Here is a 101,251-nt window from a genome sequence, read left to right on the forward strand (position 1 = left end):
CATCTAATTGCTCACCAAATCCTGTGAATTCTACCTCTTAAATGAATCTTTCTCCACCCTCCATTCCCACTTCCATTTTTTGATTCAGATCTCTAGCATCTTTCATCAGGACTATTACAATGGCCTCTTAACCATCTCCCTGCCTCTGGGGAATATCTCTATGTTTAATCAGATTTTTTTTTCCTTACTAAAGTTTTATAATTTTGCTGGGGTGGGGGATTCCCACACATTTTAATTGAGGTTATTCCTAGGTATTTTGAAAATTTTTTTTATTGCTATTGTGAAAGTGATCTTTTTCTATTATATTAGCATAGAGGGAAGCTATTAACTTTGACATATATTCACTTGTGTTCTGCCACTAACAACTTTCTAATTATGTCTAAACGTTTTTGATTATCTTGAGTTTTCTACATATAAAAACCTATCCTCTACAAACAATGATAATGTTGTCTTCTCCTTTAGTTATACTTCTTACTTCTTTTCCATGTCTTATTGCATTAACCTGAATTTCTGTTAAATACTAAAAGTGATCAACTACTCAATACTAAAGGTGATAGTGTATTTCTTTGTTTAGTTTTTAGTTAAATTAAAAAATTTAAATAGCATACTTTTATCTCAAGTATCACAATAGTTGTTTTCTTTCAGTAATATATCATTCTTAAGAATATTTTTTATTTATTTAGAAAGTGGAAATGAAAGAATCATCATGAAAAAGATCTCAAAGACAAAAGAAGATATTAAAAAAAAAGTAAAGTACTAATGGAGTTTATAAGGATTTTGATTATACTAAATAGTCTAATTCTAAATGTAGGATAATCCTGAAAAATGTGATATATTTGGTTCTATATACAAATCATACAGTTCATATGTTAAAAAAAATTAATAAGAGAACTTAGGGTACTTTGGTCTGTCAGTTATGTAATAAAGAGCATTAGAGTGAGTTATTTATGTATTTACTTATTTATTTATTCCTTTAGTTAAATATTAATTTATTTATCTGTTCTCTCAGCCAGCCAGCAAGTCATTCCCTGCTTTACTCAAAAAAATTTTTTTCTTTTTTTAGTCAGTGAGTGAAATATATATAGGACCAGCATCTTAGAGTAACTCCAATTAAGATTCATATTTTATCCTTCTAGATGAGCATGGGAAATTATGAAAAAGTATCCAGACTCCTGGGGATTCTGGGTGAGATTATTGGGAATTAAAGGGAGAACTCATCAATCACTTGCCAGGATTGATGTTCCATCACACTTTCAAGGGTTGCTGTCCCTTGGTAAAGAGTAAGAATTAGATATTTTTAATGTGTTGAGGAAAGTACTGAAGGTTTTGTAATAACAGAACATCTTAGTTCTTGTTGACCTTATTCGTAGTTCATAAGTGTGGTACAGGAACCACTGGTGGATTTTGAAGTTCTTTTAGAAAGTCTGTAGACTTAGGCTCTTATTGTGATAATGTCTTCACTGTGATTATGTCAATACTCTGCTTTGGCTTTTAACATGAATCCGTGTTTTTGCTGTTATTGGAAAGCTGATGTGTGTCTGCTTGCTCTTTCCACTACAGCTGCACATTAGTTTGGTTATTATATACAGTTGTTATGTAAGGAGTCTTTTGTTGTTCTATTTCTTAAACTTAAAATGGAAAACAAACTCATGATCCATATCATTCTAAAAAAGGATTTAACATTGCTGGTATGGTTTAATTTTAGAATATTGAGGTTTAAAAAAATGTAAAAGAAATAAATGAATAACTCATTTTAACATATTGAGTTAGGACATTCAATTAGAAATACCAGTGGGCAGCTAGAAATATGGTATTCAGGAGAACAGTCAAGGTTGGAGACAGATTTGGGAAGCCATGAGAATACACGTACTTTCCAAAGCCTTGAAATATGCCTACATTTAAACTTTAAGTGTGACCACTGAAGGATACAGGAAATAAGTGGCCAGAGAGGTAGAAGGGTGGAGGACAAGGATATAGAAAGTTTTCAGAAATTAAGGTGCCCAACATTATCAGATGCTGTGGAGTAATCAAGTAATAGCTAACACTGATGTAGTGTTGAGTTGCAAAATATTTTCATATGTTTAATCTCATTTGACCCTCCTAAAAGATATATAAAGTAGGCAATATATGAAAGCTGAGAATAACCATTGGATTTTATCATTAAATGTCCTTTTTGATATTAGAGAGAGCAGTTTCTTAATTTAAAAATCATATATATATATAAATATGTATAAATCGTATATATATAAAACCATATATAAAGAGCTCATACCAATTGATAAGAAGATGAAATTTAAGAAAACAGGCAAAGGATATGAATTGACATTTTAAAGGAGATGACTTTCAAAGGGCTGATGAACATATGAAAAGATGTTCAATACTAAAACAAAAAGATGCAAGGTAACCTCCCCCTCTTTTTTTGCAGATATCAGAAGAGAAAGGTAATGTTGCAGTAGAAGAAAATATAGACAAGCCTCTCCAAAAAGGTTCTCAATAAGTATACTACAACTCTGATACTGTTGGTTTTTATTTTTAAAAGATGTAAATGACTAATTCTATCCTAGGGTTTCAGCTGGGAACACAAGTTTCTTAAGGGATGAGTTCAAATAGAAACTAAACTTCCTGGATAATACAAGGTGGGCTTAAGGAAATAGGTAGCAAAGTCAGTGCATGTAATAAAACTAAGTTTTGTGTAAACATGGAGAATCCACTAGTGCTTGAGACTATGTTAGACTGTGTCAGACCGTAAGATACAGAACCTGCTTCAGGAAGCTCTAGATCTTGGGGAGAAAAATACATAAATAATGGTTGAACCCTGGTTCATTCATCCAGCAAATATTTATTGAGCACCTACTATGTGCCATCTGCCATTCTAAGTTCTGGGAATAGAGTATAAACAACCAATGAGTAATTTTTAAATTATACCACGGCATACTGCAGTTAAGAATAAAGATTCTCATGACCTGTAGTGATTTAGCTTTATGCTTACCCTTTATTTCCACCATCCTCTATGCAACCATTAAGTACTCAAAGGCAGGGAGAAGAAAAAGAAAAATGCAAGGCAAAATGGCCAATAGGTCCTCCATTTTCTACCATACCTGGGCCTGCATAACCCGTATCTTTCTCAGTCCATCTGGTGGATCATCTGATGGATGAGCAGAAAATTCCACATGACTTGGAGAGCACAAAACAGCTGGAGTCCTCTATACCCTGCAAGACTGTTTGATTTCCTCCAAGAACTGGCAGAAGTAGGGGTCAGCAGTATTATACTGATTTTACATAAGTAGTTAAAATGGGTACCTAGAGACTTACCTCTCTTCCTTTCTGATTCCTTTCTCCCCAGTTTAATCAAATTGAAGTAACCTAGCTTTGATATTTGTATATTCTGTAGAGCAGTCTATATAGAATATGACTGTTCTCATGGATTTTTTTCCTAAAAGGAAAAAGATAAAGGTTTGCTTATCTGAGCTTTTTTTTGGCCTGGCTGTGAAGAAGGACTCTAGCTAATAGCTGAGGATGCAGAGGGTGGGGAAAAAGTCTCAAAAAGAAACACAATTCAGTCCTGACCATGTGTGAAAGTATTTATTCCAGATGGGAAAGGGGGGGAAGGGACATCCATTGGTCTTAGGTTCTAAGCTTTCGTGGGGAATGACCCAATCTTCATAATTGTCATGATTCTTAGAAATGCATGCAGTGTAGCTATCTCATAAGTATTTTTGCTCCTATTGCTGTTTAATTGTGTTATAAGAAAGTCTCGCGAACTCTATATTATGTTGGCCTCTTGACAGGTTTAGATGCAGAAGAAAATCAAAACATGATAGAAACGTTGAGAGGCAAAGTAAGAGAAAAACTAAAAAATGCTAAGGTAATGCTTATTTATTCTTTCCTGTTTTCAAATTTACTGTTTAAATGCAACATGTATCATAATAAACTTTTCTTTGTCAAAAAAGAGCCAAAATTCAGTCTTAATATCACTCCTTAAATCCAAAAAGCTTCAAGGTCTTTTCTGTGCCTTTTTTTTTCAAACCTAAAACCAAGAAGTGATTTGGTCATGGTAACTATATATGACATCTCAGGGGAAAACATGTATATACTTTTTAAAGGGAAAACATTGAGAAGTCTTGATATTTGGACAAAAGACTTAAGAACACGATTATGTCTACATCTGTGAAGATTATGTTTTCCATACCATTTATTTGTGTTGTGTTTCAGATTAATCAAGGTGAAAAATCTTCAACTCAGCTATTCATTGATAAGACATATCAACTGTCTAAGGTGAATAACTTTTTTTTTTTACTTTTTTAAACAGCTTTATTGAAGTATACTTTACATAGCAAAAATTCACCCATTTTAAGTATATGATTCAATGATTTTTAGAAAACTTACAGAATTATGCAATCAACACTATAATCCAATTTTAGACCATTTTTGTCACTCCTAAACAATCCTTTATGCCAATTTACAGTCACTCCCTGTTCCTACTTGACATTACTTTTTATCCTAAAATATTGTAATAAAATATTATAGGTGATCCCTGACTTACAGATTTTGTTCTACAATTCAATGTGTAATCACATATTTGAAACTCGAAGTGAGAAAACAACTCATATTTTGGGGAAACTGTATTATTTAGAATAAAGGCTAAGCAGTTTTAACAAAAAGATTCGAAGTAAAATGTCTTAAATAAGATAGAAGTTTTATTTCTCTCCTGTGTAACAGATAAGTAGTCTAGGTTGCTGAGAGAGTTCTGCCATCTTCAACACATGGTTTCTGTCTCTGAGTCCAATGGCAAAGCTCCAGTGTCTTCATTTGCTGGCCTAAGGGAAGGGAGAAGGAAAGAACCAAAGGATTGCAGATTGATCTCTTATAGGACAAGACCTGCAAGTTGCACACATTATTTCCACTAAAGGAACATGGGAAAAATGTCTAGGTATCCAGCTAAAAGTCGATTCTATTATTAGAGATGGGAGAAAAGACAATAATGAACAACTAGTCATTTCTGCCATAAGCAATGAGAGTATTTAACTCTACAAATTTTAAAATGCAAGGATTGGTCTTTGTTTTGTTTTTAACTCATCTTTGTCCCCTCCACAGTGCCCCTCTTGGGTACTTAGTAAAAATTATTTTAATTAAATTTAGAAGTAAAAGCAGACTAAAATAAAAGATGTTTGTATACATGTTATTCATTCAACAAATGAATAAACGTGTGCCTAAATTGGATTTAATTTAACCATGAATGGTAAAAACTTGGAAGTTTGTCAAGATCAGTCCATTGATTGTCAAGAAAAGAGGTGAAAAGGAAGCAAAATTGGCTTTTAAGAATCTCCATACCAACTTCTAGATAGGGATATCTGCTCAGAAAGTTGAGGATTTTAGCAAGTGGTTTTTGTGATGAGCAGAGGTGAAGGAAAGTAAAAGTATTAACAGTAATGTGCTGAATAACGATGTTTGGGTCAACGACAGACCACACACATGACGGTGGTCTCATAAGATTAGTACCGTATAGCCTAGGTGTGTAATAGGCTGTACCATCTAGGTTTATGTAAGTACTGTAGGGGAGGAAGAAACTTTCCTCTGCGCTTCTAGGTTCTTCTGTCTGCTCTAAGAATTAAATTAACATGAGGCAGATTAACAAAAGAAAAACAAAGGTTAATAACATATATACATGGGAGAAACCTAGGAATACCAAGTAACTAGCCAAAATGGCCAAACTCTCACCTTAAATACCATCGTCAGCTAAAGACTGAAGATGTTGGGGGTGAGGAGAGTCAGGGACTTCAAAGGGAAGGAAGGCAATTCACAGGTAGATGAAAAGGAGCAAATATTTGGAAAACAAGTGTTTGGCCACACAGAAACAGAACACAGAAGGGAGCATAGGTTTTGTTTGTTTGTTTTTTATTTTTTTGTTTATTGCAGTAACATTGGTCTATAACATCATATAAGTTTCAGGTGTACATCATTATACTTCTATTTCTGCATAGATTACATCATGTTCACCACCCAAATACTAACTACAACCCATCACCACACACTTGTGCCGAATTATCCCTTTTGCGCTCTTCCCTCCCCCCTTCCCCTCTGGTAACCACCAATCCAATCTCTGTCTCTATGTGTTTGTTATTGTTATTATCTACTACTTAATGAGGGAAATCGTACAGTATTTGACCTTCTCCCTCTGACTTATTTCACTTTGTTTTTTTATCTAAATTCTTTTAGGCAGTTAAGGAGAAGGTAACAAGAAAAACTTTCTGAGTCTTGTTTCTTAAAAATAATCAGTCTAAAATAATTCTCATGTTAAAGAGACACATTTTGGGCTGGCAAATTTTGTTCCCCTTCAGAACATTCTGTGATGTTGGCATGCTGATGAAATTGCCCAACAGTGCATTTCTCAGAATGTGTCCCCATCATTAAGTGACACGTGACTGTACTGACAATTTATATATGCAGCATTGTTACAAGGTGAATAACTTTTCAAGTTAATGTCAGCTAAGTTGTAGATATAAGCAATATGTAAGATAAGCTTTTGTATTTTACATATTTTTAAATTTTTTGGCTCCAGTGACTATGAGTTTTACTTTTTATTATAGAGTTAATTCCTCTCCGGAACCTCCCTAAAAATAGTTCATTTTAATATGTGTGTGAGAAAGAAGTGATAAGTGATTTACATTTAAAAGATTCAGACTTTACAGTATTGAAAAATGAGAGCTTATTTATCAGCAAGTTTATCGATAAGAATATGCCACTTTTAATACTTTTAACTACCTCTAACTCCACAAAAGATTGTGGGTGGGGTGAGGTGGTACTTGTGTGGGAGTGCACAGCTGCATGAGAGCACCCAAAAACAGGGAGAGAAAAAGAGAATTCTCCCTGAGCCCACATTTAGATCCAACTGTAAGGTAATGCTCTTAATACTCTGATTAGAGTGAAGAGTTAGTTCGGGAAGATGGAGAAAATTTGGACTCCTTTATTCTGTTTTTTATTGGGGTTACTAGAACCTTCAAACCAAAACAAAACACACAAAAAATTCATGAACCAAACAGACCCAAAGTTAAATATAACTTGACATTGTCTCTCCTGCAGCTCCTGTTCATGAATAAGATAACTGTTACTATTTACCATATTTCAGAAAATTATTTCTTTCCTTATAAGTGGAAAAAGGACTCATTTCAACACTGAATACTGGTTTACTGTTGTTTAACCTGCAGACTGCAGTCTCATTGGATGAAGATGTTTCGTTTTTCATTCTGAGTGGTGAAGAAGGCTCAGCTTTGGGCCAGTCTTCAGAGCAGGTTGGATTTGTTCCCCTTCCTCCCACATCCTCATTCCCAAGATAAATAACTCTCTATTAAAGGCATAGAATAAAATACTTGGATGGGAGGTGAAATTTTTATTATTGAGCCGCCTTCTCTTTGGATTGAGAAGCTGTTCATAATAATTCCTAACATTTATTGAGTGCTTACTGGATGCCCAATGACATACTAAATTTTTAATGTGGATTGTATCGTTCAATCCTTATACTAACCCTGTGAGACAAGCATTATTACCGTCTGTTTTGTACGTGAGGAAACTGAGGCACACAGGGTAAGCATTGATAGAGCTGGGAAGTATAAGCTCTCAGCTCCAAAGTCTGTGTTTTGTTTTCCTTTTGTTGTTCTTGTCCTTCTCTCTAAATGCCCCACATTGTTCTCCATAATCTCTGTTACTCTGTTCCCATTCTTCATCCCTCCTAGTCTAGTCCCAGACCCTTCTAATTTCCATCAGTTCTTCCCAGTTCCTCTCAAACTCCTCAGCCTCCCGTCGTTCCCTGGTTGTCCTTTTCTCCCGAGCTAGTCAGTCTCACTAGTCTTTCCCCGTCTGCTCCTGATGTGTCAGCCTCGTTGCTCTCCCCATCTGCTCCTGTTCCTCCATACTTTCTCCAGTTCCTCTCTACATTCACATCTCCCCCCAGTTTCCTTGAACCCCCCCCCCACTACCTCCTATTACCCTATTACCCAGAGTTCTACCTAATATCTTCTGACTCCTCAGACATTTCCAGATCCCTCAGGTCCTGCTTTCGAGTCCCTCTTGGACCCCCATTTGCCCTCCTACTTACTTCCCAGTCCCTTCCCTCCCCCTTTCTTTGTATCCTGCTCCAGTCCTTTTGTTCCTTTTTTTGTTATTGTTGTTTTTTCCACAATAAAAAGAGCTTTATCTTTAAAATTTTTAAACAAAGTGTATACATTATAAAAACTTAATGCAGAAAACCACGAGGAAGAAAATAAAAATCACGTGAAATCCCACTGCTCTGAGATAAACCACTATTATCATTTTTATGGCTTTCTCTATGCTTATGCCCATACACAAACACACAGACTTTTATATAAATCGAATCACAGTGGTAAATGGCAATTCCATTTTTCATTGCTCAGCCAAACATTGGTGTCATCTTGGGTCCTGTTTTAATCACATGCCTCATATCCAGTTCATCACAAATCCTGTTGGTTCTATCTTCAAAGTATTCCAGAATCTGACCCACTTTTCACCACCTCCACTGGTACAGCCCTAGTCTAAGCCACTATAACCTCTCCTCTGGATCATTGCCACAGTCTCCCTCTGTTTTCGCTATTGCCCCAACAGTCTGTTTTCTATATCTTATAGTAGTCAGAATGATTCTGTTAAAATCTAAGACAGACCATTCTTTTGCTTACACCTTCTAATGGTTTCCTGTCTCGCTCAAAATAAAAGCTAAAGTCCTTACAGGGGCCACCAAGGCCTGCATGACCTGGCCCCCTTGTTACCTCTCTGACTTCATTTCTTACTACTTTCTCCTTCCACCCAAGTCCAGCCCGGTTGGCCTCTTTCTATTCCTCACAGCATGCTCCTGCCTCACGGACTTTGCACCTTTTAACTGTCTAGAAAGCTCTCCGTGCTCTCTCCCTCACTGTCTTTGGGCTGCTGTTCAAATGACACATAATTAAAGATACTGTCCCTGATAACTCTATCTAAAATAGTACCCCTAACCCACCCAGCCTAGTGTTCTCTATTCCTTATCTTACTTTATTTTACTTCATAACACTTATCACCACATAGCACATATTTCTGTGTGTTTTTTTTTGTTTGTTTTGTTTTTTTTAATTTATTTATTTTTCCCCCAAAGCCCCAGCAGATAGTTGTATGTCATAGCTGCACATCCTTCTAGTTGCTGTATGTGGCACGCGGCCTCAGCATGGCCGGAGAAGCAGTGCGTCGGTGCGCGCCCAGGATCCGAACCCGGGCCACCAGTAGCGGAGCGCGCGCACTTAACCGCTAAGCCACGGGGCCGGCCCCTATGTGTGTTTGTTTATTTTCTTCCTGGAACATATTAGGCACTCAATGAATATTTGAATGAATATTGAATAAATGAGTATCAAACATGCACATGCTCTGTGAAGTCACCCAACCTCTTAGGGTCCCATGATATGGGTTAAGCAATGAGCTTTTCTGGGAAAACAGGAGAAGGTCCACACAGCAGAGTACACCAGGGCCAGGTGCTGTGGTTATGGCAGCTTTTCCTTCTCATAGGGAAGGCATGAGGGTAATCAGGTTAGTGGGGCAAGTAGGCTACTTGGGCGTGACGAAGTCTGGGAGTAGATGCGGGTTGTTTAGAGGAGTTGTCTGGAAAAGTCATCTGCCCTGTACCTGGTGACTTTGGGGCCCATAGGAAACTACTGTCCTCATCACCAGGAGGAGAGAGCTACTGTTTTGTGGGAGGCTGAGTTTGACTGCAGCCCCTTCCTGCTGGGAGAAAGGGGGGTCCTGGTTCCAAATACGTTGTCTGGGCAATCCAGAGTGAGGTCTGAGGTTGCTTTCAGACAGTTCTGCTTATCACACCATGGTTAACAAGGCAGTTCCTGTGAGGTGGGGGATATCTCTTTTTTTACCACACTATTCTCAGATGTATCCATCTGTACTTGTGCATGGAAGGTTAGGTGGATGCCTTCTCACCTCATATTCCCTGTCACACAACAGCTAACAGCACAGACACTGCTCTGCTGTGAGCTGCATAGTGAAGACCAAGAATGTGATCTGGGATAGCAGCTGGCCCTAGATTAAGGGAGGAATAGTTGGTCAGATAGGGCTTATATTGGCTGAGATCATAGCTTGTCTCAGGCTAAAAATATAGGCAGATTGAGTAGGGTAGAGTTTATAAAAGAAACCTATATGGTCATAAATAAAGAGCTGGGATCCAAGATGAGAGCCTGACATACTCAGCCATCAGGGCAGATCTTAGCTCTGAAGGCAGGTTGAAAGCCCTGGCCCACACCACTATAAAGGATTGGTGATGGGAGCTCCAGCTGGAACAAAGAGCTTCTTTGTGTCTGTGATTGGAATCTTCAAACAGATCCCCTATGTGAGAATCCCCGAAATCTTGCTCCTAGATGTCAGTGTCATACCTTGTTTGAATTCTGAAAAAGATACCACAAAGATTTCTGGATATAAAATACTTTCTTGACTTCATGACAGGGATAGGAGGGGGAGTATGATAATATGATGACTTGATATGAACCTAGGTGATGCTTAACTATGTTACTTAATTTTGACAGAGTTGATCAAGGCCATGAAATGTTCTCTAGTCAAAGGAATTCTGTGATTAATTCTTTTTATTTAATTAATTACCCCTAAATGTATGTTTTTGAAAATGGAGGGATTTTTATCTGCATGACTCACACTCTGTCTCCTTCTCTCATTCAATATATGTGGATTTTAAGTTAGACAAGTAAAGTCATCCAAAATAAATTGGTAATTTTTTTTTGTTAAGAGATTCATATAAAATTTTTGATATGATATAAAAATATGTATTTTTGTGTTTATTAACGTATCTGTTTCAATATCTATATTTATATTGTTTGTAACTTTTATATATACCATATTTCAGAATTTCACTATAATCACTCTGCCATAGGTTTCTAAGTTGAATCTTTTCTTTCTTTTTTTTCTTAAATACCATCCAGAAAACAGCATGACTGCTCCACATCACTTTAAGTAGTACTGTTTTCTGAATGGTGAAAAAAATAGAGCTTAAGACTGCATGGCTTGATGTCTGTGGACTTTGTCCTACACTGTGAATTCTCAGTAGTTGAAATATCATAGTCCGATATCTCAGAATATTTTCCAGAGGAGAGGAGGGCTTGAATTATAGTTCTTTTTCAATAGTCTTTCATTGAGAATTGCAAAGAAGAGCTATAAAAAAATTGTATTATGTAATATTAAGCCTTAAATGAGTTCCTCTATAGGTTCAATGAAATTTCATTATAACACGGTTTCAGCTTGAACTTGAACTGGGTGGCATGGATCAGAAAGATAATTCACAGCAAGATCCCAGTACGTTTCATTTATCTGTATATTAATCATTGGGGACAGGCATGTATACTTATTTTTCTTTTTGGTACTCAACAAAGATCAGTAAGTGATAGTTACAAGAAACATTTTTCAGGGCTGGCTAGGTGGCATAGCGGTAAAGTGCACGTGCTCTGCTGTGGTGGCCCGGGGTTCGGATCCCGGGTGTGCACCGATGCACCACTTGTCAAGCCATGCTGTGGCAGCATCCCATATAAAGTGGAGGAAGATGGGTATGGATGTTAGCCCAGGGCCAGTCTTCCTCAGCAAAAAGAGGAGGATTGGCAGATGTTAGCTCAGGGCTGATCTTCCTCACAAAAAAAAAAAAAAAAGGAAACATTTTTCACTTGGTGATAATTTACAGAACTTTTCTGAGGGCCAAGATGAAGATTTTATGGAAGAAGTCATTTTTCCAGATTTACTTGAAGTAAAAGCTGCTGAATATGAAGATGATCAAGAACAAATCAAAAAACAACAGGCAAATATTTTTGTGCCAAGTAGTTCTCCAGGTAAAGTTTTTTTTTTAAATAAAACATTCAAGTCATTAATGAATCATATTATAGAGTAATAGCTTCTTTGTAAGCAGGATAGATAAAGAGTACTGACCTAAAATTATAGAAACATTTCTGTATTTGTTCTTCATGCCTCCTCTGAGTTTAAGGGAATTGGTTAAAAGAACTCATTCATTGCATATGTATATATAGACTTTCTGCTAGACTTTAGTGGTAGGTTTATGATAATTCCCTTTTGCTTCTTGTTTGGTCAATAGCGTTTCAAATTTTGGACTTTAAAGTAATATATAATTTTGTTATTAAGTGGTCAACCAGCGTAAACTGCCGAAAGATATGATGCCACGCATTTTAGAAGATGAAGGATTCTATATTCAGAGAAAGCCAGAAATATATAAAAAGACCTGCAACAAAATGGAAAATCGTCTGCTTAAACTAGAAGAGGCAAGTGCACCAAGCTAAACCACTCACTGATAGTATATGACATTTGTTTTTAGTAAAATATTTAATATGTTTCTTAAATATTTTTGATAGGGCAAGTGTTGGTTTGAAGAAAGTGGAGAAATAATGTCATTACCTTCGCCTATTAGACAGTCCTGGAATTTTAGAGTCAACATAAGCGAGGAATCTTTAAATCCAGCACTAAAGACCATTTACAGGAAGGTAACCAACAACAGTTTATTTGTAATTATGCTTAGAATTCTTGTGATATCAATTATAACTTATGTTTTTGTGGTGTTAATTTGCTCTTTAAAAATATTAGTAAGTCTACGGGGCCAGCCTGGTGGAGTAGTGGTTAAGTTCGCACGCTCCACTTCAGCGGCCCGGGGTTTGCGGGTTCAGATCCTGGGCACAGACCTACACACCACTCATCAAGCCACACAGCATCCCACATACAAAATAGAGGAAGATTGGCACAGATAATAGCTCAATGACAACCTTCCTCAAGCAAAAAGAGGAAGATTGGCAACAAATGTTAGCTCAGGGCCAATCTTCCTCACACACACACACCCAAAATTAGTGTGTCTAGTAATGGCAAAACTATGATGAAATGTTAAATAGCCATTAAATTATGCTTTTAAGGAAGATTTAATGGTATGGGGAAATGCTCAAAATAAAATGTGAGGTGAAAAAAGCAGAATGTAAAATTATATATGATCTTGATTTTATAAAAATAGATAGTGAATGAATGAATTTATCAATGAATGGATAAGTACCTACATATACGTGTATATAGATAAATATATCTATCTGAAAAATATATCAAAGTTAATAATTATCTCTGGATAGTAGGACATAGGATTAATTTTATTTTCTTCTTTATACTCTTGTCTATCTAAACTTCAAAAATGAATATATATTATACTTATAATCAAAGAAACAAATTTTGTATGTATTCCAAAAGACATTATGAAAATTAGCAGTCCATTAACCTAATGAGAAGAAATATTTAGACAGAAATAGTTATATTATAAAATTGGCTTGAAAAACTTTAAATCAGAACTATGTATGAAAACTTAATTGCCCATTCACTTGCCTTAACCATTCTATATAAAGGAAATATGGCTGTAAGTAGATACAAAGTGGAAATAAATGGACAAAATAAAAAAATAAAAATAAAAGAACAAAAGAGGAAGGAGGGAAATCCTTGGTATTTATCTTATCTTGTTCTTTGCTGTTACATAGCATAACTTTTACACTTTACGGTGACAACGTTTTCTTTTTTTTTTCTTTGTTTGCTTATTGTAAATTTTTCTTAAGATATAGCACAGATATTTTAACACAATTATCTGAGACCATTGCTCTTAGGGAGAGAGGTCCTTGAAACAATGGCAGTTTGTTGAATGAATGAGTGGTTGATAACAAGTAAATGCCAAATATACAAGTCTTGGAGAAATATTAACCACCATCCAGATTAACCTTTGTAACCATCCAGAATCCCAAATCAGGAACCACTGGGCTAAACAAGTAACTTTTTCCTTCAGTGCATCTGTTCTAGCTTCATACAAGCACAATTTTAGTATTTCATGGACTCTTAGAGTTGGGAATGAATGTAAATGTCACTTTAGCAAGCATCTAAACTGAGTATTAGAATTCATCCTGTAGAATTCTTAGCAGGTATTTAAGAATTTGTGTCAGACAAATGCCTCTGCCTGCCTTTCCCTTCTGATCTTCTCCACATTTTTTACTCTGCCCTCCCAGCCTTGGAGGCAAGGCTCATCTGGGGTTTCTCACAGAATAAAAGAAATAGAGGGGAAACTGAACAGAGACAATAGCTGCTGAGTAACAAGGTCCTCTCTTTGCTGTTGTCTCTGCCAGGTACTTTAATACCCTATTGTACCTCTACTACCCAGGTGTTATTTGCTGACTAGTTTTGCCTGTCCATTTGACTATGCCCTTTACTCTACTCCCTCTTCTAGCACTCCTCTCTTATATATTTACCTCGATTTAACACATGTCATCAGCTTGGATGTTCTTGTGGTTTTGTCTGGACTTTGATTCATTGTTGCCTAGATCTTTGTGTTTTTGGTCTAACACACTTACCTAGTTCTAAAAGTTCACTTAATGCCTCCAGTCAACTGCTGCTTATAACCTGTGTCAGGGAGCTTACCACCTGAGAGAATTCATTCCAGTATTAACCAGTTCTAATTGTTTATTGTTTTATGTGTTGAATTAAAATCTACCTCCTGGATCACTACTATTCATTTGACCATAAAAGAACTCATAAAGTACTTCACTTATGTGACAGCTCTTCAGATATTTGAAGCCTACTGTCACTTCCACCTTTAGCTTTTACTCTCCAGTCTAAACTCACTTCCTTTGACTGTTGTTGGATATTCCACCATCTCAGTTACCCTCCTCTAGCTCCTGAGCACCACAATCAGTAGGTACTGAATAGGACAGGACCAAAGGCAGAGGCTCGTGTCACTCCAACAGAAACCCAAAGCAAGTAAGAACACAGTTATTTGACCAGTGCTGAAAATCTGCTTAATAAGACAGGCATCTCTAGCTTAGCAACTTTATTTTCCAAAAGTTCATTTATAATTTGGTTGTTTAAAACTGAAACTGTCTATTTCCTTGGTGTTTTTTTCTGGTTAATGACCAACTTATTACCAATTAACTAAATCTTTTAGGTAGAATCAAGAGCAGGTGCCCCCCCTTGAGTTGGTTATTACGTAGAGAATAGAGACTTACAAGATAGGGATAAAACAAAAACAAGCTTTATGGCTGTTCTCTGGCTTTCCCTCAACCCAATAGGGAAAAGAGGAGGATTCCTAGCTCAGGAAAGGGTAGAGAGGGAGAGATGTAGGCATCGTGCTGGTGACCTACAGTCCTTGAGAAGCACTGGATCTGCCACACCAGGTCAGGGGTGGAATAGCAACTTTTTCAGTGTAATAGCAGGTGTAATAGCAATGGCACAGACTGGAGGCCATGTTCTGTTACACTAGGCTGATCCAGAGAGAGGGCTCACGCTGTCCTTTTTAGGTGGATGCAGTCATAGCTCTAGGAGAGTGGCTAGGCATTCATGAATTAGGCTGTACGTGCTAAATAATCCACTAACCCTCTCAAATTACATCACTAAAAACCAGTCACCTGCATATTCAAACATATGTGCTTAAATTCAAAGTAGTGTATTAAAACATAGTTGAATCACTTTGTGTATAATTTAAGGTCTACAGATGTCAACTAATCTGGCATCCAAATGGAGACAGTCTCATATATAAAGAAAGATGATATCCTTATAAGTTAGCCTTTGCTTAGAGGGTCCAAACCCCTCTATGGAATTTTCCAGGGGATTACCAACATATTCACTTAGGAACAATGTTTTCATAAGAGTATGCCATTTAACTCTGGCCCACAAATGACTATTAGATCATCGTGTAGTCAATCCATTTACCCAACAATTCTAAATACCAATTGCCGTGGTATTTTTATAGGAAATTATTTTGGGGTTTATAACTTGAAAGTTTAACCTCTACCAACACACAATAGTAAGATAGATGACAATAATTTATAGCAAGATGATTAAAATGCTGTAATATAAATATAGTTTATGAAATCAAGGGCCATAAGGAAGAAGGATCAAATTATTGTTTTTTGTTTTTTTTTGTATCTCTTAATTTTCTTATAATTAACATGTTACTTTTATAAGGAGTTACTTGTAATTTCAAAATAAATAGAATCAAATTAACATTGTATACATATTTTTCTTTAAAAGGCAGTGAAATCTGATCTAGAAAGCTCTATTGGGAATAAAATGGAAGGTCAAAGGGAAATGTATCAATTAGATCTCAACATCGTGGGTTTGCAATTCAGCCATCATGCTCTCTTCAATCAAGAACAAGTATTATGTGCTAGGCTGCTTCAGCTTTATGAGTGTTTTCAGGACAGGCAGCAACAGAATTTACCTCAGCTGCTTTATGAGAAGGTGAGAATGGCTTTCAGTATTTTTATGGAGCTGAACCTTTAGCGTTGAAAGAGAAAACAAAGTTCTTAATACAGGGCAAATTATCATGGAACATTTTCTCTTAGCACTTTAAATATTTAACCAATTAGAACAATGGTTGATTTCAGTTTTTCTGAAAAGAAACTGTAGGAGTTGACTGGCCAGGGAGGCAACCTCAAACATCCTGCAGAATATTTAGCACTTATAAATGGTTTACTAATCAGTGGTATTCTTGGTCCTATGACTCAAGAAGAAGATTTGAGATAATTAACATTTAAAAGAGCCGTATGGCTGTTTTAAGTTTTGTAATAAAGTATTTTTGATAAAGATATTAGAGATCCTGAATCTCATATCAAATTTGAAGAGTTTTGTTCTGAAAATGATTAATCCAAATAGTCATCTAATGACATCATAAAGAGTATTTAGAGTCCGAAGAGAAATAAAAGAGGTACCCACTGATTATTTTTATGAATTTGCACCTCTCATTTAAACTGTCTGAGTTTCTGATACATGAGCATTTTGTTAACTAGTGTTTTCTCTGAAAAGGTATTTTGATAGGTCTTGTTCAACAGTTAATGAATATATTTGAAAAATAAATACTTAGTGAGGTATTTATTTCCAATAAGTTGGAAATGAACTGTACCTTAATATACCTGCTTTTTAAAATACAAGTGCAAAAACCACAGGACTTAATCCATTTGATTGAATTTTCATGTAGCAACTGTGTGGGAGAACTTAATAGATGAAGATCATGCATTAATAATGTCAGAATATTTCCTAAAACAAATATAGAATATTTGAACTTTTAGAATAATATGGCCATTGTTTGTATGAATGGAGGAACCAACTCTGAAATTAAGATGTAGGTCATTGAAAAGGTGATTTCATTTATAGATATCTACTTTATAATTTTCCATCAGTATTGTATAATCTTTAAAGTCTGATCTAGCAATGTCAATTTTGTTTCATGAGAGTACTATCACTGCATAGAAAGACTCTACATTTATTTTTCATGTAGCATGACTCTCTATATAAAATAGCATTTTGGGATCATTATTTGCAACATTTTTATTATTATTATTATTGATTCTTAGAAGCCAAAAGTAATTTCTTAGTTGATTTTTACTTTTCTTCAGTTTATTCTCTGATGTGCATATAAACATTTTCTGCAGTCCTCTGGTAAATTGTAAAAAGAGAAATTTGGTAGGTCATGTGCACGCCCTTCTCTTCTGAAAGAGGAGAAGAGCAGTGGGGAGGAGGAGGAAAGGCCAAGAGTTGCAGGATGTATCCGTTGGTTTCCTACCGAAATACTGATTTATAGTTTATGTACAGTTTTAGTCCCTTGGTGTGAAATGTATGGCTCTGCTTGTTCCCAGTGTGTTCAAACCAAGTTCAGAGTAGTAAAAGACTCACTGGTATCCAAGGAATTCTTAAACTGGAATATGTTCCTTTATATCAGTATGAATCCCACTTAAAGAACAAGGAGAAATGTTGCAGACAATGTGAGAGAGTAGAAAGGATTCTCAGCTATGCAGACTTTTGCTATTTTTCCCACTAGCTTTTCTTTTTAATTACATGTGTAATACATGAGAATATATTCTCATTGGAAAAGATTCAGCATAGAAGTTTCAAAAGTGTGAAAGCCCCACTTCATTCTTCACCTCATGGTTTGGGGTACAACCTTAAAGTTCTCTTTTCTATGTATCTCTGTATATACATATGCCATGATAGTTTTTAACATAAATTGGATCTTCCCATATGTATTATTTGGCAACTTGGTTTTTTAAAATTCTGTATCTTGGAGCTTTTTTCATATCACTATACATAGACCCATAATACACCTGTATTTTAATATGTTTAATATGTTTAATCACTCCCCATTCGTGACACTTAGGTCATTTCCATTTTTTTATGATTACAAATAGTAAAGCAGTGAACATCCTTGTATCTATATATTTGAGCATACATGTGAAAATTTTTGTAGGCTAGATTCCTAGAAGTGAAATTTCTTGGTCAAGGGTAAGGATGCATGAAGTTTAAATTTAATTAGATAGTGATGAATTGCCTTTCCAAAAAAGTTTTTCCAATTTAAATTTCCACTGGCAGTATAGGACAGCCCACTTCCCAGAGTCCTTACCAATAGTTGATATTATTTGCCCATTTTTCTGTTGCTTTGTATATCTTTAACTAATTATAAGAGTTTAAAATATGTATAAATATATATTCTGGATGTAAGTCTCTAAAAGTTATACGGTCATGAGTCGCTTAATGACAGGGATATATTCTGAGAAATGTGTCATTATGTGATTTCATTGTTGTGTGAACATCATAGAGTATACTTACACAAACCTAGATGGTATAGCCTACTATATACCTAGGCTATATGGTACTAATCTATGGGACCACTGTCGTATATGTGATCCGTCATTGACAGAAACATTATTATGTGGCGTATGACTGTATATCTTTTGAATATGTCATATATTTTTGTTCTACTCTGTTACTTGCTTTTTTACTTCATTTTTCATATCTCTTGGCAGACATTTAAGATTTTATGAGGTCAAATCTGTTAATCTTTTTCCTTGTGGATTTTAGATTTTGTTGTTTGCTTCCTAAGACCTTCTCTACCCCAGGCGTATCAATCAGCATGCCTTTGGTTGCAGTTCACAGAAAACTCTGTCTCAATTGCTTTAAACAATAAGGAAAAGGTATTACTTCCTATATCAAAAGTTCTGAGTTAGGCCAACTCTAGAGTTGGTTAACTTGGTGGTTAATATCATTAACAACACTAGCTATTTTGTCTCTTTCTAATCTTCATCTTCAGCAAGTTGACTTGGTTAGCTCCTCTCATGGGAACTAACAGAGTGGCTGCTCCAGTTCAGGGCATGCTGGCCAGACACACAATATGCAGCATAGTGTCTCACTTTGAGAGCCCTCTCCAACCTTTCCTCCACACCTCAGCAGATTTCCCCTCATGTCTCATTGACTACAATTATATCACATGATCATGCCTAAACCAGTCACTAGCAAGAATGAAATTGCTATGAATGGCTAGACTACTCAGGGTTTACCTCTGAAACACATGGAAAATTGAGTAACTGAACATGATTAGGATTCTGCCAACCAAGAGAAATGATCATTTGAGGGCAACCAGTAGTGTCTGACAGACCAAAATTATAAAGATATCTTTCTAAATATTCTTCTAATAGTATATGTGTGTGTGTGTGTATATGTATAATTTCTAGCCTTTTATTCTGTCTAGAGTTTATATCTGTGTCTTGTGAGGTGAGGCTCCAACTCAGTTTCTTTCCCTCAAAAAGTTAGTTTAATATCCAAACATCATAATTTTTCTACCAATTAAAAATTCTGCCTTTATCCTAAACCAGCTTCACCTATTTACATAGATGTGTTTAAGGACTCTCTAGTCCACTGTCATATTGATCTAGTCCTGCCCTGTTTTAATTACTATATTTAATTATTAAATTATGATGTAGTGGGACAAGTGCCTCCTCACTGTTTTTTTCTAGACTATTTTTGGATACTCTTATAGATTTAATCTTCTATAAGAACCTTATAATTAGTTTGTCAATTTCTATTTTTAAAATTGTATTACCATTTTTGTTGTGATTACATTATACTAATTTTGAAAGAAATTTTATCTTTATAAAAATTGTGTTTCCTCGTCCAGGAATATAGTATGTATTTCCATTTGTTGAGGTCTTCTCTTATGTCTTCCAGTAAAAGTTTATCTCGGTTGACTCTAGTCTTGGAGTTTCCACAAACTGACGCTAACTGTGACAGATTCTCCTGCACATGTTTTAGGGTGTAGTTTCCTCCAGTTTTATTTCTCTATGGATATTCTCTGTGGATATTTCTCTCTGTTTTATACTTCCCTAGGTACGTCTTGTTCTCTTTATTTTATTTTTTCTTGTTTTCCTGTGTTGTTATGCATTTATTCTTTTATAGAGAGAAATGGATGCAGATATAAATATGTATAGATAGATATGGATGTGTCCCACAATGGACACATTGTGGCAATGGACATAGATAAAGACAGACAGTTATCTTTTCTGTAACCGTGAGATTTTAGGTGGAAAATAAGGTAAACTTCTGTGCTCAATCTGCCATCTTGATTGATTGGCATTTGTTTATATTAATTGATGAATTGATTACCTAGAAGTTTCAAGGTATAATGTTTATTTCTTAGATAGATATTGAGGCTCTTCTCAGTTTTGCCCCAAGGTGCTTTATGAAATGTATTTTGGAAGGCAAGACAGTAATACACAAAAAGTTGTACACTTGTGCTTCTGCTGCACACACCTAGACCTGCAGATGCATTGGAGTGATGGTAACAGGTGGATGAAATGTACCAAAAAAGCTATTTTCTTTGTTGTAGCTTAAAGCACTGACAGATGCTACCAAATTAGCAAACGAAAATTTGGAAATAAACCAGCTGACCAGAAAGTCTTTACAAGATTATTATTGGCAGATAAGGTATGTTTTGGGCCATTCATGTATTTATCAAGCGTTTATTAAGTAACTTCTATAGACAGAGTTCTGCACTTGCTATGGAAGATATAAAATAAGAAAATGACAAGATCCCTACTCTTTATGCAATTACAGAAATAGTTCCAACCTTTGTTAATACCCATTTTTGTGTGAAAATATTTCATAGAAGTGTCACATGAAAGTAGTTGTTTTAATATCCATTGATTTTAAAAAAAAGTGTTGATTAAAAAATATGAGTTTACTAATAGTTTTCAATTGACTTGGATTTATTAATCTCAACTGTATATATTTGAGAATTAGTCTACAAGTACATATGTGCAAGATTTGTTATTAATTTAGTCTAAAGACAGTACTCAAAGAGCATATAGATTTAAGGACCTCTGTGAAAAAACGTAGTCTACAAGTTGGGAACCATTGGCTTATAGACTAGTCAGGAAGAGAAGTTAGGAAAGTATGAAATAACTGGAAAAATAATTCCAAGATAAAACATAATTATGTGTCAAGGAATCTCCAAAAGTAGGAAAGCTCACTGAGAGGTGCTTATTGGATAGAAGGTTCAACTATGCACAAAGATATAACAATTGTCTGTATATGAGAGTGATTTGATAGTTGAAGAATTTCCCTGACTCCCTACCCATTGACGTGACATAGTTCCACAAACTCTTAACCACTAGAGGCAACAGTTGATTTAAATAATTGGTTTCCTAGAATAACCTAGTTAAGTGCAAACAATATTACTTGAGAAAGTTGACATATGCCTTGCACAAGGCCTGGCACATAATTGAGTACTCAATAAATATTAGTTGAATGAAGAATAAATAGAAGCCATCAGTATTTACAAAACAGTAAATTAGTACTATTTATAAAATTAACTAAAATTTAAGGCAAAGAACAGTCATTGGCGTAATGAACATGGAGGAAGTAAACTTTAATGCGAGAAAAAGAAAAGTAGGCTTTAGATGGGGTCCAATGGTGGTGAATAGGGTCTACTACTATGTGAGTGTGTGTGTGGGAAGGTCACTGAAAAGGTCATTGCTTTTATTAAAGCAGAAAAAAGCAATGTAGTAGATTTCCATTCCGGAAAATTTGGGGAGTGGTGTTGAAATGCTGCAAAGGGTAGTTTGTGGACATTTGGAAAACAATATTTCTATTAGAAAAGATGTGCACCTGAAATACAATTAACTAAGAATGGCACATATATATTTAACTTGTAATGACTGTCTACTAGGTATCTAGTTCCCACAATCACCTGGCACCCAGGAAAGAAATCTGAAAGTCATTCATGGCCCCTCTCTTTACCTCTCCTTTCATCCCTCACATCCAGCCATAACCATTCCCACTGATTCTGTTTTATTTCAGGTGTAAATAGTCTCCTAAAATACCTCTCTTTAAACCAAGCTCCATATTGAAACCAGAGTGATTTTTCTAAATAAATAAAACCACATTAATGGCTTCCTATTACCTTCAGATAAAATTCAATAGCTTTAGTATGATCTATAAGGCCCTGCATAACCTGACTTCTGCTTACCTCTCCAGCCTCATGTTAGGGGCTCTCTGCCTTGGAACTTTATAGTCCAGAGGCCTAAAGGGGCTGTGCTCTCTAATATCTGTATATCTTTGTTTTAATGCCTCTTGTTTCTACAGGTTATTTTATAGTTTTCTGCCTAACACTTAGTAAACATATACATTTTATTTAATTTCATGTTACTTTCTCAGGGAGGCTCTTACTTGCCCATTAGATTAAATTCTCTTTCTTTGTATACTCACATAGCACTTACCTATTTCCCCTTTGATAATACTCATCACATTTGTAATTATTAGTTACCAGCACCTAAAATACTTCCTACAACATAATAGATATCTGTTTTTATTGATTTATTGATTATATCTGTATTTATTGATTTGAGTCAAGCATCACATACTCTATGAAGTCTTTCCCTACTATTGTCTACTGTTCTCTTATTTATGCCCACACTCTAGCTTACATGGACTTCTATCATAACACCTATAACATTTTGTTGCATTGATTAATTTACATGTGTGTAAGCTTCTTGATTCTAGAGAGCATATGTTTTTTAACTTTTTGTCCTCTCTTAACCAGCGCAGTGCCTGGCATGTAATAAGCACCCACTGAATACTTACTAAATAAATAAATGGCTATAGGCTTCTATTTCTAGCAGTATGGTGGACTAGATTCCCTGAATGACCCTTCTAGTGAAAACAACTAAAAATATCTGATAAAACACAAATATTATCTTTAGAGACATATTGCTGAAATGGCAAGAAGGTAAGGAATCTGCAAAAGCCAAAAACAAAGGGAAAGGAGAAATCCTAAAAATTAGAGCTTTTACATTGAGGATATTTGTTAAGCACTAGTAACATGGAGCTAACATTCAAATGGCTTCATGGAGTGCCAGAGACAGAAGATAAAGCCAAGTTCAACTTAATTGGAAAGTGTAATAGGAGATCACTGTATAATGGGTGTTAAACCTCGTGAAAGGGAGAATGTAAAGGGGATGACAAAGAAGCTTGTCTTTGCCCTTGACACTAGGCAGGAGGGGAAAAATACTCCTTTGAAAAGTCATAATCACAAGCCAGCATTCATACAAATTTATGACCTGAATTTATTTATATATATATATATATATATGCTACTTATGTATTCTAAAATCTCAGGTTTAGAATTTACTTAAAATAGCCCCAGATTGGTAGTGACACCGGAGAATTGGCAAAGCCGGTAAATATTCTTTCTGGAACAGCACAACTTTAACCCTAGCTCAGAGATTTTCCACAGATGTGAAATTCTAAAGAACATGAGCTTACAGACAAAAATGAGTCAGGAAGGATTGAGGAGCAAAGAAAGTGGTAAATATGTGGGTAATTCTTAATGAACAATGATGTAATGATGTCTTCTGGGGTATAAAAATATAGAGAAAGTTAAAATATAAAGCTTCTAGAGTGGAGTAAAGAATGGAGGAGGGTAAATGTAATTAAAGATACCTGCATTGACTAAGAGGAGAGTAAAGGTAAAGCTTAATATTAGACTTGGATAAATCAAGGACTTAGATTTTAACCTAGAACCTCTAAAGGCAGAGAATAAAATGATATAGTTTCCAAATCAAAAGAATAGGAAAATGGGATAATAAAAAAATACTCAACCAATCCAAAAGAAGGCAAGAAAAGAGAGAAAAAGGAACATAGAAACAAATGAGACAAGTAGAAAGCATAAAAGAAAATGGTGGAGTTAAACCTAAATATATCTAAATGGGTTCAGTGTTCCATTTTTATCTAGATTGATAGACTGGATTAAAATTAAAAAAACAAAATCCAATTATATGTTATTTACAAGAGACTTCTCTAGAACCTAAGGGTATTGAAAATTAAAGAACAAAAATATTGGAAAAAATATACCACACAAAAAATAACAAAGCTGGCATAGCTATGTTAATATAAGATAAAGTAAATCTTTAAGGTAAAAAGCTTTACTAGAGATAAAGAGGGCCACATCAAAATGATGTGGTTTAATTCACATATATTCATCTATACACACACACACACGTATGCATATAATGTGGCTTCAAAATATATGAAGCAAAATTTGACAGAAATACCAGAAGAAATATCAAATTCACAAATATATTGGGCGATTTTAACACATTTTTCTCAGTAATTGATGGAACAAGTAAACCAAACAAATCTCAGTAAAGACATAGAAGATTTGAACAACTAGATTAATAAACTTGACTTTAGAGATATATTTATAGAACATTGCACCCAACAACTGCAAAATACCACTGTCTTCAAGAACACATGGAACATTTACAAGAGTTGACCTTATGTTATCTCAGTAAATCTCAAAGTCTCAATACAGTCAAAGGATTTAAATCATTCAGTGCAGAAACCCAATACAAAAAATATAGCTAGGAAATCTCCATATGTTTGGAAATTAGGAAATACGTGTTTAATAATCTATATGTCAGAGAAAACATATTGATAATTAGAAAATATTTTGAATTTACTGATAAAAAATTAATGTGTATCAATATTTGTGAGATACAGCTAACATAGTTCTTAGAGGAAAATTTGTTCATTTAAATTCATATAGTAGAGAAAAAGAGAGGTTGAAAATTAATGAGCTAAGCATCTTTTTTAAGAAGTTAGGAAAAAGGATAGAAGGAATGAAATAAAGAGAACAGAAATTAATAAGAAAGCTATGATAGAATCAATAAACCCAAACATTTGATAAAAATTGATAAACTCTGACAAGGCTGATCCAGAAAAAAAAGAAAGAGCGCAAATATACCATATACAATATCAAGAAAGAAAAGGGAACATTACTACAGATGCTGTATACTTTAAACAACTTTATGCCGAAGAATGTAAACATTTACATGTAAAGGACAATTCTTGGGGCCAGCCAGTGGTGTAGTGGTTAAGTTTGGCACTCTCCACTTTGGCAGCCTGGGTTTGCAGGTTCAGATGCGGGGCCCAGACCTACACCACTCATCAAGCCATTCTGTGGCAGTGAACCACATACAAAATAGAGGAAGATGGGCACAGATGTTAGCTCAGGGCCAATCTTCCTCAAGCAAAAAGAGGAAGATTGGCAACAGGTGTTAGCTCGAGGCCAACTTCCTTGCCAAAAAATTCTCTACAAAAATACAACTAACCAGAATATATCCAAGAAGTGGCAAGAAGAAGAAAAAAAACCCTAAATAGTCAATAATTGTTAAAGAAACCAAACCAGTAATTTGAAACCTTTCCACAAAGAAAACTCCAGGCTCAGATGACTAAATTAGAATACTAACATTTAAAACAGTGATTCTCAAAGCGTGGTCCCCAGAGCAGTGGCATCAGCTTCACCTGGAAACCTGTTAGAAATGCAGATTATCAGGTCCACCTCAGACCTACTGAATCAGAAACTCTGGGGGTAGGGCCTGGCAGTCTGTGTTTAACAAGCCCTCCAGGTGATTCTGATGCGTGATAAAGTTTGAGAACCTCTGACTTAAAGATAACTTCTGTTTTTCACAAACTCTTTCAAAGAATAGAAAAAGAGGCCACATTCTCAACTCAGTTTATAAGGTTATCTTATCCTTAAAATTAAGACCTGACAACTATACAAAAAATATTGCAACCCAATTTCATTCATGAACACAGATAAAAATATGCTGAACAGGGACTGGCCCGGTGGCGTAGTAGTTAAATTTGCATGTTCCACTTCGGTGGCCTGGGGTTCGCAGGTTCAGATCCTGGGTGCAGACCCGATCACTGCTCATCAAGCTGTGCTGAGGCAGCATCCCACACAGAAGAGCTACAACTCTACAACTATGATACACAACTATGTACTGGGGCTTTGGGGAGAAAAAAGAAAAAAAAGAGGAAGATTGGCAACAGATGTTAGCTCAGGGCCAATCTTCACACACACACAAAAAGACATGGGTTTTCTTAAAAAGAAAATATGCTAAACAGAATTTTATCAAATAATATAGCTAAATTGAGATCATTCCGGGAATACTAGGATGATTTAACATTAGAAAATCAATCAGTGTAATTTGTCACACTAATAATGTGTTTGCAAAGTCATGAAACACAATAAGCATCTTTTTAAACAGTCTGTTACTTCAAGATCCAAATAATATGCTGACTACCCCATTGGGTAAAGTATTTCTAAATTTGAAGCAATGGTTCTAATTGTTAACCTGAAAAAAGTATAATAAGTGCACTACGGAATGTCCAGAAAATCTAGAAAAACATAGATTTTAGCAGAGCACTTTTGAATAGTGAAAAATCTTTAAGTCATAAAGGAATGAATCTCTAAATGGAATTTCAGTCTCTATATCAATATAAGATGTGGGTAAAATGAAAAAAATATCATAAGATGGGGAGTCCAGAAGATTTAGTGCAATACATTCTTCCAGGCCATTTTTAATGACTTGTTGTTCTAATCCATTAACATATTTTTGATCTACCATTATTGTTGTAGTAATACAAAACAGCTCTATGACTTAGAAAGGGAAAAGGACTTCTCCCTACTACACAGTATATTACGGACTTGGAAACAGATAAAATCCCTTCGACAGCGGCAAGGGTTTACAAGCACCCCAATAAAGTTACAGTTTCAGAGGTGAGTGGCTCTCTGTTTGTTCTTATAGGTTTCCTAAGGAACTGCCCATGAATAACTGAGAACTCACAGTAACTGGGAGAAAATCCAGAAGCTAGACAATTATTTGATGTAGTCAAGAAAGGACTTGTATCTTGAATATATAAGCAATTCTTACAACTTAATAAGACAACTCAATTAAAAAATGGGTAAAAGATTTGAACAGACACTTCACTAAAAAAGAATGGCAGGGCCGGCCCCGTGGCTTAGCGGTTAAGTGCGCGCGCTCCGGTGCTGGCAGCCCGGATTCGGATCCCGGGCGCGCACCGACACACTGCTTCTCTGGCCATGCTGGGGCCGCGCCCCACATGCAGCAACTAGAAGGATGTGCACCTATGATGTACAGCTATCTACTGGGGCTTTGGGGGAGAAAAATAAATAAATAAAATTAAAAAAAAAAAGAAGAATGGCAGATGAATACATGAAAAGATGCTCAACATCATGTCATGTCAATGGAGAAATGTAAATTAAAACCACTATGGGATATACTGCACACCTGTTAGAATGACTAAAATCCAAAACAAGAAAAGAAAAGAAAAAGACAATAACAAATGCTGGCAAGGATTCTGAGCAACAAGAAATCTCATTGATTACTGGTGGGAATGCAAAATGGTACAGCCACTTTAGAAACAGTTAGGCACTTTCTTATTAAGTTAAACATAGACCCAGCAATGATACTCCTAGGTAAAACATGTAAGTCATAAAAACATGTCTAGTGGAGGAGATAGTTAGAATTAAAAACTATACTTGTTAATCACTTAAGCTGTTTGTGAACTCACAGTGAAATAACTGGTTCCCTCCCCACAACCCATTGTCCTGGGTCTTTGTTTTTCAAAACTATAAAAGGTTAGTGCAATTTCAGGCAATTAAGGAAGATAGTTAACTTTGTTGATTTTTTTTTTTTTTCGTGCTGCAGTGGTTTAGAAAGCGCTTCTGATAGTTTCTAAACCTAACCCAGGGCAGAACTTTATCTTAGACTCCTGACTTCATGTAAACTTGCTATCTTGCCTTTAATCCTTTAAACCAATCGATACACCCATGCATTAAGAACCCCTCCTCAGAAAAGGAGAGCCACAGATGGTAAGCTTGTTCAGAACAGTAGCTGTGGGCCAATATTACCTGCTCACCACCTACTCTTATTCTCACTGCTCTAAACTCTGATCCCACATGAAGCCCTTTGCATTTGTTCTTCCTTACATTTAACATTCAGCTTTCCCAGTGGACCTTGGCTTGGGTTTGTGTCTCCAGATTGCTTCTGGTAGGAGACTTCTGAGCTAAATCCCACAGCGCCAGTGATGAGGTTGGCCCCAGCAGGGCTAGCCCCAGCTACCTTAAATTGGGGCATTTAGTTTGAGCATCATTTTGATCAACTAGAAAAGCTGTATGTTGAAGATGCTCCTGGGAACTCGGTTTCCTGGCCAAGTTAACCACTAGTGACTTCAGCACAGTCCTGTACTACACCAACGACAGTACTTATGACAAGAAAGCCTGGGACCTAAACACTGAGCTCGGGTTATCTTTTCTTCATATATTTTGTTTTGGGCATATTGAATTTGATAAGCCTTTGAGATATCCCTAAATAAAGCAATTGAATGGGCAGCTGGATTTATGATTTGTGCTGGAAAGAAAAATGTGGCCGTCTATGACATAGTAATAGTAATTAAAGCCACACATGTGTATGAAACTGCTTAGGGTAGAGAATGAGATGAGAAGAGGGCCAAGGACTAAGTCTTGAGAAACTGCTTTGAATGTCTTAGTGTAGAGGAGGAGAAACCAGAGGAGGGACCGAGAAGCACCAGTTAGAGTGTTTTGCCACAGAGGCAAAGCAAAGGGAGTATTTTAAGTAGGAGGGAGTGGTTAACAGTGTTTAATGCTTCTGAAGTACCAGTTACATCCAGGACCAAAAATATTTATTGGATTTCCTCACATGGAGGTTATTGGTCTCAGCTAGAGCAAGTTTTATGAAGTGATCATGGCAGAATGAGATAGCAGGAAGTTGATAATACAGCCCTGTCTTCTTATTCAGGCAATCAACTGTCCTTGTCAAATGTTAGCAACACTGCATTAAACTTAGAGAAACTGGCTGGGCAAATAGGTACAGACCTTGTTCTTTTTTGGCTACTGAATCCGTACCCCAGCACTGGTAAATAGCAGAGAACCCAGATTCCTATATATTTTCTTTACCTATGTTCTCTTGTTAGGTGCCTACCTACCTGGAGGGGATCCAGATAACCATCAAATGGGTTTTTAAAAAGATAAAGTTAAGTGCAAGTTATACAAGCAGGAAAATCCACAACATTTAGTATAATAACATCAGGGCCTTCGTCATTTCCCAGAGCTACTGTATAGAAAGGAGGAAGCTATGGACCTAAGATCACTGTCTCAATAATCTCCCCCAAAAGGGGTTCTGGGTATTGAGGCGCCTATTCTCTAGGTTACTGTACATTGGAATCATCTGGAATCACCTGGAATCACCTGGAATCACCCTTAAAACCATTATTCTTATTTAATTGGTATCAGGTATGGGCAACAAGAGCTTTAAAAATCTCCCCAGATGATTTTAATATGTGACAGAGTTTGAGAGCCATTGTATTAAAGAACAACAAGTTAACTGATGTTCATATTGATTACCCTGAATCAGAGGAAGACAATAATAATGTTTATTGAGTGTTTGTTATACTCCAGGCACTGGCCTGAGCACCTTACATGAATTAGTGCATTTAATCCTCCTAACAACTCAATTTTCAGATAAGAAAAGTAAGGCATAGAGTACTTATGTAACTTGCCCAAATTCCGTAGTGCCAGTAATGGGTCTGAGTTTTCAACACAGGTAGTCTGGTCTCAAGCGCATAAGGTATGTAATATCTACACTAGGTTACCTGTATTTTATTTCAGAAGGCAAAAAACATATGATATTTTTTAAACAGTTTTAACACATACCATACAGGTCACCCATTTAAAGTGTACAGTTCAATGATTTTTAGTATATTCACAGAGTTGTGCAACCATCACCACAATTTAACATTTTATAACATTTTAGTCATCACCCCTCAATAGAAACCATCTTCCTTTTAGCAGTCACTTCTCACATGTGTGGACATATGTTTTTATTTCTCTTGGGTATATACCTAGGAATGGAATTGCTGGGTCAAATGGTAATTCTATGCTTAACATTTTAGAGGAACTGCCAGACTATTTTCCAAAGCAGCCACACCATTTTATATTCCCAGCAAAGCATATAATATTGTATCAAAGAATCTCCTTTTTAAAAGATTACAATTAAAAAACAAAACTTGTACTGAAAAGAATAAAGCCCTGAGCTATCAGGGAAAGTCAACTCCTAGGCCAATTATTTTCTGGAAGTGTTCTAAGTAACTGGATTTTGCTGGACTACTAACAAAAGAGGAGTAATAGTAATACCTATTTCATAGGGTTGTTGCGAGTATTAAATGAGTTGATATATGTACTTAGAACATTGCCTGGCATGTACTTAGTAAGTACTATATAAGAGTCAGCTAGTAGCTAGTAGTAGTAGTAGTAATATCCTGAACTGCTTACTGTTTATGCATGAACACCAAGGAGTATAATGGGGATTTACCACTTAATATCACTATGGTCACCTGCCCTTATACATGCTTATGTTCTCACAGCATAAAAAATATGAGAGGAAGAAAAATTAGAGGAAACATCGTGTGTGTCCTTAATTTTATATCTCTCATCCCCCTGGGTTACTTATTCTCACCAGAGAAAAGGTTTCTTGATGCCCTTCAAAAGGGCTGTAAACACTAATGGTAAATTTACTGGGTAGGGAGAAATCTGTGAAAACTGAAAACAAACTTAGGAAGTTTTTTTTATATATATGTAATTTTATCATATTGATAGTTTCCTTGAGATGTAAAATTATTTGTTGTAAGAAATTTGTGCGTGTGTGTGTGTGTGTATGTGTTGGCAAGACCTCTGTTAATTCTCAAATACTTCCATTATTTCTGCTTTAAATAATTCTGTTTATTATTAATTAGGGTAAAAATGAATAAATGTGATGAAGAAAAACAAGAACTGTCAGAAATGTCTGAGACTGAAATGAAAACGGAAAGAAAAGCATTTAAGAATGGGGAAAAACAGGAGGTATTTTATATTGCAAAATAACATTCAACTTACCTTAACTAGTTATTATATTTAATTGTTTGGTAGAATAGGAAATCTTGGTATTCATAACAGTTGCCCAACAAAATGACAAATATAAGACATAAAAGTTTAATTTTGAGGATAATTGTCTTAAGAAATGAACTTAAATTGTAAATTATATACTTATTTTTTTGGTTTCTAGAGCCTCTCATGTTTAGCTTCAGAAGTTGAAGAAACAGATATTGAAAGAATAAAGCCAATTACCTTGATGCCACAACTTTCTTTCACTGCAGAATTAACAAACTTATCCAAGTGTTCACTGTAAGCATTTTTAAAGGATTATTTCTTCGTTATATGTTGCCTATTAATTGTATTGTTTTTAATAATAATGTTAGATTTCTTGAGTGAGTACCATATGCCAGGCACTTTGTGAAGTTTTTTTTATGCGTTTGCACATTTAGTTGCCACCATAACTCTATGGTATTATCTTCAGACTTAGAGATGGGGGTTTTATACTTACGGAAGGTTAAGTTGCCCAGGGTCACACTTTAATTCATGACTAAGGTGGGACATAAACCAGTTTGGTTTGATGATTGTTTTTTCTTTTGCTATGGTAGTAATTTTTGTTCCGGTATAGATAGGTGGGATATAAAGCCACTGTAAAAAGTAAGATGATATGCTCACCCTTGCTTGTTAAGGGACCCCCTTGCTTTCGTAAAAAGTATTCTGTATCTAGAGGGTACTCTGGGCAGTTTTCTTCTTTGACACAAACTTCTTTCCTTCCCGGTTGTGACTTCCTCCTTGAGCTACAATGTTTTCTCCCTACTCCCAGGACATTCATGCAAAGACAAATATCATACAGATCCCCATTTCTCCCATGAGAGCCTATGGATCTCATCTCCCTTAAAGAGGATATGGCAACTTAGAGCACTGAACTAGGTCCAACTTTTCAACATCTCTGTCCCATGAGACACTTCATACCAATTCATCTTTGAGTATTGTGAAAGTGCATCATTTAGCACAATGTTAGAAGTGGGTACTCAATAAATATTCATATTCATTAAATGAATGAATGGATGGTTAGATTTTTAAATGAACATAAAGAGTAGCAGACACAGGGGCCAGCGCTGTGGTTTAGCGGTTGGGTGCGCGCGCTCCGCTACTGGTGGCCTGGGTTCGGATCCTGGGCGCGCACCAACACACGGCTTGTCTGGCCATGCTGAGGCGGCGTCCCACATATAGCAACTAGAAGGATGTGCAACTATGACATACAACTATCTACTGGGGCTTTGGGGAGAAAAAGGGGAAAAAAAGGAGGAGGATGGACAATAGATGTTAGCTCAGGGCCGGTCTTCCTCAGCAAAAAGAGGAAGATTGGCATGGATGTTAGCTCAGGGCTGATCTTCCTCACAAAATAAAAAAAAAAAGAGTAGCAGACACAAAGGCACAATTATCACTACCCTCTTTCTGACTAGACAAGTGCAGCAATGAGGCTGTGCTTTATTTGTTCTACACTTAGTTCCATAAAGGGCCCGAGATAATTCATTATGTAAGACACACATACAAAAGGACCATCTAAATGAGGGTAAGAGAACAGGAGCTGTAAAATGGAAGTGGGAAGTAAAGAGGGGAAGGAGAAGGGGGAAGGTATGTTTGTTGGAAAGCCTATGCTAAAACTTGGTGGAAGTCAAGGCAAAAGGAAATATGATGCTTTATATCTTTTCAAAGCTATTGCTATTGTGTGGCATTGCTGTCATTATCCATTTAAAATGTCCAATTGAGTAAGAATTGATTCTCTGAAAAAAATAATATAGGATAGGAATGGATAGAAATGAAAGGAATATAGGGATTAAAGAAGGATTAAAGAGTTTACAGGTGAAGAAAAAGGCAGGATTTCCTGAAGATAAATATAATCCTGAATTAACAAATTTTCATAATCAGTTTATGAACTCATTATTAAAACTACTTTCAGAAAGCAACATAAAGGGTAAGTTTTACTAAACTATTTCTCTAAAGGTAATTGAGAGAATGGTCAGAAGAGGCCAACAGGGAGACAGGAAAAATAAGTAATCTTTTGTTCCATAACCCTCTGAGAAGTTTACAGAGAAGATGGGCAGATATGGGGCAGGGAGATACTGCGCACATAGGACGATTAGGGTGGAGACCAGAGGGGGATTTTATGTTTCAAGCTAGAGCTTATCTTCCAAGCAGTCTTCTCCTTTCTGTAAAAGAGGATCAAGTCTTAAACATGATTAAGTCAGTTGCCTTGCAGCTGAGAAGATATTCAATAAATGTTGGTTGAGTGAATGAATGAATGAATGGATGGAAGACTCTATTTAGGGGTTTCATATCACTCAAAGGGATCAATTTATTCCCCAACAAGTGTTTTCATAGAAGCCCAGGGAAGTAACCTCTGGCTTGCCTCTCTGATCTTTGGGTTCAGAGAAAGAATGTCCTGGAGAAAAAAGGTGTACAACCTAAGGCCTGAAGGGATTTACAGAAACCTTTAAGAGGACACAGTAATCCTGTTGACTTAGAGCCACGTCCTTGAGGTTATTGAAAACGTGGGGGGGGGGGGGTGTGTGTGTGTGTGTGTGTTCTTTATTTTAAAACTTAGTAAATGTTTTTGAATTCTTAATTCAAGCTCCCCCACTCCCATTCCTAAATCCTTCAGTTTTCTCCTCTTATAAGACATCTTGTGATGGGTAAGTGCTGTAATCTCTTTAAGTTACAGTTTAGTAAAATAAATAGCTGAATGATTTATAGTACCTTGATTTTAGTTCTTTTTCTATTTTTGAGTAAATATCTTTAACAACATTTGGCTGGGTAGGAGAGGCTTTTATCCACATATAGGCAAGTGTTAGTGGGCTTAAAGATACCATTTGTCTTCTAAAATGAGCATATTTTAACATGCTAAGGTACATTCTGAAAAGAACAATATTTTATATCCGTTTTGCTTTTCAAGTGTCCTTTAAAGGTCTATTTATTTTTAGGCATGAACAAAAGAGGAGAGCCAAAATTCAGAAGCTTAAATATTTTATTAAAATATTGTACAACGATAAACAGGTTTCTCGTACTTCAGTATCTCCCCTACAGTTTGATTTTAAAGTCATGTTTCAGCAGATTTTCAATATTCAGTTAATATACTGGCCTGAAACAATTTGCCTGGAGGTATGCCATTGTCATTTACTTTCGTATCTTATTTTATGCCATATATAATTTTAAATTTCTTGTTATCTACTGTTATATGTAATAAGTAACTTCTTTTATATTGAGATGACTAATCTATATGGGTAGACAAGATATTTATAAATAATATATTTATAATTCATCAATAGTTTTTTATGCTATAAGCACAAAATTACTTGATTTGTGGTTGTTCTAAATACTTCTATTCTTTCCTGCTAAAATTCCTGCCAACCCTGCGTGTGCAGCATTGCTGTTCGTTTAGTAATGAGGTGGAACAGGGTTGTTTATGAGTAGTGTAGCTATTATAAGTGTTGAATGATTTCTCCAAAGTACCCCTGGCTTGACTTGGTGATTTCAGTCTCTTGCTGTATTTGTTCTTTATCTTTTTTTGGATTTTGGATCCCTTGAAGAATGTGATGAAAGAACATACACACAACAGACCCCTGATCCCTGTCCAAAGACCCACACCATAAGAACTCCTGTACTAAAGGAAGAAGAAAATAGGATGATTGAGAAAAATTAGAGACAGTAAAGAAGTTTAGACAAGAAGTCTTGATGGCTAATATAGGGGTTAAACTTGCGTCTAGACCTGAAAGAAAAGTTATGAGGGAATAAATATTTGTGTATGGGAGCATGGGGTGGAGTTTGAGGAGTAGGGAGAGGATTATAATTACAAATCTAAAGCAAAGTTTTTTTTACAGTGCCCAAAATAATATTGTTCTATCCCTGATCAGAGGCTATATTCATTTGGTTCATCTGTGCTATCAAGTTCTTGTCATCTTAAAATGTACCTCTGTTGAAATTCCTATTTAAAAAATATACTGACTATACTTTCCTACTATTGTACCTAAAATAAATTGTGATATAATAATCCAACCACTTTAAGTTTAAAATCTGCCCCCCTCAAAATAGATAAATGTGTATTTTTGAATCCTTCTTCATTCCATCACTTAGCACTTGATCCTAACAAACTAAGAGTCAGAGAAAGAAAGGAATCTATCTAGGGATAAATTGCACCAGGAGCAACTGCAAAAACTGCAAAATAAATCTATATGCCCTAGCCTAACAGATTCTAACCTCCATTTCTAATTTTCTTTTATTTATTTATTAATTATTGAGGTAACATTGGTTTATAACATTATATAAATTTTGGGGGTGCATCATTGTATCTTGACGTCTGTATAGACTATGTGGTGTTCACCACCAAAAGTCTAGTTGCCATCCATCACTGTACACATGTGCCCCTTCACCCCTTTCACCTTCCTGCCACCCAACCTATTCTCTGTATCTATGTGTTTGTTTGTTGTTATTGTTGTTTTATCTTCTACACGTGAGTGAAATCATATGGTATTTGGCTTTCTCCGTCTGACTTATTTCACTTAGCGCAATACCCTCAAGGTCCATCCATGTTGTCACAAATGGCAAGATTTCATCTTTTTTTGTGACTGAGTAGTATTCCATTGTATATACACACATATATTTATATGCCATATCTTCTTTATCCATTCATCCATTGATGGGCACTTAGGTTGCTTCCAAGTCTTGATTATTGTGAATAATGCTGCAATAATTCTGCAATGAATATAGGAGTGCATATATCTTTTTGAATTATTGCTTTTGTGTTTTTTGGATAAATACCTAGAAGTGGAATAGCTGCATCATATAGTAGTTCTTTTTCTTAATTTTTTGAGGAATCTCCATACTGTTTTCCATAGTGGCTGCACCAGATTACATTCCTACCAGCAGTATACAGGGGTTTCCTTTTCTCCATATCCTCTCCAACACTTGTTATTTCTTGCCTTTTTTAATAATAGCCATTCTGACAGGTGTAAGGTGATATCTCATTGTGGTTTTGATTTGCATTTCCATAATAATTAGTGATGTTTAACATCTTTTCACGTGCCTGTTGGCCATCTGTATATCTTCTTTGGAAAAATGTCTGTTCAGATCCTCTGCCCATTTTTTCATTGGGTTGTTTGTTTTTTGTTGTTGAGTTGTATGAGTTCTTTATATATTTTGGATATTAACCCCTTATTGGATATGTGATTTTCAAATATCTTCTCCCAATTGGTGGGTTGTCTTTTTGTTTTGTTGATGGTTTCTTTTGCCATGCGAAAGCTTTTTAGTTTGATGTAGTCCCATTTGTTTATTTTTTCTTTTGTTCCCCTTGCCTGAAGAGACATATTTAAAAACATACTGCTAAGACCAGTGTCAAAGAGCATACTGCCTATGTGTTCTTCTGGGAGTTTTATGCTTTCAGGTCTTGCGTTCAAGTCTTTAATCCATTTTGAGTTAATTTTTATGTATGATGTAAGATAGTGCTCTACGTTCATCCTTTTGCATGTGGCTGTCCAGTTTTCCCAACACCATTTATTGAAGACACTTTCCTTTCTCCATTGTGTGTTCTTGGCTCCTTTGTCAAAAATTAGCTGTCCATAAATGTGTGGGTTTATTTCTGGGCTCTCAGTTCTGTTTCATTGATCTGTGTGTCTGTTTTTCTGCCAGTACCACGCTATTTTTGTTACTATAGCTTTGTAGTATGCTTTGAAATCAGGGAGGGTGATGCCTCCAGCTTTGTTCTTTTTTCTGAGGATTGCCTTGGCTATTTGGGGTCTTTTGTTGTTCTGTATAATTTTTAGGATTCTTTGTTCTATTTCCATGAAAAACGTTGTTGGGCCTTTGATAGGGATTGCATTCAATCTGTAGACGGCTTTATATAGTATGGGCATTTTAACTATGTTAATTCTTCCAATTCATGAGCTTGGAATATCTTTCCATTTCTTTATGTCTTCTTCAACCTCTTTCAAGAATGTTTTATAGTTTTCAGTGTATAGGTCTTTCACCTCCTTGGTTAAATTTATTCCTAGGTATGTTATTCCTTTTGTTGTGATTGCTGGGATGGTAAATGAAATTGCATTCTTTATTACTCTTTCTGCTATTTCATTGTTAGTGTATAGAAACACAACTGATTTTTGTATGTTGATTTTGTACCCTGCAATTTTACTGAATTAATTTATTATTTCTAATAGTTTTTTTAGTGAATTCTTTAGGGTTTTCTGTATAAAAGATCATGTCATCTGCAAATAGTGACAGTTTTACTTCATCCTTTCTAATTTGTATCCCTTTTATTCCTTTTTCTTGCCTAATTGCTCTGGCTAGGACTTCCAATACTATATTGAATAAGAGTGGTAAATGTGAGTATCCTTGTCTTGTTCCTGTTCTTAAAGGGATAGCTTTCAGTTTTTCACCATTGAGTATGATGTTAGCTGTGGGTTTGTCATAAATGGCCTTTATTATGCTAAGGTACTTTCCTTCTATACCCATTTTATTCAGAGCTTTTATCATAAATGGTTGCTGAATCTTGTCACATGCTTTCTCTGATCTCTTGAGATGATCATATGATTTTTATTCTTCATTTTGTTAAGGTGGTGTGTCATGTTGATTGATTTGCAGATGTTGAACCATCCTGACATCCCTGGGATAAATCCCACTTCATCGTGGTGTATGATCCTTTTAATGTATTGTTGTATTTGATTTGCTAGTATTTTGTTGAGGATTTTTGCATCTATGTTCATCAGTGATAAGAGGCCTGTAATTTTCTTTTTTTGTGTCGTTCTTGTCTGGTTTTGGTATCAGGTTAATGTTGGCTTCTTAAAATGAGTTAGGAAGCATCCTCTCCTCTTCAGTTTTTTCAAAGAATTTGAGAAGGATAGGTATTAAATCTTCTTTGACTGGTAGAATTTACTGGGAAGCTGCCTGGTCCCAGACTTTTGTTTTTTGGGGGATTTTTGATTACTGTTTTCATCTCCTTACTAGGGATCAGTCTATTCAGATTCTCTATTTCTTATTGAGTCAGTTTTAGAAGGTTGTATAATTCTAAGAATTTATCCATTTCTTCTAGATTATCCAATTTGTTGGTGTAGAGCTTTTCATAGTATTCTCTTGTAATTCTTTGTATTTATGTGGTATCCATTGTAATTTCTCTTCTTTTGTTTCTAATTTTACTTGAGCCTTCTCTTTTTCTTAGTGAGTCTAGCTAAAGATTTGTCAATTTTGTTTATCTTTTCAAAGAATCAGCTCTTAGTTTCGTTCATCTTTTCTATTGTCTTTTTAGTCTCTATTTCATTTATTTCCATTCTGATTTTTATTTTTTTCTTCCTTCTGCTGGTTTTGGACTTTGTTTGTTCTTCTTTTTCTAGTTCCTTTAGGTGTAATGTAAGATTGAGATTTTTTCCCTTGTTTCTTGAGGTAAGTCTGTATTGCTATAAACTTCCCTCTTAGTACCACTCTTCCTGTATCCCATAGATTTTCATATGTTGTATTTTCATTTTCATTTGTCTCCAGGTATTTTTTTATTGTTCCTTTGATATCTTCACTGACCCAGTAGTTGTTCAGTAGCATTTTGTTTAATCTTCACATGTTTGTGACTTTTCCAGTCTTCTTCTTGTAGTTGATTTCTATTTTTATACCTTTGTGGTGAGAAAAGATGCTTCGTGTTATTTTAGTCTTCTTAAATTTATTGAGACTTGTTTTGTGACCTAATATGTGATTTATCCTGGAGAATGTTCCATGTGCATTTGAAAAGAATGTGTATTCTGCAGTTTTTGGATGGAACGTTCTGTATATATCTGTTAAGTCTATCTGGTCTAATGTGTCATTTAAGGCCGATGTTTCCTTATTGATATTCTGTCTGGATCATCTATCCATTAATGTGAGTGTGGTGTTCAAGTCCCCTACTACTATTGTGTTACTGTCAGTTTCTCCTTTTATGTATGTTAATATTTGCTTTATGTATTTAGGTGCTCCCTATAGATATTCACAAGTGGTATATCCTCTTGTTGAATTGTTCCCTTTATCATTATGTAATGCCCTTCTTTGTCTCTTGTTACAGTTTTTGTTTTAAAGTCTATTTTGTCTGATATAAGTATTGCTACTCCAGCTTTTTTTTTGTTTCCATTTGCATGGAATATCTTTTTCCATTCTTTCACTTTCAGTCTGTGTCTTTAGATCTGAAGTGTGTCTCTTGTATGCAGCATATGTATGGGTCTTGTCTTTTTACCCATTCAGCCACTCTTTGTATTTTGATTAGAGCATTTAGTCCATTTACATTTAAAGTAATTATTGATAGATATGTACTTATTGCCATTTTGTTACTTTTTTATAGTTGTTTTGTAGTTCCTTTCTTCTCTTACTCCCTTCCCTTGTGATTTGATGACTTTCTTTAGTGTTATATTTGTGTTCCTTTCTCTTTATTTTTTGTATATTTATTATAGGTTTTTGTATTGTGGTTGCCATGAGGTTCATATACAATAACCTATGTATATAGCAATCTATATTAAGTTGACGGTCTCTTAAGTTTGACCTCATACTAAAAGTTTTACAGTTTTACTCCCCCTCCACTTTATTTTTTTGACGTCATATTTTACCTCTTTTAATTTTGTGTATCCCTTACCCTCTTATTGTAGATATATAGGTGATTTTAGTACTTGTGTCTTTTGACCTTCATACTAGCTTTATAGGTGGTTGATCCACTACCTTTACTGTATATTTGCCTTTACCAATATTTTTTGATATTTGATAATTTTTTTATTTCTATTTGTGGCCTTTTCTTTTCCACTTAAAGAAGTCCCTTTAGCATTTCTTGTAAGGCCAGTTTAGTGGGGATGAACTCCTTTAGTTTTTGCTTGTCTGGAAAACTCTTTATCTCTCCTTCCATTCTGAATGATAACCTTGCCAGGTAGAGTATTCTTGGTTATAGGTTTTTTCCTTTCAGCACTTTAAATATATCATGCCACTCCCTTCTACCTTGTAAGTTTTTTGCTGAAAAGTCAGCTAATAGCTTTATTGGGGTTTCCCTTGTATGTAACTTATTTCTTTTCTCTTGCTTTTTCTCTCTTTATCTTTAATTCTTGACATTTGAATTATAATGTGTCTTGGTGTAGATCTCTTTGGGTTCATCTTGTTTGGTGCTCCCTGTGTTTCCTGTACCTGGATGTCTGCTTCCTTCCCCAGCTTAGGGAAGTTTTCAGCTATTATTTCTTCAAATAAGTTCTCTGCCCCTTTGTCTCTCTCTTCTCCTTCTGGGACACCTATAATGTGAATGTTAGTACACTTGATATTATCCCAGAGGTCCCTTAAACTGTTTTTTTAACTCTTTTCTTTGTTTCTTTTCAGCTTGGGTGATTTCCTCTGCTATGTCATCCAGATCACTGATCTGTTCTTCTGTGTCATCTGCTCTGCTCTTGATTCCCTCTAGTGAATTTTTCATTTCAGTTATTGTATTCTTCAGCTCTGATTGGTTCTTTTTTAAATTTTTTAATTTTTTGTTGAAGTTCTCACTGTGTTCATCTATTCTTCTCCTGAGTTCAGTGAGTATCCTTATGACCATTAGTTTGTATTCTTTATCAGGTAGATTGTTTATCTCTATTTCATTTAGCTCATTTTCTGAGGATTTGTCCTGTTCTTTTATTTGGAACATATGCCTTTATCTCCTCATTTTGCCAAATTCTCTCCTCATTTTGCCAATGAAGCCATTATTCTATGTATTAGGGAGATCAGCTACATCTCCTAATCTTGGAAACATGGTCTTATGTAGAAGATGTCTTATGGGGCCCATCAGTGTGCTCCCCTCTCATCACTCATGCCAAATGCTCCAGGGCTGTCCCTTGTTAGGCTGTGTGTGCCTTTACGTTGCGGCAGGGCTGCTATTGCTGTGGGCATGTGGGTGTGCTGGGCTGGCCTCTGGGCCAGTGGTTGCAAGGCCCAGCCACATGCAGCTGCCACAGGCACATTATTGGGTGGGGCAAGCCTCCAGCACAGCTGGCTGTGGGGCCTAGTAGTGCACAATTACTGTGAGTTTGCTGTGAGTGACTCAGGTCCCTGGTGTGGTTGGCTGCAGAGTGCAGTGGTGCACAACTGCTAAGAGCTCACTTGTGGGCATGGCAGGCCCCTGGTGTGGCTTGTTGCTAGGCTTGGGGGCACACAACTACTGCAGTCCCCTGGTGTGGCTGGCTGCGTGGCTGGCAGGGGTCGGCTGCCCTGAGTGTGCTGGTTAGTAGGGCAGGCCTCTAGTAAGGCTGGCTGTGCAGCATGCAGCTGTTGCTAGCTCACTTTTGGGTGGGACAGGTATCAGGCATGGGCTGGCTATGCAGCCAGGTGGTCCACAACTGCTTCAGGCATGCTGGTGAGTGGGGCAGCCCTCCAGTGTGGCTGTGTAGGACTGTTTCAGGTGTATTTGTGGGTGGGGAAGATCCCTTCTGTGGCTGATTGTGAGGCTTGGTGGTGCAAGTCTACTGTGGGCTCAATGGTGCGTGGGACAGGTCCCTGGGGTGGGCTGCCTGCATTGCCTGGCTGCACTCTATTGCCTCCGGTGCTCTAGTGAGTTGGATTGGCCCCTGTGCTAAGAGGCTAGAGGGAGGATTCCAAGTGGTACCTGCCAGCATCTGTGTCAGTAAGGCTTAACTAGGTCACAAAAATGGCTGCCACCAGTATCTCAGTCTCTGGTAGTGGTGGGGTGGGGGGCAGGAGGGGGTGGCAAGCGACCTCCTGCCTCTCCAAGATGTGCTCTGAGCTTAGTTAGCGAGTCTCTTTTACTATTGGAGTATGCACTTTTCCATCTGGTATTTTTGGGTGCTTGTTTCTGGGTCTAGTGAGTCTGTGCATGGGCCATTTAAGAGTGGATTTTCCTTTCCCTGAAGTTCGATAGTTTTCCTGGGAGTTTTCTCCATTGATTTTCAAAGCCAGTGTTTTGGGCTCTCATCTCTCTTGTGCTGGATCTAAGGGCTAGGTTGCCTCATGTGGGGCTCAAATCCCCCACTCCTGGGAAAAGCTCTGTACCTTTGAGATAGCTCCCAGCCATGAAGTGCCACAGCTAAAGTGTGGTTTTTTCCTTGGCAGGACTGTATCTCTGCCTCTTCTATCCCTCTCTGTGTTTTCCCTTGTTGTGGAGCTTCTTTTCATCCAGTTTCCAGGTCTCTCTCAGAGGAAATTATTCCACAGGTAGTTGTAGGTTTGTTGTGTCCGTGGGACGAGGTGAGCTCCAGATCCTCCTGTGCCACCATCTTCCAAACTCTCTCTCTCTTTACTTCTTACCATTCCTCTTTACTCATTCTTCACTTCAGCCAAACTGAACACCTTGTTTTTCCCCATACAGCCTTGCAATTTCCTACTTCTGAGCTTTTGAACATTCTAGTTCCTCCACTTACAATGCCCATTTTCATTCTTGATACTCCATCTCAGCCATGCAGTGGTATAGATAGCTGCCATCAGGGGATAAGTCTGTCTCTTGAGAGACTGTAAGGTGGAATTCTCTACCCTTACATTTACTACTATCCAGGATCTGGCCTCCAGCCCTGCAATCTCAGAAACTGGATTTGACAGTCCCCTGAGAATTCATCTACATACCCTAAACAAATTCATAAGGCTGATGTGTAAAATCAGAATGCCAACTCAATATTTGAATATGTTTATCAGTTCATTGTCTCTTTTTAGTTAGGCAATTTACTGATTTATAATAAGAAATTTCTTTCACAGGACTGAATACTTTAAGGCCATTGGCTATAACCCCTACTGTATTAGGGATGCCTTTATCAAATGGACCAGTGTGTTGGCTTAAATTCACTCTTACAGAGACAGTAGTTAGATGACCAGAAAAAGTATTTGCCTCTCTGACTTTCCTTTTTCTCTGCTTTCTTGGTTAATCAGTCATCTTTTTGATTGGCATTCTTTCTTATCTTTCAAGTGGCATTCCCCACCCCTGTCCCAATTTCCTTCTCTTAAAGTACATATCACTATTTCACCAAACACTGATAACACAGTATAGGTCAAAATAAGATTTTTCTATTGAAAAAAATATAGGTTTGTAGTTATAGCAGTTATGGAATTGTAGTAGAAAGCACAACATACAGAATCAGAAGACCTGGGTTTAATACCCAGTGGACATCTATGGAACTGTCTACTCAGCACCTCCCTTACTCCTTCTAGGACTTTTCCTCCCCTTCTTACAACCCCACAGCTTGTTTAACCTGTCCTTTGATTCCATGAGCCAACGGGTCTCCCTTTTTCCTAAACATTCAACCTGGGTTTCTATCACTTTTAATAAAAACTAATATACGGTAGTTTCATATAGAAACTCCATTTCTTTACTTATAAAGTGGGAAGAATAGTATCTATTTCCTATAATTTTTTATCAGGTTTAAATGAGATAAAGAACTTTAAAAGTGCTACACAAAACTAAGTTATTCAGGTATTACATTATATGTACCTATATTTGCAGAACTGTATTTGTAATCCTTTTATTCATTAATTCTTTGAGACCAGTACAAGGCATTATATTTTTAAGGACATGTGATTATCTACTTTTCTCATAATCATGTGGATGAAATGCCATAGAGCAATACCTATTTCATATTCTAATATTTAAAAAAAGATAAAAATGTGTTATTGAGGGTCCTTATTTTCGTTTTTCTTTCTATTTTGTACTTGCAGTGAGTTATCAATCATTTCTTTTGTATTTAGGTTTATGAAATAAGTAAAAGGACAAGCTTACTGGCAAAACTATATTTACCTTTACCTAACAACACAGAGCTGAAAAGCAAAACTGTTTTGGAATACATAGAGTTTAGCTCTGATAAGCTGGTCATACCTGCATATGGAGAAGTTGGAAGCAGTAAGTTTCTTAAAAATGTTTCTTCCCCACTATTTTCTTCATGAATTCCATGTCCTAAATGACCCTGTCCTAAATGACCATTTACGTGAGTAAAGAATCCTATATTGGGGCTGGCCCAGTGGCGTAGCAATTAAGTGCGCAAGCTCTGCTGCGGTGGCCCAGGGTTCGCGGGTTCGGATCCCGGGTGTGCACCAACGCACCGCTTGTCAAGCCATGCTGGGGCAGTGTCCCATATAAAGTAGAGGAAGATGGGCACGGATGTTAGCCCAGGGCCAATCTTCCTCAGCAAAAAAGAGGAGGATTGGCATCAGATGTTAGCTCAGGGCTAATCTTCCTCACACAAAAAAAGAATCCTATATTTACAGTATTAGGTTAAAAATGAATTAAATTCTTTTTTCAGATGTTAAACTACATTTTTAAAAACTTTATTTTGAATCAGATCTTTGGGAAATCTAAAATTTGGAATTAGCACCTGTGCTTTTCCTAGGTCATCTGAGACAGGAGCACTATGCTCTCTGGAACAGGAGCTCTGCTCCTGAGTGGATAGACTGCTCTACCTCTGCCTCTCCTTTAGTGAAGCCTATAGATGCTCCAGGACGTGTCGACTCACCTTTAACTGAATAGGGAAGGGAGAAAGAGAAGGAGAGAGAGAGAGAAAAGGAGAGAGGAAGGAAGAAAGGATGTGCCTGCCCCCTTGTTTTTCAATTGATTTTACTCCTAACGCAATTAAATTTGTTAGCACATCTGTGAGAACTGTGTCATTCCTCTCCTTCTCCCCTAGATTCCTTCTCTTTCACCTTCCTAGGAGTTTTGCCACTGTTTGTTTCCATCTGGTGAAAAGGAAGGAGGTGTGAACAAGTGAGCAAGGAGGAGAGAGAAGAAAATAAGTAGGCAAAAGAGCTTGGAAAGGACAGAGAATGAGGGAGGAATGTAGTCTTAGAGTCCAGATGAAGCAGGAAAATGGGGTTGTAGAGACACAGAAGAAAAGACTCAGGGCGAAAAATTTAGGGAACGCTAAGAACTTGGCAAAAGTTTCAAGGAGTGTTGTTAAGGTCTCTGGATATTGAGAAAGAAAATGGGGAGAGAAAGAGGACTCAGGAATGTAGGGAAAGGGGACAAAACTACTCTTTTTCTGCTGCCACTGGTCCTTTCTTGCTGGAAGCCACTCCTAGAAAGAATGGTTAAAAAACTTCTAGTCATAAGAAGAGGAAAATAGAGATGTTCAGATCAATATTTTCCTTTCTCTTTTTTAGTCTGTTTGAAGTAGTCTGCCTTGAGGTATCTTAGATGGGAGATGAGGAGAGCTCTAATATTAGAGTCTGGGGTCAGCCCAAAACTTCCTTTGTGTTCCTGGGTTTCCACAAGTAAAAATCAGGAAAAAAATCTACAGGGTGCTCAGACTTCTTTTAAAAAATTCATGTATTTTTAATGCCTTTATAAACAGATGTGCCTTTTGTTCTTGAGGGAAATGGAACTGAAGAACTTTGTCTTTTGACATCTGGAAAACTAAGCTATTCTCTATCATGGGCTTTAGATGAAAATGGTATTCCTCTGACACCTATGTCACAGTCACTAAGATCTACTTACTGCAGGTAATAAACTTTCATGCTTGAAAAATAATGCCAGCCCTCAGCAAAGCATCACACAAAACCTGAACTATGAAAGGGAAAACTCTAGGAGCGGTTTAATTTATTTGGATGTTTATTTGATTTTTATTTATATTTGTAAATATATAAAATATTTACATATTTTATTTATAATCATTTTGCTAAGGAAATAAGTGTCTTTATATGTAAGAGAATGTATTTCTTCCGTGCTTAGGATTATAGCCGCATAGATGATGAGAGAGGCAGTTCCATTGCCCTTAACTTGTAAGCAAAGGCTGAGACTCCCAAAGATTTTATGTCTGGGGCCTTTACATCTCCCAATCATTCTGGATTATGAAGGAATCGTTTTATGCATTATCAATTTGCTGGAAGGAAAATCCTAGAAATTTTGTTCCATTTTATTCTAGGACTTCGTAGAGGAATTAGGATTAATTTCTAGGTCACATCCACAAATAGGATTACTAGAAATAAGTAAGGTAAAATTCTATAAAAATGATGATAATGCTGGCTTATATATTGTTCTGTGTTTGAGTACAATGGTAAATATAAAGGGCCAAGTAGATTCCATCATTTAAAAATTAATGAATAGTGATAACAAAAAGATGGCCTTTCCCCTCCCCATCTAAACAATATTTTTAAAAAAACATTGCTATATCCAATTATATGACATTATGGAAAAGGCAGAACTATGGAGAGAGTAAAAATATCAGTGGTTGACAGGGGTTAGGAGGAGAGAGGGATGAATAGGCAGAGCACACAGGATTTTTAGGGCAGTGAAACTACCCTGTATGATACTATAATTGTGGATATATGTCATTACATATTCTTCAAGACTCGTGGAATGTACAACACCTAGCATAAACCCTAATGTAAACTATGAACTTTCAATGGTAATGATGTGTCAATGTAGGTTCATGGATTGTAACAAATGCGACTCTTTTATCACAGTGAGTGTAATAAATTTTAACTCTAGTGCAGGATGTTGATAGTGGGGAAGGCTGTGCATGTGTCGGGGTAGGGAGCATATGGAAACTCTGAACTCTCTGATCAGTTTTGCTGTGAACCTAAAACTGCTCTAAAAAAATAAAGTCAACTTTAAAAATAAAAAATTTAAAAATTGCTATAAATAGATTAAACAGAAAATCAAAATAGAAATTAGAGACTATTTTAAAAATAACAATGAGAACACTATATATAAAACCAGTGGCATATGACCAAAGTCATGGTAAGAGTTCGTAAATACTTTTCTTGGTAAATAATAAAGAGTTTTAGAGGAAAAAAGCTAAACTAAATGTCAGTAGCACTCAACAATTGATGTTGAGGTACCTGAGGTGGTGGATGTATATTACTTATCAAGAAGTTTGACAGTAAAAAGAGGCTGAGAATAAGAAAGACAACAGAATCAAGGTATGGATTTCTTTCTTTCTTTTTTTTTTTTTTGGTGAGGAAGATTGGCCCTCAGCTAACATCTGTGCCCATCTTCCTCCACTTTGTATGTGGGATGCCGCCACAGCATGCCTTGATGAGTGGTGCACTGGTCCATGCCCAGGATTTGAACCCATGAACCCCAGGCCACTGAAGCAGAGTGTGCGAGCCCAACCACCACGCCACTGGGCCGGCCCTTGGATTTCTTAAAAATTGAGGCAATCTTTATCTTCTTAAAAGAAGTGATGGAATCCATGGAAAAAGTATCAGAATATATTAGAAAGAGTATGAGGTCCTTCAAAGTCAGGAAGATATTGAACCAAAACACAAATGAGTAGCTATGGTTCTAGAGAAGAGGAAATATCTTTTATTCAAATCAGACAATGAGACAGAAATCACTATGAAGACAGAATTGTAATTTTGATGGATATCCATCCTTATGCTGTTAATCTTTTGTATCCAAGAAACCTTCTTTGTTTTAAAACAAAGAAAAATCCAAGCATTTGATTAAATCCTGAAAACCCTTTTTGGCTCTTTTTCCTGCCCAGGTTCTCAATCATGTGGTCTACTGGTCTACATCCATTGCCTCCACTTTTTATTCACACATTCCTTCCCTAATCGAACCTGCTTATTCCTGAAGGCTACCAGTGACCTTCTGGCCGTTTCATTGGCCTGTCCTCATCGTTTTGCTTCTTGACGTCTCTTCTCTCATGGCTTCTGTGATGCTGCACTTAGCGGTTCCATTTACTTGGGAGCTCAAGTTTACCAAAGATTGAGAGCAGTCCTGTGAAAGATTGGGACAGATGACAGAATTCAACAGGGAGTGAATTGCAAGAGAGGTTTCAAAGTCCAGAGCCCTCTCTGAGAAAGTTAACTTGAAGTAAAGCTTTACAATTGGGGCCGCTGAGATCAGAGAGGGACGTTAACAGAACTCTCCTCTACAGCTGTGGGAGCTTAAGGGATGGTCCTGAGCGGTGGTTCTAGGAACCTGAGATGGGTGCTCTGAACAGCAAGACTGACTTGTGAGAGTCAAAGCATGGAGCCAAAGGAGATCCAAAAGAAAGTATTTGTTCAGTCACTGATTTACTTATTCATTCATTCACCAAATACTGACAGAGCTGCAAATAAAGCAGTGAACCAAAAGAAGATCTTAGAATGTTAATACCACATTAAGCACACCTCTTCAATCTCAATTATTGTTATTGTTTTCTAGAGTTTTCATTTAACACATTTTTAAAACAGAAAACAGCTTTTCTTACTAGTGAATTTTCTGATGTGGTTAATTGACTTTTATGTTTGCCCCTATTTCTTATCTCCCACACTTTCATTCTGGATTTCCTTTTCTTGCTAAAAGTCTGCTCCTTTAGTGATTCTTTCAATCAATTTTTGTAGCTAGCAAAGTTTTTAGTCTTTGTATATCTGAAAATATCTTTATTTTGTCCTCATTCTTGAATAATAGTTTAGGTGGGTATAAAATTTAAGACTGATATTTATTTTCCCTTAACACTTTGAAGCTACAATTGCATTATCTTCTGGGATTTATCATTGCTATTCAAAAGTCTGCTATCAGTCTAAATGTTGGTGTTTTGGAGACAGTCTGTCTTTTTTCCCAGGTAACTTTAAAATTTTTTGCTTAATTCACAGAGACAGAAAGCCAGGGGCTGGGGGGAGGAAAGAATGGGGAGTTATCGTTTAATGGGTACAGGATTTCTGTTTGGAATGATGAAAAAATTCTGGAAATAGGTAGTGATGGTGGTTGTACAACACCGTGAGTATACTTAATGCCACTGAGTTATGTTACGTGCTTGGCATTTGGTTGTGGAGCAGGGGGTGCAGATGACAGATGGATTTTGCTATGGCCCACAGCTGAACACCTATGGGGCAGCTGCAGGAATTATTATAGCAAGGGCAGGAGATGTTCTGAGGTTTTTATTACTTTCCCTGAGACAGAAATCATGAGATTAAATTGAAATCCAGTTACAACTTTTTTTTTTAGGCTATAATGGGATAAATTGCTCTCCCTAATCTATTCATTAACATTTAAGCTTTGCCTCAGGCTTTGTTTTATAAGGGTCCTGGGCTAAGACTGTTCCCATGAGAAGGAAAATTTGTTATATGATGATGTCAAGGGTGTCAGGCCCTAGAGATCTCTTATGACAAAGGCATCAAGACAGTTCAAATATGAGGGCAGAAATAGAAATTAAAGAAAGGAAGACTACTCAAACTTCACCTATTTGTAATTTTGCTTACTTCCTATTATACTAGGCATTGGCTTTGTTAGCAATAGCTTCCAAAGATTCATCATAGAAATATGAATGGATGCTATTGGAAAGCAGACAGTGTAAAATATGTGTCCATGTTTGGGCTAAGACATAATCAAATCTGAGTCAGAACTCTATTTCTGGAATCCCAGTTTATGGACTGGAATTTTTCTTGAGTACTTTATAGAAAGGGTCTTAGAAATCTTCTAGTCCAAATCCCTCTAATTATATGTGATGAGACAAATTATCTATGAGGAGAAAGATTAAATAACTGGGATAATTGATGGCTCTAAGGAAACCCTTACTGTTTAGCATTGAATTCCTTCTCCACTGAGCCTGTAGCTGAGGTCACTAAGGAAGCGTTATGAGTCTAGCGTATCTTTTATAGCTCTCCAACTTCTGAAGATGGCCTCAAATGACCAAAGATACCCTTCTGGCACATACTTTCCAGTTAATTGTATTACTCTGTATTATGTTTCAACTGTAAAGATATAGCCTAAAGATTCTTTTTATATTGTGGACTTTATTAATTTTGCTTAAGGAAACATCTTGGTTAAATTTCAATATTGTGCATCCTATGGCAAGAAGATATTTAATAAGTTACTATACTCAGGGTTTACAGAATACATCCAATAAGTACTATTCACTTCAGCATCTACTATGTTTTAGCTGCTGCACGGAGTGAAGATGGCAAAGATGAATATTTACAAACTTTACCCTTACTGTCTCTTAAGGGATGCGAGTAGACATTTATCAAAGATCTATGATACAAGTTAGAATGTGAGAAGAGGGCCAGCCCCAGTGGCCTAGTGGTTAAGTTGGGTGTGCTCAGTGGCCCAGGTTCAGTTCCCAGGGGTCAGACCTACACCACTCATCTATCAGTGGCCATGCTGTGGTGGCAGCTCACATACAAAAGGAGAAAGATTGGCAACAGATGTTAGCTCAGGGCCAATCTTCCTCAGCAAAAAAAAAAAAAAAAAGAAAAAAAAAAAGGATGTGAGAAGAACCAGAACCAGGAGAGATATCACATCTAAACCTTCTGTTTTATTCTTAAATGCAGGGGATGGATAGGTTTTATCTTTATTAAATACCTGGAACAGGTAGATTTTACCCTGTATAACTGATGTATAACCTACGTATTGTATACAAATTCACAAAATGTTTTTCTCTATGTTAGTGTGTTAAGGAATGTAGATGCAAGAGGTGTTCCTGGAATTCCATGGCTCGTTAATACACAGAAGCTTTTTGAATGGGCAAATGAAGTCAGAATTGACCCAAATAATCCAGAGTATTCTGATTTAATGGAATTTATTATGGTAAGTTATAGCAAATATCAATACTCTATGTATATTCTATTTCCTAAGCTCTACCCCCTTATACTCCTCTAGAGTTTGCTGTGTATTTTTCTAGGCACTAGGAGGCATGTAAAGGTAAATCTGACAGGTACAGTTCTCAACCAGTTTACAGTATTGTAAAGGCAATTAGAAATTCAGCAAATGAAATAATCACTACTTTAGGCCTGATGGTTGGTACTCTGCCACTACTTAGCAGCCTGCAGCACATCCTGCAGCCTAACCTTCAGGCTAACGTCTATTGTACATCTACTGAGTACCAATCATATTATTAGATGCTAGGGATATAGAGATGATTTATAGACACACTCCTTCCCTCAAAGACTCCTTATCTATTCACTTCTACTCCTCCTTAAAGCCATCTGAACTGCTCTGTGTGCCCCAAACATGCTTTCTCCATACCTTCATTTGTGCCATTCCCTCTGCCTAGAAGAGCACCCATAGTGACTGTCTTACCCATGCTGCAAGTCTGATAAATGCTTCCCTGGTAGCCTCAATTAGATATGGGCTCTTCTTTCCTTGCCCTCCTGTTAACTTTTTTTTTCTCTTTTTTTAAACTCTTATGGCTCTGATATCATTCTACCCTTTACTGTAGTTATTCATTCCTATATTTTATCTTTCCTTGTGGAACTACAACTAATAAATCTTTGTCTCTCTTAGGGCAACTAGCACTCTTCCTTGCATGTACCTTGTACTCATATTTGCATTTATTGAGTAAAGCGGTGTGTGAACAGATTATTGCAATTAAGTTTCCCTGGATCAGAGCTTCCGAACTGATGTGCTGAACTGGTTACAGGTGTACATAAATATTGATCTTCTATCAACTATTAGGGAAACCAGATACGAAATATGAACAGTCTCATCTTTTAACCTAGTGTGCCAGCAAATATTTTCATTGTCTTTATAAGAAAAGGTTGGGAAGCCACGTAGGCTGGATTCTGTTGTTGCTGTTGTTGTTGTTTTCAGATTCTATCTCTGTACAGATGCAGTTGCTCCATTTCCCACTTATATGGCAACTCTCACATCTCACAGTTGAAAAGAAAGAACAGTGTTTTGAAATAATTCTTGAATTTTAAAGAATTAATATTTTAAGTAAAGACTTTACATTATTTGTGTTTTACAGTACATGAAACATAAAGGGCAGGATATTCCAAAGTATTTTCGTCTTGAACAGTTGCAAGATGAATTTAACTTTGTTTCTGAAGAGGAGATGAAAAAAAGTAAACGTTTCCAGCTATTGCAACTTAGAAATGCAGGTCAATTAGATGTTTTCCTTCTGCAGCAAATGCCCCTCTATGATAGAGAGATTCCAGATTTAGTCTTCCAGGTATTTGGTTTCTATTTGAATATGGCTTATTGTATGATAAGTTAATATTTTACTTATTTATATCTATCTTAATTTCTTTTTTTTTTAAACTGATAATCTGTAGATTTTGTTTTCTCCTTCTCTTTAGGCGTTGAAAATGTACAGATCTCCCAAATTCCAGAAAGTCCTTAGCTTGACTTTGTAACTTAGTTGTTGTCCAAACAACCTATTTCACAGCCAAAGTCCTTTAGGTATATTCTAAATTTATGTAAATACTATATTTTTGTTATTGTAAAATGCATCACCAATTTAAAAGCAACTTTTGGGGTTAAGGGAGAGAAACACTACCAAATTAAACTTATACATTGATTATAAAGCACATCTCAATTGCAGAAACTTTAAAATGTGAACAAAAAAGAAAGAAAGAAAAATTAGTCTTACACTGCGGGGTGGTGGTGTACGGGAGCCTGCTGGCACCAGCTGGTAAGAGCCTATTGCGTGCATCTCTTCCCAACTCCAGCTTCAGTGAGTTCATGTTGGTTGCTTTAAATTTGTTGCTAGGGGAATATATACACCATAAATCAGCAAATGCTAAAAATTGGGGCTTCCCCTCCAACTCCCAGATAACTGGTTGTTAAACATTTGCCAGCGTACCACTAGTCTCAAAATAGTGGAATTATAAGAGCTAATTTCTATAGAAATAACCAATTGTAGTAATCCTAGCACTTGAGCTTGTTAAGAGATTGTTCGAGAAGAAAGGAATTAGCATTCCATCTCTGAAGAAAATGCCTCTGCAGTAGAATTATCACTGTGGGGTGATGTTAGCCAACTTAGATAAAGATACCAGATTCTAGTGAAGGATATTGAGGTTTACACATCTTATGAGTCAGAAAGATTGAATGCCTTATCCTAAAATAGGTTATAATAGGTTTATTAATTTAACTTTGGTGAATTATTATCAATTGATGAGAAAAAAACTGATAAACTCTTTGATATTTGTTTTCACTTTATTCTAGACTGAAGGGAAATTGCAATGTCACTTAATATTAAAAATAGTAAAAGTTATTTTTAAAAATAGTATATGTTTGTTCTTATTGTTGCCACTCAGCCATCCTTTAGCTTTTATACCCTAATTTAGAGGAGACACAAACAAACTACACAGGACTCATTACATTTAACTCAAGTGGTAGTGGGAGGACATTCATGGTCTGAACTAAATGGATTATCTGAGAAACTCTTTTTGCTGTGGCTCAGATGTGAAAGGGAAAATGCAAATTAATGATTTTTCAATGACAATATCATGGCACCACCAGTTAGCACATAAAGATAGGATTTGCAGAGAATTCCCTATTTTCACAAACAGGAGTACATAGAAATACATATAGTCACAAACAGACCAATTGGTATTTGGCTTCAGAAAGCATTTCTCAACTTTTAATTATGGTTCATCTCCTGTTTTGAGACTTTAGGAATTTTAGTTAGTAAACTGCAGTGGGAAGGCCTTGGCTTAGAATAGCTGGAAAGTTCTTCAGTTTCCTCATGCTGCTTCTCTCAATGATTGAATTCGATTCCACAGCGCCATAAACTGCGACAGGCAAAGCACAATGCTCAGCATAATCGGGGGCTATAACATCATGAAAAAGGAACAGTTTCTGCTTTTGAAACTAGGGGCTTTGCTAACTTCCCTTGTCTTATACAAACTATTCAGAGAACAGAAAAGGAGGGAAAGTAACCCACCTCATTTTCTGAGGCTGATATGAGCTTTATACCAAAATTGGGCAAAGAGAGCAAGAAATGATCATTTTTAGATAAATTTCACTTATGACCATAAATATAAAATTACTAATAAAATTTTAACAAATTGAAAGCAATGTACTGTATATAAATATATAATTACACACCATAATCTAGTAGGGTTTACTTCCAGATTACAAAACCAATTTAATTAGGGATCTATTGCTATAATTTACCACATTAACAGAATTAAGGAAGGAAAAAATATTCTCCTCTTAATAACGCCAAAGAGGCATTTAATAAATTCAGTGCTCATTCATGAGGAAAGCTCATAGCATCCTAGAATCAGAAGAGAACTTCTTTAAACCTTCTTTAGACTGGTTAAGAATGTTTCAACATTTGGGGTTTTTTTGCTGATGCAAAATGCATTGTAAAGAAGTGTTTCAGGTAAATTGTAGAATTGAGGGGGTATGAGGAGAGATAAGAAAGGACCACCTACATAGCCACTGGTTGATTAGATTAAGTTTCAGATTGAGTTAGCCAAGGATGCAGAAACATACAGAGGCAGGGCAGAACATGGCAGGACAGCTGCAACAAATTTTGATGTTGGTTTTTCCTGGGCTCTGGTACCCTGATGGGGAGTAAGCTTCTTGTGACATGTCCACACAGAGTAGGTTTTGCCAGAGCTAAAAAAACAAAACAAAACAAAAACCAAACTAAACAAAAAAAACGTGTACAAAAATAGGTAAGGTTTACATTACCACCCCAGAAGAATTAGTTTTTACATTGTAAATGCACTTCCATTTAAGGGAATGTTTACAAACATTGGACTCTTGTTCTTGAACCCAAGTCAAGGTCACTAAGGCCATATCATCCTTCAAGAGAAGAAATAGAACCAGTGCCCAGGTGTCCCTGAGCAAATTCTCTGTCTCCAACTTTCCAACGTTCTGGAAAACCTGTGCTTCATAATCTACCCTTTGACTGTGATTCAATACCTTATTATCTGTGTGGCTCAAACTGAGTTTGGAGTAAGGACCATGATCAGAAATCCCTTTCTTCATAGGCTCTTACACAAACATTATACTTAGTGGCGAAACATCAGTTTTCCCATTAATCTCAACAACTTAAGGATGCCCGCTATCATCTCTACCAGTAAGAGCCAATGCAGTAAGCCAGAAAGAAGGAAGAAAGGAAGGGACATTAGAATTGGAAAAGAGGAGACAAACTGTCTTTGCAGAAAATACATTTGTCTACATAGAAAATATAAGAGAATCTACAGCAAACTGTCACAACTAATAAATTTGTTGAATATACTATCCATATTTAAAAATGAATAGCTCCAGGCTGGCCCCGTGGCTTGATGGTTAAGTGTGCGCGCTCCGCTGCTGGCGGCCCGGGTTCGGATCCCGGTCGTGCACCGACACACCGCTTCTCCCGCCATGCTGAGGCCGCGTCCCACATACAGCAACTAGAAGGATGTGCAACTATGACATACAACTATCTACTGGGGCTTTGGGGGAAAAATAAATAAATAAATAAAATTTAAAAAAATAATAATAATAAAAAACAAATAAAAATGAATAGCTCCTTTTTTTATTGTAAAAGGAAAATTGTACCCCTACAATGAAGAAACCTAATTGTCACCATCTTGACTCAGTGATCCAACTTAATATTAGTTGTGGTAAGCGGAATAATAGCCCCTAACAATGTCCACTCCCTAATCCCCAGAACCTGTGAATATGTTATGTTATGTTGCTTAAAATAGGAAGATTATCCTGGATTTTCTAGGTGGACCTAATCTAATTAAATGAACCTTTAAAAACGAGGAAACAAGACCTCAGTCTTATAGATTCTGCCAACAACCTAAATGAGGAAACAGATTTTTTCCAGAGCCTCCAGATAAGAACCCAGCTGGCTGACACCTTGATATTAGCCTTGTGAAACCTGGAGCAGAGAAACCAGCTGAGACAGTCCAGACTTCTCACCTACAGAACTGTGAGATAATAAATTTGTGTTGTTTGAAGCCACTAAATTTGTGATAATTTGTTACGGCAGCGGTAGAAAACTAACATATACATTAACAAAGGACAGCCAGACATTATTGCCTTATAGTATGATACAATATGAAATACATAGCATTATGTATGAAGTATCCTTGCCAAAAATGTGTAATCTGAATCAAATTAAAACTTTAGATTAATTTGTTTACAAGCATTGTGAGAAATAGAGAAACAAGTTAAATGACATAACAAGGAAACAATCAGATAAATTTGGAATGTGGGACAACTGGCTAGCAAGTACAACTGCTTTGATCTTTTTAAAAAAAATCGTTTTTTACTTTTATTTTTATTTTTTTGCTGAGGAAGATTAGCCTTGAGCTAACATCCTTTTGCTCTTTTTGTACGTGAGCTGCCACCACAGCATGGCCACTAGGTGGCGTAGGTCCGTGCTCAGGAACTGAACCCGGGACGCCCAAGCAGAGCACGCTGCACTGAACCATTAGGCCACTGGGGCTGGCCCTATAAAACATTTTTGAATGATGTAACAAAGAATCTGAATAAATGTTCACTGATAGAAAGACTCAACATTGTAAGATGGCAGTTCTCCCCTAATTAATCTGTAATTGTAGTAATGCAATTCCAAACCAGTGAAACAGAACAGATTCAGACCTCACGGAAGAAATAAAACCATGTGTAATGAAGGTTACATATGAAAAGCAAAACTTTAAATGACTATCTTAATCTTGGGGTATGAAAATATTTCTTTAACAATACACAAAAAGTATAAATTATAAAGAAAAAGATTAATAAATTTGATAATATTAAAATTAAAACCTCACAGATTAGGAAAAGATATTTGCAACACATGTAACAAAATAATATCCAGAGCATTTAAGTGACTCTTATAAATTAATACTTTAAAAAGTAAAGTAATATAAAATATTAATATGATATATCCTTAAGTAAAAGTTGTTACTTGCCAACAGAATTAATTTTAAGATTTCTTGTGGATAATTAGAAGAATAAATAAATTACTTTCAGATCATAGTGTTCATTGTAACATGGCTGAAAATTCTAAAGTATCTACTTCATTATTTTTGTGTGATCTTTAATGATATCTATAGTGTAAAACGATTTCCATGTGCATTAGGGGTGTATCCCACAAATGCAGATGTAACAGATGCAGATTTATTCTAAATCATAAAGATGAAACATCCTGACAAGTAATCTTATACCAACTGCTGGATGTAAAATTCAAGTTACTGATTATAGTTAACACATATTGACTACTTACTATGTGCCGTGCACTTTACAGATATTGTTTCAGTGAAGTCTCACAACAATCCTGTGACATAGGTACTATCATTATTATTACAAAAGAGGAAACTGAGGTCTGCTGTAGTTAATCAACCTTCTCCAAAACCACACAGTTAATAAATAAATGGCAGAGTCAACTTGAACCCAGGACTGCGTGCCTCCAAAGCCCACTTTCTTGACCATTACACTATACTACTTTTCATTTGTTTTGTTTTTAGTGATGGCCAGATAAATGCAAGCATGAAGAATATTTCTCAGTCATCTTCACATTTTCTCATAATTTTCTCAATCACAATTTTTTTCTCAATTATTGCCCTATTTTAAAAGGTGAATGGACCTCATCCTAGGAGCAAACAAAATGCAGTCGTAAACTGTTCTTAGCTAATTCTCAGTGGGAGAATCTGAAAGAAATGTTTTCTTATCTCAATGCCAGAGTGTTGCCAATGTCTCCTACACATGAACTGAAGTGAACAGTTAATATTTTGTTGCAGCATGTCATATCTGAGCTCTGTGGCATTCAAGAAGTGAAACTAACTTAATTCTCTGTTTAGGAATATGAAAGTCAGATAGAGAAGGATATGTCCATTTCAGATGTGAATTCTATTACCGCACAAAGGATTAATTCTGCCAATTTTCTGAAAAAGGTAATAACAAAATAGTATTATCAATATGTTTGCAGTTACTTTTGTGAAAATTGGTCTGTTGGATGCCTGGTACCAGAGAGTCAGATGGACAAGTCTACATACTCATCACCTCTTTCTGATCACCGAGAGGTTTTTCTGTTCTGTTCAGACTTCCTTTTCAGAGTTAGTTACTTACCGTCTGTAAATGTGCACTGTCGGTGTACATTGTTGATGCAGAGGTTACTTCTGTTGACAGCAAACTCGTTAAAGCACATCCCAACTTTTTCTGTTTAAACATGAACATTGAAGACTTCCCATCTCTTTTTGATTCTAAAAGTTCACTTTGAGAAGTATGCCAGCATTTTGCCAGAATCTCTACTTTTACTAGTTAACTCAATAATGCGGTTGACCGTAGCAATTAAGAGGATGGAGCTACCAGGAGACAGAAAGTATTAGAGAAAGACATATGCTTCAATACAAAGTCAGATATTTACAAAACCCCCTAGCAAAGCCTAAACCAGGTTTGAGGTGGAATCCCTCACTGAATTTTGTTCCTGATTTCTTTCCACTAACCCCTTATCACCCCGCTCTAAGCTTCTGGAATGCAGGGATTCTATCTGTAGATCTGCAATACCCAGCACAGTGCCCTTCACTCAGAAAATGTTGATAAATGTTGAGAAATTAATGAAGTAAATGATAAAACTACAAGGGCTGAGAAGGTTTCTAAGACTTCGGCAAGAGTAGAATCTCACCTAAGTATATAGCCTTTGCTCTAGAGCATCAGAGCAGCATTCTAGGGTAATTTGGAAGGAAGAAAAGAGCCATGGAAAGATCTAAGAGATACATACCAGATCCCTCATGGAGACGGATGGGAAGCAACCTTGTATAACTAGAAGAGCCCCAGGCAGATGTATGAAGACCTGTTCTGACTACCCTGTGTGTCTTTGGGCAATGAACCTATTCACTGAGTCCCCCTTTCTTCTTGTATAAAAATAGACAGTGATAATGGCTGCCTCGCTTTACTTCCGATGTAACGGGCAAATGAGATTAAACTTCACGTGCTCTACTAGTTTTTACTCATTTTACTATGAGAGGGTGGTGGAAAAGCAGACCACTGTAACTATCCTGGGCTTGAAAGAGCTCCTCCCTTTTGTCACTGGCAGGAGTTATTCCGACTCACCCCTATCCCTCCCACCCCTTCCTTACTAGCTCCATATTTAAAAAAAAAAAATTGGGATGTGCTTTTATAATGAGTTTTCTGTCTTAGGAAATAAAGAGGTGTTCTTACTCATAAGAGAAGAGAACACATATCCTTCTTATCCTTTCTCTTGTTTTTTATGTATGAGGAAGCCAAGAGGGAGGGCAGCAGAGTATCAGGAGGAGGGTAAGCGAGCAAATGTCTGAGGATGCTTGAACTGCATATAGGAATGCTGGGAAGGAGCTTTAAGAAAATTTTGTGATTAGATTTCAGCTCCTTGTGAAGACTTCTTTGCTGTCAGAGGATAGTTTTAAAACTACAAGTTCAAGGGATAATTACTTTAATTACAGATACTGGAAAAGTTTGACAGTGGAGGCCTATTAGGGCCATAGGTATTTAAATCCCACTGTGGGAGGAACTCATGGAATTGTGAGTTATGTGCATGAAACTTCATGCTGTGTTACTGGGGTCAGTGGTGGCTAAGGCCAGGATTGCAACAGTAAAGAATGGGGTCCCAGCAGTCTCAAGGGTTACTAGATAAAGTTTTGCTGAAATGTTTGCATCTAAGAGGCCAGTGCATCTCCTCGTTCTGTCCCTTTCATTAACTTATTCAATAAATATTTATTGAGCATCTGCTATGAATCAGCATTATACTAGACATTGGAATTACAGCAGTAAACAAAATAGACTGAAATCCCTGACCGCCTGGAGGAGGTCATTCTAGTAGGGGAAGTCAGATAATGAACAAAACATTAGTATGTTAGAGAGTGATATGTGCTATGAAAAATAAAGTAGAGAGAGAGGACAGGAGTTCCATGTGTGTGTGTAGGGGGGTAGGATGCAATTTTAAGTAAGGTGATCAAGGAAAGCCCATGAGATGACACTTCAGCAAAAGACCTGAAGGAGGGAGCTAGCCATGGAGTTTTGTGGGAAAAGAACATTCCAGGCTGATGGAACCACTTGTGAAAACTGTGAGAAAAGAGCATGCCTGGCCTTTAGAATGAACAGCAAGGAGCCTAGTCTGTGTGATGCCAAGGGAGCAAGGGAGAGAGAGAGACAGAGAAAGAGAGAAGTGTTGGAGTCAGAGGGATGTGGTTCACCTTCAAGGGAAACAGTTTATTGCCCATATGAGGGTAATTTTTAGGAGTTATATTTTTCCCATTCTTCTCCTACCCGCCCCATTTTCCCACTCCAAGCAGATCATTAGGCCCTAGGTTACATTGTCTGTGGGATGATTTGTGGCAGGACAGAAAGCGGAAATTGCCTCCAGACATGCTGCTTCCCGTTTTGTGTTTGAAAACCTAAACCTGTTGTGAAGGGGATAGGGTTAGAGGAGAAAAGGAGGGGTTCCTCAGACTAAAGGGAAGAATTTCAGAGTCCTTTGAGGACCCAAGGTCTGTGGTTCTGCAAATTGCAAGGACTTATGGGAATGGCTCTGTACAAGCACTGAATATCTTACCAAACTGACAGAATAAGACAAAGTCAGAATAGAATTGACTCAAAGGAAATACAGAAATGTGATCACATTTCTTTGAGTTTGTGGGTCAAGAGTCATAGTCCATCAGAAGTGGCTGTTGTAGAAACGTATTCACAGGGTAATCATCTCCTTTGGTAAAGACTAGTTCTGTCCACGTATACTGTGAGTTAGGTGGAAAAAGAGATGAGAGCAGAGTTTAAGATGACATGAAGTGGAGATGGAAGGACAAAAAAGTGGAAAGAAAGAAACTTGCTTTGGTGTGACATTAATGTGAGAGTTAGGAATGATTTTAATAATGGTAGCAAACAGAACCATATTTTCACTTCTCTAATCCCCCTTTCTGTTCATTGCTTGCAAAAATTAGTAGTTGAAAATAGTGGCACTAGTAGCATTGTAAATACTTAATCTTAAAATATAAACTATGCATTTCTTTAAATTCTAAATTTTTTTGTAGATGAGAAGGTTGATAATGAAAAGAATTGTCAAAGTTAGCAAATTTAACTTATCAGATATTGTGGCTGATTATGAAGAAATTGTATCTGCAAGGTACATGCTAAAAATTATTATTTAAATATGAAATATAAAGCTTTAAGCTAATACCTTCAAAGTCCCCTAATACATTCTCTATTTTTGTATTAATTAAGTTGCATGTCAAAAGATGCAGTTACAGAACATAAAGTGAAATATAGTGATTTAAAATGTATTTGGACATTTTTAAATTGCATTTTGGACATATCTATACGACATATGTTTTCAATTGTATAGTATTTTAGTTTTTAACTCTCTCCTTATTGATAGTTTTTAGGTTAAGAAAGAAAAGTAAAAGAAATACCTTTGTCCCAAATTAGTTTTGCCCTAAGATTTTCTTGTCCTGAAACTGCTACTGGAAACGTCATTGCTAGTACCTCCACACACTAAGCCTGTAATCCCCCCTTTCAAAACCGAATCCTCAGCCATAAAAGGGTGCTGTGCTCCACAGGCAGCGGTTGGGGGAGCCTTTGGCTGAAGTAACTCAATTCTCTTACTGTCCTGTCTGTGAAACTTAGGGATAGGAACAGGAGTAGGGATGCATGTTTCTGGGAAACCTCCCTGGGGCCACTTGCAGATTCCTAGTATTACCAATAAACTTTTAATTGGTTTAGGATGCTGAAATCTATTGTGTTTTATTTTCAGTCTTTGGGGGAAAATGGCTGTGACCATAAAGCTATAATTCCATGGATTTGTGTTGCCAGGGTGGCAGCATGTGTAACTAATAACTCCTATTTCAGAGCCATGTGAAAAGTTTAGTTTCTAACTGCTTTCAAGAGAGTGATTCCTGAAAAATGAGTAATCTTCTGAAACAGCTTCGTGTTTCATGGAATTACCTCTCCGTGCTCTTGTCCGTTCTTGGGCCATGTACCCAAATTACATGGAGCAATCACATTCTCTCTTAACGTGAGAGTGAACATAGCATCGCTTCTATGCTCAGAAAAAGATTCCTTCCTTGGGTTTAAGACAACTCTGTCTCCTTTCCACAATGGAGAGATTATGATTCAGAATAATGGCCTTATTTACAATAATTAATTTAAAGGTTGATATCTTTTAGAACTAAGTTATCTTGTGTATATGCGGCTGATCACTTTTTTTCTCTTCAGCCAGTTAACACATGTAGTTTGTAAGCTTGTTGAACGACGAAGAAAGTTAAAGCCTTGGAGGAAAGAGAGGAAAAAAGTGGCAGCACAGACTGTCTGTGATGGAGATATTAAGATTCTTGTCAGAATACTGAGGGCTTATAATATTCCTACCAGGAAAACAATAGTTAGTAGGTAAGGCAACATGCACCAATTTTTAGAGTTGCAAAAGATCTATCTTAAATGTAAATTTCCATACTGTCCTATTCGTAAAATCGTCATTGCCATGTATTAAGCTTTTCGGAAGTTTGAGATGCCCAAAGTAACTTGAACACATATATTTTTGGATGCTATATCAAATAAATGTCTTTTCTCCCTATTCCCTATTATGAAAACTTGTGAAGCTGCTGCCGCCAACTGCACTGTTCTCTGCCACTGGCCCATCTCAGTACTGGAAGTAGGAAACTGGAGAGAGTAGGCTCTGTTTTGGACTTGTCATTTTAGGTGATTTCTGCAAAAATCAGATCTTACTTATCTCTTCTGCAGGCACTCAGTGGGTTTTATTTGTGTTTCTAGGGCAAAGAATATGTGGGGCCAGAATGGATATCACTGCTGAGTGGCCAGATTAAGGCATCATGAATATTAAATGTTCATGTATATGTAGTGTCTCATATATATTTAGTCTTGTATGTGATCATATATTAAGCATATTTAGTACCCAGGTGCATCAGGAATATTAAGTATCCCTCGCTGTCTATGCTTAACACATATGTGCTCTACTTGCTCATCTTATGCTTACTACATCCCATGAATTCCACATATGAAAAACAAATGTTTTGCTTACTAACTACTTATCTCTAGTTAAAACCTCTTAAAGGTTTTGCTTATGTGTTATAAACTACAACTTTGTTCATCTAATAGAATTGATTTCCTCAAAACAGATGCACATTTCAAAGGCTGTTTTGTGAAATAAGAACATCATAAAATCACTATCATTTTCCATAATCATCAATTTGTAAAAGAAAGAATAGTGTTAACACCAAAAATAGGAAGGATATAATCTCCAAGTATCGCTTGCCTTGTTTTTCTCCTTTTGCTGAGGACCAGTGAAAACTTTGTCGTAAACTGGATCCAGTTTATAGTTCAGCATTTAGGAGCCACTCTTCCAGAGCAGTAGTTATCAAATGTTTAGCTCCAACCACCTACGATATGAAGATCCAAAGCAAACTCTGTAAGATCCAGGGTAACTGAGTTGCATATCTCCATAAGCACAAAAACCTGCCCACTTCCACCAATATTAAAATTAACTAAAGTGTGTCTCAATATTGTTTTTCCTGAAGAGCCTTGGATATGCCTACTTATTTGATGTCATCCATGTCTCGCCTCAGACATAAAGAAACAATCAAATCAGTAGCCTCAGATGAGATCTTAAATGAGGTATTTAACATTTCTATCAAGTTGGATTTTGATTATTTTGGCCCTGAATTGCAAATGGCTTCTAATTGGTCTCTCCATCTCTAATCTCTTGGGCTTTCAGTTTACTTTCCATAATACAGTTGAAGGTGCTCTTTATAAAGTGTAATTATAACCATCTCATTCCCTGCTCCCCTGCTCTCAGGGTCTGTAGAATAAGGTACAAGCTCCTTGGAATGCCTACAAAAGTCCATAATGATCTGACCCTTACCTGCCAATCAGTCACATCTCTCTCCACCCCACAGCAGACTCATATCATACTACTACTTGTTCTAGGAGGCCTCTGTCCATGCCCTTTCATTTGCGTGGAATGGCCTCTACACAGCTCTATGTTATTGGCCGTGTGAACCACTGCTTAATGATTCAAAGCTCAAGCAATGTTTTGTCTGTAGCGCTGTCCTTGTCCTCACCCCGGAAGGTTCATCATTTCCTCTCCTGAGTAACTATTATATGCTGAATATATTTATTTTATTTCTCACATTTCATTGCAATTATTTACCTGTTTATTTGCCCCTGATAGGCTATAAAATCCTTAAAGGAAAGTTCCATTTATTTTTGGATCCTAGAAAAGTACCTGATATTGGATAGGACCAATAAGTGTTTATTAAATGAACGAATGAATAATGGCTGTTTGAAAAACTAGAAAAAGTAAGCCATCCAGTTGTCAGCCAGTAACAAGTAATTTCCTAGTCTTATACCTGTTTTCAACTATATAAAATATTCCAAAAATTTAGTCAGTGTTTATTATGTGTTTCAGGATACTGTAAACCCTTTTGTGGAAGTTTCCTTTCAACACACTGTATACCAAACCAGTACTGCAAGTGGATCTCATCCATGCTGGAACGAAGAAATTAAAGTAGATTTTATGTAAGTTGTAGTCCATTTTTCCTCAGCTCCTAAAAAAGAGCAATAACAAAATTATTTTCTTGAGCCATTTATTGAAAATAATTATTGAGATAGCTTTTATTTTTTCCTGAGTTTTTAAATTATGAGATATTTCTAACATAGATATTAATATATATAATGTATATGTACATATAAGTTCTGAGGAAAAATAATAAAATGAATACCTGTGTATCTATCATCCAGCTTAAAAAGTAGAATATTCCCAATACCTTTGGGGGCCCTTCTGGCCAAAACCTAATTGTATTCCCTTTCCTTCCCCCTAGAAGTAACAACCGTGAATTTGTGTTTATCACTCCCTCTCTTCCTTTATGATTTTATATAATAGGTATTTATCTTTAACTGTGTATTATTTACTTGTGGATGTTTTCCAACCTTATATGAATTGAATTCTCTTTTGCAACCTTGTTTCTTTACTCGTAATTATTTTGAGAAATTCATCCATGTCTATACTCGTAGCTGTTCTTCCTCCATCCCATCCTCCCTCCCTCCCTTCCTTACTTCCTCCCTCCGTCCCTTGCTTTATTTTCACTTCTATATAGTATTCCATCATATTAAAATGCCATAATTTATTTATACTTTCTCCTGTTGATGCACATTTGGGTTGTTTTAATGTTTTGCTATTGCAAATAATGTTCTGAACATTCTTGTACTTATCTTCTGGAGCACACATGCAAGAGTTTCTTTTTAAGACTGTACCTTCTAAACTTTTTTGTGCATTAGAATCACCTGTAAGTCTTCTTAGCACAGATTTCTGGGCCCACCTCCATAGTTTCTAATTGAGTAGGTCTGGGGTAGGGCCTGATAATTCCATTTCTAACAAGTTCCTAGGTGTTACTGATGTTACTAGTCAGGGGACACTTGGAGAACCTCTGCTCTAAGACATATGTGCAGGAGTGGAATTGCTAGGTTGTAATTGAATTCAGCTTCAACTTTACTAGTAAACACCAAACTGTTTTCTAAAGTGATTGTACCAATATACATTCCCAATAGCAGTATATAAAAGTTCCTATTGTGCTGTATCTTCAATAATATTTTGTAGTTTTAAAATTATTTTTTCTAATATAGTGGATCTAAAATGATGCTCTCCTTATGGTTTAATTTACATTCTCTGATTTCTAATGAAATTGAGTTTCTTTTTTATTTTTTAAAAAGTGATAGACTTTATTTTTAGAGCACTTTTAGGTCCTTGGTAAAATTGAATGGAAAGGACAGAGAGTTCTCATATACCCCTTCCTCATGACATACACACACAGCGTCCCTTGGCATACAGTGTTACAGTTGATGGACTAACACTGACAAATTATCAACCAAAGTTGATCAACAAACGATCAACCAAAGTCCACAATTTATATTAGAGTTCACTCTTTCTGTTGTACATTCTATGGGTTTTGACAAATGTATAAGGACACATATACAGCACTATAGTATCACACAGCAGTTTCACTCTCCTAAAAATGCCCTCTGCTTCACCTATTTGTCCCTTCATCCTTCCACTGGAACCTCTGGCAACAACCACTGATCTTTTTACTGCCTCCATAGTTTTGCCTTTTCAGAATGTCATGGCATTAGTCAGGGTTCTCCAGAGAAAGAGAACCAATTAGGATGTGTATCTGTCTGTCTGTCTCTCTCTCCCTCTCCCCCTTTATCTATCATATATACAGTAATGATAAATAATAAATAAATAGTAAATAGTAATTAGCCTTGTGAGTTCTACTTTGGAGGAGAAATTGTGATGAAATTTCAGTAAAGTTTGAGTAGAATACAAAATGCAAGACAAAGCAGGACTTGAGTGATTTAAAGGATATGCTAAGTTGACGTACTCAAAAATGTCTTGAGGATGACAGTTATCATTTCTCCTGCTATATATATGGCACTGATTCCTTAAAATAAATCTCTCTCACATAATATAATGTAAGCCCTAGAGACCTGCTGTGCAACATTGTGACTATAGTCAACAATAATATATATAGTCAACAACGATGATGTATTGTACACCTCATTACTCTTTAATCTATTTTGAGTTGATTTTTGTCTGTAGTGTAAGATAAGGGTTCAATTTGGTTCTTTTGTGTGTAGATATTTTACTGACACCATGTGTTGAAGACTATCCTTTTCACATTGTGTATTCTTGGTACCCTTGTCAAAGATCAGTTGACCTGATGTAGATGCAGGGATTTATGTCTGGGCGTCTATTCTGTTCCACTGGTTTATATGTCTGCCTTTATGCCAGTACCATGCTGTTTTGGTTACTGTAGCTTTGTAATATATTTTGAAATCGGGAAGTGTGATACTTCTAGCTTTGTTCTTTCTCAAGATTCATATTTGATGCTAAAGCAATATAAATAGGTTTTTGTTATTGGAAATAAAGTGTACTAATCAAGACAAATTTGAAATATAGAACTTAAAATTGTTCTCTAAGTTCAATTAGCAATTTTCACTTGTCACTTCCTATACATCTTTAGCTCTCACTGGGGTGAAAGGAATATAAGGAATTGTCAATCACATCATTATCAAAATCTTTTCTATTTCCTGATACCCTTTCCCCCTTCTCCCGTCAATTTTGTTCAGCTCCTTCCATTTCTGCAGATCATGTGGTTCCTGCATGGTTCTTTGATACATCACTCTGACTTTTTAACTCCTGAATTTCTCCTAGTTCTCGAATGCCAAACTCTTGGTCTCCTGGACCTTGGGCTTCTTGTGTGGCTTTTCCTTCTGGCATCTGTGATCTTGACCTTGGCTCTTTGTGAGTGGGTCCTGATTCCCAGGATTAAACAATCTGTCTATTCCCTTCAACCTCCAGCTACTTCTTTCCTACAAGAGTGTATAAAAGAAGTCCTGGCTATGGGCTCTAACCAGGAAGCTCCATCGTTATTCAGTCACTTTCCAAACAAACTACCAGCCTTGAGGGCCCAGATGCAAGCTGTGGGAGCACAGAACCACCAACCAGCAGCACTGTCCCCAGTCCTTCCTTGCTAAAGAGCTTTGACAGAATGCTGCCACTCTCATACCTATCCTGCTGAAGGAAATTATCTGTGCTACATGAACATTTACATCCCAGCCACCACTCTTCAAAATGAAAGCCTCCAGTCCCTAACCAGGATTTGCAAGGAGAGACCCTGTTTATGCCATTATTTTAACTTGGGAGGAAAACCCCAAATAGACCAGTATACCTTGGAATTTTGTTAGCTTAATGCTATGGATACTTCTGCTATTAGCAGAAATCAATTCTATTCTTCCAGATTCAACACAGGCTCAATTGTATTTTCAGAGTTCTTAAACAGATATTCTTATTTGGCTGTCTGTCTGGACCTTGTACTTCTTGCTTTGCCTTGTTCTCTGATTTTTGCTTACCTGAACTTTTTACTCTTTGTGTCTGAAGGGGAGTATTGATCGAAAGGAAAATATATTATATTATGTTGTATAATATTAAGTAATTAGTATATAAAATGTATTTAGTTAAAAGGTTTATAAAGATATAAAATGTGGTTATGTGTGTGGAAGTATTTGGTATATTAATTTAGACATTAGAGTTAGAAGAAATAAACTGTATTAAATAAGTGGATTTAGGAGAACATAAAATAGTCAATAAGATAAACTTGTAAGTGAACTAAAGAGAAGGAGACTATAGAGTATTTGCATTCTTGTGATTATAGCAGTGAGATAAGCCAGGAACACATTTAGAGTACAACCAAGTAGATCAGAGGGTTCAGCTAAGACACAACCGTTCAGCTACCACGTTTTGTTGCCTCAGATACAAGAGCTCTATTCCCCTGTTCACATGACATTTTAGTGAATAAAAACCACATGTAAATGGGATAGATAGTAATAGTAAATAGTAATTAGCCTTGTGAGCTCTACTTTGGAGGAGAAATTATGGTGAAATTTGAGTAGAATACAAAATGCAAGATAATGAAGGACTTGAGTGATTTAAGGGATGTACTAAGTTGACATTCAAAATGTCTTGAGGATGACGGTTATCATTTCTCCTGCTAGCTTAGTGTTGTAAATATACATTGCCTCCTCTGTCTGGTCTTAGGCCATTGCAACAGGAAAGGGAACTCTTGAAGGAGCAGGGTAGGGAAGTCAGCATATCACTTAGAAATATAAGGAACCCTCAGTTTAAAATTGGTCTCTAAACTCAACTAACGTTTTTTAGTTGTCATTGTCTGTAGGTCTCAGAAAGTTATACAAACTGTTGGTGATCCTTTGAAATAGTATAGTTGCTTCCTTAAACATTAAGCTTCAACAAATAATGTCAGTGGCAGTTGGTATAGTGAAAAGAGCCTGGCCTATAGTGAAAAGAGCCTGGCCTTTAGAGTCAGTCAGAATTGGGTTCAGATTAGGGCTCTGTTACTTGCTGGTAGCATTACTTTGAGCAAGTTATTTAACTTCTCTGAGCTGTTAGAAGTTTGATCAAGATTCGATGCCCAAGCTGGAGCTGAGAGTGGAAGTTCATTGCTTGTAATAAACCACACTATCCTTTCAGCTACCTCCAAAAATGTATCCAATCAACTAAGCCATCAGCAGACAGCTTGCAAAATTAAATGCATTCCACTATCCCAATTTCTGGTTGGTGAAAATAAATGTGGGATAGAGAATAAGCTCCATGGTTAAACAGTCATATCTTTTAGCTGAGAGCAAAAGAGCAGTTTAACTATATGTGTGAACCAGCAGAAACTAGCAGAATTTAAGACAATTGGAAAATCCTGAAGCACCACACTACAGCAAGTTTGTTCGCAGTGGATGGCTGTAGTGAAAGCCTTTCTGCTTCACATTTATACATTTTTATTTTTCATGCAAATTACTTTGAGAGATATAAAATAAATTAGAAAGCACATACTGGCTTTAATGAAAGATAGCAGTCATCTTCAAAGTACATAGCTTTGTCTTAGCTTACACTTTATAAAAGAAAAGAACACAAGTAATTTTACAGTCCTTGATGAGTAATGCTCTTATAAAATAAATTAAGGATTTAAATATGTTTTTCTTATTTACAGCTCGCCAGGACATGATTATAGCTTGTCAAGCTTATCTAAAATAAAAGATAATATATATATCAACATTTTTGATGAAATGATTGTTGAAAAACATGAGGTAAAGTAGAATAATGGTAATTATCAATGTTGAAATAATTCTGAGGTCAGACTGAAGTCTAGTAACATATTCGTAAATTTGCTTTTAGATGCAATATGTCCAACATTTTCTAAAATGGATTTGGGGCAACTTGAAATTAAATCAGACATATGACAAGTCAGTTCAAAAATAACAGAGATCATAAACCACATATAGGAAGAGGAGGGGTAAATATACCAAGAATTTGGGAGAAGTAGGTTTCTGCCAATTGAACATTACATTTAAATGTGAGCTTCCTGGTAGCCGAGATAGAAAGATAAACAAAAATGGATTATATATTTCTCATTGTCTGATCAAAAAAACTATACCACTTCTACAAAAGAGACCAAATTATTCCTAGGACTAAAACCCAGTTCTATTCGATGAAATTTTAAAAGTTACTGGATCTCTTCCTCGTAGATACATGAAAGTTCCTAACACAATGCCTAGTGCCATAGCAAGCCCTAAAATAAATGTTAGTTTCCTTCCTACTGAACTTGGCACTAAAAGTATAAGGGTGCAGTGGCCGGCCCGGTGGCGCAAGCGGTTAAGTGCGTGCGCTTCGCTGCAGTGGCCCAGGGTTTGCTGGTTCAGATCCCGGGATTGCACCAACGCACTGCTTGTCAAGCCATGCTGTGGCGGCATCCCATATAAAGTGGAGGAAGATGGGCATGGATGTTAGCCCAAGGCCAGTCTTCCTCCACAAAAAAGAGGAGGATTGGCAGATGTTAGCTCAGGGCCGATCTTCCTCACACACACAAAAAAGTATAAAGGTGCGTATCCATTATATCTCCTCTCTTGGGGCTCTGATTGAATGCTTTAATATAAAGGTCTATCAAATTCTATGGCAATACTATTGAAGGAGCAATTAATTCTACCTGTAGGGATTGGGGATCAGAATCAGAGAAGTTGAGCTAGACCTTGAAGTATGGTTCAGGCAAGAGCCTTCTGTAAGAACTACTGAGAGGGAGCCAGCCCGGTAGTGTAGTGGTTATGTTCACACGTTCTGCTTTGGTGGCCCGGGGTTCACAGGTTCGGATCCCGGGCACGGACCGACACGCCACTCATCAAGCCATGCTGTGGAGGCATCCCAAATACAAAATAGAGGAAGATGGGCACAGATGTTAGCTCAGGGCCAGTCTTCCTCAGCAAAAAGAAGATTGGCAATGGATGTTAGCTCATGGCCAAGCTTCCTCAGCAGGAAAAAAAAAAAAGAACTACTGAGAAACATAATGGCAATGTCTTCCAACCCAGTTTTCCAGGAGATACAGACACATATTCTTATTAAAACATTTCCGTCAACTCTTAATAAAGGCTGAGGGTAAAATATTAAACAGTAATTTGGTGATGGCTATTCTCCAAGGAGTTAAACTGAGTTGTTTTGTGATTATCTAAACTGATAATGAGTAGAGCTTAGAAAACCCAAAAGAATGCCTAATAGACTTTCTCTCTCAGAAGTGAATTATTTGGGTGATCCGTTTGACCAGAATTGAATAGCAGTTGATTAACAGTTAAATTCTTACAAGTGCTTGGTGGTGGTGTTGAATGAAATCCATATGCATTAGGTATCAGACTTGTCTATGTAAAAACTTGGGCTTTCTATTTAGAAAGGGAAAGGGCCTGGCTTGCCCTCCTCTCATGGACTGGGTTGCAAGGTGACTGTGGCCCAAAACGTTCCGTTTTCTCGTAAAGGACCAGAGCTAGGCTGAGCCCCGAGGTGACCACCCAGCAGAAAGAAGGTTTTGGTCTATCACTGATCTATGATATTCTTTAGAAAAGATCTTCTTCCCGTGCCTCAATTTTCCTCTCTTTTCTCTGTGTTTTTGCTTCCTGCTGTCAACTATTTCTTACTTGCTGTGGGTCTCCCTTTCGTTAGTTACTTGCTAGCGGGAAGCTGAGGACTTGGACGCCTCACGGACGTGTGGACTGTTTTTAGCGCTGGGGAGGGAAGAGCTGGACTGAGCTGCATCTGGAGCTCACACAGCAAGCCCAGGGCAAAGCTCCAGATTTGGAGCCTCTGTTTACTGAAACTGTAACAGAAATCCTGATGGTCACAAAAAGAATTTAAACTAATCCAGTACTTGGTTGTTGGTTTAAATGGTTTTTTAAAAAAAGGAAAAATTAGTTATTTTCAAGATTTTAAAATTCATTAGCATATAATTGTTTAGCAGTTTCTTATAATTTTTGACCTGCTGTTATCTACCCTCTTCTCATTTCTAACTTTATCCAAGTGTTTTTTTTCTATTTTTTCCTGATTTAATTTGGAAGAGATTTTCCTATTTTTTAAAGTACCAACTATAGAAGTTGTTCTTAAATTTTACGCTTCCTGTGTTTTCTAATTCATTTATTTCTGCTTGTATTTTTATTGGTTTTTTTTCCTCCTGATTTCCTTAGGACTGTGATTTTTATACTTATTTTGGACAAATGTGTTGAATGTCTAGTTTGTTCAGTCTCTCTCTCTTATAAATAATGAAAACATTTTAAGACTATGAATTTATCTCTGAAAACATCTTAGACTGTGTCTTTTATAATATTAGATTACTTATTATTTTTTGTTATTTTCCATATATTTTATTATGTTTATATCTTCCTTGATCTAATGGTTAATTAATATTATTCTTTTACTTTTTCAAATGTTTGAGTGACTTGAGTGTAAACTTTAATTTTAAATTCTAGTTTTATTACGTTGTAGCCAAAGTGGCTTTTGTAGTTTTTAATAATTGGTACTATGATTTTTGAAAAAAATAACCCTTTAAAATGTTTTATTTCTGAGGTTTAATTTTAATTATATGCTTTTTCTAGAGTTTATAAACCACTTCAGATAAGTTTAGGTTATTCAGATGCAAGAAACTCAACACCAGATTGCTTAATTAAATTTGTATTGAGAAACTTATTCTGGTAAACATTTTGCTTTCTATCCAAGGGAAAATAAATAGTAAAGACAACAGGCTAAAAAGGAAAAAATGCCAGTGCTTCAGATCAAGAAACTAAATATTTTTAGCATCACCCCAGAAACCTCTTTTGTGCTCTCTCAAAGTCACTTCCTCCCCAGGAGTAACTGCTATCTTATTTTCTAACAGCATAGATTAGGTATTGCTTATTTTTGAACTTTATATGATTGAAATCTCATGCAGTATGCATCCATTTGTTTTTTTGTTTTTGTTTTTGTTTTTTTGATGAGGAAGATTAGCCCTGAGCAAACATCCATTGCCAATCCTTCTCTTTTTGGTGAGGGAGGTTGGCCCTGAGCTAACATCTGTGCCCATCTTCCTCTATTTTATATGTGGGGCGCCTGCCACAGCATGGCTTGATAAGCAGTGCATAGGTCTCCACCTGGGATCCGAACCTGTGAACCCCGGGCCGCTGAAGCAGAGCATGCGAACTTAACCACTACGCCACCAGGCCGGCCCAGTATGCATCCATTTGTGAATGGCTTGTTTCTCTCTACATTGTGTTACTGGGAGTCATCCATAATGTTGCATTTAGCAATAGCTCGTTGATTCTCATTGCTGCATAATATATTATAGAAATATACAACAGCTTTTTAATGCATTCTATTGTTGATAGATAATTTGCTTCTTTCTAGTTATTGGCTCTTACAAATAATACTGATATAAATATACTTGTACACGTCTTCAGGAAATATATCTATGCAATTCCATTGGATATATACTTAGGAGTGAAATTGCTAGCTCTTGGGTTGTGCATATGTTCAGCTTTAACAGTTTAACGCCAAGCAGTTTCCAAAACGGTTGTGTCAATTTATACTTCCATCAGCGGTTTATGAGAGTTCTAGTTGCTCCACATCCTTGCTGTTACCTGGCATTGTCTGATTTTTTTCATTTCAGCCATATTGATGAAAGTGTAGTCATATCACCTTGTGGTTTTAATTTGCATTTTCATGATAACTAATGAAATTGAGCACCTTTTTCTATGTTTATTAGCTATTTGGATATCTTCTTTTGTGAAAGATCTATTGAAGTATTTCGCCCATTTTTTTCATTGATTTGTAACAGTTCTTTGTATATTCTGGATATGAGTATTTTGTCAGATATATATATTATTTTTCCCTCTCTGGCTTGTCTTTTTTTACTTTCTTAATGTGTCTTTTGATGAAAAGAAAATCTTGATTTAATATAGTACAATACAATGCCATGGTGGTGCTTTTTTGGTCCTCTTGGAGAAATATTTGCCCACTTAAAATCATGAAGATAATATCCTATGGTTGCTTCTAAAAGCTGTATCATTTTACCTTTCACATTTAGATCTAAAATCCAACTGGAATTGATTTCTGTCTGTCTGTGAGGTAGAGGGTCAAGATTTATTTTTCTCTCGTAAGGATATTCAGTTGATCCAGCACCATTTATGGAAAGGATCACCCCTTCCCCCACTTCCCTACAAAGTTACCCTTTGTTGTAAATATGGTGACTGTATAAATGTAGGTTTATTTCTGCACTCTCTATTGTGTTCTCTTGGTCTGTTGATCTATCCTTGCATTGCATTGATACCACACTGCCTTAATTACTAAAGCTTTGTTATAAATCTTGATATCTAGAAATCAAAATCTTTCAGCTTTGTTTTTCTTCCTCAGGATTGCTTTGGCTATTCTTAGCCCTTTGCATTTCCGTATAAATATTAGAATCAGCTTGTTGATTTTGAAAACAAGACAAAACCTGCCAGGATTTTTATTAGGATGGATTGACTATATAGATCAATTTGATTAGAATTGACATTTTTATACAATATTGATCTTTCCAATCCACATACGTGGTATATGTCCCCTCTCCCCCTTTAATTATCTCTGTAGTAGTCAGGGTTCTCCAGAGAAGCAGAACCAATAGGATATATAGAGATATAGAAAAGGAGGATTATTATGGGAATTGGCTTATGGGATTTTGGAGGCTGAGATATATCACAATATGCCATCTGCAAACTGGAGAGCCAGGAAATCAGGTGATATAATTCAGACCAAGTTCAAAGGCCTGAGAATGAGGAGATTGCTAGTGTAAGTCCCAGAGTCTGAAGCCCTCAAGAACCAGGAGCTCCAATGTCCAAGGGTAGGAGAAGATGGATGTCCTAGCTCAAGAAGAAAGAGAGAGAATTTGTCTTTCCTCCACCTTTTTGTTTTATTTAAGCCCTCAGAGGATTTGGATGATTTCTGCCCACGTTGGTGAGGGCTGATCTTCTTTACTCAGTCTACTGATTCAAGTGCTAATTTCTTTGGTAACACCCTCACAGACACACCCAGAAATAATGTTTTGCTAGCTATCTGGGCATCCCTTAGCTCAGTCAAGTCGACACATAAAATTAACCAACACAATCTTTTCCCAGTTTGCACCATGGTGGGGCTTAAGCATAGCCTATAATCAATCATAATATTCTAAACAGACCAAAATAGTAAATTTCTCTTTCCACATAGGTGGATGGCCTCTTGTTTACTTCTTTAATTACAAGGTCATAGATTTATAAGGCGTGTTTCGGCCAAGGCTAAAGCAGGGATGGGAAAGAACAGAAATCTTGCAAATCTGAAATTCCCGTGATAAAGGTGACCAGGACCTTGGGAAAAATAAACAATCTGTAAACTCACATAAGAAAGATAACTACCAAGCAATCAGAATTGGTCTATCAGTGCAATCGTTTCTCCATAGAGAAACCTTTCTTAGAAACCAATCTGGGCTCAGAAGACTGCTTGGTAAATCAGATAAACCTGAATTACATAGCTTTAAGGGCTTAAGTTGAGGTAGCCTGTGGGTCACCTTTTTCCAATAGACATGCCATGCAATTAAATTACTTAGCCATGTCAGCAAACCTGCTTCTTTTTGACTATGTTATATCAACCATAAAACTTCATCTCCTTTTTAATTGACCCAGCATCCATGATGATAATCTCCTCTTTGAATGCATCATCATCATTTCAACGTATTTTCACTACCATTTAACATCTTAAAATGTTGTTAATGGTGGTGATGTCTTTGGGGGTTAAGGTAATTTTCATTCTTTTCTCTATATCCTTTAGTGTATTTTCAAAGTTTGCTGCACTGAGTAAATCTGCTATAATAAAAGTGTATACTTTAAAAATGTTTTACATTGTTTACTGACATATAGGAAGAGATCTTAATTTACCTAAAAAGAAGCCTTCCTTGACAAGGCAGCCTTTTTGGAGCCGTGGATGGGATTTCTTTATACGTTTGGGCCCCTAGTACACAGTTCATTTCATCAAGCCATTAGTCCCAACTCCCAACTCTATGGTTGACAATTAACATTACAAACGTGTTACTCTTAATAACAAAAAAGGGAGCCTATTGGGCAAGGTGGGTTGCACACAAAGAAATCACTTTCCAGGACTAAGATTAAGGATTTTTTTTTCAGTAATTCAGATATTTATTATTTCTGTCTTTAAAAAGCAAAAAGTGCACAAATGCTCTTTGGACAGGGATGATGTAGAAATGTATTTGTACATTTCAGTACATAAAAGTAATGCATTCATGAAGATTGGTTCATCCATATTTCATTGTGAGTTTGGAGCAAACCCCACCCTCCCTGTCATACCCAGACTCTACCTTGCCCCATGGCCACTACTGCAGTGTTGGTGGAAGCACCATTCTTAGCGGTCTCAATCCACACTGTTTTTGGGTGTTGAAGGGATTATTTTGATTTGCAAGATGTTGGGGATACACAACATCTCACAAATATCTCAGATTTATTTAAAAGCCCTAATCTTTAGGAGCTAAATCAATCACAGCAGGAGCCCCACTTCAACCATTTAACCATCCGAGTAACTGGCCCTGCTTCAACATGCCACTATGTTGCAGACTTAGCACACATCATAGCTCAAGAATATTAAGTCTTGTTTTTATCATTTGCTATAAACAATTCCTATATTAATAGATTCCTTAGCGATTGCTTCATATATAATTCATATTGTTGGTGTTAAAATTCTTTCGCTGCTTCTCAGAGAGAATGCATAGAGAACTAATTTTAAAGTGAACCCCAATAGAGGTGTAATCTGTAGCCTGAGACAAGGTAGATCTAGGAAGCCTGCAGCATCCTTGGGACCTGGGATGGAAAGATTAATGTAGTTGAGGTCACATCAGTCAGAAGTCCAAGACCTTAATTGCTACAAAAGCTAACCAAGTGCACCTGTTACCTTTTAGATTAGAGCAACACAGTCCACTTTCTTAACTCTGGTGTTGCTGGTCAGCCTCTGGATTTAAAAGACCCTTCTAGTATTCCTTGATAAGTAGAAGGGATAACTTCTCAAATACAGAGTTTTAAGGAACTCCAGATGTCCAAAGGCAGCGGTTATGAACTGAAGGTGGGAATCAGGGGTGTTGGCAGCTTTCATTCAAACTTTACCCCTTCCTCAGATGCAGGTAAACAGCAAGGAGAACAGAAGGAGGAAGATCAGATAAGATATGGGAGCCAAAATATATTGCATTTACTTTTGCAAGGTCTTTACGTTTCTAACCTCGACCATTTACAAGTGGCTTATTAACTGTATTTCTTTTATTTCTTAATTGTTGCTCTAGATTTTACAATATAGTCTTTAATTTATCAGTCTACCTTTATATATTATACCACTTCACATATAGTGTAAGAACAAGATGTTAACTCTTCCATTTCCCCCTTCTGTGCTTTGTATTAGTATTATTATGCATTTTAGTTATACGTATGTCATAAACTCCACAACAGGTCATTATTTTTGCTTTAAATAGTCAATTATCTTTTAAAGAAATTAAAAAGGGATAAAAAATATCTTTTCTGTTTACCCTTTGGTTTCTTTTAAAAAGAAAGAGAATATTTTTTATACTTACATTCAAGTTTGTGAAATTATTCATCACATGATATAAAGTAAGTAAAAGAAAAATTATTTATTTAAATAGAATCACTGTTTCAAGAGCTGCAGTGGTCATTCACATATAAGAAAGAATTGGCTTGGATCCATTGTCTTCCCTTTCTCTGCTCTTCTGCAACAATCTGAGGTAATAGAAAATGATTCTTTGCTAGTTATTAAATTGCTAATTATTAAATTAAAAAACTTAATTCTAAGTTTTTACCTCTGGCTAGTAGAAACACTGTTGTCTTTGAATGAGATTCTGTGATTGGCAAGTTGGTAGGTCAGTTACAATGATCCTGTATGGATGTCCCTGGGGTGTTGGAGTTTTGAAGGTTTTAGCTATCTCTAGAACAGGAGACACCTACAAATTTATTTCTTATGTCTTCCGAGTGTTCATTGATCAAGAATAGGACAGCTAGCCTTAGGTCTTAAAGCATCATTCATATTTGCATGTAATAGTTTTATAGGACCAGATTCACAAATGCCATGATTAATGATGTTGCTTTGTAACCACGGGTTCCAGGAGTTTCAGCTCCTCAGCGTTGTTCATTGATAATGTTGACACGGATGATTGCACCTGTCTCTGTGATACCCCCGGAGAGCTCTGCTGTTGGGTTATATAGCAAGAATATGCTTACATAACCAGCAAAATATAAAACCCCAGCCTAGACTCCATTTTGGGCTTTGTTACTTACAGAGCTATGCTAGATACAGAAGATTCAGAAATGAATTTTTTGCCTCAAGGAGTTCACTGTCTATAGAAGAAAATTAACATTTCAGTGCAACATGATAATGCTGTAGTGCTTTGATAGGGGCATGAGATAGGTACTATGAGGACATAACAGTAGGGAGTACCTTACTATTCCTGGTTTGGAGGGGCATGTGAGGGGGAGTCTTCAGAGGAGTTGGGGGTGGGTAAGAGGGGAATGAAGAGGAGAATGAAAGGTCAGGGAACTATTTACAGAGGCAATAACTTTCGAATCAAGTCCCCAAAAGATGAGTTTGTCAAGCAAATGAGGGCATTTGACTCAGAAGAAATTATGTGTGTATCGCTTAGTACTGCATTCAGGCGTATGCAACGGAAAACCTGACTAACAGTGACTGGTGTAAGAGGTCTAGTTATCTCACCTAAAAAGAAGTCTAGATGCCAGTGCAGCAGCTCAAGAATATCACCGAGGATCCAAGCTACTTTTGTCTTTCTGTTCCACTGTCCTTATTATGCGGCTTTCATCCTCACAATTGCAAATTGTACACTGCACTTTCAACCTCATATTCATGTTGCAGACAGGAGGCAGGAAAACAGAGACTTCCTCCAGAAAACCCGGGCAGATTTCTTACATTTTATTTATGTGACTTGGCTAGTACATGGCTGTCATGTTGCCACCTAAAACCATTGGTAAGAAAGGAAGAAAGAATAGATATGAGGGAGGAGAGTAGAAATGTCTGAATAATATGCATTCGCAGCAAGTCATGAGGGAGCATGTTGCAGACATGCTGCAAATAAAGACCAATAGAGATTTAAGTTGTTGGAGGATTTAAATGTTCCTACATGTCTACATCCCTGTGGATGTTTCTCAGTCTCAGGCCAGACTCTAGGATAGAGAGGTAGTTAGAGATGTGAGCTTCAAAGGTGGGCAAACCTGGGTTGTAATCCTGGCTTCACTACTCATTAGTTGTGTGATCTTGTGCAAATTCCTTGAATTCTCTGAGCCCTAATTTCCTTATCTATGAAATGGAGATGAGAGCAGTATCTGCCTCATTGAATGATATGATCTATGTCAAGCACTTGGCGCAGTGCCTTGCACGTAATAAGTGCTCAGTAACTATTAGCTTTTATTATTAATTATTATTGTAAATTATCTCCTCCCTCCAAACACACACACACACACACACACACTCACACACACACACACACGCGCGTACACACACACACACACAGGTCGTCCTGTGGACCTCTGGGTTGTTACATTTTTTTCTCTTACTAGACCCAATGCAAAATGTAACATGGTCTTTTAGCCTCTTCTCTGAGCTTGAGGTGGATTTTCTAAGAGCTTTTATCATACTAAGTTACTCTCGTACAGTAACTTGCTTCCTCATTTCATCCCTTTCTTACTCCTGTCCTCTCCACATAGTACGTATTAGATAGGGACCCAGGGTGTCAAGGGTGCCTGTGAACAGATCACGTGGAGAACCGGATCATCCTTGTGCAAGTACATATTAGTAGAACCAGCATGTACCTTTGCAAGCCTGTTTCCTCCTATGGAGAAGACTGAGTTGGGCTGTACTAGATTGGACTGATGTTTATTTTCATCATGCAGAATCTATTATATTGATATATTCTTTCAGGTTAGTGGAACATTTCAAGTAAATATTCCACCAGTTTTGCTTGGGTATACTTGGAGTAAGACTTATGTGTCTCCTAAAGAAGATTATAATGGGCAGAATTTAAAAGAATGTACTTTCTTAAATATTTTTGCTACCATTGAACCTCAAATATCATATATCACCTGTAATCCAGAACTAGATAAGGTAGGTTTTACATTGAATTATTTTTATATACTCTATCAAAGAAGTGAGACCTATTTTAAAAATTAGTAATAATTTCAAAGCTGGCAAAAATGAACATTGGTTCTTGATATTTTCCTGTGGGAACAATATGATACAATGTTGAAATATTTTAAACTTGATTCTAGTTTTCAGATCAAATAGATGTTTTGGAGAGAGCACAGATTTTTAAAAAAAGTTGTAAGGCAATGTTTCCCAACCGAAGAATCGTAACTACTGTTTTTAATGATGAAGGGATACAGATCTTAGTGACAAGATATATCAAGGCATTAAATCCCCCTCAACAACTCCTGGATATATTTCTTCATGATTCTAATGCAACCCTTGTAAGTTATATTTATTTTAGTAGCTTTGTTGAAATATAATTTATATACCATATAATTCACCCATCTAAAGTGTACAATTCAGTGGTTTTTAGTATATTCACAGAGTTGTGCGACCATTACTACAATAAATTTTAGAACATTTTCATCAGTCCAAATTTATATTTATTTTAACTTGTTTACTTTTTTATATTAACTTTGAGTATAACTTTCTTACTAAAATTATTTGACCTTCAAAGACACTTTCCTGAGAGAGAAACCATCTATGTTGCACTGTGTCCTCCTGAGCCGCAGATGAAAGAAAACATTTCTTCCTGATCCTCTTCATTTCTGCCCACTTGGGCTAGAGAGTCACTGTTGCTACACCAGTTCACGTGGCCATACTAACTTCCCAACTTTTCTATCAAACTTTGAAAAATGACACAGAAAAATTCCTTTGATTTCCAGGCAAAATAAAAAGTTATGTTCTTAAAGGAGTTGTGTCCTTCTAAAGATTACTTCTCACAGATTGCTTCTCATTGTATGTGGGAATGAAGAAACTATATTATATTTTGCTCTGTAAACTGCCAGCGTAATACTTCCCACCCCATCCGTATGTGGCTTTATGCATATCTACTTACCAGCTGACAAAAGAGACATATACTGAAAATTTCATTTCATATAAAATGAAAATATATTCATTATAGACTCAAAAGAGGACATAGCTCCTTCTACTTTGAGAAAGGAAAATATGAAATCAGAAATATAATTCTCCCCTTGAAGAAAATGTAAGCTTTGATTAAAGGGCATCTATGAAAAATCACTTATACCTTTTGTTTATTCGAGTCAGTTGGCTCTCCTCAGAATATTTATATTATTTGTCCATTATAAAGCTCCCTTAGCTTTATAATAAAAGCTCCCTTAGCTGAACTCTTTAAGCTAAAATCAAAAGTCCTAATTTAGGTCACCTTTTGCTTTTCCTCTGCTTTTCCCTTATAGGTTTCTTCCTGCCTTTGCTTCCTAACATCCAAAGTCCAAGGACATAATAATGCTCTCAGATTTCTTTCCAAGACAGTCTTTGTATTTTTTAAAAAATATAAATCCTAGCTCCTTTGCTTATCAAGGATTGCGGGCTGTGTTTAATTAATTGCATGAGTCAGAAACATGACCAGTGTAGGAGGTCGTAATAGTGTATAAATGGTGGCTATTGCACATCAATGAAAATGTTCATGAACCTTCTGTGTTAACTCATTGTTTGTTTATGTGTATCCCTTTCTCCTTTCCTCCTTTAGTCTGAGTCCTTGTCTCCAGACCTGTAGGGGGAACAATCCACAGTGTAACTTCTGTTGTTTGACAAAGCAGGCTACACCAGTATCTACTTGCTGCTTCTATTAATAAAAATAATCCTGATAGATTTTGAACCTAAAAGCAAATCAAACTTTGGCTATTCTTCAACGTCTTTTTTTCAATTTTTTAACATTATATTTAAAAATATATATGTAATATATCATATTTAAAATTTTAATAATGTATTACAATGAAATGTAATGGTTAACAGGCGTGCTCTGGAGTCAGGGTAACTTGGGCTTATTCCCAGAGACCCCATATATTGTGTTAGCTGTGTGATCCTGGGCAAGTTATCTTATCACTCTAAGCTTGTTTCCTCTTCTGTAAAACAGAAATAATAATATGTACTTCATAGGCTTGTAGGATACACTAAATGTGATAATAATGCATGTGAATACTGTACTTAGTGATGGCATGTAGTATGCACTCAACAAATGTTAGTTAATATTATTCTAGGACCTCGTTGCTCGCTTTGTGTCTTTGATTCCTATTATGCCTGATGCACTGGATGAAAATGATGGTTTTTATATATGGATGACATCAGAGGTAACAAATTATATTTTATAATTAAAATGTATAGTATTTCTTACTTGCTTTTTTTTAAAGAAACAAATTTTTTAAAAATATTATGCACTCATGTAGTACTTTGCCTTGTGAAATTTGAAAGCATTTGATAATTCAATACATCATTTTCAGTTCTATAACAATTCATAGAAATAGTTCTTAAAGACCAAAAATCTTATTCAACATTATAAGTGGTAGTTCATGAATATTTTGATTCAACAGGAATTCTAGGAGTACAATATTATGACATTCTTCAGAGAAAAATATGACTTGTCACTAAGGAGCTGGTCAGACCCTGAAGCCTGGAGCAAATACCACCACTTCCCAGAAGCTTTCCCCAGTCTCCCCACATCTGACTGAAGAGCTTGTATAGCAGTGTTCTTCCTTAGCACTTGGATTAAAATTCTCCTTAGAGTGGTTGCCAAATAAAATACAGGCCCCATGCAATATTTGGGACATATACTAAAAAACTGTTTATCTGAAATTCAAATTTAACTGGGCATCCTATTTTTTCCCCCAAATCTGGCAACCCTAATTAGCGTACTTCTTCCATTCCACTGTAAATTATGTTTAGTTGCTTGTGTATTGACCCCACACCCATACTCTGTACATGTACATTCCAACTTTAATTACTTTGAATGAAGAGGCAGACTTGATTCTTATTTATTTTTATATGCATCACTTGTACACTGCTTTAAATTTAGCAAGCATTCAATAAATATTTTTAATTGGAAAATGCTAGTATGATGGGAACTTGAGAGAGGGACACTTTACATCTGGATCTGATAGTCCTGGTGCTTATCTAGAATGTTTTAGAGGCTCGATTTGAGCTGAAGTGAATTTAGGGGGCACAGGACTAACTTAATAGGTCAGCTACCCTACCTTCTGCTAAGTGAAAACAAGGAAGATACAAGCATGTGGTTCCAGTGATTCAGTGATTCAAATCTGGTGGAACTCCAAAAGGTGTCATTAACTCTAGACTCTTCTGAGACTGTGAATTAATCGGAATGTGTTCAGGGGTATTATGATCCTGAAGAACATTAAAAGACAGCCTCTAAAATAGCTAAAAATAACCATAAAAATAACCATTCAGGCAAATACTAGTAGTCTCAAGCCCCACCCCCCAATCCAAATAATACCCATAACCAAGAGGTTACTATAGGCATGGGATTCCTCTTGGCTAATGTCTTCCCATGGACATGAACTCTTTGGCCATGGGATGCCTATGAGTGTATGACTAATTAGATTGTCACAAGACAAGAGTTATTTTCTCCTACCTAACATAGTCTTTGGAGTCAAACAAACCTCAGTTCAAATCCTACTTCAACCACTTAATAGCTGGGTGACCTAAGATAAGTTATTTAGCTTCTTTGGACCTCAGTTTCCTCATCTGTGTCATACAGGAGTTTTGAAAGGATAACATATGCAAAGTATCTGGAACTGGGTACGTTAGTTACCTACTCTCATTCATTCCCTCTTCCTCTTATGAAATCCAGTCAGGGGAACCTCCTTGGCCTGACACTGAAGACTACTCATATTCTTCCCTTCACTATTCTGTTGACATTTCTCTTTCAGAAGAGCCATGTTACCATCCTCCCTAACCTCCATCCCTCACCATCATGTTCAGCCAGTGTGTACTGATGTGGCCATATCAGTTGTTAAAATATTGAAATGCTTCCATACTGATTCGCAAATAGTCTCTGCCATGACTGAGCTCCCCCTCTGCTATCTCCCTGGCCACCACTGCTCTTTCTCTGAGACTATAATCAACTCGAAAGCACATGTCCTAAATGGTGCAGCTGCTGCTCAGCAACAATAGATTATTGCCATATGAATATCTGGGCCCATATATGTTGTTAAATCTTTTGATTTTTCAAAAGAAGCCAGAAATCCAGAATTTTATATGAGATCTCCCAATTTTTAAAAACATCCCAGGGGCCAAACAAGACACACCTATAGAGTAGAACTAGGCCATAGACCAGCAGCCTGCCACCTCTGCTGTGCTTTTCTCCTCTTGTTACAACTGCTTTACTAGGCACCCTATATTTGATTGCACCCAGCCCACCTGTTCAGCTCTTTCAGTTGAAGAAGTTTTAGTCACTCTTCCTAATTGTGCTCCAACTCAGATCTCTTCTTCTCTTTGGGTTGAGAGCGCTATATTGGAATAGGACAGAGTATAGCTCCATTGACCAAAGGATCCCTTTCTCCAAAAATACTGCAATGTCCTATCAGATGAGGTTTCTTAAAATACCAGTCCATATGTCCCTGTTTGCCCAGGGCAGTTTAATATTTGTCCTAAACAAAAATGTCCCATTTTGGATGATAAATCATTTGGTCATTTACACAGTATCCACATTAATTGTCCTTTGAAAAAGGTGACCCCTCTGTTCCAAGTTAATGTTCTCTCCTTCTAATGCCTTAGTGTTTTATCGGGCAAAAGGTGCCGGAACTTTCAGCTTTGTAGTCATGTTAGCGACCTGGCAAAAATATGTGTGCTTGAAACTGGAGGGAGTAGAGGGGCTCTAAATCTGTTCGATGCTTGCATTACTCAATTTTCTTTTCCTTTTTTTTTTCTGTCCTTGTTGCTTTGTTTTGACTTAGCGCTGCATCAGCTTGGCTATTGGAAATAAGGAGGAGCATGCCATACTTCTGTGTAATTTCTTTCTGTATTTTGGAAAGAAAGCTTTGGTCCTTCTGGGAACCTCAATGTTGGAAGTAAGTGCCGGAGTTAATATTTAAATACCATAAAGAAAACTAATTAGCTTTCAGCTGCATGATTAAAAGACTTCAACCCCCTGTTTCCATCTTTTCACAAGCTAATTAGGCAAAAAATTATTTAATTAAGAGCATAATGTTGGTTCATCAAAATTTCTGCAACGTAAAGAATGAATTCCTTTTGTTTTTCTTCTTTGTAAAATAGTACTAGTACTAGTGCTCCTCAGGGGGTTACTAGAACTATTAAATTACATAGTAAATATATAGCACTGAGAGCAGCATCTGGTTCGTGGCAAATAATAAATAGTGGTGGTGGTGATGGTGATGGTGATGTAGCAATAGTTGTAGTAGTAGTTGTAGTGGTTGTTAACATCATCACCACCATCATCTTTATATGCTTCTAATACTATATTTGAAGATCCTTAAGAAATACTTCTCCCTATTCTCCATTGCCTAGGTTTTTTTTTCTGAGGAAGATTGGCCCTGCGCTAAATCTGTTGCCAATCTTCCTCCTTTTTTCTTTTGTTTTTCATCCCCAAAGCCCCAGTACATAGTTGTGTATCATAGTTGTAGAGTTGTAGCTCTTCTACGTGGGACGCCACCTCAGTATGGCTTGAGGAGTGGTGAGTAGGTCCGTGCCCAGGATCCGAATTGGCTAACCTGGGGCCGCCGAAGCGGAACGCGCGAAATTAACTGCTACGACACGGAGCTAACCCCAATCTAGTTTTTAATTGTACAAGAAGTGGGCCAGAAATTAAATTTTAGCTACCTGAAATTTTTACAACTTAACAGTATACTCCTGCATTTATACCTCCAGAAAGCTGTCTTCTTTTGGACTGTTTCTATTTCTATCATAAATATCTTGATAAATATCAAAATTTCCAGCCTTGTTTTATGGTTTTTGTAATGATCACTTATTTCTCTATATTCCCTTGGCATACTTTAATGATTTCTGTGTCATGTTTGTTAGCTAAAAGCCTATAGTTAATTTCCCTGTATGATTCCCCCTGCTGTAGTTTTAAGTGTCACTAGATGGCAGTAAACAATCAACAATATTTCAACCAACATTTGCATTTGTACCTGTAATTCACACGGTGGTTGGCAGCCCTCAGCTGTGTGTTTCACCTCAGCTATGTGGTTGAGGTGAAGCCTCCTCTTTACTGTAGAGAAGATGAACACAGCGACAGAGAGCAAGAGCTTTGGAGTTAGGGAGACCAGGCTGCATAGTGCAGTGAAGAATATGGGTTTGGGAATCAGAGAGGGTTTTAAAACCCAGCAATGCCATTTACTAAATGTATGATGGCAGCCTTGTTTACTTCTCTGAGCCTCAGTTATCGCCTCCAAAAACAGGAATATACCCTTTACTATTACCCTAGACAAGCCCCGTAACCTCTGATCTTCATCTGAAAGATGGACATAATCATCGCTAGCTCACAGAATTTGGAGTGAATTAAAGAGAAAATTAGTGCGAATGCTGCATACAGTACCTGGTGTACATAAATACTCAATAAATGTTAAATAGTCATTATTATTGTTTCCTGAAATTTTTATCCTTTGCTAAGAAAGATTTACACTTCAAAAGGTGTGTGTAGAGCAAAATGATAACAAAATAATGACGACTTTTATCCCTCGAATGATTTTCTATATACTTTCTCTCTAGCCTCTAATTCCAGATCTTGTTCTCAAAACTAATTTAATGGCTTTTTAACTTCACTTGGCTCTTTCAGAGCCTTAGGCAAGTTTCCATTCCCTAACTCTGCATGGTGTTCACCCTCAGTCTCCAAGTATATTTTACTCAGGGCTAGTCCATAAGCATCTTTGTGTGAATTAGACAAAAGTTCCCCTACCTCAGAACACTTTAGTACTAGCTCTTGGGAAATTGTCATAATATTCTGATTTTGTTAGAACGACATATTTTATTGCCATGAAGGGTACACCCTGCATGACCATACATGGCAGCACTGGCTCAGAAGTCTCTTAGGGGCCGGCCTGGTGGTATAGTGGTTAAGTTTTCACGCTCTGCTTTGGTGGCCTGGGGTTCGGGGGTTTGGATCCCAGGCGTGGACCTACACTACTCATCACCCATGCTGTGGCAGCGTCTCGCATACAAAATAGAGGAGGATTGGCACAGATGTTAGCTCAGGGCCAATCTTCCTCACCAAAAAAAAAAAAAAAGAATTACAATTAAAAAAAATGTTCTCTTATTTGAATCCTCATGCTAGCCTGGGCCTGAGGATTTCTGAACCTTTGGCTTTTTTCCTTTTCAAAAAAATTTTAAAAGTCCTAAAAAAGGCTTTTAGAAATCAAAGGTATCACATGCTTACATTGTAATTTCCACAGACAGAAATGAGTTAAATCAATCACCCACCAAAAATGACTTTAACTCTTTTTCCTCATACAGGGGCATGTGGCTTATGTATTAACTGAAGAAACTGATGAATATTTGCTTTGGAATCCATTGACTGGGCAATGTCATAAGCAGTTTGACTCATTTTGTCCCTTACAAAGTGTAGACTGTTTGTTTGATGATGGAAATGTAAGTATATGAGAAAAACATCTTATTTTGAATTATCTCCTCAAGAGTCAATACATTAGAATCATGGCTATACATTAGAATCATGTGGGGAACTCTGAAGAAAATACAGATGTTCAGTTAGAATGCCTGGGTTGTGGGGCCAGGGAAATCTTTTATCCCTAAAGTTCCCCCAGGTGATTCTATAGTGCCTCCAAAGTTGAGAACCAGTGAGCAGTCTAATGTTCACATACCTGTGGAATCTCTTTACCTCCTACCTCAGAACCTCCCTTGGCTTCTGCCACTTCGGTGGGTAGCAGGACTGTAAAATTTTGCTCCATCCTAACCAGCTATGGGCTTTGTGCTCCCATGGGCCTATACTGATTTTATGTTAATATTTTAATAGGTCTGGTTTAATATTCAACAAAATAATACACCAATGGCTGTACATTTTGACTGCTCAAAGGAAAGTTTCTGGAAACAGTTGCTTCCAAAAAATTTTCAAGGGACAAAAGCACAAAGCATACAGGTAAATCATATTTTTCCAGGTGTCTGCATGAAAGTTACCAATGGTTCTTATCTTTACTAGTGACAGCTCTTGTTGTGTTTATATAGCTGATTAGTTATTGAATTATTTGGCAATATTAATAAAATCCAGTTTTCTCTGCCATCCAGCCCAAGTTTGGGCTATTTTGATCCCTGTCCTCTACTTGCAGAAAAGAGGAACTGAGAAGAAGGTTTCATCTTAAATGTGAATTTAGGTTTTAAAATAAAATGTTTAAAATGTTCATCATAAAACATAAAATATAATGTCAAGATGGTGTAGTCAGTTCTTACTCTGACCTAGCCCTTCTGCTCCACATCCATGGCAATGATAAACTATAAAAATTGAAAAACAAAAGGCTTATCTGGGCTGCAAACCATGATAGTTATCTCATGGAACAGAAACAGGACAGAAACACTAACAGTGAGTGGGGCTGAAAGAGGGATGGCAGCAAGGTCTGAAAATGCTTCATGCAATCCAGGGAACCAGAGCCTGTCTCACTTTTTGAAGCCAGGGCCTGTGATGGGGCTCCCTTACTTTGCTACTCTTGAAAAAAGATGGGGAAGAAAAGCTGCAGACTCACTGCCTGGGGCTCAGGAAACAGGAGACCAAAGCCCAGACCTGAGATCAGGAACCAACCTAATCACCAGATGGCTCAGCCAGTGGATCCATGATGTACTCAGTATCACTGTGGGAAGGCACCCCAAATTCCATTTCAACAGCTGTTTCTGGATTGAAGGCCATGGTATGGAGGGTGCAGGCAGTTGCAAAATCCAAAAACTAGGAGCTGTGACCCCAGAGGAAGAGAGAGAGAGGGGATGGGAAGAAGAGAAAGAGAACCATAGAAAAATAGGCAGAAGACAATTCATAGAAGCAGAAACTCCAATGCTCAATCTCACTCATAATCAGGGAAATACAATTTAAAACAATAGAACACTATCTCACATGCAGTAGATTGGCAAAAAAATTTTTTAAAGTGTGATCATACCAAATGTTGGCAAAGAGGCAGAGAAATAATGGGAGCATAAATTGCTATAAACACTGTGGAAAGCAATATGATGATATCTGGTAAAGCTGAAGATGCTCAACTTTTGATCTGCCAATTCAACTTCTAATTATATGCCCTAGAGGAACGTGCTTAGAGAGGCAAGTACAACAATGTTCATTACAGAATTGTTTGAAATAGCAAAAACAAATTGGAAACAATTCATCAACCGGAAAATGGATACATGAGTTGTGAAGTACTCATACTATGAAATCTTCTATAGCAGTAAAAAAAATGTCTGGACAATTTACAGTAGTTCTCAACTTGACTGTACATCCATTACATCAGAATCTCTGAGGGTAGAACCCACACAATGGTATTATTTAAAGCTTCCCAGGTGATTCCAGTCGGCAGCTAAGGTTGAGAATCATTGACCTGGAGCCAGGTATATCAGTATGAATGAATATAACAGATGTAACGTTAGGCAAAATAAAGAAGATGTGAAAAGACACATATAATGCAAAACCAATTATATGGAGCTTGAAAACTATATCTTGTTCATGTATATATAGATATATAGTGATAGTATAAAAGCGTTGATAGTAATGATAAATACCAAATTTAGGTTAAAGGTTACCTTTGGGGAGAGAAAAAAAGGAACGAGATCAGGGAGCAGTATACAGAATACTTCAAGTCTATCTGTAATGTTTTCTTCTTTTTTAAAAATCTAAAACAAATACAAAAGAATGCAAAGATTAGATATAGCTAGGTGGTGGTTATGTTGGGTGGATATTCAGTACATTATTCTCTATGCTTGTCTGGATTTTTTTGGTAGTTCACAATATCAAAAAGAATGCATGCTGGTTGTAGGGGAAAAAACAATCAAACAGTACCAGAGTGTATAATGTGAAGAGTTTCTCTCTTCTTCAACATCTTTTTCCCCACTCTCTAAGAAATAACCACTGTCAGTTCTTGTGCATGCTTCTAAACATTCTCCATGCAGATGCAAGCATATATATATATAAAATATATATATATTCATACATATAAATACATTTTTGTATATTTCTTGTCTGTAAAGTCATTTTAAAGAAGGGGAAATGTGCTTATCTCTCTTGAGCAAACCATATTTACAGCATCCACAGACCATGCTTTGCTTTTCCCATCCCAAAGTTGTGACTGAAGCATTGCTGCCCCCTAGGGGGAGAATGATATATTTAGAGATGAGGTTTTTTTGTTTACTATTAATCATTCTGTTATTCATTCAGGTAATGTTTGTTGAGTGCCTGCTCTGAGCCAGTGCTATGTTAGGTATAGGTACCACAAGGAAAAAGATGTGTCTCAGTATTCTCGGGGCTTGTGTTATAGAGTAGGAAACAGAAGGAAGCGAGCACTGGCAGTGCAGAAGAAATGAACTGTGCTTTGGGGAGCACACAGCAGGAGGACCTGAGGGGAAGGGGAGTTGCAGGGGAGTCCTGGAAAAAAGGTGATGGCCAGCAGAATGAGGAAGCGTGAGCAGGAGCTGGCCTAGATGAAAATCGGGAAGAGAATGGTCCCAGCAGAGAGCGAGAACAGCAGGTGTGAAGACCTGCAGTGGCGTGGAGTTGTCTGTCAAGGAGCAGAAAGGCCAGCACTGCCCAGAGTGAGCAGAGATGAGCTCAGGGTGAGCAGAGTCCTGGTAAGAACTTGGACCTTTATCCTCAGGGCAGTTGGAAGCCAACACCACCACGGCAAGGACTGGCACGATCAAAGTTGTGTTGTTTTTGTTTGTTTGTTTGTTTTTTATTGTGAAATTTTTGTTGTACGTTATTGTTTATCAGTCACCACATATGTGCATCCCTCCACCCCTTCTGCCCACCCCTCACCCCCCTAGCCCCTAGTAACAACCAAACAGTTCTATCTGTCTGTGTGTTGGTTTATCTTCCACATAGGAGTGAGATCGTACAGTGTTTGTCTTTCTCTTTCTGGCTTATTTCACTTAACATAATACCCTCCAGGTCCATCCATGTTGTTGCAAATGGAACGATTTTGTCTTTTTTTATGGCTGAGTAGTATTCCATGGTATATATATACCACATCGTCTTTATCCAGTCATCAGTCAAGGGACACTTGGGTTGCTTCCATGTCTTGGCTATAGTGAATAATGCGATGAACATAGGGGTGCATAAGCCTCTTTGGATTGTTGATTTCAGGTTTGTTGGGTAGATACCCAGTAGTGGGATAGCTGGATCATAAGATATTTCTATTTTTAATTTTTTGAGGAATCTCCATACTGTTTTCCATAGAGGCTGCACCAGTTTGCATTCCCACCAGCAGTGGATTAGGGTTCCCCTTTTTCCACAGCCTCTCCAGCATTTGTTGCTTTTTGTCTTGGTGATTATAGCCATTCTAACGGGTGTAAGATGATATCTTAGTGTGGTTTTGATTTGCATTTCCCTGATGATTAGTGATGTTGAGCATCTTTTCATGTGCCTATTTGCCATCTGTATATCTTCTTTGGAGAAGTGTCTGTTCATTTCCTCCGCCCATTTTTTGACTGGGTTGTTTGTTTTTTTGTTATTCAGTTGTGTGAGTTCTGTATATATTATGGAGATTAATCCCTTGTCAGATACATGGTTTGCAAATATTTTTTCCCAGCTGGTGGGTTCCCTATTCATTTTTATCCTGGTTTCATTTGCCTTGTAGAAGCTCTTTAATCTGATGAAGTCCCACTTGTTAATTTTTTTCTTTTGTTTCCCTTGTCTGAGTAGACATGGAATTCAAAAATATCCCTTTATGGCTGATGACGAATAGTGTACTACCTATATTTTCCTCCAGGAGTTTTATAGTTTCAGGTCTCACCTTCAGGTCTTTGATCCATTTTGAGTTAATTTTTGTGTATGGTGAAAGCAGGTGGTCTACTTTCATTCTTTTGCAAGTGGCTGTCCAGTTTTCCCAGCACCATTTATTGAAGAGACTTTCCTTTCTCCACTGTATGTCCTTAGCTCCTTTGTCAAAGATTAGCTGCCCATAGATATGAGGTTTTATTTCTGGACTTTCCATTCTGTTCCATTGATCTGTGTGTCTGTTTTCGTACCAGTACCATGCTGTTTTATCAAAGTTGTGTTTTTAAAAGCACTCTGGCTAAGGGTGGAAACTAAACCTTTTGTCAAGTAGAATCTTTATATATAAAAGTCATAGTTGCATTTGACTTGTATCTCTACTGATTTCTTTCCTGTGGGTTAATGGCCTTCAATCTTCTGCCTTGCCACACACATACCAGAATAAACCACTATCTATAGTGAACACTTTTTTATCACACTTGAGAACACAAATTTGAATGGTGAGAACATGTATTCAGAGATGGAGTTAACAGGGAAATCTTCTTGAAGTTTAAAAGGATATGAATTCCATGAAAGAAAGGAGCCTTTGTCAGAAAAGGAAAGTGAAATAATACCCCATAAACTTATCAAGTCAATATAACCCAGGCCTCTTTTGCAGGCCTGAAGGTGGCCTAACTAATCCACAAGAGTTGCCAGGGGAGGGTGGGGGCACCTAGGGAAAGGGAGATATTTTGGAGGGGCAGACAGTGGATAGTGACAGCAATCAGGGAATTCAGTCTACCTGTCCTGTCTGGGATAGTTGGTGGCTCCTGCAAGATGACACTGGAGTTCACACTTCCCTTTCTTCAGTATCTCCCATCTCCTGCCATGTTCTCTTGTGGGGAAACTCCCTGTGCCTGAGCCTGTTCTCTAATCTAGTGGTTCTCCAACCATGGCAGGTGTCAAAACCACCTGGAGGGCTTGTTGAGACACAGATTGCTCGGACTTACCCCCAGAGTTTATGAATCAGTGGGTCTGAGGTGGGGGTGGAGAATTTGTACCTCTAACAAGTTTCCAGGTCTGAGGTTGCTGGTCTGGGAGCCACCATTTGGGAACCACTGGTTTAGATCATCACCTGACAGACTGAGACTTTTCAAATCACTCCTGAAATTTTCCAGGACCTAGAGGCCTAACAAGTGTTGCCCTCTTTTTGCACAACCCTCATTCCACTCATGAGGGAGAAACATCTGTCTCTGTCTCTACAGCTGCCTCTATTTCTCAGCTGAGAAATATTCAAAGTAGAAACTGTCTAAACCTAGCCCCTCACTCTTGTCTATGTGAGCCCTGCAGGGAGGGCTGGGCTGGGACTGGGGTGGGCTTGAAAAGTCCTCCCCTTCTCCCAGCAAATCCTGCTCAGGGGGAGAACATGGTAGATCATTGCTGTCTGCTGTTGGTGGGGTGCCTGGAGCAAAGGGGCAGACGGCGGAGATGGAAATGGACTCTGTGTGTGTGGGTGTGTGTGTGTGTGTGTGTGTGTGTGCGCGCGCGCGCGCGCGCGCATGCACGCACACATGCAAACATAAAGACCTGGCGGCTGCCAGCTGCAAGAAATGAATACTCAATCAAAGAAGGAAGACGATAAATTATGTTAGAAGAGTAATAATAACAATAATATCTGATGTTTATTGAGGAATATGTGCCAGGCTTTACATGTATAACTTTATTTTAAAATCTTCACAAGACCCCAGAGAAGTAGGTGCTATTATTGTCCTTCTTTTAAAGATGTGGTAACTGAGACTCAGAGAAGTTAAGTAACTTCACCAAGGTGACAGTTAATAAGTAGAAGAGGCCAATGCAGCTGCCAGAGATTATCTGGTAGAATCAATAAGCCTGTCAAATGCTTGTTTGAATAAATGAATGGGGGCAGCAGATCTGTCTTACCCATGAAAAATATCTTTTATAAATCCATTCCCCGTCCCATGCTCTGGCAAAGTAGTATTAAAATCAAAGGAAACACTGGGATCTACGTTTGTGCCTCTGCGATTGAGTGTTTTTGCCACATGAGACTGATTTGAGTTCCCCCTCATTATAATTAGCACTCCTGGGGTGACTGTGATGTAAATATGGTCTCCCTAGAATCTTTTCTGACTTTCAGTTGTCTGTATTTCAGCCTGAGGAAATAATTTATTCTGATACTAATAAAATCATGGTAGAAGATCTGAAGAACAGGTATGATCTTTACTTATATATTATGATTACCGTGTTTTCTCCCTAATCTCTCGTTCAGCCATCTTTCGGTTCTTTAATCCAGTCTCTTGAAAGACCTATTAGATTCGGCAATGAAATGGAGATTATAATAGTTACTGCCATTGAGTCATCTGTCTCTTGGTACATGAATCAAAAAACAGTCCCTCTGCCATCCAGGACACTCCTTGAAAAGACAGGCCAAGTTACAAATGGTTGCTTCTGGAAAACGTTGTGAGCTACTGTTGGGAAGTTCTCAACACAGACACCTTTTGGGCCTATAGCAATAATAATGCAGTAGCTAATACTCTTTGAAAGGACATGAAGATAAATGGCCTACAACTTGGTATATGGTAAAAACATCCAAGTTGGGAGGTAGAGGCATCAATACTGTCCCTCATAGGCACTCCCCCCTTCCCCAAATGCACGCGCGCGTGCACACACACGTGCCCTAAGGAGTTGTTCGGTCAAGCCCAGAGACTTACCTTTGCAGCAGGCCTCACTCCTACTCCAGATGTGTCAGAAGCTTCTAGATCCAACTGCCTCCAGTGACTCATGCTGACACAGCAGGCTGGCGTGTAAGCCACTACCAACTAACCAAAACAGAGCAAGACAGAAATCATTTTGCCACTCCCTTCTCTCACTAACATGCAGCCCCCACCTCTTAGTCTCCTTCTTCTTCCCCAATTCTTAACAAAAAAGGAAGAAATGCAGTAGGGAAATGGTTCCTAACTCTGGTTCTCATTAGAATCGCTTCTAGAACTATTTAAAAATACAGGTGACAGGGTCCCAGACCAGACCTGTTGAATCAATATCTGGAGGTGAAACATTTCGATAAAGTCCTACAGAAGATTCTGATGCACAGCTGATACTGAGACTCTCTGCAAACTCCCAACTACTCAGTTACACTATAGACTGGGCCAAGAGGAGACTCCCTGAGGCTTCTTCTGTAGCACACACTGATTCTGCACAGAGGAGAGGCTTCCCAGGAGGGCCCCATCAACCAACTCACCCTGTGCTCCACTTCTCTCCCCTCCCCATAACAGTTCATTATCAGGGACTGTTTTAGGGGCTGCATATACAGGCAAGAATCCCTGCCCTTATGGAGCGTACGTTCTAATAGAGGAAACTGATCATCATACTTATCAGTCCAGTGCCTCATTTCCTCCCAACTCTGCTTGCTGAATTAACTGATCTAAGAAACCTATCCCAGATAACATTATCCTAGACCAGATATCTGCATTTTGGTAAAGGCACTTTCTTGGAAACACAATGTTTTATGTCAAAGGAGGGTCTTGGAGAATAGAAATGTCAGCCCAGTAATCAGACGGTAGGTGTTGTCAAATCACACCCAGTGGGCAGCTGCCTACACACAGGTAACTGGAGAAGAGAAGTGCCTTTGAGATCTAATTGCTAGCTACCTCAGGAAGCTTCTTGCTTTCCCAAGCCAAGCAAGAGCCTGCTTCTCCCAGACTTGATTAATGAGAATGATGGCAGATATCCCGAGCCATAGTGGTCTGGTTTCCTCCTAAGTCAAAAAAAAATCATTCTCATACTTGAGTAAAAGTAACAAAACTCTTTTCACATTTATTAAATGAGTTGCAATTTGTCATAAAATAATCTTTGCATTCTTACCTCAGGATTGAAAGGACTCTGAAATGTAAAATGATGGAATGGCGACCTAAACAGCCAACACGTTGGAATCGACAGTGTACTTTTATTTTGCAACAAATCCTTCCTAAGTTAGAACTTGGCACCGGAAGCTTTGTTTTATCCGAAGAAGAGAGTGAATTTGAAAGACTACTACAATTTTATTGGGTTTGTATATGATTTAATGTGTTAATGACATTTGTTTTATCTATGTTGTTAATTGCCAGATAATAGAAATCTTAAGTATCCCCAAAATGCCTTTTATCTTGATCCTAGACAATGGATGCTATGGTGTTGAAATGCATTTACTTATAGACGGAGAAATTTCAAATGTGGTGAACAACTATTACCCTGACCACATTGCATGACGTTTTCTTGGAATCAGTCATATGTTTTATGATATATAAACCACAAACTTGGGAAAGAGATGCCCAAAAGGAAACCATCTGTAATTAAGAAACTAAAAAATAATCTCTAGATGGTAGTAATAGAATGGATTCCCAGTCCTTGGTTCTGGGCAAGAAGACTCCAGGCAAGCTTTAATGTCTTCTCTATGCAAATTATTCTCAAATTTATACATCCAGCCTGGACTTCTCTCCTGACCTCCTCTCTTACATATTCACCAACACATTTGACATCTCCTGGATGGTAAAAAAGCATCTCAAACTCAACAAGTCTCTAACCAAACATCATGGGCATTTGGTGTATTGTTAGGGTCCTCCTCTTCTCCTCCTCCCCACCCCCAGTTCTAGGAATCCTCTCACCTCCTCTTCCCTGTGAACTGGCCCAGTGGGTCTTTGAAAGCTTCAGCTTCCCAAGAGTGAGATTCCTTCGCCCTACCATCCAATAAACTAGACGATGTCTCCTAGGGAAACCCTCTGAGAGAAGAAAGGAGGGAATCTGTTGGGAGTTGAGGACTTAGGCTGCCAGGGAGGGATCTGCAGACACCATTCATAAATAGGGAGGAAGTTGTTTTGTTTTGGTTTATTTTTAATAGAACTAGGGAGTAAACAAATAAACAAAGCATAAATATAAGCCAAGGTTTAAAATTTGGAGTTCCTTTGTAGAATTATCTGACTATTTAATAACACAGTCATAAGCTTGGACTGAATCCTGCAGCTTGGGTTCAAATCCTGGCTCAGCCACTCACTAGCTTTAACCAAGTTACCTAACTTCTCTATATTTTCTACCCCATGGGGCAAGATAAACAGGGATAAAAGTAGTCATCTGTTTTGTGGTTGTGGCGAGGAGTGAGTGAGCTAATACCATAGCATCTAGCACTTAGCAAGTGTTTAGTAAATGTTAACTATTTATTTGTATTCTATGTACCAGGCATTGTGCTAGGCACTAGGGTTATGACAGTAAACAAGATGGATACAGTCTTGTGCATTCACAGAGACTATGGGCTAGAGAGACAGACCAGAAAACATGTAATTGCAATATATTTTATTAAGTAAGCTAGAGAAGGACAGTGTACTATGCAACCATATGGGAAGAGCATGTGAACAGATCTAAGGACCAGGAAAAGCCTCTTAAAGTAAGCAATCTAAAGCTTGAAAGAGATTTATGATTCTTGTCTGTGTATTCTTAAATAGATAATTTTACATAGGACCATGTTCCGTAACCCTTAATCCTATCACATAGTCACTTAATAAATATAAACTGAATCAATGTTAAATAAATTCTTCCAAAATGCTCACTTAAATCCCTCATTTGTAGGATCAAGTAATTTCTTGGCAGTTTGCAATTCTAGAAGGGATACAAGTACGTGGAATGCTAACTGTGCAGGCTCTGGCATCAGACAGACCTGGCTTTGCTTCTCTCTTTCTATAAAGTGGGGATTATAATAGAACCTACCTCATATGGTTGTTTGAGGATTAAATATGTATATGAAGCATTTAGCACTGCACCTAGAACATAGTAAGCACCATTTCATAGTAATGAAATATTATTATTATTTTATGACTGCCATTTATTGAGGCTTCTGTAATCTTTTGGCATACGGTAATTCCTGATTACGTACGTAATTGTAACATGGGTTTACGTGTTATTCTGTCTCTGGTCCAGGTCGCAGGATTTCCTATCCAGATGCCATACACTGATGTACAGTCAGTTATTGATGCCGTGTATCAAACTGGAATTCACTCCTCTGAATTTCCCCAGACAGAATTTGCTCTAGCTGTATACATTCACCCATACCCAAACAACATATTATCTGTGTGGGTGTATTTGGCTTCCTTAGCTCGACATCAGTGAAAAGGAAGAAGGGAAAGGAAAAGCTAATACTATGGGCCCTCAGACCAGAAGCAAACAAAACTTTTCTGGAACTTTGGAATTTTGCCACTTATCCTCAAGTCTAGCGAAGTGTGAGCTCAGTTTTTGGTTCACTTATAGAGTTGGGCAGCATGGAGACTCATTCCCTGAGTCTTTGAGGACGAGTCTAGATGACCTCCTCACTGGAGACCTCTACATGGAGGACCTTTTGGGCAGTCTGGCAGCCTTGGGTCACTGTCTACAGTAGATCTTATTCTGGGAAAGAAGCAATTCTGGCCTTTCCCTTTAAAGACAGTGGTACTCAGTTGTGGGCCTCACACCACCTCCATCAAAATCACCTTGTTGAAAATGCAGATTCCCACATCCCACCCAAGACCTACTGAATCAGAACTTCTGGAAGTGGAGCTCCAGAACCTACATTCTTTTAAGTGAGCTCCCCAGGTAATTCTAATGATATGTTAAGAGTGAGTACCCTGCCTTATAGAATGTTGTCATTACTAAAGTGAGGCTGGTGCCTTTGATGCTGTTTCTGATGCAATTCCAGGTAAAAGTTATTCAAGTAGAAACCTAAGGTCTTTAAAGGCCTCTCATAAGATAAAAGATTATTTCACTGGTTAAGAATAAGAGGAAAATCTGCCATGTTGGGTTGAGGGCTGAGGTCAGCTTCTGGGGGCTTCTCAAAAGGTTTCACTTGGGATGCTACTGACCTGAAGTCCTTTCAGCTCCAAGTATTTGGAAGAGACTCTCAGAAAACTATCTAATATGCTTTCCTGATTCTGTGAGAAAAGGAGAAAATGGTCTTACTAAATCTCAGGGCTCCTTTTTTCCTTAGTGAGCAGCCCCGCATTCTGCCTCTGGCACTTTTCTGCTGCTTTCCTTTCCCAAAGGTGGCCCCAAGGAGGCCCATCTAGATCCTATGAGCACCTCAAGAAAGAATGGACAGGGATCTAAGAAGGAAGCACTGTACTTTCTTGTATTCGATTGTTTGTGCTTCATTGAGAAAAGTATTTATAGAGTTTACTTAAATGTTACATAACAACTTTTTTTTAAATCAAAGGATACAGATTTCCAAAAGTTGATGAGAGCAGTTTTATATGAGGTAGAAGTAAGAGAAAGAAAACTCACCTCTCCCAGTGCAGGAGCACTGGGGCTTCTTGGGTCACTCTCACAAGCAGAGGGCAGAGGCCCCAAATTCACCTTCAGGGAACCCTCAGTCTGTATCCTCTCCCCCAATACACCTGCATAGGCTGGTGCCAGAGAAGACCTCATTTATTTGCAGTGATGTTAGTCTTGGACCAAACTTAAGATTACTAGAAGAGTAAAAAAAGTAGAGATGTAGGTGAAGAGAATGTTTTTTCTCCAAGGTTAAAACCTAATTGTGTGTGTCTTCTGGAGTGCATAAGAAAACAGATTAGAATTTTTGCTTTTATTTGAATGTCTGTATCTAAAGGCTATATGAAGTTTTGTTGTTAACAAGTCTCCCACATTGATTGAGGTAGCACAAAATGATATCAATGGAAAGACAGAGGTTGCCAAAGAAATGCTGAATTCATGTAGTTCATTTCTGTGGCACTTTGAATGTTTACATAGCTATTTTGTTAGTTGTTTATGGTTTCAGAATTGATAGGTCACTTAAGAATAAGGTAGAAAGTGGTCATAGGAAAGCATGGAGGACCTTTCTGTACTATATGCATTTTTTTGCATGTGTATATGTTTCTCAACTAAAATTTTTTCTTGAAAATTGTGTATTGTCTGTAATGAACCATGTTTTCATTTGACTGTTTTAAAAATACATGATTTTAAATGTAACATATAATTTTGAAGTTCTTTAAATCATTCCACAAATAATTCCAGAGCATCTACTATGTTCCAGACACTTCAATATGTGCTGGAGTACTGCAGTAAAAAGACAAAGGTCCTACCCCTGCGAAGCTTCCATTCTTACAGGGGGAACAGGCCATAAGCAAATAAACAGCAAGTAAGTGAGATCATTTCAGGGTGTGATGAGTGCCATAGAGGAAACAAATAGGACAGCATGATGGAGAAGGGCTTTGGTGGAGATGGAGGGTATAAGCAGAGTAGTCAGGGAAGCCCTCTCTAAAGAGATAATGTTTCCACTGAAATTTAAAAGATGATTTATCAATTAGAATTGCATTCAGTTGCATGTAACAAACCTAATCACAGTAGCTTAACCAAATAGGGATTACTTTTTTACACAACTGCCAAGTCCAGAGGAGGCAGTCCAAGCCTGGTACAGCTGTTCTGTGGTGGCAGAGATGCACTAGTCTTCATCCATCTTTTTAGCTAGCTCTAAGGAGGCTTCTATGCTGTAGCTCAGTGGCTTTCAACCTTCAGCATGCACAAGAATCACCTGAAGAGCCTGTTGAAACAGATTGCTGGTCCCACCCTCAGAGTTTCTGATTCAGTGGATCTGGGGTGGGGCCTGATAATTTGCATTTGTAACAGGTTCCCGGGTGATACTGAGACTGCTGATCTGGGAACCACACTGAGATCCTTGGCTCTAGCCTCACAACCATTTTCATGGCAAGAAAATGTAGAAAGGGAAAGGGGAGGTAGAGGATACAACTGGTTTGACCCTTTTAAAAAGCTTCCCAGGAGGCTTTGTGTGGTAACTTCTACTTATATTCCATTGGCCAGAATTGTATCACTCCTAGTCACAAGAGAGGCTGGGAGATCAATTATTTTAAATGGACATATTGCTCTCCCAATGAAATCAGCGTTCTATTGGTGAGGAAGAAGGAGAGGATGGCTATTGGGTAGGCATCTGTGGCTTCCACAGATGAGAGGAAGCCAGTCATGCAAAGACCCGTGGCAATAGTCCTTTCCTTCAGGCAGAGGACACTGCAATTGCAAAGCCCTTGAGTCCAGAAAGAAACTTACCTGGGGAGGGGAGAGGAGTAGCCTATAAGGTTGGAGAGATAGACAAGGGCCAGATCACATAGGTCACAGTAAGAAGTTCGGATTATTTAAAGTACAATAGTGCAAATCATTGAAAGGTTTTAAGTCACTGAATAAAATAATATTTTTCTTTTTTTTATTTGAGACTACATTAAAAATTATTTTTACAGATACTCATTATTTTATATAAGTGCATAAATGTGATTATATTTTTTAAGTGCAGGTTTTATTTTTCTTTTCCTTTTTCACTTGGGTCCCTGTCCCACTGTCCTCCCCTTCTTTACCCACATTATTTACCACACCCACCCCTTTGCCAACCAAGTATGTATCCTTCCATTTACCAACATTCTCAAATATATGTATATATATGTACATACATGTGTACACATATATGCAGATGTTTCTGTTTTATAAAAATGGGACCACATTAATTATGCTTTTCTGGATGTTGCTTTTCTGCTTTGAATATAGTGCAAATACTATGTGTGAACTAATTCTTCTTAAAGGATCCATAGTATTCTAAAGCGTGAGCAGGACCACTACGTACACTTAAGCAGTTTATGCACCACACAACTCTAATTTATGTGCAAGGACCTCTGGAACTGTGTAGTATGTGGTAGCCCTGGTTAT

General features: G+C 37.2%; 1 protein-coding gene across 3 annotated transcripts; it reads left to right on the forward strand.

The window, feature by feature from the left end:
• The first annotated feature begins 692 nt into the window (after positions 1–692).
• On the forward strand, positions 693–98,131 carry CC2D2B (coiled-coil and C2 domain containing 2B). Of its 3 annotated transcripts, XM_058543613.1 has the most exons (34): positions 693–748; positions 2,426–2,486; positions 3,789–3,865; positions 4,213–4,275; positions 7,206–7,289; positions 11,720–11,864; positions 12,172–12,308; positions 12,399–12,527; positions 16,084–16,293; positions 20,708–20,805; positions 26,804–26,944; positions 31,000–31,105; positions 31,308–31,426; positions 34,099–34,276; positions 43,811–43,961; positions 45,406–45,553; positions 50,432–50,570; positions 51,730–51,933; positions 57,515–57,607; positions 60,716–60,807; positions 61,896–62,066; positions 63,212–63,308; positions 64,102–64,211; positions 69,248–69,344; positions 77,246–77,344; positions 79,546–79,728; positions 79,893–80,090; positions 81,870–81,959; positions 84,579–84,692; positions 87,094–87,228; positions 87,611–87,733; positions 93,705–93,763; positions 95,419–95,596; positions 97,496–98,131. In XM_058543613.1, the coding sequence occupies exons 1-34, from the start codon at positions 707–709 to the stop codon at positions 97,682–97,684; spliced, it is 4,260 nt and encodes a 1,419-aa protein (XP_058399596.1). In that variant the 5' UTR covers positions 693–706; the 3' UTR covers positions 97,685–98,131. The 3 variants fall into 3 exon arrangements, with proteins under 3 accessions (XP_058399596.1, XP_058399597.1, XP_058399598.1); XM_058543614.1 differs by lacking the exons at positions 693–748; positions 2,426–2,486; positions 3,789–3,865; ... (19 more) ...; positions 64,102–64,211; positions 79,546–79,728 and having other exon boundaries at positions 69,324–69,344; XM_058543615.1 differs by lacking the exons at positions 693–748; positions 2,426–2,486; positions 3,789–3,865; ... (21 more) ...; positions 93,705–93,763; positions 95,419–95,596 and having other exon boundaries at positions 69,324–69,344.
• Positions 98,132–101,251: the final 3,120 nt, after the last annotated feature.

The sequence above is a fragment of the Diceros bicornis genome, chromosome 6, assembly GCF_020826845.1.
Source record: "Diceros bicornis minor isolate mBicDic1 chromosome 6, mDicBic1.mat.cur, whole genome shotgun sequence".
NCBI classification, from domain to species: Eukaryota; Metazoa; Chordata; class Mammalia; order Perissodactyla; family Rhinocerotidae; genus Diceros; species Diceros bicornis.

Excerpts from the sequence above, each read along its gene's own strand:
- CC2D2B (XM_058543613.1), top strand. The coding sequence starts at position 707 with ATGAAAAAGATCTCAAAGACAAAAGAAGATATTAAAAAAAAA. Across the intron at positions 749-2,425 it reads AAGAAGATATTAAAAAAAAA|ATATCAGAAGAGAAAGGTAA; the intron begins GTAAAGTACTAA and ends CTTTTTTTGCAG. Across the intron at positions 93,764-95,418 it reads GTAGAAGATCTGAAGAACAG|GATTGAAAGGACTCTGAAAT; the intron begins GTATGATCTTTA and ends TTCTTACCTCAG.